We start from the raw sequence: 144179 nt of genomic DNA, 5'->3' as shown, positions 1-144179 counted from the left end.
CAACTGCTGTCTTAAAGTCAAGGAGACAACTTTGTCTGGTCTGGGTCAACCCCTGGTATTGGTAAACACCAGGGGTTCTCAGCAGTGGAGCTATTGACATGTGGACAGGATAATTCTCTGTTTTGGAGGTTGTCTTGTATGGTCTGGGGAAAGAAGAAAATCTTGCCATTTGGGACACCATGGATGGACTTTGAGGGCATTTTGCTATGTGAAATAAGTCAGACTGAGACACACAAATATCACATGCTATAACTTATATGTGGAGCCTAAAAAAGCCAAACTTACAGAAACAGAGAGTAAAATGGTGGTTGCCAGAGGCTAGGGGGTAGAGGAATTAAGGAGATGTTGGTCACAGGGTACAAACTTACAGTTGGGATATAAGTAAGTTCTGAAGATCTAACACACAGCATGTGATAATAGCCAGCAATGCTGTACGATATACTTCAAATTTGCTAAGAGACTAGATGTTAAACTTTCTCACCACAAAAAAGAAATGCTAATTATGTGATGTGATGGAGGTGTTGGATAATGCTATGGTGGTAAGCATACTGCAATATATAAATGTATCAAATCAACACATTGTACATCTTAAACTTACAAAGTATTATATGTTAATTATACCTCAATTAAAAAAAAAAAACATAAAAAACATTTTCCATACCCTGAAAAAGTAAAGAATAAGCATAGGATAACTTGATTGACCCAAATTCCCAAATTATACTCAAGTTAGGTCCTAAATCTTAGAATTAATCTATTTGCAAATTCTCAGGTTCTGATTACAAGTATGTTTAATTTTTAAAAGAAAAATTTTAATTTTTTAATTTGGTGCTGCTTTATTAGTTCAATATATTAATGCTTCAGTTGAAACTAACACAATTATGTATTTTTAGGTAATTTCCAGTTTACTTTTTTTAATTCATAGCGATTCCTAAGGATTAGCCAAAATAGTGAAAATTGACTTTAAAACTTACAATCTTTGGGGACGCCTGGGTGGCTCCGTCGGTTAAGCGACCGACTTTGGCTCAGGTCATGATCTCATGGTTCGTGAGTTTGAGCCCCGCATCGGGCTCTGTGCTGACAGCTTAGAGTCTGGAGCCTGGAACCTGCTTCCGATTCTGTGACTCCCTCTCTCTCTGCCCCTCCCCCGCTCACACTCTGTCTCCGTCTCTCTCAAAAATAAATAAAACATTAAAAAAATAATAAAAAAAAAACACCTTACAATCTTTGGGGCCTGGGGGGCTCAGTCAGTTAAGCGTCTGACTCTTGATTCCAGCTCAGATCATTATCTCACGGTTTGCAAGATGGAGCCCCCATTGGGCTGAGAACTGACAGTGCACAGCCTGCTTGGGATTCTCTGTCTCCCCCTCTCTCTGCCCCCCACCCTCCCACTAGCACGCATTCTCTCTCTCCCTCTCCCTCTCTCTCAAAATAAGTAAGGTTTAAAAAATAAAATACGGGCACCTGGGTGGCTCAGTCGGTTGAGTGTCCAACTTCGGCTCAGGTCATGATCTCACGGTTTGTTAGTTTGAGTCCCTCATCAGGCTCTGTGCTGACAGCTCAGAGCCTGGAGCCTGCTTAGGATTCTCTGTCTCCCTCTCTCTCTGCCCCTCCCCTGCTTGCTCTCTGTCTCTCTCTCTCTCTCAAAATACATAAACATTTTAAAAAATAGATTAATTAAAAATACAACTTAAAATCTTTGTTCTGAATATATTATCAGCAAAATGAGCCCATTAAATAAAACCATTTCTTTGATTCCAAAGGCAGTGGTCTATTCAGAACTGCTTTGTTGTGCCCTATATGAGAAGACATTTAATGTTGGCTAAAATACAGACATCACAAGAAAGATGAGAAAGACCAGAATTTAGTCTCCTTTGGTTGTTTTGACTCACCCCAATGAAGAAGTTCATACTTCCCCATCGAGAATCCAGATACTGTTCACAATCTAGTCCTTTGGAGGTTTCTATTGTCCAAGAAAAACAAGGTTTTGTCAACAGCTCCCACATGCATACTGGGTACAAGTCCTGCCTATGCTCACCCTGCCCCATTGTTTCCTTGCAATGGGCTTTTGTGTCCATATTTCTGATTTTTGGCTTGAAAGAGAATATGTAGTAAGGCAAGGGACTTTAATAAAATACACAGCAGAATAATTTATAGAGATACTATATTCTTATTTTTCCTGTTGTGTAAGACTCAGGACAGAGCACAATTTTTTTTTCTCTCTTCCTTATGCTTTTTATCCAAGCTTTCATCCTGAAGGCTTCTGTTGTTCACAAGGGAGAAATAGTAGGACTTTTTTTTTTTTTTTTTTTTTTTTTTTTTGACAGCTTGGCCTGGGAGATACCCTATAGCAAACCTCTAGGACCAGGGCAAGAGAAGATTGATGGGAGGGGACAGATTTGAAAAGGGGTTGGTTTCAAGAGTGGTAGAGGCCCAGAGTCTCTTGCTGAATAGAAATGCTGAACTCTAATGGGGGAGCCAACAAGAACAGATAAAGTCTGAGTTGGATACTGGGAATGAGGGAGGAGGCAGCTCAGAAGGGCTCCAATGCCACTACTCGGCCTAGAGGGGCTGGAGCTGCCCACCTGCAGAATCTGGATGAAGGGGAAAGCATTAACTGTGATCAAAAATACCTACTCCCTGGGGTGCCTGAGTAGCTCAGTCGGTTAAGCATCCGACACTTCGTTTCACCTCAGGTCATGATCTCACAGGTTCGTGGGTTCGAGTCCCACATCAGGCTCCACGGGGGCAGTGAGGAGCCTGCTGGGGATTTTCTCTCCCAGTCTCTCTGCCCCTCCTCCACATGCGTGCACAGTGTCTTTCTTTCTCTCTCTCAACATAAATAAATTAATTTTTAAAAATACCTATTCCCAAACGTCCTTAACTGTGAAAATATCCTCCTGCTTAACCCTGAGGAAGGGGAAGGAATTCCAAACCTGACTGGGATTGGAGAAATCAAGCTCACAACCAGATTTAATTTGATTTTGAACAAACAAGGGAATGTGACATTTCTTAGACCCAAGCATTATGCAGCAAATCCCTTGTCACGGCAATGCCTCACCCGCTCCAGTTGCTTAGGGGTTTCAACCAGATGCCTCCAGAGAATATTAAAAGGAAAAAAAAACATCTCTTAGCAAAGACTACAGCTTCAAATGTGTAGCTGGAAGAGCTTTCAAACTTGTTTAACAGAATCATACAATTGAATATGTATTTCTGTGATCACGTAGAATGGGACTCATGAGTGTTAAACCTTGCAAATCCCAGGCCACATTAGATAGAAACTGGGTCCTAAGAGAGTTGGGAGGCCATACTTGTTAGGTTCTAAGAACCAAACTGGAGGACCGCTGTGGAACAGCACACATTCTGCAGGAAGATGTGATTTGGTGTGAGCCTCCTGGGGAGAATCAGCTGCGGAGCTATCTGTGGTACTGGATGGGCTAACCGACAATGTCTAGAGACCAAAGTGCAAATGGCAGATGAGTGACACCTGGTTTCAGTTTGAGTCTGAGGGCAGCAAGAGGGAGGAAGGATTCAACTGCAGTCTTTAAGGTGATACTGTTCCCGTTAAAATAGGCTTTTGCAATATACTGGATTTCTGATCCTTAATTTGAAACTTCATGCGACTACATGTGCATACATTTTCCAAATGCTTGAGATAATTCAGTTCTACAAATCTTTACTAGGTATCTGTCATGTGCAATGCATTATACTAAACACATGGGAGAGATACAAGGTGAAGAAGACACAGTCCCATCTCTTTCTTCGCAATAACTTAGTGGGAAAGATGGAAACAAACATAAATCAGTCTCATACAAGAAAGAATAGGTCATCTATTAAAAGAAAGTAATATTAGTAACTAAGATTCATTGAGAGCTTTCTAGGAACCAAGCACTAATATGCACTACAACATTCTAAGGGATGTACTATTATTATCCCCACTGTACAGATGACAGAACTTAAGTCCAAAAAGATTAAGAAACTTGCCCAAGGTCATATAACTAAGAGTAGATCTGGAATTTGAACCCAGAGATATTGACCCCACAGCTCAAGCTGTTAAACGCCAGCTGTGAAATGCAAGTAATGTGTGATAGTAGAATGGGGTAGAAAAATGTTAAGTTGTTTGTAGGGGAGAAATTAGGAACCAATAAAGACTTCTTGATCCTTGTACTTATTAGGAGAAGAGGCAAAATGGGCAAGCTCTGTATTAATTTCATTTTCAAAAGCAAATACATTCTTTTTGCTTATTTATACTGTCTATATAAGCCAAAAGGTTATTATATTTAAGAGTCCATTGAAGAAAAGAAATTTGCCATTTAATTGCTTTGGAAATCATAGTATTTTTCACATATTTTCCCCCATAGATACACATTTTCCTTATCCCTACATTGAAAGTATAATGTTCTTTTTACCATGTTTTATTTTTTTTCCAATATGCTTCTTTTTTTTAGTTTTTATTTAGATTCCAGTTAGTTAACAAAACAGGTGATATGAGTTTTAGGTGTCCAATTTAGTGATTCAACCCTTCCATACAACACGCAGTGCCCTTAATCCCCATCACCTATTTCACCCGTCCCCTTTCCTATGTTTTATTTAGAATAACACAATCTCAGTAGTCAACCTTTATGTCTACAACTAATATAACGTGTATGTAGAATAGCAGTCATTTCTTGCGTTTATATTGCTCTTTTCTCTCAAAAAACCTGAGACCTACATGATGCCCTGATCTTTTCCATTTTGAGGAGACCCTTATCAATAACGTGCTATAACGTGTATTTAATGGAGAGAAGGAGTAAACAAAAAAAGAGTCTGTGACTTTTCTAGAGGTATAGATTACTATCTAAAGGAGATTCGAATAGAGCACATGACCTTGGAACTCCCAGGTAGCTCAGTGGGTTACGCACCTGACTCTCGATTTTGGCTCAGGTCATGATCTCACGGTTTGTGGGTTCAAGTCCGGTGTCAGGCCCCATGCTAGCAGTGAGAAGCCTGCTTGGGATTTTCTCTTCCTCTTTCTGCCCCTCCCCTCGCCTCTCAAAATAAATAAAGAACCTTTAAAAAAAAAAAAAACGACCTCACTCCCAGTCTAGGGCTCAAGCGACCTACCACACTAAGTGGCAAAGTAAATGAGGTTTGGCAGAGCTAATGGAATAAACTAGGAACTATGCAAACAGGTCAACACAGGAAATCAGCATACTGTCTCAGAAATCCTCCCTAAGAAATGTGTCATGTGAAGATTATTCACACCCACAGTAGCCACTTTGTAGGCTTTCTCATTCTAAAATGTACATTTCTTCATCTTTGTCACAACAGTATGTTATGCCATTATGTTTCATCATCTGTACAATGATAGAGGTACATTCCTAGAATGTGAGCAAGCAAGGAAGGTAATGAAAAAAATGAAGACCTTCCATCCGGAAGCCCACGGAAGTCAATCTCCAAGTGTATGTTTCAGTCGGATCAACTCTCATTTGGGGCGTGTCCCAGCTCACCAAAGAGAAACCTGTTAGTGTGAGCTTGCCTTTTCTGATGGCAAGCCCAGCATGTTTATGATTGAACTCAGTCCACAATTGTCTTCAATGGGGGCTGAGTCTGGAGTCACAATAACAGTTCCAAAGACAAGCTGCAGAGCCCTTGGCCACTGATTTTGCAGTCTTCATACAGTTCAGTAATTTTCCTAGGGCCTGGCAGATGAGCAGCTGTGCCTCTGATGGGTCAGTGAAAGTCCTGCCTGATAAGCAGCCATTCCCAGTTTCTAAGATAAGAATGCTTGTTTACCAGAGGCACATGATCAACTCCTAGGGCGGAGGCCCCTGAAATCCTGTCACTACAGACTTTCTGGCACCAGAGAACTTCAGAAGTCAAGGGTCCAGCACTCAGAGAAAGCCACTCACAACATTAAAGGACCCTTGGGTCTGGGCTCTGTGTTGCTGTGTACTTTGGGGTTCAAGCAACTGCAAATTAGAGAAGTTTCCTGATTTGAGAGTAGGTAGTGAGCTGTGACTTCACAGTCACCACATAGGTAACGGCACCACAGGACAGGAGACAAGAGAAACATGCCTGAGGTGCTGGACTAAGGCACATGGATGGACAGTGGTCATCAAATAATAGTATAACACCTGATGGCCATACTTCTCCACTTCTGAGAAGGACATCTAGACCGTTAAGGAGACTCAGCTGAACACTAACTGAATAGCAAAAGATATTTATCTCCACCCACATGTGCACACACATGCACACACATGTACATACATGCACACACACACATGCACACACACACACACACTTTGCAGATGTGATTCAGGATCTTGAGACAGGAGAATACCCTGGATTAACAGAGGGAGTGCTACATGCTGTCACAAGGGTCCTTGTAAGAGAGAGGAAACAGGAGATGTTCACATACACATACAGAGGAAGGTGCTGTGAAAATAAAAATTAGAGTCACGGGGCCACAAGTGGATGAGCACAGCAGAAGCCACCAGAATTCCAGCAGAAGCTGGAAAGGGCAAGGAAGGGGTTCTCCCCCAGACCTGCCAGAAGGAACATACGGTGCTGACATTGTAATGTTTGTCCAGTGACATTGATTTCAGACTCTGGCTTCCAGAACTGAGAAAACAAATTCCTATCGCTCTAAATCACCCAGTTTGTGGAAATTTGCTATAGCAGCCACAGGAAAGGGATACATATTATTATCTAATACAAATTTGTCTACACCTACAAAGCCCCACACACATAGTCAGGATTCAGATATAAACAAACCAGTGAATCACAGCTGGGACTAGAATAACACTGACAAAGATGACTGAGTACGTTCCCTAAGAGCACCCGAAAAACATGCTCCTCATGGTTTGATATAAAGATGAATGTTGCAAAAGAATGGCAATGAGTTGTGTCATGTATATTCTACCAATATAGCCTTCTCAATATGCATAAAGATATCTGTGTTTGCTTTTAGATTATCCACACCACCACCCCCCTGGAAATCTCTGTTGGTTGTTTCCTATTAATAACCTTGAAACACTTAGTGCTTAACCCTAACACAGCACTTGAGTTTGGGGGTGAGTTTTATGTTTTTAATTCTTTTTCCTTATCCTATATGTATTGTAGTTAAGATTACGAAGGGTTTTAGGAGATGGAAGGAAAATTGACTTTTGCAAGCTCAGCCTATCAGTTTTAACATCCTCTTCATTGGACATATGAACCAAGTTTCAGAGACCTGCCCCTAACCCTGGCCTCTGATTCCCTCTGTGGTTGCCCTGTTGAGGTCAGTTTGAGGACCATATTAGAATGGTTTGTAACCTTTAAATTGCTATAGCAGTTGTTGAGGTTATTGTGTTTCCGGCTGTTTTCGGGAGATCCTCTCTTCACCCGCCAGTTTGGATGCTAATTTTATCAAACTATGTGAATGCTCTTCCTGTGTCACTCCTAAACTATCATCCTCATTTTGTTCCTTAGTTCCCAAGCTCATAAACCATTTCTCTCTCTCCTGAGCCTCCCTATATGCTTTCTTTTCTCAGAGCCCAGGGGAATTTTTTTCAAATATAGTTATAAAATCTCACATTGTAAAGCCCTTAGCCCTCATTACCTAATTGCCTTCCTCCCTTTAACTTAATTACAATCTGTCTCTCCTCAAAGTGTCCTGAAACATGCTCACTCCCAAAACCAGATTCTCGCCTATGCTTCTCATCTCTTTCTGTCTACATTACTCTTTATAGTCTCATCTGTTAGCCATGAGTCCACTTAAACACCTTTTAAACTTTTTTTTCAATTCCACCTTGCTCTATGTCTCGGGATAATGCATCCTAGAAGTCTCTTCCTTACTAAGGAGAAGGGTCAGAAGGCTCGTAGAGTCACCCCTGGCTTTTGTCAATGAGAAAACGAGGTTACATCATTCACCCAGGTGTTACAGCAAGTGGCTAAGATCTGGATTTTAGATAGGTCAGCTGACTTAGATTGGAAAAGAAGGATTTGAGAAGAGCACATTTATCTTATCAGTGGATGGACTAGAATGTGAAGGGAGATTCACTCAGACCTCTAAGCCACCATGACTCACAAGAACCCAACAAAGTGCAATTGACAGAGTAATAATGGGAGGCACTAAGGTCGGGTACACAAGAAACCAGGTATGTGCCTTAGAACGCCAATACTCGATTCCTGACTGAACTGGAGTGAATACCATCTTCCCTTTTTTCCCCTAAAATTTGTTTAAAGTAGATAGTTTTAAGAAAAAAATTTGAGGGTTTGAACATAAGTGGTTTTAATTTCTTCTAGTAGCTGTCTCCATGAGTACGGGGTTGGAACTTCTCTTTCTTAATGGATATTGAGTCCCTTCATGATTACTGACCACAGGTGATAACTTCCAATAAATTTTGGTTATCACAGAAGTCTTGTTTCATCTTTTAAAGACTCTTTTCTGTTCATTTTTTAAAATTAAACTGCATATTTAGTTCAAAGCTTTCTCCAATGGCCCCAGACTTGACTAGATCCAACTATATGGTTCCTGTGGTTTCCTTTGGGGGAGGGAGCATGGTTTGCTCTCTACAAAACTTTCACTTTTCTCTCTTTTAGCTGCTAGGTCCTCAGTGTTATGACAAGAATAAACATCTTACTTAACTGGGTGAGGTTACAGGTGTCTCCCTGGTTGACCGTAGTTGCTCACCAGGATTATTGCCATTAAGGGTGGACGATAGCTCCAACCTGCCCTGCTCCAGCCAGGCTCAAGCCTTTGAAGCTTTCCTGGGCATTGCTCCTTAAGTTTGGCCACCTCCATTGCTGACCCCTTGCTAGCACATTCATGTGGCTTTCCTTTGCCTACACCTCTTAGCTACTCTTGCTTTGTTTCCAGGCAACTCTATAGGTCTGAATCTCATCTTCCCTCTGCAGCCATCTCCAGGCAGGACCAGTGGGATCCATCGTCCTTACCTCCCAGAAACCCCAAATAGCCCTGACTCCCCTCCTTACCTGGCAATCCCTGTGACGCCAGGTTCACTCCAGTTAACTTTCCCACTGCTTCAAGAGAATGAGACAGATCAACAAGTCCCTGACAAAGCAGACATCTAATTAAGGAGAAAAGTGTCCATTTTCTTTCAGGCGAGGCCAAGCCTTATGAGGATGCTCTTGGCATCTGTGCTTCTCTGGGTTTTGGGGAGCAAAGCATCTGACTCTCTGCAAACTGCACTTCCTAAGACAGGCTGCCTTCTCCCCTCTGAGCAGCATCATACGCCTTGGTGAGAGAGTCAGTCCTGACAGGTGTCTCTCTAGTTAACCTTAGGGGAGGGAGCTGGCTCTAACACAGGTGCCTCCTTGAGTTTGAAATTTGAAGCATAGAATGACTTTCGTTCATAGCTTTAAGTCACTGAAATTGTAACTGACATGAAAAACACGCAACATTGTTATTTATACATACATAATAAAATAAAGGCATTTCTAAAATTGTTCTTATTATGATAAAAATGATTTTCATTTAAGTAGTAGTGTGTCATACCTGAGAGTTCCAGGAAGTCACATCATTGTCATCGTGGAAGGAACCTTGGATTTACCTGTGCGGTGTGCAGAGGCCACATTTGCTGACAGCCGCTCGAGCTTAGAGGATTACCAGGCTCTGTTAGAGATTACCGCTCTATTTATGCTTCTTGCCTCATCATTTCAACATATGTTCAACACAGGTTTTATAGTGGTTTATAAGCTCCATCCATGAATAAGAGATAGCAGCTTTAATGAAAAGCAAAATATTGTAATTCACAAATGATCTGGATCAAGCATGCAAGAAAATATGTGAAGGCTTGCCTGACTGGCTCATTCGGTTACACGTGCAACTCTTGATCTTGGGGTTGTGCGTTTTGGGTATAGGGATCACTCAAAAATAAAATATTTTAGAAATGTTCAAAAAATCAATATTGGCAAACTTAGATTTCTAAAATAATCAAGTAATGATATTTCCATAATTTTTAGAACATCTTACTTTGAGTACCCAAAGATTAAGAAATGAGCAGATATGCACCCTTCATAATAGGGCTTGTTCTTTTTACAGTTAATGAAATAATGGTTTTCTTTAATTCTTATTCTTCTCTTACAAAGATTGAAAGAGTAGCCGAATCACATGTTAATCAATTGTTTTGCCTACCACTTGATTTTATCTGAGACCCTTTTTTCTTTCTTTCTTCCTTTCTTTCTTTCTTTTCCCTTTCTTTCTTTCTTTCCTTTCTTTCTTTCTTTCTTTCAACTATCTGCTTAAATTTAAACCTACAAGCTGCAGCCTCAGGTTCTAGTTGTTGTCCCATTAACTCCTTATTTTACAAAGCTTGAGAAAGGCTGACTTGCGGTAAGGAGTATACTCCCCCTAGTGGATAAAGAGAGAGAAGACAGTATTTGATTCCTTCATTTGAGGGTTAATTACCGTTTCAATTTTTGAGCACTCTGTTTTGGGGCTTAGTTTCTCCCTTAAAAGCTCTACTTTGTTGCACCCAAGTTACCAGGGCTCCATCAAGTAGTCTAAGAAACTTTTTGTTGTTTACTCTTATCTCCACTGTTGTCTTTTTTTTTTCCCCATCATGATTATCTTCCTCATTAAAGTTATTCAGCCAACAGACATTTATTAAATGTCTGCCATGTGTCAGGCACAACTCTAGGCACTGGGGATGCAGCAGTGAGTGAAGAAAATGATTCAAAATACTGGCACTGGGAGCTTAAAATAGTATCAGATAGTGTTCATTGTGTGTTTCCCACATGCCAGATTAGTACTTAGGGATTTGTAATTATTATTTAACCGAATCATCCCAACAGCCCTACGAGGAAGCTGAGAGGCAAAGAAATTTGCCCAAGATCACACATAGAGAGAGAAAAGTAAGCAACACTTCCAACACCTTCCCCGACAAGACCCCACAGGAACTCTGAACCTCGTGGCCCTGTTTTGATGTTCATTACAGCATTTTTTTTTAATTGCCTATCTCCTCCAACTAACAGGTATGCTCCATAAGAGCAGGGACTGTGTCTGCTTGTTCATCACCGTAACCCAGAGCCTAAAGCCTGCCACAGCTCTTTTCCAGAGTAATTTGGTTAAGTGGCTTAATGGTAATCATTGAGTTGAAAACTGAACTCAGGACTAATTGACTCCAAAGCCCTTTCTCTAACCGAGAAACTCTAACTTCCATGCGTATCCAAAATGCAGACAGCAACCCCTTACTGGTTGGCTCATTTGAATTATTTTGGAGTTAGATGTCACCGCCAGGTTTTTTAAAGAGGAGGTGAAGATAACGGAGTCTAAAATGAACCGGATCTGATTCTTTAGAAGATTTAAAATCTTCAAACAGATCTTCATTTGCCTCTTCTCCTAAATTTTACAGCCAGAGGAGACAGCAAGAAGCCAAATCAACTCTGGGCCAGGTGGATTCCCCATTTAAGAGCCATTGATGCTTTGCGGTAAAGACCAGAGCGTGGAGAGAGGTGCTGGTGCCGCCCTTTCAGGAGCTACTCCTACTGCGGTGAGTACAACCTATGCGTGTATGAACAGATCAATTTGCATGGTATTAGTTATTTATTTTATAGTAGTTATTCCCTCAGTCGTGGTATGCCCTACACCATTATTCGCCACTTGCCAAGTGACTTAAGAGCACGATAGCGATCATTCAAATCTATTAACCTTTCTTTCTGAGTTTGAAAGTAATTAGCAGCCTTCTGGCCTGCGTTGCCTAGGGCAGGATGGTGAATATTGAAAGAGTAATCTTGCCATTTGAAGTGCTTCTGGCTTGAATAAATGTTTGCTCAGTTGCAGCAATGCCCAGGTAATTCCTTGGTAATGAAGCAGGGATCACCTTCCAGAGCTAGGGCGAGCAGGAAAAATTAGTAGATGCGGGAATAGCTTGTGGGGTAGATCTCTCTCAGCCTACCTTTTAGGTTTCTACTTTAAAGAGGAATTGCTGGTATCTGTTCCTATTACCCAAGACATAGGAAATGAAACAAACCAAAAGGAGAAAACTGAAAAGTTATTTCAGGCTGGCCGATCTTAAACAACAACAAAAAACAACCCAAGGGAATCCTGAATATCACAAACTAGGAGGCCTTGCCTGTCATCCAACTTTTATTAAGATCGTAGGGATGGTTCTTCCCTCCTTAAGTCTTTTGTGTATGGGGAGTTACTTCTGTAAAGGCAAGTTTGCCAGTTAATTCATCACAGCTCTTCCTTTGTTGCACCCATATTTTTTTCTCCCCAGTCACATTGTGTTTACAGTTAATAACCACCACCTATTATCTCCAATCTCTTCCTTCTGCCTTTCTGCGGTCCTGTCTTCTCCTTTAGTACAAAACTCCTCCTATAAACCTCTATGCAAAATCCTCTCACATTTTACTAAACCTCCCTTTCCTAACTGTAGGTGGTGATTCCAGCTGCCCTCTGGGCATCTCTACCTGAATTTCCTGCTCTTGCTTGAAGCTCAACATATCCCAAACTGAACTTATCCCCAGATCTGCTCCTGCTTTTTCTCATCATTGCTGAAGCCCTGAGTATGGGTTTTGGATCTGCCCCCCCTCCATGAATTCCTGCTGCCCACAGTCAAGTTGCTCTCACTCTTCTTAGGACTTCTTTGAAGTTCTTTTAGTTGGCCTCCATGCTTTTCAAATACCATTCCTGTAGGCAACCTGCCCATTCGTTTTAGGCACAACTGCGGTCAATCTGCCGCCCAACAACCATGAGTAGCCCATTAACGAATTAGAGAGATGCTCCCCGGCCCAGCTGCACCACCAGAGCTCTCCACCATGGGCCCTTGGACCTACCCTGAATGCCCACCAAACTGGGGATCTCCCCCTCTCCTAAAGCGACTGGTCCTCTCATCTCCAGGAGTTTCCTTACACTGTTTCTTCCTCATGGTATGCCAGTCTCAGTTCCTTCTTCCCCAACTCCATCCATTTCTTAAGGCCTTCAACTCAATTCCAAAGCCAGTTTCCAATTCCTCCTGAAGATCTTTCCCTCCATCTCTTTTTAGCACATTGTTGGTGTTTCTCCCATCATACTTCCCTTATTTTCTTCTTCCTGGTATTGTGGTTATTGATTTACATATCTTATTACACACCCCCACACCCACCTCCACACCCACACACACCCCAACACACACTCCCACACTCACCCTCACACCTATACCCACCCCCACCCCCACCCTCATTCCTATGCACACCTCCACAACCCACACACCCCATACACACCCCCACCACATCAACACCCCCACCAACACCAACACCCACATCCACACACCCACACACACACTTCCATGCTGCAGGTGGTGCCCTAGTTAGGGAAAAGCAGCAGCTTTGGATCCTAACTCTAACACCCTATATAAGTGGCTTTGGGCAAGTTTCTTATCCATTCTGGACTTAGTTCTCTTGCAGTAATAAGTGAGTAATGGTCAACTTTTCAAATTAAATTAACGTGAGTGTATTAACTGCCAGATGCTCACTAAATGCTGGCTCTTGTTATTAATTCTATCAGCCTTCTTGTCTGCAGATCCCTGCAATGTCTAGCCCATACATTATACAAAATAGGTTCTCAGAATGCTGGTTGTATTGAAGGATCTTGCCTTTAGGTGGATCCTTTTGTTTAATACTTATCTCAAAATTTAGTAGCAGTTTGACAAGCATTGTGTTGACCTACAGAGCACCGACGAACAACTCCCAATCAGATTTATCAGATTCTGGGGTTTTTGGCAGGACCAAAGTGACCCAATTCTTACCCAATTATTATAAAGCTCATCTTGGTATGGTGAAGCCTAACCATCACTTAATGTTTCAGAACAGTTGGAGCTGTATGATAAGTAGATATCCAAAAAGTAAAAACCCAGCAAATACATTGAAGTCTAACAGCCTCAAGCCAGAGAACTGGCGTCAGTCTACATTAACCCAAAGGCTCCCCGAGGTCATTTAGCTGGTTGTCCCAGAGCTTCCTCCTGGGAATGACTGAGGAGACTAAAACAGGAGATGAATATCTGGTTCTCCCAGCCACAGACACATGATCAGTCATTCAGATAAATAAAGCAGACTGTTAGCCATGTGATAGAATTCCCAGGCTTAGCCCCACTTGCAGTGATTCTCAAAGGCTGGTGGTTTTAGAAAGAAGGGCAGAGAGTGATTTCCCCTCATTGAAACATATCAAAACGACCTATGGGTCCCTTTCCCTTCCAGTAATTCTGGGAATCGCTCTCTAAAGCTCCTATAAATTTATGCCTTTGTTGGGGATTAGTTAGAAGTAAAGGAAGATAAGACAGGGATTAAGATGGAAAAAATTGGGGGCTAAGCAAAAAAGGGCACAACAGACAGAAGGGTAGTCTCATTTAACATCCATCCACAGTACTGTTTCAGACATGAATTCTCTAGCTGGTACATGTACCACAAGTTTAATGAAGAGCATCAAAGAAGTACAATTGCTTTTTGATAGAGGAATGTAAAAATCATTCACTGATAAGCAGAAAGACAATGGTTCTCTAATTCACATGTATGGCCACCTCTCCCCTTTCCTGGAACATGAGTGAGCATGTGTGTGTGCTCACACACGCACACACACACACACACACACACACACACGAGGCTTTCTTCAGGTCAGCCAAGGGTGCTTATTCTGTACCAATTGCCAAGAATATTTTTTTCTCTACAGAAGCTGAGTGTCATAATTATTTACATATTTGTCTGGCTCTCTGCCTATTTCTTGACATGTTCCAAAAGGAATTTAAGATGGCTTATGTGGTTATGTACTATAACAAGAATTTAAATTGGAAGTGAGGTGAAAGAAGAAATTAAACCAAAGATGCAAGCATAGGGAGACAGGAAAATAATTAAAAAGTATAAAAAAATGATCCATATACCTGCTGCTACCCGTCAGCCATAAATTTGCATTCTAAGCATTCCAGTGGCCTAATTTGAGGAGAAACCTAGTCAATTACATAATTCTCATCTATAAGAGAGATTCCCAAATGTGTATGTGCATCTGAATCACCTAATGAGCTTATAAAACTATAATCACCTGGGCCCCACCAATAGAATTTCAAATTCTGTAGATCTGGGGTGAGATCCTGAGAGTTATAATTTTAATGTGTTCTTTTGCTCTCTCGGATAAAAGGAAACCAACTTCTCAGGACAAGAACAATTATTCTTGATATTAAGATCTCCAGGACTTTCTTCTAGGGAGTGACAAAGGAGACCTTGTGAAATCCAAGGAACATTCTTACAGAGATTCAAGATGAGTTTCAGAGGCCCTCAGGTTGATGCTTATAATAACCTTCAAAATAGGTTTTGTCATCCACAGTTATGTGAAAGTAATTATGTTGAGAGTTGATAAAGAGGGAACAAGAAGCATAATGATGTTCTCCAGGAACTTGATTTTTGTTAGTTTGGCTTGACCCACGATAGGAACTAAAAGGATTTTAAATCTACTCAATCCCATTATCTTTACAAGGAGCTAAAAATGAACAAGTTCTTAGGAAATCTGTCAGCAAAGTATGCAAGCCAAAAAAGAACAAGTTCTTAGGAAATCTGTCAGCAAAGTATGCAAGCAAAGTATGCAAGCAAGCACGGAGATTTATCTACAACCTAGAATATGAGTTTGAAGAGATGTAGTCTAGCTACTCTTCTCTTAAATTTATTCTTGGGGAATTGTATTGTTCCCAGCTTAAATTGTAGTAGAGGGGGGGAGGCAAAAGGCAGGGGTAGGGAGGGGGTGGGGATGGAAAGAAGTGAGCTCATCCTTATTATGGGCAGACCGAAGTTTGTTTTTAGTGACCCGAAATCACTGAAAGTTCTCATGGTGGTGACGTTCTTGATACACACGAACTTTTCATGATCTTGTAAAGGTTCCTTCATTTCAATTGTGTTGCAAAAGAGACTTAAATTGTACTGTTTTTCCTGTCTCATCTTGCCGCCTTGAATCTGAAGTGAATCTGCAAGACCTTGTGGCATTTCATAGACCTTCTCTTTTTTTAAACAAATCAAGAATTGGTTGAGATGCCCTTTTGGTTTTCTAGGAAAGGGACAGTTTGGGCTGGTTTTAGACAATTTATTACTTGCAGGTGTGCATAAAATTACTGCTGTCAAGCCTTGGGTACAAAATGACTGAAGAAGGCTGCTATTAGATATTGAGACCTCACTCATTTGTTCATTAAATACCTATAGAGAGCTTGGTACTTGCCAAGCACTGAGCTAGATGGTAAGAATACAAGAGTAGCCAAGACTGCCTCCATGATGTTTGCAGTCTTATCTTTACAGAAGTGAAAAGAGGTGATTATAACATAGTGTGGCAAATAGTCTGAAGGAGGAAATGCAGAAAAGAGAGGAAACAAAACTATACCTCGGTGGTCAGGGAAGGCTTGGTGGAGGAAATTACATGTAAGCTGAGACCTAATGTGTAGGTAGAAATTAAACATGTAAAGGTAGGTTAAGCATGGGTTGGGATGGAGTTCAAAATGGAAGATGGGAGAGGATGTTCATCCAAAAACCTCCCAGCTCATTGTGAACATTCATGAAACAGAAGAAAGTATGTTGCTGAAGCTGCACATAGTGTATGTACGATTGGGAGTAAAAAACCTGGGAGATAAGGAGGGGGGAGGTGCAGATCTTAAATAACCTTATAATCCGTATTAAGGAATCTAGACTGTATCCCAGGAGAATTGGAGAGCCATTGAGCTGGTGATCATTTGTTTGCATTTAGAAAGATTGCTTAAACTAAATCTCTCCAGTCCTATCTTTCATCATGCATAGGGTCAGAGGAAGGATATTAATTGTTTCACACTTGAAATCTAAGGTAGTGAAAAAAATTTAGAATGGAGAATCCCATTGCACCTCGAAAGAGTCGAACACAGGTGTGCCCTATCTTGGCTGCCCCAGGTATGCTAACTCGGAGGTGGCTGGACCCCTTTGAGGTGAGGAAGGTGAAGATACTTTGCTGGTTGTGAGATCCTAAATAAATGATCATGTTAATATGCTCCTCTTATATTGTGCCTCACAGACCCCACATCTGTAGTTCCAATATCCAAGCAAACAGAGTCTCTAAGGAGAAGGGAAAATGGGCATATAGAACTAAGTGCCCCCTGCCTTGCAGGTTGGAGATGTAACAAGATCCCTAAGAAAGGTAAGCAGGATATTTGTAAATGTTTCTATCAATGGGACAATTATTTGACAGGGACATTGAAATCTATTAGTGGAAAAGTGTTCTCAAGTAAAACAACAAAGGAAAAATATATCACTTTCTATATGTTTATGATTAATAAACCCCTTTTACAGCTAGAGCTGGAAGAGGACCAAGTCCAGGCCGTAGTATATACAGGGTATTCATGGCTCTGCTTAAAGTAATATGAGTTGAGGGGCAACTGGGTGGCTCAGTGGGTTGAGCATCTGACTTCAGCTCAGGTCATGATCTCACGATTCGTGGGTTCAAGCCCACATCAGGCTCTCCGCTGTCAGCATGGAGCCTGCTTCAGATCCTCTGTTCCTCCATTCTCTCCGCCCCTCCCCTGTTTATTTCTCTCAGAAATAAACATTTAAAAAAAAAGTAATACGAGTTGACCCATAATACAGACTAAGTCAATTTATGGAAAAATTACCCTGGCTTTAATACTATATTGTTAAACTGGAATATTGGCTAATGAGGTTATTCAAAGGAAAAATAAAATGTTTCTGAAATGACAATGCTTAACATGATTTCCTATGTATAGTCTGCCATCTAGTGTTGATTTATGGAAATAAAAAAGCTGGTACAGTAATTTTCAAGTCAGGCTCACCATGTTAAGACATCAAATTATACCATGAGACCCTCTGAGGTTTGTGGAGGTGAGGGAGTGGCTGGGTGAATGCAAGAATAGGCAACTGGTAAGATAGCAGTTACTTGTGGGAAACAGTAGTGTGTAACTAACGGTTCTCAATTCTGTCTACCCAATGTCATCACCTGGGAAACTTTTAAAAAGTACAGGTGGGTAAGCCACACTGCAGACCTAGAAAATCAGATTCACCCAAGTGAGACCCAGCAATGGCATATTTAAAAACTCCCACATTATTCTAGTATGCAGCCAGGGTAAGGACGACCAGGTAATGGGTTAAAACTATGGGCTCTAGGACACCTGGGTGGCTCAGTCATTGAGCATCTGACTTCGGCTCAGGTCATGATCTCATGATTCGTGAGCTAGAACCCTGCTTTGATTGAATACAGGTGAGCCCCACTTCTCTCTCTCTCTCTCTCTCTCTCTCTCTCTCTCTCCCCCTCCCCACCCCCCTTCTATCTCTCTCTCCCCCTCTCCTTCCTTCTCTCTCTCTGAGCCCCTCATGGGATTCTCTCTCTCCTCTCTCTCAGTCTGCCCTCACTCACTTGTGCCCTCTCTCTCAAAAAAAAAAAAAGACTGTGATTCCAGCTCCATCACTACATGAGTGTCAGTGCTTAGTTATTATGTAACCTTGAGCAGGGAAATTAGGCTAATGAAGTAACATCTATGTGCCTCAGTAAAATGAGGGTAACAACCGTCCTTGGGTTATTGTGAGGATTAAATATCATAAATGTCAAGTGTTTAGCATACTGCCTAGTACAGAGTATTCAAAACAAATGTTACATATTAATAGTAATTTTATTATTATGTATTACTGTAAAGGAAAATAGTTTGTGAGTTATTTAAGGGAATAAACAACCTAAGGGATATGAACATATAACATATGGCATATTAGAAATTAGAACATATTATATACGGCACATTTCTATTCCTCTTAAACTGGAAGACTTGTGGGATTGAATGCTGATGCCCAGCTCAGCCATCCCCCGAGGAGCACATGACTTCTTTGGTGCTGATCTAAAGTGCTGTAGGGTATATGGGGCACCTGGGTGGCTCAGTCAGTTAAGCGTCCAACTTCAGCTCAGGTCATGATCTCCCGGTTCATGAGTTCGAGCCCCATCAGGCTCTGTGCTGACAGCTCAGAGCCTGGAGCCTGCTTCAGATTCTCTGTCTCCCTCTCTCTCTGTCCCTCCCCTGCTCACACTCTGTGTTCTCTCTCTCTCAAAAAGAAAATGTAAAGTGCTTTATAGCATAGTAAATTATTCTCAGTCATTCCCAGTCTCTGTCATTGGGTTCAAAATGGTCATTTCCCTAACCCGTTTCATTTGTCTTGCTTGGGTCAGATATCATTTCCTAACTTAATCAGGAGCAGAACCACATCTCTACAGATGTTGTGACAGTAGTGAAGTGCTAGGCACTGGCAGTAGTTTGTAAAGAATAGGAAATCACCGTGACTTAGAGTTATCTTTACAATCAGAAAAAAAAAAGATCTATTATTACTATAGATGACTTGGGGAAGAAGAAATATCTGAAAAGACTCAGAGGATTCCAGTAAAGAGCAATAGTTTATTTGGCTTGGTATTGGATGGGAATATTAGGTGGGACCATGTTATGAAAAACTTTGGCTAGGATAAATTGGGTATTAGGGGCTAGGGTAAAGGAAACATCAAATGTAACAGGTTCTAATTTGAAAGTGAAAGGAGGTGGGAGTGGGGAGGAAATGCATACATTACAGGAGAGTAGGAGAAAATTCTGAGCAGAAATTAATTTGTTTGGTTAGACGCATGTTGAGCTGGTAAAAGGAGAAGACATTCAGAAGGAAATGTCCAGTAAGTAACCAGAGAATCAAGGTGAGTACTCAGAAGGGAACTGTGGGCCTTGGATCAAGATTGGGGAACCAGTAGAATAGGTGTGAGAGTTGAAGTCCTGAGCATGCATGTGTTTCCTCAGTGACTTGACAGGAGAGCGGACCACGGATGACACGCTATAGAGCAGCTTCATTGCCACAGGCAGAGAAGTCAGCAAAGTGCCGAGAAGTGCACAGTGGAGAGAATTTTAAGTGTGATTTTAAAAACACGCAACAAGCAAGGAGAAAGAATTGCAGAGAAGTCAAGTTAAAGGCAGGAAGGATTCAGCTTCTGTAAATTAGGACATCACTGCCAACTGCAAAAAGGCAAAGGGGCACCTGGAAGGCTCAGTGGGTTGGGCGTCCAACTTCAGCTCAGGTCATGATCTCACAGATCGTGAATTCGAGCCCTGCATTGGGCTTCGTGCTGAAATCTCAGATCCTGGAGTCTGCTTCGGATTCTGTGTCTCCCTCTCTTTCTGCCCCTCCCCTGTTTGTGCTCTATGTCTCTCAAAAAAATGAATAAACATTAAAAAAAAATTTTAAGGGCAAAACTATTGGAATGATATTGGCGGCCAATTGCTTCACATCCTTATCAACTCTCGGTATCACTGAGGGTTTATTTGGTTTCTTTTGGATGTTGCTGGGTTTTGTTTTGTTCTAGTCATTCTTGTGTGTGTAGTGGTATATTATTATTTTAATTTGAATTTCTTGGATAATGCGATATTGAGCATTTTTACATGGGCTTATATTTTGCATATATACTCCTGTGGAGTCTGTGTTCAAATTATTTGTCTATTCTGCAATTATATTTTTCCTTTTTCATTGAAGTATAGTTGATACACAACATTACCTTAGTTTCAGGTATACAACATAGTGATTCAACAAGTCTACACATTATGCTATGCTCACCACAAGAGTAGCCACCATATGTCACCATGTAACACTGTTAAAATACCATTTACTATATTCCCTATGCTGTACATTTTATTCCCATGACTTATTCATTCGTAACTGCAAACCTGTCTTTCCCACCTCTGTCTGCCTATTTTACCCATTCCCCCACTCCTCACCCCTGCAACAATCAGTTCTCCACGTTTATGAGTATGTGTCAACCTTTTATTCATTCATTCATTTTGTTTTTTACATTCCACGTACAAGTGAAATCATATAGAATTTGTCTTTCTTTGTCTGACTTATTTCACTTGGCATAATACCAACTAGGTCCATCCGTGTTGTTACAAATGGCAGGATCTCATCCTTTTTATGTCTGTGTGATATTCCATTTATATATGTACCATATCTTCTTTATCCATTCATCTATTAATAGATACTTAGGTTGCTTTCATACCTTGGCTATTGTAAGTAATGTCACAATAAACATGGGGGTGTATATATCATTTCAAATTTGTGTTTTTGTTTTCTTTAGGTAATTAGCCAGTAGTGGAATTACTGGATCACATGGTAATTCTATTTTTAATTTTTTGAGGAAACTTCATACTGTTTTCCTTGGTGGTTGCATTAATTTACATTCCCATCAACAGTGCATGAGGGTTCCTTTTTCTTCACATCCTCACCAACACTTGTTATTTCTTGTCTTTTTGATTCTATAAGCTGATATCTCATTGTGGTTTTGATTTGTATTTTCCTGATTATTAGTGATGTCAAGTATCTTTTCATGTGTTGCTTGAACACCTATATGTCTTCTTGGGAAAAATGTCTATTCAGGTCCTCTGTCCATATTTAATCAGATTATTTGTTGTTTTGTTTTGTTTTGTTTTGTTTTGTTTTGTTTTGTTTTTTGGTGTGGAGTTTTATATATTCTTTACATATTTTAAGTATTAACCCCTTATCAGCGATAACATTTGTGAATATCTTCTCCCATTCAATAGGTTGCCTTTTCACTTCATTGATGGTTTCCTTTGATGTACAAAAACTTTTATTTTGATATAGTGCCAGTAGTTTATTTTTGCTGTTGTTTGCCTTGCCTTACGATACATATCTAGAAAAATGTTGCTAGGGACAATGTTTAAGAAATTATCGCCTATGTTTTCCTCTAGGAATTTTATGGCTTCATGTGTCACATTTAGATCTTTAATCTATTTTGAGTTTATTCTTGCATATGGTATAACAAAGTGGCCCAGTTTCATTGTTTTTAATGTAGCTATCCAATTTTCCCAACACTGTTTATTGAAAATACTGTCTTTTTCCCTATTGTATATTCTTGCCTGAGTTGTTGTAGATTAATTGCCCATATAAGTATGGGTTTCTTTATGGGTTCTCTGTTCTTTTCCATTGATCTATGTGTTTATTTTTGTGCCAGTGCCATACTAGTTTGATTACAACTTTGTGATATATGTTGAAATCTGGGATTGTGATATCTCCAGATTTGTTCTTCTTTCTCAAGAATACTTGGGTTATGTGGGTTCTTTTGTGGTTCCATACAAATTTTACAATTATTTGTTCTAGTTCCATGGAAAAGGCTGTTGGTGTTTTGATAGGGATTGCATTGAATCTGTAGATTGTGTTGGGTAGTATGGACATTTGAATAATATTAATTATTCCAATCCATGAGCATGGAATATCTTCCCATTTTGTTTTTGTTGTCTTGAATCTCTTTCATCAGTGTTTTATAGTTTTCCGAGATCTTTCTTCACCTCTTTGATTAAGTTTATTCCTAGGTATTGTATTCTTTTTGACACAACTGTAAGTGGAATTCTTTTCTTAATTTCTCTTTCTGCTAATTATTAGTGTACCAACATGAAATAGACTTCTGGGGCACCTAGGTAGCTCAGTTGGTTAAGCATCTGACTCCTGATTTCAGCTCAGATCATGATCTCACAATTTGTGGGATTGAGTCCTGGGTTGGGCTCTGCACTGAAATCACTGAGCCTGCTTGGGATTCTTTCTCTCCCTCTCTCTCTCTGCCCCTCCTCTACTTGCATGCTTTCTCTCTCAAAATAAATACATAAACTTTAAAAAAAATGAAACATTTCTGTGTATTAATTTTGTATCCCGTGAGTTTACTAAATTCATTTGCCCATTCTAATAGTATTTTTGGTGCAGTCTTTACAGTGTTCTATGTATAGTATCATGGCATCTGAAAGCAGTGACAGTTTTACTTCCTCTTTACCAATTTTGATGCCTTTTATTCCTTTATCTTGTATGATTGTTGCAGCTAGGATTCTTAGTAGTATGTTGAAGCAAAGTGGTGAAGAGTGGGCATTCTTGTCTTGTTCCTGCTCTTAGAGGAAAATCTCTAGTATTTTACCATTGAGTATGATGTTAGCTGTGGGTTTTTCATATATGGCCTTTATTATGTTGAGGTATATTCCCTGTAAACCCACTTCACTGAGTGGGTTCACTGAGTTGAAATTTGTCACATGCTTTTTCTGCATCTCTTGGAACAATCATTTAATTTTTATTCTTCATTTTGTTGATGTGGTATGTCATGTTGATTGATTTGCAAATATTACACCATCCTTGCATCCTTGGAATAAATCCCAACTGATCGTGGTGAATGATCCTTTTAATGTGCTGTTGAATGCAGCTTGCTGATATTTTGTTGAGGATTTTTACATCTATGTTCATCAGAGATACTGACCTGTAGTTTTCTTTTTTTCTAATCTTTGTCTGATTTTGGTATCAGGATAATGCTAGCTTCATAAAAATGAATCTGGAAGCTTTCCTTCAATTTTTTTGGACTAGATTGAGAATAATAGGTAACTGGTATTAACTCTTCTTTAAATGTTTGGTACAATTCACCTATGACTCCATCTGGTCCTACACTCTTTTTGTTGGAATTTTGTTATTGTTGTTTTAAATTCCTGTATAGTTAACATACAGTGTTATATTAGTTTCAAGTGTACAATATAGAAATTCAACAATTCCATACATCACTCAGTGCTCATTACAAGTGGCCTCCTTAATTTCCATCACCTACTGTACCAATCTTCCCACCAACCTCCCCTCTGTTAACCATCAATATGTTCTCTATAGTTAGGATTCTGTTTCTTCATTTCTATCTCCCCTCCTTTCTTTTTTTCCTTTGCTCATTTGTTTTGTTTCTTAAATTCCACATATGAGTGAAATCATATGGTACTTGTCTCTCTGATTTATTTCACTTAGCATCATACTCTCTAGCTTCATCCACGTTGTTGCAATTGGTAAGATTTTATTTTTTATGACTGAATAATATTCTCTTGTGTGTGTGTATATGTCTGTACACACACACACACACACACACACACACACACACCCCAAATCTTCTTTATCCTTTTGTCTATCAATGGACCTGTGGGCTGTTGCCATAATTTGGCTAATGTAATAATGCTTCTATAAACATAGGAGTACATATATCACTTTGAATTATTGTTTTTGTATATTTTGGTTAGATACCCAGTAGTGTGATTACTGGATCACAGGGTAGTTCTATTTTTAACCTTTTGAGGAACTTCCATACTGTTTTCCACAGTGGCTACATTGGTTTGCATTCCCACCTACAGTGTTAAGGGTTCTTTTTTCTCCAAATCCTCACCAGTATTTGTTGTTTCTTGTGTTTTTTACTTTAATCTTTCTGACAGGTGTGAGGTGATACTTCATTATAGTTTTTATTTGCAGTTCTCTAATGATATTGAGCATCTTTTCATGTTTCTGCTGACCATCTGTATGTTGTCTTTGGAGAAATGTCTCTTTGTGTCTTCTGCCCATTTCTTAACTGGTTTTGGGGTGTGGAGTTGCATCAGTTCTTTATATATTTTGGATACTAATCCTTTATTGCATATGTCATTTACAAATATCTTCTTCCAATTGTAGTTGTGTTTTATTTTTGTTGATTTGTTTCCTTTGCTGAGCAGAAGCTTTTTATTTTGGTGTAGTCCCAATGGTTAATTTTTACTTTTATACCCCTTGCCTCAGGAGATGTATCTAGAAAAATGTCGCTACTGTCAATATCAGAGATATTGTTGCCCATGCTCATTTCTAGGATTTTTATGGTTCAGGTCTCACATTTAGGTCTTTAATCCATTTTGCATTTATTTTTGTGTATGGTGTAAGAAAGTGGTCCAGATTCATTCTTTTGCATGTAGCTGACCAGTTTTCCCAGCACCATTTTGTCTTTTTCCCATTGAATATTCTTTCTTGCTTTGTCAGAGTTTAATTGACCATATAATTGTGGGTTTATTTCTGAGTTTTTGTTCTGTTCCACTGATTTATAGGTCTTCTTTATGCTAGTACCATACTGTTTTGATTACTACAGCTTTGTAATATAACTTGAAGTCTGGAATTGTGATACTTCCAGCTTTGCTTTTCTTTTTCAAAATAGTTTTTGGCTTATTGGGGTCTTTTGTGGTTACATATAAATTTCAGGATTGTTTGTTCTGGTTCTGCAAAAAAAAGCTATTGATATTTTTATAAATTGTGTTAAATGTGTAGATTGCTTTGCATAGTATAAACATTTTAACAATATGCTTCCAATCCATCAGAATGGAAAGTCTTTCCATTTGTGTGTGTCATCTTCAATTTCTTTTATCAATATTTTATAGTTTTCAGAGTACAGGTCTTTCACCTCTTGGGTTAAGTTTATTCCTAGGTATCTTAGTATTTTGGGTGTAGTTGTAAATGGGATTGTTTTCTCAATTTCTCTTTCTGCTGCTTCATTATTGGTGTATAGAAATACAACAGATTTCTGCATATTGATTTTGTATCCTGTGACTTTACTGAGTTCATTTATCAGTTATAGTATTTTTTTTTTTTTTTGGTGGAGTAATTAGGGCTTTCTATATATGGTATCATGTTATCTGCAAATAGTGAAAGTCTTACTTCTTTCTTAGCAATTTGGATCTGTTGTTGTTGTGGTCTGATTGCTGTGGCTAGGATTTCTAGTACTATGTTGGTTAAAAGTGGCGAGAGTGAACATCTTGGTCTTGTTCCTGACCTTAGGGGGAAAGATCTGTTTTTCTAATGGAGTATGAACTGTGAATTTTACATAATATGACTTTTATCGTGTTGAGGTATGTTCCCCCTACACCTACTTTGTTGAGGGCTTTTATTTTGATGCTATACTTTGACAAAAGCAAAGTGGTGATATGGTTTTTATTTTTTCTCTTATTGATGTTATGTATCACATTGATTGATTTGTGAATATTGACCACACTTGCATCCTGGAAATAAATCCCACTTGATCATGGAGAACAATTTTTTTTTTAATGTATAGCTGAATTCAATTTCTTAGTAGTTTGTTGAGGATTTTTGCATCTATGATTATCAGAAATATTTGCCTGTAGATCTTTTTTTGTAGTGTCTTTATCTGGTTTTGGTATCAGGGTGATACCGGCCTCACAGAATGAATTCAGAAGTCTTTGTTCCTCTTCTGTTTTTTGGAATATTTTGAGAAGAATAGGTATTAACTCGTTTTTAAATGTTTGGTAGCTTCTGCCTATGAAGTTGTCTGGTCCTGGACTTTTGTTTCTTGGGAGTCTGTTGATTACTGATTCAGTCTCCTTGCTGGTAATCAGTTTGCTCTTATTTCCTATTTCTTCCTGCATCAGTTTTGGTAGGTTATATGTTTCTAGGAATTTATCCATTTCTTCTATATTGCCCAATTTTTTGGCACATAGTTTTTCATAATATTCTTTTACAATTACTTGTATTTCTGTGGTGTTGGTTGTTATTTATCCCTTTTCATTTGTGATTTGTGATTTGATTTGATCTTGAAAGGGTCCTTTCTCTCTCTCTCTCTCTCTCTCTCTCTCTCTCTCTCTCTCATGAGTCTGGCTAAATGTGCATCAATTTTGTGACCTTTCAAAGAACCATTTCCTGGTTTCATTGATCTATTGGGTTGGGTTTTGTTTGTTTCTTTGTTTCTATATCATTTATTTCTGTTCTAATATTTATTATTTCTTTCCTTCTGCTTGTTTGGGGTTTTGTTTGTTGTTTTTCTAGCTCCTTTAGGTCTAAGCTTAGGTTGTTTGAGATTTTCCTTGCTTCTTGATGTAGGACTCTATTGCTATAAACTTCCCTCATTAGAACAGCTTTTGCTACATGCCAAAGGTTTTGGACTATTGTGTTTTCATTTTTGCTTGTTCCCATGTACTTTTAATTTCTTCTTTGATTTCTTGGTTGACCCATTTAGTGTTTAGTAGCCTATTACTTAATCTCCATAGATTTGTGCTTCTTCCAGATTTTTTTTTGTTTTTTTGTCTTTGTTTTTGTTTTTTGTGGTTGATTTGTAGTTTCATAGCATTGTGGTCAGAAAAGATGCATGGTATGGCTTCTATCTTTTTTAATTTATTGAGGCTTGTTGTGTGGCCTAATAAGTGATTTATTCTGGAGAATGTTTTATGTACACTTGAAAAGAATGTGTATTCTGCTGTTTTAGGATCGAATGTTCTGAATTTATCTGTTAACTCTATCTGGTCCAGTGTGCCATTCAAAGCCACTCTTTCCTTACTGCTGATTTTCTGTTTGGATGATCTGTCCGTTGATGTAATTGGGAGGGGGAGCAGTTAAATTTCCCTACTATTATTGTATTACTAGTGATTAGTTTCTTTATGTTTGTTATTAACTGTTTTATGTGTTTGGGTGCTTCCATGTTGGATGCATAAATATTTACAATTGTTTTATATTCTTGTCAGTCTGTTCCCTCTATTATTATATAGTGTCTTTGTCTTTTTTTACAGACTTTGTTTTAAAGTCTATTTTGTCCAGTGTAAGTATTGCTACTCCTGCTTTCTTTTCACATCCATTTGCATGATAAATACTTCTCATTCCCTCACTTACAATCTGCAAGTTATCTTTAGATCTGAAATGAGTCTCTTGAAGGCAGCATATGGATGGCTCTTTTTTTTTTTTTTTTTTATCAATTCTGTCATGCTATGTCTTTTGATTGGAGAATTTAGTCCATTTACATTCAAAGTAATTATTGATAGATATGCATTTGCCTTGTTTTTTTACTTCTTTTGTGGGTTTTTTAAAATATTTTTATTTATTTTTGAGAGAGAGTAAGTGAGCAGGGGAGATACAGAGGGAGAGGGAGACACAGAATCTGAAGCAGGCTCAGTTTCTGAGCTGTCAGCACAGAACCCAACGCAGGGCTTGAACCCACTAGTGGTGAGTTCATGACCTGAGCCAAAATTGGATGCTTAACTGACTGAGCTACCCAGTTTAACCCCTTTTGTGGTTGTTTTTGTAGTTTCTTTCTGATCCTTTCCTCTCTTTCTCCTTCATAGTTTGTTGGTTTTCTTTAGTCATACACTTGGATTCCTTACTCTTTATTTGTTTATTTTTTATATTATTACAGTTTCTGGACTTGTGGTTACCATTGGGCTTATTAACATCTTCTGTGAATAGCAGTCTATATTAAGCTCATGGTTGTTTACTTTTGAACTTCTTTACTCCTCTCCCCTCAATGTTTCAGATATTTGGTATCCTGTTTTATATCCTTTTATTTTATGAATCCCTTGACTGATCTTTACAGAAATGTTTTTATATGCTTTTGTGTCTTTTACTTTTTATAATCTCACCTATGGTCTTTCCACACAAAGACTCCTCTAATTCTTGTAGGGCTGGTTTAGTGGTCATGAATTCCTTTAGTTTTTGTTTGTCTGAGAAACTCTATCTCTCCTTCTATTCTGAATGATAGCTTTGTTGAATAGAGTATTCTTGGCTGCAGATTTTACCTTTTTAGCACTATGAATATATTGTCATTCCCTTCTGACCTGCAAAGTTTCTGCTGAAAAAATCAGCTGATAGCCTTTGGGATTTCCTTAGTATGTAACTGTCTTTTTTTCTCTGGCAACCTTTAAAATTCTTCCTTATTATTATTATTATTATTATTATTATTGCCATTTTAATTACCATGTATCTTGGTGTGGACTTCTGTTAGTTGAATTTGTTTAGCAATCTCTGTGCCATCTGAATCTTGATCTCTGTTTCCCTCCCCAGATTTAGGACATTTTCAGCTATTATTTCTTCAAATATATTTTCTGCCCCTCTTTCTCTCTTCTTCTGGGATCCCTATAATGTGAATGTTATGCCTGATGGAGTCACTGAGTTCTCTAAGTCTTTTCTCATTATTCAGTATTTATTTGTCTCTCATCTGTTCAGCTTGAGTGTTCTCCATTACTCTATCCTCCAGGTCAGGTCACTGATAATGTTCCTCTGCTTTCTGTAGCCTACTGTTTATTTCATCTATTGTATTTTTAGTTTCAATTATTGAGTTCTTCATCTCTATTTCTCTCTCTCTCTTTTTTTTTTATCTCTTTGCCAAGGGCCTCACTGATGTCCACTCTCCTCTGACGTCCAGTGAGAATCTTTATGATCATAACTTTAAATTCTCTATTAAGCATTCTACTTATTTCTGTTTTGCTTAGATCTCCTACTCTGATTTTTGTCATGTTCTTTCATTTAGGATATATTTCTCTCTCATTTTGTATTCCTTTTTGTGTCTGTTTCTTTGTGTTAGGAAAGTCAGGCTATATCTTCTGCTCTTGAGAGTAGTGGCTTTATGGAGAAGAGGTTCTGTAGAGTCCTACAACGCAGGGTCCCCTGTTCACCAGAACCTGACACTTCAGGGGAATCTCCTATGTGTGTTGCCTGCATCTTGGTGTAGGAGTCTCTTTTCTATTCAGTGTAGACTTCTGCACTGACTCTGTGCCTGTTGTGGGCCATGCTTGCTCTTTCCGATGTTAGTAAGACCCAAGCAGGCTGGTTCTGAGGCAGGAGACTGCAGAAGGGCTCAGGGGTGGGCTGGCCATGTTAGCAAAATTTGTGCTGAGCTGCTAGTCCTAGGCCAGATGCTCCAGATTGCAATGGCCACCAGGAGCATGGAGCATGGAGGGAGTGGCTATGTGAGATGTGCTTGGTGTTAAAAAAATTTTTTTTGCACTGAGCCTAGGGTCAAGGCCAGCCGGTTTAGAGTGGGCAAGTCCTTGGGAGAACTCATGGGTGGGGTACACTGCTAGCAGATTAAGTAGCAAGTGTCTGTAGAGGGTTGCCTCCTGCAGGTGGTTCTGTGTTTATGCTGGGGGCGTGGGGGAATAAAATGGCACTTACCAGCTTCTTTGTTCCTGAAGAAGTCCCTCAACATGTTCCAAAATCCTTATAAACAGATATCCCTCCCATTTGTCCCAGGCATTGTGCAAACTGTTGATTCTATGTTGCCTCTCTGTGGGCTATTGTCTCTTTAAGAGTGGTGACCCAGTTATCACTTGCCCTCTTGGCTCTCCCACTATCAAGTCAGCTGACTTTTAAAGCTCCAGGCTCTAAGTCCTGCTGATTACACAAACTCCCAGAATTCAGCCCCTCTGGTTTCAAGGCCAGACATCTTGGAGATTTGTTTTCCCTGTATGGGCTCCCTGGTGCTTTCCCCTCTCCATGCCCACAGCTCCCTCCCTCCTGCAGGCAGCTCCCAGTCACCACCTCTCCAATGTGGTTTCTTCTCTACATTTATTTGTGAAGTTTGTTCTTCCAGTCTTTGGATTGCTTTCTGGAACAGGGTGAGCTTAGGGTCCTCCTGCTCCACTCTTCCCTCCCAATTGGTCTTGGACTTTTGTTTGTTTGCAGTTTTTTGATTACTGATTTGATTTCATTACTAGTAATTGGCTTGTTCAGATTTTCTGTTTTTTCCCAGTTTTGGAAGATTGCATGTTTCTATTTTCTAGGTTGCCCAACTTGTTAACATAAAATTATACATCAGTCTCATAATCCTTTGTATTTTGTTGTGTTGGTTGTTACTTCTCCTCTCATTTCTGATTTTACTTATTTGTGTCCTATCCCTTTTTTTCTTGGTCTGGCTAAAGATTTATCAATTTTGTTTGTCTTTCCAAAGAACCAACTCTTGGTTTCATTGACCTAGTTTTTTATTCTTTATTTCATTTATTTCTGCTCTGATCCTTATTATTTCCCTCCTTGGTTTGTTTATTTGAGATTTTTCTTGTTTCATGAGGTAGGCCTGTATCACTATAAGTTTCCCTTTTACAACTGTTTCTCTGTCTCCCAAATACTTTGGACTTTTTGTAAGTTTTTAAATTAATTAATTAATTACTTTTTTAAAATGCTTATTTATTTCTTTGAGAGAGAGAATGCACAAACAAGGGAGGGGCAGAGAGAGAGGGAGACACAGAATCGGAAGCAGGCTCCAGGCTCTGAGGTAGAGTTTGAACTCATGAACCATGCACAGATCATGACCTGAGCCGAAGTTGGACGCTTAACCTACTGACCCACCCAGGCACCCCTGGACTGTTTTTATTTTTATTTGTCTCCATGTATCTTTTGATTTCCTCTTAGATTTCTTTGACCCATCTCCTGTTTAATAGCATGTTGTTTAGCCTTCATGTGTGTTTTTTTTCCCCTAGATTTTTTCATACCACTGTGGGCAGGAAAGTTGCATAATATGATTTCATAATATGATTTCAAAATATGATTTCAATATTCTTCAATTTATTGATATTTGTTTTGTGACCTAATGTGTGATCTATGATGGGGAATGTTCTATGTGCACTTCAGAAGAATGTGTATTCTGTTGTTTTTGATGGAATGTTCTGTCTATATCTGTTAATTCCATCAGTTCTAATGTGTCATTCAAAGACACTGTTTCCTTATTGATTTTCTGCCTGTATCATCTATTCATTGATGTAAGTAGGGTGTTGAAGTCCCCTACTATTATTATATTAATGTCAATTTCTTCCTTTATAGGTCTGTTAATAATTGCTTTATGCTCCAATATTGGGCGCATATTTACACCTATTATATTCCATTGTTGGATTAATTCCTTTATCATTATGTAATGCCCTTCCTTTGTCTCTTGCTACAGTCTTTGTTTTGAAGTCTACTTTGTGTGATGTAAGTAGTGCTACCCTGGCGTGGTTTTGTTATTGTTTGTTTTGGTTTTTTTTCCAATTTCTGCTTCTATTTACTTGGTATATCTTTTTCGATCCTTTTGCTTTCAGTTTGTATGTGTCTTTAGGTCTGTAGTCTCTTGTAGGCATAAATGGGTCTTGTGTTTTAATGTATTCTGCCACTTATATCTTTTGACTGAAGCATTTGGACCACTTACATTTAAAATAATTATTCATAGGTATGTATTTATTGACATGTTGTTATTTTCTGTTTTTTCTTTCTTTTCTATAGTCTTTTCCTTTCTTCTTTGCTTTCCTCCCTTGTAATTGATAACTTTCTATAGTGTTGTTTGGCTTTCTTTCACTTTACCTTTTGTGTACCTACTATAGGTTTTGGGTTTGTGGTTACAATGAGGTTCATATATGGGATCCTAAGTATACAGCAGTCTATATTAAGTTAATGGTCATTTAAGTTTGAACTTATTCTAAAAGAACTTTTTCCTCCCTCCTCCACATTTTATGTATATATGTTTTCATATTTTGTATCTTTTTGTTCATAATTTTCTTTTAATTATGGCCTTTTCTTTTCCACTTGAAGAATTCCCTCTAACATCTTGTAAGACTTATTTAGTGGTGATGAATTCCTTTAACCTTTGTTTGTGAAACTTATCTTTCTTTCAATTCTGAATAAGCTTCCAGGTAGAAGGTTGTAGGTTTTTTTCCTTTCAGCAATTTGAATATATCATGCCACTCCCTTCTGGTCTGTAAAATTTCTGCTGAAAAATAAGCTGATAGCCTTATGGAATTTCCCTGTCTATACATTTTTGCCTCTCTCTTGATGCTCTAAAAATTCTTGGTTTACCTTTAACCTTTGCTATTTTAACTATTATGTTTTGTGGTGTGGACCTCCTAGGGCTCATCTTGTTTGGAACTCTTTGTGCTTCCTGAACTGGATATCTATTTCCTTCCCTAGGTTAGGGAAGTTTTCAGCCATTATTTCTTTCAAATAAGTTTTCTGCCCCTTTCTCTCTTTTTTCCTTCTGGGACCCCAAAATGTAAATGTTCAGTTGATGTTGTCCAAAAGCTCCCTTAACCTAATCTCAGTTTTTAGACTTTTTTCTTTTTGCTGTTCAGCTTTGGTGCTTTCCATTACCCTGTCTTCCAAATTGATGTTCCACTCTTCTGCATCCACTAATCTGTTGATTCCCTTTAGTGTATTTTTCAATTATTGTATTCTTCAACCCTGGTTCTTATATTCTTTTTATCTCTTTGTTGAAGTTCTCACGTCGTTCTTACATTCTTTTCCAATCTTGTGAGCATCTTTAAAATCATTATTTTAACTCTGAGCAGGCATATTGTTTATCCTTGTTTCATTTAGTTTTCTGGGGGAGGGGGGTTTGGGGTGCCTGGATTGCTCAGTCAGTAAAGCTTTCGACTTGGGCTCAGGTCATGATGTCATGGCTTGTGAGTTCAAGCCCGTGTCAGGCTCTGTGCTTGTGCTGACAGCTCAGAGCCTGGAGCCTGCTTCAGATTCTATGTTCTCTGTTCCTCCCCTACTCATGCTCTCTCTCTCTCAAGAATAAATAAAACATTAATTTTTTTTAAATTTTCTGCGGGAGGTTATCTTGTTCTTTCATTTGGAGCATATTCTCCTGTCTCCCTATTTTGCTTGAATGTGTTTGTTTCTATGAAACATAGCTATTTCTCCTAAACTTGAAGGAATGGTCTTGTGTATGGTCATCCCCTGTGCATATTGTGTGCCTGGTAACTTTGGCTGGCTGGCATAGGGGTCCCTGCATACTCTGCTGGCACTGCCCTGGTGGGATGGCTAGAGCTTAAGTGGGCATGAACTGGGGCGATTCTGGGGCTCTCTGCATAGGGAGTGCTCTTGTAGGACAGCTAAAGCTAAGGTGGGCATGGGATGGGGCACTCTCTGGATTCTCTGTGTAGAAGACAGTCTGGCAAGATAGCTGAAGTGGGTGCAGCCCAGGTTTTCCCAGGGTTCTCCACACACACAGGGCACCCTGGCAGGTCAGTTGGAGCCAAGGTGAGGCCCAGGACAGGAAGTTCTTGGCACGTACCACAGGGGTACCCTAGTGGGTTAGCTGAAACTGAGGGGGGCATAGACTGGAGGGTCCTGGGGCACTCCATACTGTGGGGGGGGGGGGAGACCCTGGGAATACAGCTGAAGCTGAAGTGGTGCCAGCCAGAGTGCGCTCAGCACAAGAGGATGCCCAGGCAGAGTGACTGGAGCCAAGGCCAGTGCCAATCAGGTGTGTAAGGGACTACTTGGTGGGGTGGCTGAAGCAGAGGTGAGCAAGGAAGTCCCAAAGTACTGTGCCAGAGATGCCCTAGGAGGCCACTTAGAGTCAAAGTGGTCTCTAGAGAGTTCTGGGGTAGCTTGTGCCTGTTGCACCTTGGTCTAGCAGCCAGAGCCATAGTGAGCACTTACTAGGGGTGTCCCAGTGTGTATCCTGCTGGTACACACATTGGTGGGACACCTAGGGCTGGTACAGGCTAGGGACGAGGAGCACATGAGGGAGGAGGCCAGCTCTGGCACCTAGATTTTGCTTCTCCTCCATCCTATCAAGGTGAAAGGAGAAGATGAATCATGGTGCTCACCAGCCCCTTTGACCTGGAGAGTTCCAGTAGCAACCCTGGTATCTGGCAGGATTCTAGGGCTAGTTCTAGGGCTAGTTCTATTCTAGTTGCTCTTTTAAACCATTGTTTTTTTCTGCCCCCCCCCCCCCCCCCCGCAGAAAACCTGCTCATAGTCCCTCAGTACTATCCCTCCCCACCTCAGTGTGTGCCTGGGGGTGGAGGCGGGGTGGGGGGGGGTGGGGTTAGGTTCCCTTCATTACCGTGTCTCTCTCTTGCCATTCCCTAGGTGGTCTATCTTTTGTTGTGCAGAAGCTGTTTAGTCAGCCCTCAGTTCTTCAGGAGGAATTGGTTTACATATAGGTATAGATATGGTATGTGGAAGAGGGGAGTTCAGGGTCTTCCTATATAGCTGTCTTGTACCAGAGTCCCAATTACACTTTTTCATTGATAAGTAGGAGTGATTTATATAATCTGGAAAGAATCTGTCAGACATATTATTGAAAACTTTGGAGGTTGCCCTCTGAACCTCCTACTAGTATGTTTAGATGATAAAAATTCCTAATGTGGCCCAATTAATCAATCTTCCTGTACGGCTAATGTTGTGTGTCCTGTTTACCAAATCATTACTTACCAAGGACAGGAAAATATTCTATCTTCCAAGAAGCTTTATTTTTCATATTTATGATTTTTGTGCATGATGTGATCAAGCTTTTTCCCCCTTTGGATGCTCATATTGATTCCATACACTTACTGAAAAGATCATCTTTTCCTTCCTGTACTACATTGACAATTATCATAGAGCTATCTAGTTTGTGTTTGAGTCTATTTCTGAACACTATTCCATTTTCTATTTGTCTATCCTTGTGCTAATAGCCCTAATTACAGTAGCTCTGTAACAAGTTTTGATACCTAGCGGTGTAGTCTTCTAACTTCACTATTGTGCTTTAAGATGGTCTTTGCTATTTTTGGCTCTCTATATTTCCATGTAAGTTGTTAACCCTCCCACCTTATGTCCTCACCAAAATATTAGGATTTTGGTCGATTTCACTGAATCTACATCAATTTAACAAGAATATCTAAAAACTAGTGTTCAAACCAACGTGTATTATTACTCTATTCAGAGTTCAGAAATTTCTCAGTAATTTTGTTTTTCTGTGTAGAGCTCTTGCACATCTTTCATTAGTCTAATGAGACTAATTCCTAGGTAGCTGATAGTTTTTAAAATATTATGTATTTCATTAAATATTATCTTAGGTGTGGCTTATACATAGGATTACCTTACACTGATTTTGCATTGACCTTACCTCTAGTAACACCACCAAAAACACTAATTAGAAAGTTTTGTCTACTTAGAAAATCCAAAAGGGTCTTCCATCCCATTGACCGTGAATTAATTTTATTTCTCCACTCAATCCTTATACTGTTTTCTTGCCTTGTATTTGACTATAGATTTCCCTATCAGCAGTGCTTGACATGCAACCCACAAATTTTAATATTTTCATAACAAAAAAAAAAACTCTGAAAACAGAGGAACTTGAAAGGGACAATGTAGGGAATAAAGGGATAGAGTAACATTAAAAAAAAAAAAAGCTAATAGAAGGACTGGAAGATAAGGAAATCCTTTGGAAACAAAAGCAAGGAAGTTAGAGAAAACAAGACGATGAACATAGGAGGTCCAATACCTAAATATGAGAAATTCCAGAAAAAGAGGACAGAGTATGAGGAAGAGAGGAAAGTATTAAAGCAGCCAAACAGTAAAGGACTTAAACTTTCCAGAATGAAAGGATGTGAATAATTAGCACAATGGATGGGGAAAAAAAAAAAGACAAATCTTATCCCCAGGAAATTCAGGATTTTCTTTTGATTTCTGGAGTTTTCTAAGATCTTCAATAAAAAAAGACTTGTGGGGCACCTGGTTGGCTCAGTTAAGCACCTGCCTCTTGGTTTCAGCTCAGGTCATGATCTCACAATTAGTGAGATGGAGCCCCTCATTGGGATTCTCTCTCTCCACCCCTCCCCTGCTCATACACTCTCAAAATAAATATACTTCAAAAAAAGAAAAGGACTACTTGTTAATGGATTGCAAATTCAAAGACTGTTCATCAATAATTTTGAACAAAAGAGAGTGAGGCAAATTCTGAGGGAAAACTGTTTTCAACCTAGCATTCTAGACCTAGCCAAACTATCAATGAAGGAATAGACATTTTCTTGTGAGATTTCAAAACTTTCCCTCTCAAGTGCATTTTCAGAGAAAACCCCTGGAAGATGGGCTCAGCAAAATAAGGGACTGCCACAAAAAAAATCAAGGACACAGATGACTGAACATAAGAGAAGCAAAGAGAAGCCCCAGGAGGACTACTATGAACACACTTAGTAACCAATTCAGACTGGAAGAGATGGAAAAGGGCCCCAAAAGATGCATCTATAGGAGGAAAAGAAAGCAGTTAATAAAGAGGTTTTATAATCTTGGGGACGATGTGTTAATCTCAGGAAGAACAAAAATTACACAGGTAAGAAGATATAATCATAGCATACTAGTTGGTTAATCAGTGAATGAAAGTCCTTGAACACTGAATATAAACTTAATAACAAAGATTATATTAAGTAAATTAGTAATTACTATAAGAGGATGAAAAGGAGGATGTAAAGGTAGCTCAAGGGGGAGTTAGAAGTACAAAATCCCCATCTTCCATAACAGCAAGTTTAAATAATGAATAAAGTCAAATATATAGCAGAATATAGCCTTTAAATACATCCTTTAAATATCCTTTAATATACCTTTGAAATGATGAAGGTAAATACTAGAAGAAACTGCTAGAAGGTTTACAAACTATTGGCAGATAACTCACTTGTCAAACCTCTTTTTTTCAATGTCTAAAGAAATTTCAGCCACAAATTAATTGCATTTATGGGGAAAAAAAGCTACTTTTTGGAAAATTATTCTAAAAGACTTTTAGAAAAGTTGAGAAAACTATAGACAAAAAAAAAACCAAGAACATACATTCAGCCACAACTGCAAGTGTCAACATTTACAACTCAACACAAATCTTCAACATTTACAACTCAACACAAATCTCAAACATAAACTATAAACTTTAACAAGGTTCAGTTATACTTAAAATTTTATGAATCTTAAATTTAATTGCAAAATTAACCACAGAATACAGTATATTTTTACTGCACATGACCAACAGTAAATAATTACAATACTCAAATCTTAGTATATTGAAGTGCACAATAATCCCCTACCTTAAACTTTATAAATGTACTTTTCCTTTTATCAAATACAAGGTTCACATGAGACTAACAAAAATTAATAGTCTATTCAAGTGTCAAAGGACAAGGCTAAGCAGTCAGTTGACCTTATTTAAAATGTTTATGAACCAGAACAATTTTCTTTGAGTTTCCTAAGACAAAGACTAGTAAGGAATATTTAAAGACTGAATAGAATCCAGTGGCAACAAAATTAAGGAGTGTGGGGAAAAAAAACACCATTCAATTAATAATACAGTTTACCTGCCAGATTGTAGATCTCCTGTGCGCAACAAGATCAGTAGGAACAACTTTCAAACATTAATATTGAATTTAGTACAGTTTTTTTAAATGTTTGGTTGTTTTTGAGAGAGTGCATGAGGGAGACACAGAATCTGTAGCAGGCTCTAGGCTCTGAGCTGTCAGCACAGAGCCCGCTGCGGGGCTTGAACCCACGAACCGTGAGATCACGACCTGAGCCGAGGTCGGACGCTTAACCAACTGAGTCACCCAGGAGCCCCTGAATTTAGTACAATTTGATACTCTAATTATAGAATTTAAATTAGATGCCTGATAATGTTTTGAAACTTCTTTTTTTAAACATTGGGACTTTAAAAGATTCCAAACAAATACTGTAGTGTCTTGGAAAACATTAACTGCAGAAATGCCCACAAGTAGAAAGGATACCTGATGGTACAGGAATTGAAATGATATGGCAATGTGAAGAGTTAAAAGGAATGATATCGTAAAATATGAAAAGGATGAGATCATCTTTAACACCTGAAGTAAAAATAAAGGGTGAGCTCATTGCTTTATGTATAACTAGGAATTGCTACCTTCAAAATATCTTTTGAATGCTTATTTTTAGACCGCCCGTGTTTAACAAATACTCTGCTAGGAGCTACGTGTACACTGATGAATAAAACAAGGTTCTCTGCAAAGAAAAAAAACCTTGGTCTAGGAAGGACCCATTAATTCTTACAAATTTAATTAAATATGGCTTTGGGAACTAAAGAAAATTTTTTCCAAAAAGTTGACTTTGTAGTTAAGAATGCTTATGTACACAGTCAGAATTTCAGAGGCTCATATATACTTAGAAACTCTAAACTGCTATTTCAATCGATGATACTGTCTTATCAACTACCTGTATATCTTTCCCAAAGTGCACTCTCACAAGCAAAGTTTGTTAAAACAATGCAACATTTCATGTATTCTCGCATACCTAGTCTTAGTAAAATATACAACAAACTGCAATTTTTTAATCTGGATATCAAAGACAACTTAAGCCAATCATACATCTGAAATAAACGTCCTAAATTTTATAACATCATCAGTGTGTCAGCAAATACAGGGGCGATGGAACCGTGACTGAATACACGAGGCTGTTGCAGTTAATCTTCATCATCTCTTTGAAACGGTACTACTTGAATTTCTCTGGCTATCCTTTCTGCTAATGTTTTACTATTTGCAGCAATTATTCTTCGTGACATCAAGTCAAATGGCTCACCTAAAATCAAACCAAATATGGAAAATGGTTATATCTCATACAAGAATTCCTGTAAAACTAGTACAGCAATATGTACTAGGGTCAATCATAGTATTTTAATACTTTCAGTTTCCTTTACTCTGTCGCAGAACCATAATGTTTAAGCTCTGGCGATGCATAAATGAGTTTTAAGAGTATTTTAATAAATACCAGGTTTTTTTTGAGGGGGTTGTGGTGTCTCAGTCATACCAGTTTGAAAAAGGTTATCTTTACAGTTTTTAGTCTTTATTTAAATTCCAGTTAACATCAGTGTAATATTAGTTTCATCTATTCCTTCTTTTGTGTGTTCTTTTTCAATTCTTTTTATTACTCTTACTACCTCTTTAATGTTTGGGAACCTATGTTCATGAAATTTGCCTCCAAAGCATTTCATACCACTCTTCTTCCATTCCCTTCTTCGTTACCTTTCTCCCAGATCACTGGTGAATACTTCTGGGCCTGGTTCACTGTAAAAAACTTCATCAGTTCAAAGCAAGCAGTCAGCCTCTCTAGGCCCAAGGCACAAAGTGATGGTGGAGACAGTTCACTGTCAACTACCACCATGATCACCATTCAAAGAGCTCTTGGTACAATCCTAAGATTCAGTGACCTTCTCTACTTTTCTAATAGCTTTTCAAGAGTTCCTGGTACCTTTAAAAAGGCTTAGCCATCTATCATTATTAGTCCCACATTACAATTAGCTTTTTACCCTCCTTGCCTGTCAAAATTTGATATCCTGATTTTGCAGAAAATCACATGGCTTGTTTGTTTTGCCTTCAACAGGTGAAGTGTAGTATATGTTAAACATTAAAAGAAAAAAGCTGTAACTAAAGGAAAGTCCAACAGAGAGAAAAATGCTTCAGTGTCCCATCATTTTACCTGTCACATCCATTAGCACTCCACCAGCTTCGGTAACAATGATGCCAGCTCCTGCCATATCCCAGCAATGAATTCCCATTTCATAATATGCATCTGCAACGCCAGTTGCCACAAGGCACATATTAATAGCTGCTGTTCCAACACCTCGGATCCTACCAAATAACATTTAAAAATAAGATGGAAAAAAAAAACTTTTAAACAGGTTCCTCCTTTAGTTTTAAGGGTTGATTGAGAGAATTTGAGTGAATATGGAGAATGTTAAAAAAAAATTATTTCATGATTTGTTTCATCATTTGTTACAGTGATCAGTGATTATGATGAGCTCAGATGATTAGCATTTTTTAGCAATAAAGTATTAAGGTATGCACACTGCCTTTTTAGACATAATGCTGTTGTACACTTAATATACCATGGTAAAATAAACACATAATTTATATGCACCGGAAAAAACAAGAAATTCATCTGACTGGCCTTTTTGCTGTGGTCTAGGACCAAACCTGCAATATCTCTGAGATATGCCTGCATTTATAATGGGAAACCTTCTTTATAATGGTCTACCACTATCAAGTGGTATTATTATCACCAATAATGGGACAAAAAGGTATCAAGTACCTCTTCCTATGATGCACTGAGAGACAACATTGCTTGTCTGGCATTCCGGCCAAAAATGTAACTCTAATCTTTTGTTTTCTCTTAAAAAATTTTTTTAAAAATGTTTATTCTTCAGAGAGAGAGAGAGAGAGCACGAGTGGGGAAGGAGCAGAGAGTGTCAGCACAAAGCCCAGTGCAGGGCCTGAACCCACAAACTATGAGATCATGACCTGAGCCAAAGTCAGACGATCAACTGAGCCACCCAGATGTCCCTATGTAACTTTTATCTTGAGAAAGCCAGACAAACCCAAATCAAGGGACATACTACAAAGTAACTGGCCTACATTTTTCAAAAATAGCAAGATCATAAAAGACAAAGACTAGGCAATAGTTCCAGATTAAAGACAATTGATGAGAAATGACAATTAAGTGCAATGTTTGATCCTAGATTGGATCTTGGATCTATTTTTCAAAATTTGCGTAAGGCCACTATATTAGGTAATATATCGCCATTAATTTCCTGATTTTTGTAACTGTAGTTATGTTAGGGAGTATCCCCCTTATTAAAGGAACACACACTGAAATGTTTAAGAAAAAGGGTTCATCATGTCTGCAAGTAATTTTCAAATGTTTTTCCTCAAATTCCTTTTGTAATTGTTTAAATTTCTGAATATAAGGCAATGCTATCTGTTCACAGAAAAGGAAATAACAGGAGTAGGGGGAGAGCTGGAAGACGGCACACTAGGAGGATCCTGAGCTCAACTTTCCCTACAGACACACCAAGCCAACAGCTACATTTGTGCAACGAACTGAATAAGGACCCAGAGTCTGGCAGGACGGAGCTTAATCATAGAGAGACCAGACCAAAAGGGTAAAAGGGGCAGACATGCAGTTGGGAACCAAAGCCCTCTGGTGAGACTAACCACAAACAGGAAGGTCACCACAAACAGGAAGGTCACCACAAGCATGGAGAAGTGAGATGATCAGGCTCCGTGCCATGTACCCTAGGCATTGTGGAAACACACCGGGAAGACAAGTCCCTGTAACAGTTGGCCCTGAAGATGAGTGGGGCTTAACTTCACAAGCTTTTAAAATCAGTGGGGTTTAACCCCAGGTACTTTTAAAATGAGCAGGCTTAGTTCTGGAAGAGCTGGAGGACAATAGGAAACAGTCTCTACCCTAACATAACCCAAAATAAGTAACCCATAATAAATAACCCAGCCTAGACACAGCATAGAAGCAGTAGTTTGAAAAGTGCCTGTGGTATATGTGGAAAGATAGATTTATTTACTATCACAAAACATGCGGTGCAATGACACATCTTCAGGAAACTTCTCCAAGAACAAAAGTGGAGGCAGGCACCACTTCCCTTCATCTCCCCCAGCTTAAATAGCCAGATACATGTGGGAACTTGTGCATTCTCCTTCTATTTTGCTAGAACCACCTGCCCCACCCCCACATTCACCTGCAGATCCATCCCATACAACTCCTCCCACAACTCGACAGGCATTCCCCAAATGCAGCTCCTGCCCACCACATCCTGCAAGCAGCCTGGGCAGGGACCAAGTGACTGTCCCTTGGATAGAGGGGTAGATAACCCCACACACCAGCACACCCACAGTTCCAGCAGCCAAACCTTTTAGCTGACCACCCAGGAAGGGTGCCCTGCACCTGGTGAGCCTACGGCTACAGCAGACAAGACTGGGTATAGGCATCTAGTATGGCTGCTCACCCCTTCCGAAGAAAGCCTCTCAGGGAGCCCCACAGGGAGAGTGTTCTGCCCTCTGGTGGGCCCACAGCTAGGGCAGAGTAGGTGCAGACATCTCCCACATACAAGCATGCAGTGACCAAACCCAGCACGGTGTGCCCACAGCAGACACAATAGGTTTTTGCAGCCAACTGGACTAAAGGCAAATGTGACTCAGCCACAACAGTAGGGTGTGCACAGCCCCCAGAAGATATCCGAGGAGTGCCTGGTTCTGGTGACCAAGGGGCATTGTGCTACATGGCACCACAAACTTCCCTTCGCAAGGCCACTTCTCTCAAGAGCAGGAAACAGACCTTCCTCATACACAGAAATAAACACAGAGTTAGTCCCGTCTCCTCATTTTGTCTATGTTCCAAATGAAAGGACAAGGAAAAAAAAAATCACAGCAAAAAGGCTAAATGAAATGGAGATAAACAATATGCCTGATGAAGAATACAAAGTAATGGCCATAAAGATACTCACTGGACTTGGGAGGAAAAAAAAGTAGAAGATCCCTGAGATCTTTGACAGAGAAAAAATATAAAAACGACCAATCAGAGATGAAGAACTCAATCCATGCTAAAGGGAATCAATGACAGAATGGAGGATGCACAAGAACAGACTGGTGATCTGGAAGACAGGGAAATGGAAAGCAACCAAGTTGAATAGCAAAGAGAAAAAAATAAGAGAACTCAACGATTTCATCAGGCATAATAACATTAGCTCTCTGAAGGAGAAGCAAGAAGGGGCAGAAAACTTATTTGAATAAATTATAGCTGAAAACTTCCATAACCTGAAAGAAACAGACATCCATATACAGGAGGCAGAGACCCTCCAACAAGATGAACCCAAGGAAGTCCACACCTCCCTACATCATTTTTGCCATGTTATTTTTAAAAAATTTTTTTAAAGTTTATTTATTTTTGAGAGAGGGAGAGAGGGAGAATGAGTGAGGGAGGGGCAGAGAGGGAGACCCAGAATCTGAAACAGGCTCTAGGCTCTGAGCTGTCAGCACAGAGACTGATGCGGGGCTCGAACTCTCGAGCTGGAGATCATGACCTGAGCCAAAGTCGGACATTCAACCAACTGAGCCAACTAGGTGCCCCTTGCCATGTTAATTATTAAAAGAATTTTAAAAGCAAGAGCAAAAAACAGATGCATACAAGGGGAATTCCATAAGGCTACTGGCTGACTTTTTTGGCAGAAACTTGCAGGCCAGAAGGTAGTATGATACAGTCAAAATGCTTACAGGAAAGTATCTGCAACCAGAATATTCTACCCAGCAACAGAACTGTTTGGAACAGGAGAGATAAAGAGTTTCCTAGACAAACAGAAGTTAAAGGAGTTTATCACCACCAAACTTGACTTACACAAAATGTTGAAGGGAATCCTGAGTGGAAAGAAAAGGCCATAATAATAAGAAAATTATGAAAGAAAAAATTTCACAGATAAATGCAAACATATAATAAAGGCAGGTAAATCACTTATAAAACCAGTATGGAGGTAAAAAAAAAAAAACATGAAAGTAGTAAAATATACAAAATGAGTCAAGGGATACACATAAATAAAAGGATATAAAATATGACATTCGTAGGGTGCGTGGGTGGCTCAGTCAGTTAAGTGTCTGACTTGATTTCAGCTCAGGCCATGACCTCACGGTTCAGGAGTTCGAGCCCCACACTGGGCTCTACACTGAGAGTGTAGGGCCTGCTTAAGATTCTCTCTCTCTCTCTGCCCCTCCCCTGCTCATGCTCTTGCTCTCTCTCTCAAAATGAATGAATAAACTTTAAAAAAAAATTCATATATATATATATATGACATATATATATGACATATATATGACATATATATATGACATATATATATATATGACATATATATGACATATATATATATGACATTCATAAAACAAGGGTGGGGAAGTAAATATTTAGTGCTTTTAGAATATGTTTAAACTTAAGCAATCATCAACTTTATATAAACTGCCACACCCATAAGATTTTATATAGGAACCTAATGGCAACCACAAATCAAAAACCTATAATAAATAGGAAAACACAAAAAAAGAGGAAGGAATCCAAGCATAATACTAAAGGCCATCAAACCACAAGAGAGAGCAAGAGAAGAAAGGAATAGAGAAGAACCAGAAAATAAGGCACAAAAAAATGGCAAGAAGTACATACCTATGGATAGTTACTTTTAATATAAAAGGACTAAATGTTACAATCAAAAGATACAGGGTAAATGAACAGATTAAAAAAAAAAAAAAAAAGACCTATCCATTTGCCACCTGTAAGAGGCTCACTTTAGACCACTTAAAGAATGGAAAAAAAGGTTCCATGCAAACAGAAGTGGAAAAAAAGCCTGAGCAGCAATATTTATATCCCACAAAACAGACTTTAAAACAAAGACTGTAACAAAAGACAAAGAAGGGCATTATATAATGATAAAGGGAAAAATTTTAAAACAGGGTTAATAATTGTAAATATCTATGCACCCATCATTGGAACATCCAAATATATAAAGCAATTACTAACAGACCTAAACGGAGAAATTGACAATAATACAATAACAGTAGGGGCCTTTAACACAACACTTACATCAATGTATATGCCATCCAGACAGAAAGTTAATGGGAAACAGTATCTTGAATGGCACATTGGACCAGTGGACCTAACATATATACGAAACATTTCATCTGAAAACAGAATACACGTTGTTTTCAAGTGCACATAGAACATTCTCCAGGACATGTTAGACCATAAGACAAATGTCTATAAATTCAAGATTGAAATACTATCAAGCATCTTTTCTGGCTACAACAGTATGAAACTAGAAATCAATTACAAGAAAAAACCTGCAAAGAATACAAATACACAAAGACTAAACAATATGCTACTAAACAATCAATAGGTCAACCAAGAAATCAAAGAGGAAGTAAAAATACATGGAGATAAATGAGAAATACAACTGTACAAAATCTTTGGGATGCAGCAAAAATGAATTTTAAGAGGGAAATTTATAGCAATATGGTCTAACTCAAGAAACAAAAATCTCAAACACCTTACAAACCCTTAAATTAAGAAATCTAGACAAAGAAATATGGCCCAAAGCTAATAGAAGGAAATATTAAGACTAGAGCAGAAATAAAACAGAGACTAAAAATAAACATGGAAAAGTTCAATGACACCAAACTGGTTCTCCACAAAGGCAAAACCGATAAACCTTTAGCCAGATTCATCAACAAAAACAAAGGACTCAATCAGAAATGAAGGTGGATAAACAACTTATAGCACAGAAATACAAAGGATTATAAGAATATTATGAAAAATCATATGCCAACAAACTGGGCAACCTAGATGAATAAATTCTTAGAAACCTATAAACTTCCATACCTAAATGAGGAAGAAATAGAAAATTTGAACACACCAGTAACTAGCAACGAAATTGAATCAGTAATCAAACTCCCAACAAACAAAAGTTTAGAACCAGATGCAGTCACAGGTGAATTGTACCAAATATTTAAAGAGTCAATACTAAAAGAAAATACACACACACACACACACACACACACACACACACACACACAATACATATTCTTCTCAAAGTATTCTAAAGGACAGAAGGAGGAAAGCTCCCAAATTCATTCTATGAGGCCAGCATTACTCTGATACCAAAACTAGACAAAGACATTATAAAAGAAGAACACTATAGGCGATTATCTCTGATGAACATGCAAAAATCCTCAATATATTAGCAAACCACATTCAACAATACATTAAAATGATCATTCACTATGACCAAGTGGGATTCATTCCAAGGATGCAAAGATGGTTTAATATTTGCAAATCAATCAATGTGATACAGCACATCCACAAAATGAAAGATAAAAATCACATGATCATCCTAACAGATGCAGAAAAAGCATGTGACAATTTTCAACATCTGTTCATGTTAAAAATCCTCAGCGAAATCGGTTTACAGGGAACATACCTCAACATAATAAAGGCCATATATGAAAAGCCCACAGATAACATCATACTGTGGTGAAATACTGATGCCCTGCTTTTCTTCTTAAAAAATTTAATGTTTATTTTTGAGAGAGAGAGGAAGACAGAGCATGAGCAGAGGAGGGGCAGAGAGGGAGAGGGAGACATAGAATCTAAAGCAGGCTCCAGGATCCGAGCTGTCAGCACAGAGCCCGACACAGGGCTTGAATCCATGAGCCGTGAGATCCTAACCTGAGCCAAATTTGGATGCTTAACTGACTAAGCCATCCAGGCACTCCTGAGAAAGCTTTCCTTCTGAGCACAGGAACAAGACCACTTTTCTTGAACATGCTACTAGGAGTCCTAGCTGCAGCATTCACATAAAAGGAACTCTCGTGCATTTAAATTGGCACAGCTACTGTGGGAAACAGTATGGGAGGTCCTCAAAAAAATTAAAATAGAAATAGCATACAACCCAGCAATTGCACTACTGGATGCACTACCTAAAGAAAATGAAAACACTAATTCAAAAAGATGTATGTACCTTTATGTTTACTGCAGCATTATTTACAATAGCCAAGATACGGATGCAACCCAAGGGTCTTTCAACAGATGAATGGATAAAGAAGATGAGAAATAGAATAGACAGACATAATGGAATATTACTCAGCCATAAAAAAGAATGAGACTTGACATTTGTGATAATATGCATGGACCTAGAAGGTATTACACAAAGCAAAATAAGCTAGAGAAAGACAAATACCATATGATTTCAATATATGTGGAATCTAAAAAACAAAACAAATGAACAAAAATAGATTCTTAGATATAGAGAATAAAATAATGGTTGCCAGAGGGGAGGTGGGTGGAGGGATGGCTGAATTAGATAAAAGGGATTAAGAAGACAGGTTTACAGTTATGAAATAACTCACGGAAATGAAAAGTACAGCATAGGGAACAAAATCAATAATTTTGTATATTGTTGTTTGGTGACAAATGGTGACTACACTTACCATGGTGAGCACTAAGATACAGAACTGATGAATCATGTTGTATACCTGAAGCTAATCTATTACCATACGTTTATACTTCAATTAAAAAAACACAAAAATTTTAAAAAGAAACAGGAATTGATGACTAATGTATTTATTTTGTATCTAAAATATGAAAAAAATAACACTGTACCTCAGTACATCCTTTGTGCCAAAGCAATTTAAAAATGATTAAAATTTGATGTCAAAGGTTTTACTGCCTTTGTCTTACTGTATATCAAATTTAAGAAAGAACTAGTAACAAATGTTTGCTTTCCAAATACATAAAACCAAATTAACTTTAGTGGCTTTTGTTAGTTTATATGAAGAATGGCATATTTTCTCCCTTGTCCCACGGTACATGTGATGGTCCATAGCTCATGTCCTAGAAAGCAAATACCAAGATCTTTCATGAATAACCCCTTGGTATTCTATTCAGATAGAATTGTAGGCTGGAGGAACGATAGCGATACATACTGGTAATGCTTCTGTCCATTTCTAATAAACTCCTTTATTGCTCTCAGGCAAGGAGTCTTATAGTCAGAAAGAACATTCTTTTACAGACAAATATTACCAGAGAGTATTCAATTACCAAATAATTAAGGCTATGGTCTACATTGTACAAATGTGTTCTGAATCCTATCTTAGTCTGATGCTTCTATAGAATTGTGATACTGAAGATCGTTCTTCTTAGAGATTTGAGTTTGTGCCACTGCTTAAAACTATAATCTTGAAAAAGTTTCCTTTTCATGTTTTACTCTTCTTGTCATCAAAATGGGGATACCAACTTATTTTGAACCACTGTTTTAATAGTCATAATAAACTGATGTAAAGCACCTGGGAAGTGCCCAGCATATAAAAGGACCTCATAGACTATATTTAAGATGAAATTATTCCCTAAACCATGATTCCAGAAAACACAGCAGTAAACAAACAGTGCATTTCACCTAAGTAAGTCTCCCAAAATTAAAGGAAACAGACCCATAATGATTTAACTTTGCCTCATAAATGTCATTTCCTAATTAGGAACCTATTAGACTGTTCCTACTTGTTTAAGGCATGCATTCAAATTATGACTCCCTTTAGTTTCGGGCGCGCGCGCGCGTGTGTGTGTGTGTGTGTGTGTGTGTGTGTAACCCTTCTGAATTCACATTGAAAAACTCAAGAATCAGCAAAATGCAAAAGATCACAGAAAAAAAAAATCAATAAATTAGCATTTCTCCTTGGTAATATTTTCCTGGCATTATTTCTTTATAATTTTAAGAAAATCCAAAACTAAAAGGTCACACTGTTTACTTTTGACTTCAATGGAAACATAAAAGGTTAAAGTTGTAGAGTGCTTGCAGCTCCTTTATGAATAACATAACCATTTTATTTTCTCACAGTTAAAGTCCTTGCTTTAAAACAGCACATCATAGCTGCAAGCTTTTTTAAAATCCTCTTCCCTCAAGGACATCATTCTGGGAGGTTTCATAGCTTTTTTTCTAAGTAGGCTCCATGCCCAACATGGGGTTTGAACTCGCAACCCCAAGATCGAGAATCACATGCTCTACAGACTGAGCCAGCCAGGCACCCCTAGGTCCTATACCTTCTTTTTTTCTTTCTTTTTATTTTTTAACATTTATTTTTGAGACAGAAAGAGACAGAGCATGAATGGGAAAGGGTCAGAGAGCAAGGGAGACACAGAATCTGAAACAGGCTCCAGGCTCTGAGCTATCAGCACAGAGCCCGACATGGGGCTCGAACTCATGGACTGTGAGATCATGACCTGAGCCGAAGTTGGACGCTTAACCGACTGAGCCACCCAAGCGCCCTGGTCCTATGCCTTCTTGACAAACTCCTCTCTTCTATTTTATTACTATATAGATCACAGATTTACAGCCTAGAATTATACTTTGTACAATGGCCAAACTATACATGGAATGTCTTGACTCCTAAAAAGAAATGTCTAATGTTGAAGAAAGAGAAATGGTCTGGAAGTCAGGGTTCTAGTCACATCTCCATCTACCTTATACCACATCTACCTTACCTCACATCTCTCTGAACCTTAGTCAACTCACCTACAAATAAGTCTGCATTTTCAGATGTTCTTTGGTCAGTTCTCAGTCTTACAACTTAAGGATATTTTCAGAAGGAAAAAGGTACAAACAATTGATAGTGAAATAAAATACAAAAATCTGTGGTTATTATTAAGTCTTTTTTTTCATGATAACAACTACAATAAAGGTCAGAGAAATGGTACTTAACATAGACATTAACTACATTAAATTTAGGAATCTCAAAACTCTAGCTTCTTTTTTAAGGACAAATGTATATAACTGTAATATTTGCTTTGAATTTCTTCATTTACAAAACTTCCATTAAAGAAGTACTCAGGTTTGGGGAATAATAGTGGCATTCTGATTTCTATTTCTTAATGTTTATTATTTATTTTTGACAGAGAGAGCATGAGCAGGGGAGGGGCAGAGACGGGGGGGGGGGGGGGGGCAGGGAACAGAGGATCCAAAATGGACTCCGCACTGACAGCAACGAGCCTGCTGTGAGGTTCAAACCCACAAACTGTGGAATCATGACCCGAGCTGAAGTCAGACTCTCAACTAACTGAGCCACTCAGGTGCTCCTGGCATTCTGATTTTAAAACCCCATATTATCTTTCCACAAAAAGCAAATAAAAATTAACAAGGACAAATAAAACCCACAGGACCAATTCCTTCAGCAGTTCTAGGATCCAGAAAACACAAAATTTCAAACTACCTGAAGTAAAGGGAAAAACAAACAAACAAACAAAAAAATCCTAACAGAGCATCGAAAGCTTGTAGATGCTAAGTTGGGGAGAGGAGGCAGAAAAGACTGTCGCAAGAAGGGAACAGAGGACCCAGAAGGAACACAGACAAAACTACCTTAAACAGGAAGTGAGACAACAAATACAAATATGTTGAACACATATAAGGATTTGGTAATTCATAGCCCTACTATGGAAGGAGCTGGAAAATATGCAGACCCTAACCTGGCAGCCCCAGGGAAGCTAACTACCCTAAGAAAGAAAAAGTGAGACAACAAATACAAAAATTCTGAAAACAGGTAAGAATTTGGTAATTCATAGTCCTGCAAGATTATGTATATAAAGACTTCTCTTTACAGAGAAGGCACTAGAAAAAAAGTAGAACCTAACCGCACAGCTTCAAGGAAGCTGTACTTCTTGGGGAGAGTCCAATAAGACTGGTTATTCCACGTATATGTGCAATGTAAAAACAAAACAAAATATGGAGCATTTGGGTAGCTCAGTTGGTTAAGCATCTGGCTTCGGCTCAGGGCATGATCTTGCAGTTCTTGAGTTCAAACCCGGCATCAGGCTCTGTGCTGAAAGCTCAGAGCCTAGAGCCAGCTTCAGATTCTGTGTCTTCCTCTCTCTGCCCCTCCCCTGTGCTTGCGTGCGCGTGCTCTCTCTCCTTCTAAAATAAACATTAAAACAAAACAAAACAAAACAAAACAACAACCAAGCTTAGATACAGAAAACAGATTGGTGGGTGCCAGGGGTTGAGGATGAACAAGATGGATAAAGGGGGTCCAACGGTATAAATTTCCAGTTATAAAATAATTCATGGGGATATAATATATTACATGGTAACTATAGTTAATAAATCTGTATCCCATATTCAATGTGCTGAAACAGAAAAATATGCAGCCAAGAATTCTTTATCCAGCAAGACTGTCATTCAAAATAGAAGGAGAGATAAAAAGTTTCCCAAACAAAAATTAAAGGAGTTTGTGACCACTAAACCAGCCCTGCAAGAAATTTTAAGGAGGACTCTCTGAAGGGAGAAAAGATGAAAATATATATATATAAATAAATACCAAAAGCAACAAAGATTATAAAGGACCAGAGACCACCACCAGAAACTCCAACTCTACAAGCATCATAATGGCAATAAATTCATATCTTTCAGTACTCACTCTAAACGTCAATGGACTCAATGCTCCAATCAAAAGACACAGGGTAACAGAATGGATAAGAAAACAAGATCCATCTATATGCTGTTTATAAGAGACTCACTTTAGACCTAAAGACACCTTCAGATTGAAAATAAGGGGATGGAGAACCAGCTATCATGCTAATTCTCAACACAAGGAAGTCGGAGTAGCCATACTTATATTAGACAATCTAGACTTTAAAGACTGTATCAAGAGATGCAGAAGGGCATTATATCATAATCAAGGGGTCTATCCACCAAGAAGACCTAACAATTGTAAACATTTATGTGCCAAATGTGAGAGCACCCAAATATATAAATCAATCACAAACATAAAGAGACTCATCAATAGTAATACCATAATAGTAGGAGACTCCAACACCCCACTCACAATGGACAGATCATCTAATCAAAAAATCAACAAGGAAACAATGGCTTTGAATGACACACTGGACCAGATGGACTTAACAGATATATTCAGAACAGTTCATCATAAAGCAGCAGAATATACAGTCTTCTCCAGTGCACATGGAACGTTCTCCAAAATAGACCACATATAGGGACACAAATCAGCCCTAAGTAAGTACAAAAAGATTGAGATCATACCGTGCATATTTTCGGACCACAATGCTATGAAACTCAAAATCAACCACAAGAAAAAATTTGGAAAGATAACAAATACTTGGAGACTCAAGAACATCCTACTAAAGAATGAATGGGCCAACCAAGAAGTTAAAGAGGAAATTAAAAAGTATATGGAAGCCAATGAAAATGATAAACACCACAACCCAAAACCTCTGGGACGCAGCAAAGGGGATCATAAGAGGAAAGTATATAGCAATCTAGGTCTCCCTAAAGAAGGAAGAAAGATCACAGATATACAACATAACCTTATGCCTTAAGGAGCTGGAAAAAGAACAGCAAATAAAACCCAAAAACAGCAGAAGACAGGAAATAATAAAGATTAGAGCAGAAATTAATGCTATCAAAACCAAAAAAAAAAAAAAAAAAAAAAAAAAAAAACCACCAGATCAATGAAACCAAATGCTGGTTCTCTGAAAGAATTAACAAAATTGATAAACCACTAGCCAGTTTGATCAAGAAAAAGGAAAGGACCCAAATAAAATCAAGAATGAAAGAGGAGACAGCACAGCCAACACAGCAGAAATAAAAATAATAAGAGAATATTATGAGCAATTATATGCCAATAAAATGGGCAATCTGGAAGAAATGGACAAATTCCTGGAAACATAAATACACTACCAAAACTGAAACAGGAAGAAATAGAAAATTTGAACAGACCCATAACCAGTAAGGAAATCAAATTAGCAATCAAAAATCTGCCAAAAAACAAGAGTCCAGGGCCAGATGGCTTTCAGGGAAATTCTACCGAACATTTAAGGAAGAGTTAACACCTATTCTCTTGAAGGTGTTCCAAAAAAAATAGAAATGGAAGGAAAACTTCCAAACTCTTTCTATGAAGCCAGCATTACCTTGATTCCAAAACCAGAAACCCCACTAAAAAGGAGAACTATAGACCAATTTCCCTGACGAACATGGATGCAAAAACCCTCAACAAGATATTATTAGCCAACTGGATCCAACAATACATTAAAAACATTATTCACCACAACTCAGCGGGATTTATACCTGGGATGCAGGGCTGGTTCAATATCCACAAAACAATCAATGTGATCCATCACATCAATAAAAGAAAGGACAAGAACCATAGAATCCTCTCAATAGATGCAGAGAAAGCATTTGACAAAATACAGCATCCTTTCTTGATAAAAACCCTCAAGAGGTAGGGATAGAAGGAGCATACCTCAAGATCATAAAAGCCACATATGAACGACCCAATGCTAATATCATCCTCAATGGGGAAAAACAGAGCTTTCCCCCTAAGGTCAGGAACAAGACAGGGATGTCCACTCTCTCCACTGTTATTCAACATAGTATTACAAGTCTTAGCCTCTGCAACCAGACAACACAAAGAAATAAAAAGCATCCAAATCAGCCAGGAGGAGGTCAAACTTTCACTCTTCACAGACAACATGATACTCTATATGGAAAACCCAAAAGATTCCACAAAAAACAAACAAACAAACAAACAAAAAAACCTGCTAGAACTGATTCATGAATTCAGCAAAGTTGCAGGATATAAAATCAACGCACAAAAAATGGTTGCAATCCTATACACCAACAATGAAGCGACAGAAAGAGAAATCAAGGAATTGATCCCATTTACTGTTGCACCAAAAACCATAAAATACCTAGGAATAAATCTAACCAAAGAGGTGAAAAATCTATACACTGAAAACTATAGAAAGCTTATGAAAGAATTGAAGAAGACACAAAAAAATGGAAAAAGATTCCATGCTTCTGGATAGCAAGAACAAATATTGTTAACATGTCAACACTACCCAAAGCAATCTACATATTCAAAGCAATCCCTATCAAAATAACACGAGCATTCTTCACAGAGCTAGAACAAATAATCCTAAAATTTGTATGGAACCAGAAAAGACCCTGAATAGCCAAAGCAATCTTGAAAAAGAAAACCAAAGCAGGAGGCATCACAATCCCAGATTTCAAGCTATACTACACAGCTGTAATCATCAAGACAGTATGGTACTGGCACAAGAACAGACACTCAGATCAACAGAACAGAATAGAGAACCCAGAAATGGACCCACAAACATGTGGCCAACTAATCTTTGACAAAGCAGGAAAGAATATCCAATGGAATAAAGACAGTCTCTTCAGCAAGTGGTGCTGGGAAACTGGACAGTGACGTGCAGAAGGCTAAACCTGGACCACTTTCTTACACCATACACAAAAATAAACTCAAAATGAAGGAAAGACCTCAATGTAAGACAGGAAGCCATCAAAATCCTCAAGGAAAGCAGGCAAAAACCTCTTTGATCTTGGCTACAGCAACTTCTTAACACATCTCCGGAGGCAAGGGAAACAAAAGCAAAAATGAACTACTGGGACCTCATCAAGATAAAAAGCTTCTGCACAGCGAAGGAAACAAACAGCAAAACTAAAGGGCAACCAACAGAATGGGAGAAGATATTTGCAAATGACATATCAGATAAAGGGTTAGTATCCAAAATCTATAAAGAACTTATCAAACTCAACACCCAAAAAACAAATAATCCAGTGAAGAAATGTTCAGGGGACATGAATAGACACTTCTCCAAAGAAGACATCCAGATGGCCAACCGACGCATGAAAAAATGCTCAACATCACTCATCAACAAGGAAATACAAATCAAAACCACAATGAGATACCACCTCACACCTGTCAGAATGGCTAATATTAACAACTCAGGCAACAACAGATGTTGGTGAGGATGAGGAGAAAGAGGATCTCTTTTGCATTGCTGGTGGGAATGCAAGCTGGTGCAGCCACTCTGGAAAACAGTATGGAGGTTCCTTAAAAAATTAAAAGTAGAACTACCCTATGACCCAGCAATTAATTGCACTACTAGGCATTTATCCAAGGGATACAGGTGTGCTGTTTTGAAGACACACATGCACCCCCATGTTTATAGCAGCACTATCAACAATAGCCAAAGTATGGAAAGAGCCCAAATGTCCATCGATGGATGAATGGATAAAGAAATGGTGTATATATATACAATGGAAGATCACTCGGCAATCAAAAAGAATGAAATCTTGCCATTTGCAACTACATGGATGGAGCTGGAGGGTATCATAATAAGCAAAATTAGTCAGAGAAAGACAAAAATCATATGACTTCACTCATATGAGGACTTTAAGAAACAAAACAGATGAACATAAGGGAAGGGAAACAAAAATAATATAAAAAGAGGGAGGGGAACAAAACATGAGAGACTCTTAAATGCAGAAAACAAACTGAGGGTTGCTGGAGGGGTTGTGGGAGGGGGGATGGGCTAACTGGGTAAGGTGCATTAAGGAATCTACTCCTGAAATCATTGTTGCACTATATGCTAACTAATTTGGATGTAAATTTAAAAAAATAAAATAATAAAACAAGTTATTAAATGTAAAAAAAATAATTCTGTATCCCATATTTCAAAGTTGCTAAGAAAGTAGATCTTAAAAGTTCTCACTACAAGAAGAAAAAAACTCTATTATGTGATGATAGATATTCACTAGACTTATTGTGGTGGTGATCATTTCACAATATATCCAAATATGAAATCATTATACTGTATACCTGAAATTAAAATAATGTTATATGTCTGGGGTGCCTGAGTGGTTCAGTCAGTTTAGCATCTGACTTTCTCGGCTCAGGTCATGATGTCCTGGTTCATGGGTTCCAGCCCTCCGTCTGGCTCTGTGCTGACAGCTCAGAGCCTGGGGCCTGCTTCTGATTCTGTGTCTCCCTCTCTCTCCGCCCCTCCCCAACTCGTGCTCTGTCTCTCTCTCTCTCTCTCTCTCTCTCAAAAAAAAAAAAAGAAAAGAAAAGAAAGAAATGTTATATGTCAATTATAGCTCAAGAAAAATTTTAAGAAAAGTGCCACCCCTTTTAGACTAAGAAGTGAAGGAAAAGAATTAGTGAAAAATTAAGGATCCTACAGAAATAAAAGTGAAACATAGGCCAACCCCCAACCCCACCACAACTTAATAGATTATCATAAAACAAACTGCACAGAAGGGCAGAACTGGGAATAAAAAGTTCTGAAATCAGGAACCCTGATCACAAAATGAACAGAAATAGAAAAAAGGAGACCACATCCATACAGAACTACTATAAAATATCAGACATTTGCTAATGAAAGTGTTTGGTTTTTGTTTTTGTTTTTTTTTTTGGCTGATAAAGTCTCCCCCAAAAAGTCCACAATGAGACTGAAAAAAACTGAAAATGAAATCAATCCAACCTGAATTAAAACCCTCAAACAAATGTTTGTAAATATGGGGGTGGGGGAGGGAGTTAAATCAGAAATTCAAAAAAACTGCTGTAGAAATGGGGTGGGAAAAGGAAGAAATAAAAGATGCATAAACCTCAGAAAAGAAGATGGGGGAGGGGGGAGACAAAATTGTATCATGAATGAAAAGTAGATTACAAGGTACCCTTAGGAGAACAGATGCCAATATAATGAAGGGCAATGAGGAAAAGCAATACAGGAAAGAAGTGAAAAGGGTCAGAGAGAAAGTGGTTGAAAAAGATGACACAAAGCAGGTTGAACATTAATACTAGTGTCCTGAAGAAATGAAAACAGAACAGAAAATGAAAATGAGAACTGAATTAGTATTTAAAACTATAATTCAGGGGTGCCTGGCTCAGTCTGTTGGGCGACCGACTTCGGCTCAGGGCATGATCTCACAGTTTGTGAGTTCGAGCCCCGCGACAGGCTCTGTGCTGACAGCTCAGGGCCTGGAGCCTACTTCGGATTCTGTGTCTCCCCCCTCTCTCTAACCCTCCCCTGCTCACGCTCTGTGTCTCTCTTTCTCTCAATAATAAATAAACATAAAAAATTTTTAAAACTATAATTCAAAGATTTTCCTGAATAAAAAAAGACATGAGTGTACATGTTAAAGGAGAAAACTGCCAGAATGAGCAATTCCAAGATCATTGTACAATTAGAAAGATTAAAAAACAAAAAAGCAAAACAAAACAAAAAGAGCCTCCAAGTAAAACATGAATTAAAAGGCCAAAAAAATTAGAATGGCATCAGATTTCTCAAAAGCGACATACAAAGCAAGGCAACAGTAAAACAGCATTTTCAAGAAATTCAGTCCATACTTTGTTTCTTAAGGATATTACATCCAGCCAAGCTGTTCAAGTTTCAAAGCCACAGAAGAAGAGTTTGGAACATGCCAGAACTCATGGAACTTTATGCACATGTGCCCTTCCCAAGGAACCCATAAAGGATGAGCTTCATACAATCTTAAGATGACCGGGAAAACTTTATAAGATGCCTGTAGCAGTCCTTTTGTTAAGTCCAACAAAAAACTAAGACTAAAGGGTAGAATTGAGACTAAACTGTCATATTAAAAAATGAACAGGCCCGTTTTGTTAAAAGAAAAAAAATTAAATTCATTATAAAACAAAACTCCATTCCAGGCTGTATTCAAGAGACACACTTGAAACAATGATTCAAAAGGGCTACAAATAAAAGTGGACCAACATGTACCAAGCAAATGGCAATAATAGTTAGGAGGCAGAGTTTTCATTTTTGATGTCAAAGTAGACTAAGTCCAAAAGGATGAAACAAAACAAAGGATACTGTAAGTAAAGTTAAAATGATACAATAAGGTGTAAGTTATGTATAGGCATCAAATAATACAGCTTCCACCTTATATAAGATAAAAGCTCTAAGAGTTGTAGGAGTGCCTGGGTGGTCAGTGGGTTACATGTCCAACTCCTGATTTCAGCTCAGGTCATCTCATGGTCGTGAGACAGAGCCCTGCATCGGACTCCCCCTGAGTGTGGAGCCTGCTTCTCTCCCTCCATTCTCTCTATTCTCTCTCTCTCTCTCTCACCCTCCTCTGCTTGTGTTCTCTCAAAATAAATCAATAAACATTAAAAAAAAAAAAGACTTTATGAGTTCCAAGGAGAAATACTGAGAAACACACTAATAACAGAAGAATTTAACATATCACTCAGTATGAGACAGGTGAAGTAGAAAAATAAACGTAATAAGGTCAATCTTTAGGCTATATATCAAACATTATACCCTGATAATGGAGCATATGCTTTAACTCAGTGCATATGGAACTGTAACAAGCATTAATTATAGAATGCACAAAGAAAACATTAGTAAGTTCCATAGATTTGTTACAATGTAACAAAACTACTAAAATTAAAAAATGAAATTTAAAGAAACTTTCTTTGTAGAAATTTAAGAATAGAACTCTTAAGTGAAAGAGGAAATACAAACAAATTACTGATTTTATGAAAATAATTAGAATGAAAACCCGACATATCAGAATCTACGGAACCATTTAACACAGAGGTAAGACAGAAATTCATAGCCTAGATATTTATATTAATAAAAGTAAAAGAATAAAAGCAAACTCTCTACTTAAAAAGGAACCAAGAAAGGCACAAGGATGAAAATAATAAGGCAGAGAGGAGAAAAACTATAGATCAGATTAATAAATCATAATCCTGGTTCTTTGATAAAACAAAAAAAAAAACAAAACAAAAACAAAAACAAAAAGAGGGGTGCCTGGGTGGCTCAATTGGTTAAGCGTCTGACTTTGGCTCAGGTCATGATCTCGCTGTTCGTGGGTTTGAGCCCCGCATCAGGCTCTATGCTGACAGCTCAGAGCCTGGAGCCTACTTCGGATTCTGTGTCTCCCTCTCTCCCTGCCCCTCCCTCGCTTACACACTTGCAATTGCTCTCTCTCTCTCTCAAAAATAAACATTAAAAAAAAAAAAAAGACAAGCCACATAAGTACTTTAATCAAGATTTACAAAAACAAAGCACAAATATAAAAAATAAGAAGTGACAAGGGAAGACAACCATCGATACAGAGAAACCAGAAATAAATTATAAGAGTCTACCTTGTATCCATTCATGAAAATAATTTGAAAACTGAGAGGAAGTGGGTAATTTCTTAGGTTGCGGAAACACTCCAGATTAAAGGTGGCTAACCAGACATAATAACTAAATGTAATGCCTGACCCCAGACTGAATCTTATATTCGTTAAAAAAAAAAAAAAAAAAAGGCACAAAGGACATCATATCAAGTGACAAAATTAAATACAGATGGTACATCAGATAAAAAATAAATTTATAAAGTCAATAATTGTACTGTGATCATAGAAGAAAATATCTCTCATCAATCTCAAGAAATAAACTGAAGTATTTAGGGATAAAGAGTCATGATGTAAGTAATTGACCCTAAATTAGTTTGGGGGAAAAAACTGCATGTATGCATGCGCACGCGCGCACACACACACACAGGGAATGAAAAAATAAAGCAAATAGGGTAAAATGTTAACAACAGGTGAATCTGAGTAAAGGGATTTTTTTTTAATTATTTCAGCAAATTTTGTCACATATGAAATTGTTCTCAAATAAAAAGGTTTTTTAGTTACATTACAAAATTAGAATTATGGTACTGACCCCAAGCCTGTTAATAAAAAAATTTAACTTCTAAAAGAAAATTCGAAGTGCCTGGGTGGCTCAGTAGGTTAAGCGCCTGACTTTGGCTCAGGTCATGATCTCACAGTTCATGAGTTTGAGCCCCAAGTCGGGCTCTGTGCTGACAGCTCAGAGCCTGGAGCCTGCTTCGGATTCTGTGTCTCCCTCTCTCTGCCCCACCCCCACTTGCTCGCACGCACGCATGCTTTCTCTCTCTCCCAAAAATGAATAAATGTTAAAAAAAAAAAGTTTAAGGAAAATTCATTCTTTAAGATGTTAAATTCTCTGGAACTTCAGGGAATAAATGAAAAGAGCTTACCCATGAATGGGAACACACAAAAGCCTTTCCAGATTAGAAAGAATAATTCTTACAGTCTCTGGTGTTCTAGAAGAGCCAAACTCTGTCACCAAGAGTGATTTGGTAATATCTGAAAGAGAATGTTTTAAATAATCACTAGAGTTTAATAAGAATTCTGATAAAAAATGTGATACTTATAATTTAGAACAATAGGACATTTTTATCCCTCTTCCTGGTTGTATCAAATTTCTAAGCCTTGAAGTATTTAAAATTCTGATAAATTTATTATCCTCAAAGTAGTTGTTTTATAATCATCAAAAGAATCTGCTTCTTAGATCATCACCCAAAAGTGTAGAATATAACCAATTTGCTTGCATGCATGGTATCTTTCGTGGGAAACAAGCAAATACCTTAAATATTTAAAAAGTAAAACTTGGGGAAATTTAAATATAGATTTGAAATAAAATGAAAGTTAAGTGGTGGCTGACCTCCATTTACTAACTTGACAGCTTATCCAACGCTTTCTGTGCCCTCTTTGAAACAACATGACTGAAGCTCATGACACACGCAACCCTCTTGGCTAACAGGCTCCCTCGTGTACCCTACGCGTCATCTCCTCCCACCAGTGGAGACGGACGCTTACCAGCTTGTTCCGAATGTGTTTACTGTTGTTTCCTCTAATACCACATAAGCTAATTAAAAACTATATTACTTTGATTCTAAGATGCACTTTTTTCACGTTAACATCTTAAAAAATCAGGACGCATCTTCCAATCTTTGGGGTCTTCGAGTTCAATAAACTAAACTGAACTAAAAGTGAACTAAATGAACTAAAAATCTGCTCTCAAATTGAGTGTCTGAGGAGAAAGATTACGCAGGTGGAGGGGGATTCTGAAGCGTCTAAGTTCTTGCTGCACCTGAAAGAACCACAGGTGCACGCTGGGAAGTGCTGGACACGGTTTATGGAAAAAAGGGGACACTCCCACCTCAATGAGCCGTCACAGAAAAGACAAAACGCCAATCATCAAGGTCATGAAAAATGTGTATGTGTCATGTCATTTTTAATGATTCCCAACTGTAACAGACTTTTATTCTCCCACATTTATGGTCTGACAACTGGCCCTAGTGGCATCAGATCAGAGGAATTTGACAAAGAATTTGAGATGCAGTGGCTGAAACAATGAGCTGTGAACTCCATGGCGGCGGGGAGCCCTTCTTATTTATCTTCCTATCCCAGCACTTAGCAAGCTGCTGGGGCTGAAGGGGTGTTTCTGGACTATACTTGAGATCCTTGCTTCTACCACCACATTCAAAACTGCAGTGGAAATTAAGAATAGGAAAGTATACACAATTTATGAATCTGTTAACAACTGAGTGAACTCTACATGTTAACTCAAAAAATTCAAAACACATGTATGTAATATCAATCACACCAAAAATCAGAGGATAAACCTACCTTCTTGTTTTGAAACCTGTAGTTTTTGACCATTACAAAAGGCTCCCTTTCCTTTCCTGCCGGTATACATCTTATCCTCCAGGCAACTGTATACAACTCCAAATTCCATCTGCAGAAGGAAAAAAGTTTCCTTTACTAAACCTGAGTGTTTTTCAACATCAAATGAGTACTTTTTCTAAGGGAGTGACCAAAAAAAAAAAAAAAAAATCAGGTATGCTAAGAATGTGTTCAAATAACTACTGTGGGATACTTAATGCTAATTTCCAGCTTAAACAGAGGAAAGAGGTCATCAGACTTGAATCCTTGACTCTTGTCCCATCTATTTCTCAATTTAAGAGCACCCGCCTTGACCTCCTGCCCTCCTGCCTCAGATAAAGACAAGTATTTCCTACTTTCTAAGGTGAGTACTTCCTTCCGTATTATGATTCCTACCCTCTCTCAAGCTTCTCTGAAAAACTCTTTCATCAACTGATTCTTCTTCTCTCAGATTTCCATGCTGGTGTACTTTCACACTCAATTTCTACCTCCCTTGCACAACTTTCAAAATGTTACCTTCTCCCTTTCTCTTCACCGCTAAAGGGCAGTCTATACTTTGCTTCTCCTGTTCTTCTAGTAAGAAAAAGTATAATTTGGCTTCTGCCCTAATCATGCACTCTCCTCAAACTTCTTGCAAAGAAATTACCCATGAACTCCTATTGACCAAATGCCTTCCCTGAAGAACTGCAGCCTGCTGACAATTATCCACACTTCTTCATTACTTAATCCAGCACCTCCAGGTTTCTGGCAGTACTCTCAGTCCTACTTCACTCACTAATCTATCTTGGGGTCAGTTTTTTTAAGGACCTTGTTCTGTGTCCAACCCTTAAAAGTCATGTGGCTCAGGATTTGCTCATTCTTCCATTTCTTCCATTTCCCTTGTAGCTCTCTATATTCTTCTAAGTTCGTTCTTTCCAGTCTATAAATTCAACTACCACTTTTAACTTTGGCCTATGCCACTTATAACCCCATTATCAGAGGTAGGAAGCCAGGTTTGAGTTAGTCTTGCAGCAGCCTCAGCCCGAGGTCAAAAATCACTCATTACCTGATCACACCTCATTCCTTCCCCATGTGTCTCCCTCTGCAAATTTTATCTTGAAAGTACTTCTTGATTTTGGCATTTCCTCAGCCATCCTCACTGCCCCATCTTAGTTCAGAATCACCCTTTGCACCCCTCTGGTATGATCTCTACATTGCTGGAATTACCTGTCACTCTGTACTTTAAAACCTCTATTGGTTTCCTACTGCCTTAAAACAAAACCCAAATGTTCTGGCACAGACAGGCCACAGTGCCTCACAACAAAATCACAACTAACTCACCTCATCAATTCTGTTCCTGCCACTTTCAGAGTTTCACTCACGATGAGCATCTTGTTCCCCACACACATCATACTCTTCTCCAAGCTGTTCCGATTCAAATGCTTTCCCCCTTTTCTTATCTGGCAAACTCCTAAGTTGCTAAGACCAAACTCACATGACTGACTTCTAAGACCCCTTCTGTTACGAAGGCCTCCCCCCAAACCGCTCTAGGCATAACTGGATATACGCTCTTCATGTTCTCACAGCCTTTTTTCATAGTCCCAGCACATATTTATCTGTTTACACATCTAACTTTTGCACGAAGTGTGAGCTAGTTCAGTGGCAGGGACAGCACACAGCCCAGGGCTGATTATATGCTCAAGGCTCCTTTAGCTTCTTTTGGATGTTCTCACTAATTAACACACCTTGTGCCTAAGATGCGTTTTTATTTTCACAGATTTCTTGACTCTCTTGTATACATGCTGGTCAAATTTATCACCAGCTCCTTGAAGAAGATGGTAGTACACATCACTGTTTGACCAAATAGCCAAACAAGGAAACGTAATAGCTAGAGATTATACTCTACTGGGTTTTAGATGTAGCAAGTAATTGAGTTCCTGAACACACTCGGCATTTTCAACCATGCTTTGGCCACTGCCGCTTTCTGGTCTTTCAAAGTCTCCCTTCACTGACGCCTAGTAAGGCATTCCTAGCTCCAATCCTACCACTTCTGTTAAGCATTTAGATCACAACACCTCTCACATCTGACTCTATCACAATAGATCATGGTGATTAAATACTGAATTGCATTTCAGTTACTTGCGAGGTTTTTTTCAATTCTTGCTTCTCAGAAGACATTAAATTTTTATTCCTACTGGAAAAGGTATCATGCCAACTTTAAGAGTTCTGTAGTGTATTTTGAAATAATGCAGCTATGTAAATTGAATGTAGAGACAAACCTAAATTTATTACAAAGACACATTTACTCTTTCTCAGAAAATGAGAGCAAGGCATTTTACCAATCATACATTTAAACAGCATACCTTTTTATTTACAGTAAAGCCAATTGAAACAGCTACAAAAGGAAACCTTAAAAAAAAAAACACACACATATACATATTTATCAAGATAAGTATTACTTTCAATAAACATGTTCTTTCATAACATAATTGACTACATACTTTTTCATATAGTCTCATCCCTCCTCCCCCATAACAGTGTGAGTAGTATGTCATCTTTGTGTAAATAGTGAGGGGAGAGGTGTATACATACATACACATACATACATACAGGATGTTTCTATAGGCATGAAACATCTCTGAAAGAATTCCCAAGAATGTGGCAACAGTGGCCACCTCCAGAAACTGGTCCTGAGAAACTGGGGTCAGAAGTGGGAAGGACACCTTGCACTGCCTGCCATTTTAGATCTCTGGAATGTCATATGTCATGAACATAGTAACTATATAAAATATTTTTTCCAAAAATAAAAACAAATTCAAAAAAATTTTAATTGACCACGGTTAAAAAAAGTCTTTTTTGGTCATTTCTCCCACAGAGGACCTATAAACATAGGTATTAAATTGTACAGAATAAACTGTTTCTTGTCTTTAACACCAAATTTGGAGCTTCACATCTGAAAAGTAAACTGTTAACCACAGTTATTGCTGTGGCTGCATGAGGGTTTTGAACACATAGGTTGTAATTTCTACTCCAGAATCAAGATGAAGAAAATATGAAAAAATGTGTTCAACTATTGAAAATAAAAAGTTTAAGAAATATTTGAGTTTTCATTGTAACAAAAATGGGATCATAGCATATACCCGCTGTATTATAGTCTTCTATAGGTTATATCACAACATCTTTCCATGTTAACACTCCACATACAGATTTGAAATCTTAGCTTTACAGACTTTAACAATTCTGAATTAGTAAACATATGTATACCTACATGGCAACTTCAAATATAACATCTATGTAAGTCCACCAAACTAGACTACCCATTTTAACGGTCATTGGCAATACCCTCGGGCTCTCTTTCAGTGCTACTATACAGAGATGCAGACTTACTTTGTGCCAGGCACTACACTAAGTTCAAAGTACTACTCACTGAATCTCAAGAACAAACAGTTCTATGAGGCAGGTACCATTAATATGCCCATTTTATACATTAAACAACAACAACAACAACAACAGCAACTGAAACTTAGGAAGATTAAATAGCTTGCCCAAGGTCACAAAGCCTATAAAACAGCATATGGAGGCACCTGGGTGGCTTAGTCGGTTAAGCATCCAACTCTTGATTTCAGCACAGGTCATGATCTCACAGTTTGTGGGATGGAGCTCTGCATTGGGCTCCATGCCGTCAGCTTGAGATTCTCTCCTTCCTCTCTCTCTGCCCCTCCCCCTGCTCATGCGTATACATGCACACACTCTCTCAAAATAAATAAACTTAAAAAAAAGGCATCTGGATTCAAACCCAAGGCTGTTGATCATGCAACCCATGCTCAATAGTTTTCTCTCCTGGATTGAACCCACTCTATATAGACAACATTTTATATGACCCCCACCCCCCATACTGATCCCACTAGCTCCTTAATCTCAAAACAGCAATGTTACTTGCTTACATTTTAGATGGCTCCAATAGTGAGAAAAAGAATGGTGAACAGGGCACTTCACTGCACAAGTCCATGACATGAATATTTTGTCACCTCTTCCATATCTGATGAAAATTCTGCATAATACATTTCACTCTACAAATTATACAATTCTCTAAAGCATCGAGGTCTGTGAACAGAATATTCTAAAGGTCCATTCAGTTAGTATACAAACAGTAATTACAGTATTAACATTTTAAAAACATACCTATGGACAAAATTAGTTGTTCCATCAATAGGGTCAATGATCCATGTAGGGCTGTCAGTTAAGACACTTTTTTCCCCAGCTGCCACAGATTCCTCACCAATGAAACTAAAACCAAGAATGAAAAATTCAAAATCTTTATACTGCTTTCAACAATTTTCAAACTTTTACATTTCCTTAGATTCAGAGACTACTAGAATACATAACAAAAGTCCATGTACCACTTTTCTATTGTTGTTCCTTCTTCCTTCAGACCGGTAAAATGAGAAAACTTTATTTCTCCTGGAACAAAGTCATGTGAAAAATAAAATTCAAAATTCTCAGATGGAATACCAGGAAAAACAAAGGTACACACATGTGTATGCACACACATTTCTCGCAGATGAGGACTTATTAAGGAAATGTGGTTTTAAAAATAAATCCACAAATTCTCTTACGCTCTTCTAAGAGGAGAACCTAACCACCCCTCGCCCTGAGTGTGAATTTGAATTGAGTGACTCCCTTCTAACCAACAGAACAAAGCAGCAGTTATAATATGCAACTCTGAAGACTCATTCACCAAATGGTACTGTGGTTTCTGTCTTATTTATTTTCTCCCTCTCTCGCCTTCCCTCTCTTGCTCCAGGGCAGGGGAGGCAGCCACCATGTTATAAGGTGCGCTATGGAGAGGCCCACATGGCAAGGAACTAAGGAAAGCTGCTAGTAGACAACCCATGAGGAACTGAAGGCACCAACAATCACATAAGGGAACTTATCCTTTGGCCCTAGGTGAGTCTTGAAATGCCTGCAGCCCTGACCAACAGTTTCACTCTAACTTTATGAGACCCTGACCAGAAGCATGCAGCCAAGCTACTCCCATATTACCGACTCTAGCAAACTCAGATAATAAATGCTTGTCTAGAGCCCCAAAGTTTTTACGGTAATTAATGCAGCAATAGATAACATAGAGATCATTAAATAAGTCAATGAGAAAGCAAATTACCCACCAAAATTACTATGTCTGCATGCCTTCCTTAAGCATGCTATGTAATAAATCCCAGGTGAATTTTGTAAATGGTGTCTGAGTTCATTGGCTTTTTTTTCCATTTATTGATTATTTTATTTCCTTTATTCAATACCAAACTGTCCTATAATTATGGTTTTCTTTTATCCCTTTTTCACTTAGCTGTAAAACCTTTTTTATTGAGAGGAAGTATATTTAGCCACAGCTTAAGACATTTTTTCTTCTCAATGGCTAAAATACCAGGAATAGTCAATGGCATGACCAAGAAGGAGAGAATGACAATGTTAAAACTTTAAAGTGGTGGGGCATCTGGGTGACTCATTTGGTTAAGCGTCCAACTTTGGCTTGGGCCATGATCTCACAGTTCACAAGTTGGAGCCCTGTGTCGGGCTCTGTGCTGACAGCTCAGAGCCTGGAGCCTGCTTCGGATTCTGTGTCTCCCTTGCTCTCTGCCCCTCCCCTGCTCACACTCACTCGCGCACTCTCTTCCTCAAAAATAAAAAATTTTAAAGTGATGATGATGTTTCTACAATATGTCTGTGTGTAAGAGAGCCCTGATTTTGGTATTTTTCTCTCAAAATCGTTAGAGTTACCACCACTCTACAATGTAAAAAAGCCTGCAATATAGAGAATAAAACTCAACTTCTAAATCGTGCCTATGGCAGACATTTGTGACCTTAGCTTCCCAGCATCCAAACACTACTCCTACTATGTAGGAATCCAAATATCCCATTTGCTACTTCCTGGAAGCTTGAGTTTGGGCAAACAACCTGAGGTCAGCAAGATGTTCCTTCCCAGGATTTGTAATCTTAAGATAATGAGGCAAAGACATCCAAAGCTATAGGAGAGTCAACAATGAGGCTACTGGTGGCATGTGAAGCAATGGCTCCTGTGGCATCTCAGCTCTGTCTTCCTTCCTGGTTTCTGCCTAAGCCCTGATCTCAGGGTTTCTGAGCCACCCACCACCCTCCAAATAAATTGCTTTGCAGCTTAAGTCAACTAAAGTCAATTTCTGTGTCTAGATTCAAAATTTTTGTCTAGTACATGGACTCTAACTACATTTTAATTTATCATGTGAGACTAAAATAAAAAATACCTGTGAGATGGATACTTTTCCTTTATGGAAGAGAGAAGCATTTTTTCAATTTTTTGGTCAGTAGCTGTTACCAAATCAGCTGGAGAACTTTTAACCATGACATTCATTTCATTTTTTATAGCTTCACGAACCACCTGAAAAGATTTTTTTTGATAAGCAAATAGAAAATGCATGTCATTTTAAATGAAACTAAAAGGTGAAATATAGAAAGGATTTAAAACATTCAATCTAGTCTTAAATGATGTTCTTAAAAATGTCTTACCACAATGTACACAAAATAAACCTTTAGTGGTTAGGACCTAGGTAGAAAGTCATAAAATCATACATCGTATTTTAGATTCACAATTGTCATCACAAAAAGTTTAGTGACATAAAATCAGAGTATTGACTCCGTTTAAAATGTTTAGTAAAATGAAAACAAATGCAGATCAAGATACATGTTTTATTTCACACAACAACCACATGTTGTCCACATCCAACACACAATGGCCGACAAGATTTCCGTTCATACCTCTCCAGCCTGTCTTGCTAGGGTGACTGCATAGTCCATGCATTCCTGCCAAGGATCAGCCATCTTCTGAGCAGATGTAACAGGAGTCAGGACAAAGCAGTTAAAAATCCCTAAGTCTTAATTACAGAATAGTTAGTTCACAAAAACAACTCAGTTAGCAAAATACTTTCATTTTGGATTTGCCTTCTTCCGTATCTTAGAGTTCAGTATTTCTCAAGATTCACTCAAGGTCCATCAAGAAATATTCTTAACCTCAATCTCTTCCATTGTAGAATCATTTACATAACAAAAAAATACTCCATAAAAGTGTTTCCTAAAGTGCCCACAACATCACATTAAAAAATTAAAAACAAAAACAAAAACAAAAAAAACAGGGGCACCTGGATGGCTCAGTCGGTTAGGCGTCCGACTTGGGCTCAGGTCTGATCTCATGGTTTGTGAGTTCGAGCCCCACATTGGGCTCTGTGCTGACGGCTCAGAGCCTGGAGCCTGCTTTGGATTCTATGTCTCCCTCTCTCTCTGACCTTTCCCCACTCACTCTCTGTCTCTCTCTCTCAAAAAAAAAAAAAAAAAACAAAAAAACAAAAAAAAAAAAAATAAAAAATAAAAAAAAAAAAACAATCCAGGGCACCTGGGGGGCTCAGCTGGTTGGGGGGCTCAGTCAGTTGAGTGTCCTGATTTCAGCTCAGGTTTTGATACTAGGATCATGCAATTGAGGCCCATGTCAGGCTCTGCACTGAGCGTGGAGCCTGCTTAAGATATTCTCTCTCTCTCTCTCTCTCTCTCTCTCTCTCTCCCCCTCTCTCTCTCTCTCTCTCTTTCTCTCCCTCCCTCCCTCCCCTCCTCCTTCCCTTTACTCCTCTCCCTTGCTCGAGCTCTCTCTAAAAATAAAACTTAAAAAGTAAAAAAACAACATTGGTTTGGGGGATGGAGAAAGAAGCACGTTAAGTATTTTAAAAGATAGGTGCATGCTTGAGTGGAGAATAAAGTGAAAAAAGAACACTGGGAATACTGAAATTAGAGAAGCTTTGAAAGGAAGGCACAGAAGGAACATGTACTAATGAACGTCAGGCAGTTTGGGGTTTTACATATGAGGTTTTTTAATGAGGTTTTTTAATGAGGTTGTAAAGATGAAGAACTTTAAGCTCAGAGATGATAATTTGTCCAAGGTTATATGGACAGATGACACAGAAGTTGAACTCAATTCTGATTTCAAAGTCCTCTGATCTTTCTATTACAAAATCTGAGGGAAAGAAAATTCTGGGACTAAAAAAATAATGAAGAAATTTATTTCCCAGAAAAAGCCAACATATTTTTGTCTTCTGTCTAGTTTTCTACTGACTTCTGAAAAGAATACCAAAATAACTCACCACTGGCTTGACCACACTCTAAAATCGGTACCTGGGACAGTGAAGCTTTTCAAAGGGTCAGACTCAGAAAAATGTGTCATCATTTATAAAGCAACTCCAATTGTATCACATTTGTAATTGAGAATAACTGACACAGAGTTTCACCTGAAACACTACTCACAATTCCCTACCATGGCATTCACAGTGTAGGAAAGAGAAGAAAGGGCAAAGGGCATATGCAGTGAGCAGTTTCTGCTTGTAGCTGCTTTTTCTTCCTAAGAACTTTTTTTAGTATAAAAGGGAAGCCACTTTTTGAGTTACACAAGTAACTGCTTAGAGTGTCTCAAGAACTGTTTTCAAACTTTTTCTCCCCCATTCTTACTCCTATTCAGCTCTTCCAGGCTTAACAGATCTAGATGTTCTCACAATGCATCTGCTTCCTTGTCAGAAACTGCTCAAGCCACTCATATCTCTACCTTCTAACAGCATGGCTATAACTCCCACCAATCCTTTAATGCCCATTTCAAAAGCTACCCTTCCTTCTACGGATTCTCTATTCAGAATTCATTATTTAATCATTTGATAGCTACTTGCTGAATACCTATTATATACTGTGTCATGGTGAGGAAAAACAGGCCCAGTTCATACTTACTCGCTAGCGGGTAGACATATATTTTTTTAAGTCCATTTATTTATTTAAAGAGAGAGAGAGAGAAAGAGCGCACGAGCAGGGGAGAGGCAGAGAGAGAAAGACAGAGAGAATCCCAAGCAGGCTCCACAATGTCAGCACAGAACCCGATGTGAGGCTCAAACCCATGAACCAGGTGATCATGACCTGAGCCACCCAGGTGCCCTTAGGTGTTATTAAAACCAAAAACAAACAAACAAAACACCAGAAAAAAAAAAATAAAGGCTAAGGAGGAGAAATGCAATGAGAAGCATGGAACAGGACAGCTTTAACCTGACTTTCGGTATCAGATAAGGTTGCCCTGATGACTGATTAAACCAAGATCTAAAGGACAAATGAACAGGTATTAACTAACTGGACTAGACTATGGGATGTAAGTGAAAAGTAACTAAAAGGCTTAAATGTGACAGCCCAGAGCTCAAAGAAAGGCAGAAGAAATGAGACTGGGGTGATAGTAGGGACCATCCCAATCAGAGCCTTAGAGATAACATTTGATTTGAGAGCCCTGAAGAATCATTTCACCTTGGCTACTGATGATAACAGATTGGAGGGTGGAGGTTATAGTGGAGAGTGGATGCTAGGCAGACTGGATTGGAGATTTAGAATTAGAATGCAGTAGTCCAGAGAAGACCTGACGGTTGGCTTGAACTTGGGATAATGGAGGGAGAGATATATAGAGAGAAGTTGAAATAATCAAGAGATATTTGCTTTGAGAGGTAAAGTTGGGGACATTTAGCAATAATTTGGATATAGGTTAGGAAGAAGAGGAAGAGTTCAATGATGCCCAGATTTTCCACTTTAACAACTGAATGGATAATAGCGACATCTTTTGAAACAGAGAATAACAGAAAAGAGTCAATTTGGGAATTTGGGTAGGAGGTAGGGAGATCAAAAGTTTAATTAGTAGAGGGGGGGAGACTTTATGAAACCAAAAGGAGACATCACTAGGCAGTTGAACATATGGATCCTGAACTCATAGAAGAGGTGTGGCCTGCAGACATAAATACTATAGAAGTCACCTGAGTAGGCAACAACCGAGTCCTGAATCTCAATGACATTCCTTAGGAAGGAACATGCAGGGAGAAGCTGGGAAGATGCCTTGGCCTGGAAGAGCCCATAAAACTTGGTCCATCACACTTAGGGTACTCAGGAATATCTTCCATAGGTTTTGATTATTTGTGTTAAGTGCCTTATATGCCTAACCACTTCGAGCAGACTTCTCGACCAAAGAGAGAAGTATTTTATTCACTTTCATTTTTCTAAAGACAAACACCTGAAACATTTTCAACTGTTTCTGTGCTGGTCGCAGCCTTCCTGACAGTGGGAACACAGCCACCTTCCTGTCACCAGTTCCCAGCAGCACGACTGCACAGGACAGGATCAGGGGGTTACACTGGGACTGCATGACCCTGGGAATATGCGAGGTCTCTGAGCTGCCTTGGAATCAGTAAAATTTAAAAGAACTTACTCGACATAAGCCGCCGCAAAGGTGCAGAGAGAGCCCGCGAGCGAAATCGCTACACGCTGTGGGGTCACTCCGCGGCGGGGATTAAGGACAACACTGCAGGGATACAGCGGCCCCAGCTGCGGCCTCTGTCCCTGGGCTCCAACCCCTGCACGACTGACCGCGCCCACCCACTCCCGCCCGCGGAGAGCCGCCCCGCAGCACCCAGGCTCGAAGCTCCGGCCAAGACCGCCTGAGAGCCGGTATGGGGTAGAAGGAACGCAGGACGTACCTTAAGTTGGAAGAGGTCAGACTCTATCACTACACTACCGGCAGGATCCGTGGCTGTGTTCTTCCTGTGAGTGAAAAATGTTCCGGACAGGAAGTCCCACCCCTGCGGCCCCGCCCACATAGGCGTGACTCCGTCTGGGACAGATCCGCCCTGATTGCGACATTTGAGGCTCTAGCCCTGTCCTGACCGCTGGATCCAGAACTGCTTAGGCATTGGAGATTTGGCCTCTTTTTATTTTTTCTTCTAACCTCCTTTCTGCAGCCTGTGCTGTCTTCAGGAATTCAGGAAAACTTGAGAAATTAGGTTTCTGGTTCTTCGTTGACAGTTATCTTATGATAATCTTGCCAACTACATAGCAACTAGTGTTGATTTGTAACCAAATGAAATTTTCCAGGCATTTGCAGAAAATGTCACCAGAGTCCTGTTTATACCTCCTTTAAATGAGCATGGTCTCACTGATTTGGCAAAGCTGCTAAAAATCAATGTAAGCAACGTTAAGTCAGAAGATCAAATCTTACTTCTTATTCAAATAACACTTCAGGCTACCTACCTCAAATGAGCAGGAAGTCCAATCTTTTTCTTGGGGCTTCAGATGCTACTTCACAATTGTTCAAGTCAGTGTTGCTTCAGTGACTGTTAGTCTTCCAAACACCTAAAATTGGATAATCTTTTAGCGCGCATATCTGGTTTTGGCAGTGCTGGAAACTGGTCCCCCACACAATCCAAAAGATTTTTGTCCAGTGCTCTGAGTAGTTCAGATGGCTGCAGAGACCTCAGTACCTGGTACATTGCTCTCGGCTTCCCCAAAGGAACAGTTTTGAAACCTACAGCCCTATCTGCAGCCATTTTTCCAAGTCGCAAATCATCTGGCTATTCCATGGTGGTTGGGGGTCAGGCAGGTTCCAGTATCAGCAACATAATATGTCAGGACAAAATCTGCTTCTGATGTGGCTGCCAGGTCACCATTCCAGACTTCCCTAAATGCGAGTTCCCTCTTCAGGGTCTCTGATATCCTTTCCTACCAGCTGACTTCCATCCATGAGAGTTCTAATTCTACTAAACCTCAAAATGGAAAAGAGGTGAGACTCAATGCCCCTGATACTTTCCCAGACACCTGACTATACAAGGAGGGGGTTTGGGGAAGAATGGCCTTTGCCCAGCCACAAGGTGCCAAGGTCACCCATCAGCAGGAGTAATAGTGCCCAATTACCCTATATTTGAAAAAAGAGGGACCAACTTGGTGATTCTTTTCCCAGCAATCTTGGGTATCTTGTTAACTCTACTTAAGTCTCTGGAGCTGACTTCTTTTAAACAGCAACTCCTTTCACTGGGGGGAAAAATCAGATTCCACATACCAAGACTTTATTAGTTAATTATTTAGTGGACTTTGATTTTAAAATGATAAAGATTTACATACAGTGTACAGGTCCTCAGGGATGCAGTCTCCAGGATCTCTAACAAGCTTTTGTGTTTTGACGTAACAGGTTGGAACTGCAGATAGAATTTTTATTCTTGGAACAATGTATCATAGAATCACCCCCTCCTGAGGGTTGGAAAGAAACTTTATAAAAAAAGCATCTTACCCCTCCATCTCTGGATCTTTTTGTCTAACCAATCAAGGCTATATAAAATGGTATGAATCCAAGCAATCAGACAGCATGCTCTATGCCCCTCATTTTTTAAAAAAAAGGTAACTTGAATAACTTCATCCCCATCCATATTAGATAAATTTTACCATGTAAAAACCTGTCTTCCAGGATACATCTGTAAGAGAAAATATATTCCAAATTCCATCCGTGTACATTCAGCTGCTTTTAAGGTTAAAGATCATTCAAGTATGTACAGAGTAATAATAATAGAGTCTACTATGGGCTAAGCATTGTTCTGAGGACCTTTGACTAATATTAACTCACTTAACCTTCACAACAATATCATTCTAGTGTCATTATCCCCACTTTGCACATGAATTTAGGCCTAGAGAGATTAAGTAACTTGACCAATGTCACCGAACTGGTGACAGAACTGGAACTGCAGACCCAGGCATTGTCTGGTTCCACGGTATATGATCTTGACATTTATAGATATTGCTCATTAATTAATTCAATGTTTAATGAGAACTCTATTCAAGGCATTGAGGTAAACATGGTAGGGAATTCAAAGAATAGCATTTGTCCCTGCTCTCAAGAAGCTCTTATTTTTGTTTTTGCCTTAACAGCATCTATGAGTGGTTAATTCCCACCAACCTGAATCTTCTTCACATCACCCCATCACCTTGCCTATGATGTTAGGTCCTAGAGTTTTAGGCCAGAACCACAGACTTAAGGAATTGAGCAAGATCTTAAACCTCATTTGAATATGTTCATTTTACAGATTTGAAAAATGAAATGCAGAGAAGTGTCTTATTCGAGGTCACATGCAATGATAAAGATTAATGACAAAGTGTAACTAGAAAGGCAATTTCTTGTCTCCCAATCAGTAACGTGTGTGCATGAAAATGTATGTAAGTTAAATTTATATAAGCTTAATTATAAACTTCCTAAGCAGAGGTTTCTGTTTAAAGGGGTCAATAGTAAAATATTCCATGTAGGCAATTATCATTTTAAAGGTGAATAAATAACCATCTATCACTATGCCACACCAGGTCTTTTATAAATCTTGGTATTCATATACTGGGTTTGGTGGAATTAGAAAAAAAGAATTTGGGTTGTCGTATTAGCTGCCAAACTAAATAAAATTTCCCTAATACTATGGGTATGACAGTGAATATCACAGAGGAAAATGTTCAAAGTTTTAGGCTCCATACAGAGATACCAGATTAACATTTCAAACCAACAGCTATCTCAGGGTCAAAGTTTAAACCAGGATAAAAAAGCAGCAGCTAACACTGAACATGTACCATGTGCTGGTACTATTCTAAGTACATACGATCTCATTTAATTCTGTGAAATAAAATTTCTGAACATGAGAGATCCCATTTTGAAGCTCCATTTTCCTTTCTAACTAGTGAATTCGTGAACTGGGTCCAAAGTGGCAACTGTTTTATAGGTAGTTGCTAAAAAGAACTGGCATTAGGACCATAAAACTGTTGGTTTGAACTTCATGAAGACAGAATAGTTAACTAAAACATAGTAAGATTAGTTGCATTTGACAGCACCAATAAAAGTCAGAATAATCGAAAGCAGCTCAACTGGTGGGGACCAATTAAGTTTTGGGTTTTTTTCTCTTTATCAAAATCACATAAGCAACCCAATTCTTTCTCAGAATAAACTCTTGCTTTGCCCACATGAGTGGGACACTTTTCTGGTTGCTAACAGAATCTGTGTTCTCTGAATTGCAACTGCGAGACTCCAAAGAAAAGACCTTTATTTTTTCATTAGTTTTGCCTCTTTTTCTTAGTTGACAATTCTCACAAAATTTGACAGAGTTCACATAACCACCTCCATTTTTTTAGGAGAGGATATTGGACTATAGAAAGATTAACTTGCCTACTCCAGGGCTAGGAAATGTGAGGAACAGGATTACAGAAATATTTCTCAATATCGATGCCTGCATGATCTTTGGAGAGGAGTACAAATGAACTAGATACTAAAAACTGCCACTGAAAATTGAGAAGTGTTATAAAACAAGCACACTATTCATTTGGGGCCTAGTCTGTACTTCAGCCCTTTATTTGAATAAGCATACAGGAAATGTGCTAGACATGGGGAGTATCAAAATGAATACTGCTTACACTATCATGTTGTTTATATATTATGTTTGTAATTCTCATGTTCAAGAATTTATAGCAAAACAGAATATGACAGGAATATAAACAGCTGTAAAACAAGCCAAGTTGGCTAAATATGAGATATAAACAATTGTGAGGAAAATTTAGAGAAAATCTCACTTACAGGTTGCTAAGTGGGATTAGCAGAAGCTTCATGGAGAGGGTGACATTGGAGCCGGGTCTGTAGGAATAGTCAAAATCGAGGTAAAGAGGAGGTAGGCCTCCTTGTAGGTTGTAGGAATAGCATGAACACAGGCATATTCATGAGATACCAAGTCATCCAGTTTGAATGGAGCAAGGTTGTGTATAAGAAGTGGGAGTGGAGATAAAACTGGAAAGAGAGAGTGAAGTCAGGGAGTATAATAAACACCTCACTAAGAAATACAAACTTTATTCAAAAGGCAAAGAAGCTTGCAGCAGGGAAGATACATGATCAAAGTTAGATTTTAAAATTAACCTGATAGTGATTGGAAAGTGCACAGAAGGACCAAAAGTGAGTTAAAGGTTTAGGGAAGCCACAACATAGGGCAGAACAAAAGTGATATTACTGGGAACGAATAGATTGGTGAAAAGATATTATAGGAAACTTTTTGTAGGAAATAATTTGACTAAAAAGGAAAGAATGAAGGAAGAAAGGAGAAGAGGAAGAGATGACCCTGTGTTTCAGGGTAAATGGTAATGTCTTGAGTGGGAGATGTGCAAGACCAGATAAGCACAGTTATGACAGCAGAGGTGCTACATTTAAGACGTACTGATTCTGATGAGCCAATGAGAGACCCAGATAGGAATTTACATATTCATTCACTGTGTGAGCATTTACTGTCTGCCTATTCTATGGAGATCCCTTCCCTAAATACTTGGGATAGATCACAATCACTACAGAAGGAATATTTTCTTACTGCCCTTCCCCGTTTAAGAGACAATAAAGTGTCCTATTCAAATCCAGTTCTCTAAAACATTTCCAAACCAACATGTTTGAAAAATGGGCACCTTCCTCTGAATTTCTGTACATTAATGGTCTGTAGTGAACTGAAAACAGGCATCATTTTTTGATATTGTTTGAATCTCCCACAGTACCTCATTCAGAGTGGGAATTCAGTAATGCAGTTTGGCCAGGGGATTTCTTTTTCCTTTTATCTTCTATGATAAGAATACATCTTTTCTTAGCCTTGTAAAGCAGAAAGATCAGTAACATTTCACATCCAGAATACATGGCCACTATAAAAGGAGCCACAGAAGCTAAGTCGGCCTTGGACTGTGAAAAAGAATTGAATAATGGCAGAGCTAAGAAACTGGTATCCCACTTTCAATAGCAACAATTTTACAAACAAGAACAGGCAGCACAAAAATTTTAACAAAGTTGTACCCAAATAACAAACCCAAAGCAGGAACTAAGACATCCCATGAAAGCTCCTCTAGGTTATTTCTAGAAACATTCTGAAAGTCAAATAAATCCCTACAAACATTAAAATAAAACTCAGGTCTAATTATTCCCTCCAGGAAGTTTGCTTTTTTAGGTATGCTACACTTGTGGACTATTCCAACTGATGTTGGAATGATGAAAAGCAGTATGGATACAATTTTAGAAACAGCAACATGAAATGTACGTGATGTAACCCTAACAGCCTACTATATATATATAAGAATTGGCAAGTATCATTATCAGGGCCAATAATGTTGAAGTTACCAAAATGACAAAAAGGAGATCTCCATCTAGAAGCAGAACAAAGAAATAGACCCCACTCCTCCTGGGCATGTGTAGGTCATTACAAATCCAAAGCCTATGTTGTGCCTCTTATAACACCAAATTCTGTGTCCAAAGAAATCCATAAAATGGCCTAAGAAAAAAATTGTGTAATTGCCCCAATTTGCCAAGAATTACTGGCAAAGGAGTGTTTCATACTGTTTGAAACATCTGCAATTCAATATTGCAACCAAAATCACGTTGGTAGCATAAGCACTAGGGTATTTCAGTCAATACACATTAATGCCTTGAAGACCATCTTTGCTTTGTTTAGGCACTTTGACTTTAACATTACCTCTTGAATGAGTCTTTCTTGCCTACCTTCAGAATCCCATAGTTGAATGGTCAAATTTGTGTCTCCATCTTCACCTGTCATAAGGTTTTTGTCACAGTCACCACTTGCAGCAGTTTAAGATCATCTAATTGCAAAAAGAGATGGCTGGAGTCTGGCCACTCAGCTCCTAACTAGATCTTCTGATGGCCATTTCTTCATTCTTTGTGAAAAATAGTTTTTCAGTCTTTGCTCTATTCAGAACACTGAGAAATGACTTCCTTGCCTCTCCCAGAGTCATAAACCACAAAAGCAGGACGAAGGCAGGGAAATAACAAGTTTGCTAATTATTCTGAAAGTTTAAATAAATCACATATGCAGCAAAACCGGTTTTAAAAAAAGCTACAGAACATTCTTTTCAAGTAATAGAACTTAGGTAACAATTGTTTTGCTGGACCAAAGTCCAGTAGGAGCATGACTATCAAGCTTTTCAAAATACAAAGGTATCTAGTGAGGGGCGCCTGGGTGGCTCAGTGGGTTAAGTGTATGACTTCAGCTCAGGTCATGATCTCACGGTTTGTGGGTTTAAGCCCCACATTGGGCTCCTTGCTGACAGCTCAGAACCTGGAGCCTGCTTCAGATTGTCTCCCTCTGTCTGCCCCTCCCCTGCTCATGCTGTTTCTCAAAAATGAATAAACATTAAAAAAAAAATTTAAACAAAGGTAAAAACAAAAACAAAAACAAAAACAAAGGTATCTAGTGAGTAACACAACCTGTTGAACTTGTAGTTATGAAAATGTAAAAGCCACAGCTTTAACAGATTGGATTTATCAAGCTGAAATCTAATCTCTTTCCTCCAGACTTACTCAACTAAAAACCCTAAAAAGAAAGCTTGAGAAGGCTGTCTGATTTCAGGGTAGTTTAGAAATGAGAAGCCAGAGAGACTTTCTCTCTTCCCCACAGTCTTGTTCTCTTTAGGGGACTACTCATGCTGGAACCCCTGGTCCCTAGAGTCTGAGGATGCTGGTACCTGTCTGGTCTGCTCCACTATCTGGGACCTGACCTAACTTACCATCAGTATCACTATTGACACAAGTCCCTCCAGGCTGCTTTGTCTCTTCTCTAATCAAGGACAGGACCTCTTCTTCCTTTTCCCCCTCAATCTCTGCCAGCCTTACTTCCCCTTTTCTCAGCACTCATTGCTATTTTTCCTGGTATATTTAGCTTTAGTTCAATTTATGAGGCATGTGTTGATCACCTACTATGTGTAAGTAATTATAACAGATGCTAAGGTATTTAGTCTGTGTTAAAACTTTCCGGTATTTGGGAATATATTTAAGGATTATTTCTACTTCTGGTCCTGTAGTTTCTGATAAAAGGGCCACTGGAACATAGCTATATTTACTGTCTCTTACTCATCTGGCACCTGCTACAGAGTTTTGTATTATAGTTATAAGAATGTATATATCTCATCATATTCACCACCGCAATTATAATCAAATTCTTGTTTGTAAAGTAGTTATTTGAGTGCCTACCAAACAAATGTGTCAGTAGTTGACTGAAGTCAGAAGTTACCTCCGTTCCTTGCATGAAAGTAAGATGAAGAGAGAAAATGAATATTCTGAGTTTATTCCTTTATTTAATTATACCTAAAACCACTATATATGTCCATGATAATTGAAATAGAAAAGGGACAAAGCCTTCCCCAACAAGGGACAAAAACAAATAGAAATTATTTCTATTCCTTCCATATGGTAGTACTTTGTTGAGTACTGATGGAATATATCAGTCAGACACATCATTTTAAATATATTTTTTTAAGTTTATTTTTGAGAGTGAGAGAGTGAGCTCAAGCGAGCACGAGCAGGAGAGGGACAGAGAGAGAGGGAGACACAGAATCTGAAGCAGGCTCCAGGCTCTGGGCTGTCAGCACAGAGCTCAATGTGGGGCTCAAATTCATGAATGGTGAGATGGTGACCTGAGCCAAAGTCAGACGCTTAACTGACTGAGCCACGTAGGCGCCCCAATCAGACGCATCATTTTAAAAATAGTTATTTTTGGCATGTATTTTGCATTGATATAAAGACACTGTAATGAAGTTGTGCTACCTCACCTTTCCTCTCATTTGTAATACATTTACATAAATGAAGGTGAATCCTACTGGAAGAGGATCTTTATCAGAGAGATATGCCCCAAAGCAGTTAGGGGACACCAAGAAAACCATTTCCTCTTCCTAAGCCTGAGATTCCTCATCCAAAAACTTGGAGACCATCTCATTCACTCTTCTAAGTTCCTATGATTCATGTACACACATCAATTTACACATACTGACATACAGTTAAGGCTATACTTCCTGGCCTCATGATGCTAGGCTTAGCCATGTTACGTGTATCTTCTAAAAGTCAGCTCTTTCTTCCTCTGTCGTAAAGGAACAATATCCAAAATGCAGTCATTCCTTCCTTCAGCTTAGATCCTAGAGTAATGGTGATATGCAGCAGAGTCACAACCAATCAACAGCTGACATTAAAATAAATGAAATATACCTTTTTTGTTGTTACTGACCATAACCTAATAAAAGCTAACTACAAAAATTTGCTAATAATTGAATGTCAGTTCATAGCTTAAAACACAAAAACTCAAATTCAATTTAGCTGAAAATTGATAATGGAAATGACATAATGGAAATAAATTAAAAGGGAACTTTTAGGAATAAATATATGTGATATGTGTAGTAAAAGAAATGGACTTAACAGAGAATTTTCCTCATCATTTCTGGCTTGAATCCTTACATGACTAATCCAAATAAGAATCAACATTTTTTAAAAACTGTTCTTCATCATTAAGATATTCCAAGATAATATTTCCACCATTATACAAAGGGCAATCCTCCTTAGCGATCCAGGTTTCCAAAGTATGATCCAAGGGTAAGACTTCTCCTGAAGTAACGTGACATAACCTTAATTTCTGTTAAGGGAAATAAGTCATACTGTAATAAACAAACATGCTGGTAAAAGAGTATCCTAAAACTTTTACAAAAAAATTATGACCAGTTGTTACCTTAGCTGTTAATTTATTATTGTCATTTTTGAGACTGGTTAAAGAAGCCGCAAAGTCTATGGCTTTTCCAATGCTCCATCGGTGGCAAAAGAACATTGGTTTGCTTTTCTCTTTGCTCCCCTTAGGTAAGAAAACCTGAAGGTAAACTCTTTCTTTCTGTAAAAATAAAAAGTTAAAATATAGATTATGTATATGACACAGGCATCTCTTTTTGTCTCATGACCTCTCTTCCTGTCTTCTCCTGGTTAGAGGACTACCCTCTAATGATACAACTTTTAGTGGGAATACCAATCATAGTACCCATGAATCCACCTAAATGCATGGGCAGAGGACTGAAGACCCTAGCTAGGGTGGTCTGTGCAAACAGAAGCATGTAATGTAAAACAGGACAAGCAAAGCCTTTTCCTGAGATTTTTAAAAAATTTTTTAATGTTTATTTTTGAGAGACAAAGACAGAGCATGATTAGGGAAGGGGCAGGCTCCAGGCTATGAGCTGTCAGCATAGAGCCCGATGTGGGGCTCAAACTCACAAACCGTGAGATCATGACCTGAGCTGAAGTCAGATGCTTAACCGACTGAGCCACCCAGGCACCCCTCCTGGGATTTTTTTATGTTCAAAAGCTAGAAGGAGGGAAGAGCAATCTGGTTTTTTTTTTTTTTTTTGAAGTCTTATTGAATTAAACCTGAAGTTACCTATCTATTCCCCCCAAACCCTCTTAGCTGTTCCTGAACTAATGTGGAAAAGTTTCCTCAAATGGGAAAGGACTCCAACACAGAGAGAAGAGTCAAGGAAACAGATGGACTCTTTCAAGATGATGAGTCCTGGAATCCAGTCATCCCTTGAGATCAGATCAATACATCACTCCCCATTATAGGATAAAAAAAAATTGTTTTCATTAAGTTATTGTTATCAAATTTCTGTCACTTGCAATTTAAAGTTTCCTGATACATAGTAACATTTCACCTGAAAGACCTTACTACATATTTAGTTGCAGCAGGGCTCTCGAGAACAAAAGGTCCAATCAATCAATCAATAAAATAAGTACCATAACAAAACAGAATGATTCAGAGATTTGGAGACGGTTCCTCTAGTATTTTATGCCCTATATGCTTCCTTACATTGTATTTTCTTGCTAAGTTAACAAATGCAGGAGGAAAAATAAAGAGGAGCAAGGTGTTTGGCCCCTGATCTTCCCCAATTCCTAACAATTGCTTTAACAAAGTGTGGCTTTACAGACCAATTCCTGCTACAATAAATATTTTGTTATAATTGGATTATCTCTTAATTATAGGGGAAATATCACAATTATGGTAAGAAATAATAGATTCAACACGATTTCCATCTAAACACAAAGGAATTTAGATTTGTTGAAAACCAGTGAAATGTGTCATAACAGGTAACAAGTATTAAAAGAAAAAAAATGATCAGAAATTCAAGCCTTGGGCCAATTCTATAACCTAATAGTTCCTGCTCCAAAGCAAGGTAATAAGAGCGTAAATACAAAAGGAAAGAATGTAAAAGTTATAGCCTCACTGAAAGGAAGGAAGGTGGGCAGGAAGGCGCAAGCAAAATATGCTTGAGGATCAAAAACATAACAAATGCAAACAAGTGATAGGTAGGCTGAGCCACAGACTCTCAAGGTTCCAGAAGACAAAATAGTAGCCAAGAGTTCAGCTTGTGGGTTAATGGGAAGCAACAGTGCTGCATGGAGGTAAAGTACCTGGCTCCGGCTCACTGCTTGGAAGGAGAGGCTAGTGTGGGACTTGTGCTCCAGGAAAGAAAGTTGAAGAAGGTACTGCTGAATGCTGACTACTGCTTACAGAAAGTAATATTTAGGAAAGGCAGAGAAGCACAGATAAAACCTCTTGACAGCAAACAAAGCCAGCATCTTCCAAGTCAGTAAATGGATCCACAATAATCTGAAAATCTCTGGAGGGCAAAAGCCCAAACTGCCAATCTGAAACTTGGATTGGAATGGAAGTCCTGAGTAAGGCCAGTGGAAGAAAATGCAAAATTGCTCCAAAGGAAGAGGCGAGTGACAACAGTGAGATACAGTGAAGAACCTCCTACTCAAGACGAACATGCAGAATCTACAAATGGAAATTCAAAAGTTAACCTTACTATGGGCAGATGAACTAACTGAATTCAAAAAGACATTATAAAAAGTTATTTTTTTTTTATTTTTAAAAAGTTTATTTATTTGGTGGGGAGAGGGGCAGAGGAAGAGGGAGAGAGAGAAACCCAAACAGGCTAGCAGCACAGAGCCCAAAGTGGGGCTTGATCTCACAACTATGAGATCAGGACCTGAGCCAAAAATCAAGAGTTGGACACTTAACCAACAGCCACCCAGGCACCCCTAAAAGTTTTTTAAATTATGAAATATCCATACAAATGGAACAAGAAAGTATGAAACAAAAACAAATGAAATAGGACAAGCTATGAAGATCCAATGAGAAATATAAAAATTTTTAAGTACAGTTTCTGAAATAAACTCAAACAGGAGAAATTTTGATAATCTTCAATAAAAAGGCTTAATTGATCTGAAGATGGATTTGAGGAAGTCCTCTAGAATGCCGCACAAATAGATACAAAGATAGAAATTATACATCCCAAAAATAGGTCTAACAAGATTTCAGAAGAAAGCAATATTCAGAGAAAATGACTGTAATTTTCCAAAAGTGAAGAAATAAGTGAAATTAAAGATGTACCTCCAGGCCCAAGCTGGGTAATTAAAATAAATCCAGATGTAGAAACATTGCACTGAAATTGGAAAATACCAAACTCTTAAAAGCTACTAGAGAAAGACTGATTACTCATAAAGCAATAAGATTGACAGATGTTTCCCCAATAATAGACAACAGGGAAAAATGAATAGTATATTAAGAGAGTTGAGAGAGTCTAATGGACAATCCAGCTCAAGTGAGGGCAAAATAAGGGCACTTTCAGACAAAAAAAAGACTCAAAGAGTTCACCAATGAAGACTCTTAATGAATGAACTACCAGTAGTTTAGCCAAAATAAAAATGAGTCCTAAGGAAAGGAGAAATTCAAAAAAATATGTTGGCAAATTTAAATAGCTATAGTACTGACTTAAAAATAATCATGTGTGAACAAGGATGGTGGGACAGGACATATTCAACTTGAGAAAGCATGTCAAACTCCTGTCTCATTCAAGAGGATACAATACCAAGTAACTTTAAATTCTGAGAGACAAATTGGTATTTAGTTATATATGTTAAAAATTAAAATTGTTAGCACATGTCTATTATCATATTATAAAACATTACAATGGAGAGTCTAGATAATACAGTACAAAAAAGGGAACCAGCTAGTATAATTATTAAAAAAATTAAAACTACCCTTATGTTAATGGGGTGTGATTGTTTACCTGGAAATTGAAGGCAAAGAAAAGCATTTGGTAATGTGACTGAACATCTTTTTTCTCTATATTAGAAGTACCTAGATATAGAGGTTGGGGGAAAAATTATGTTCACAACAAAACAAAACCCAGGAGATAATTAGGGATGAAAAGGAATAAGACGTAAATGAAAAACAAAATGTTACAGAAGTCACTAAAACACGATTTAAATAAATGAAAAGGCATACAAGGTTATTAGACAGGAAGACAATGTTCTATAGCACAAACCCAAAGTGAATCCTTCAGGAATGATACTCAGTCAGGACTTGCTAATAGTCAGAACTTGTTGGGAGACTGAATTTTACTTTAACTTTACAGAAATCCCTAGATAATGTATTGAGGTTTTCCATCAGTTACTTATACCTAGTGAGCAGGGAGAGGCCAGAATCTCCACGATAAAGAGGAAGGTATCAAGAGGGTAAAAATCCTCTTGAGAATAGCTAAGGGGGCTTCTCATAAATGGCCAAATCTTTACCTCCTGTCGGCACCATTATTCACAGCTTACATCCTTGTAGGAACTGGGGGACACGGAAAGCCACATTTCTAAAGACCATACTGTGTTCTCATGCTGTTTATAATGATTTCTCTCAGTTTCTCCATTTCCCCTTTAAAGAGCCTATGATCTTTAACATTACTTGCTGGAGTCTGTCACTTAAAACCTTGTCCCATTAGGATAACCATAAAAATCCTAGGTTTGTTTTTTTTTTTTTTTAAGTATAATTAATACACAAGGTTATATTAGTTTTGATGTAAAGCAGTGATTTAACAAGTTTATACAATTATGCTATGCTCACAAGTATAGCTACCATCTGTCCCTATACAATGCTATTACAATGTCATTGACTATATTCCTAATGCTATGTCTCTTATTCCCATGACTTCTTCATTCCGTAACTAAAAGCCTGTATGTCCCACTCCCCTTCACCCGATTTGCCCATCCCCCCACCTCAGAGAAAGTTTTAGTTTAAATAGAATAAGCATGAATAAATATGAAGAAAAAAACTGCTAAGAAAAAAAATATAGGTGAACTTACATTATCATATATTAGAACATTCTATAGAGTTATTGCATCAAATCAAGTTGGTACTGACCTGGGAGTAAAAAAAAAAATATGAGTGGAATAGAATAGGAAATCCAAAAACAGATCCAGTAAAAATAAATCTTAAACTTGTCATGAATTGGAATACCAACTATCATCTTCAAAAGGAAAAATGATTTAATAATTGGTGATGGCAAAACTAGCTAAAAAACTGGAAGAAAAGAAGATTGGGTCCTCAGCTCCTATTACATGCTACAAACAAATTCCAGATGGATTAAAGACAAATGCAAAATGCCAAAAAATAAAAATCCTAAAGAAACCAAAGTGGGGGTGCGGGGAAGCAGAAAAAGGCACACCTTGGAAAAAATTAAAACACATGTCAACAAGATATATAAGTGAAATCAATATATTTGATACATTTTGAAAACATATCTATAATCAATCTGATTTGGAAAAAGAATATCTATTATATTCCAAGAGTTTCCATAAGAAGTTGTCCAAACAAAATAAAAAGACAGGAGTATGGGTTAACAGACAACCAAAAAGAAAAATGATCAAAGGGTGATTGAAAGAACAACTACACATGGCTAACAAACATAATAAAAGATGCTCAAACTGAACATGCGAATTAAAGCAATTAGAAGGTATCTTTTTATAGCCATTAGACTGGAACACATTAAAACATGTAACAGCTACTAGAAACCATGGGAGGAGGGGAAGCGTACCTCATATCTGGCCACAAGAGGCAGTATATTAAACTGGGTAAGATGGCAGGTTTATCACCTGAGTGATCTTAAATAACTTCAAATCATTCATGTGTGAAATGAGGATATATAATATACCAGGAGGTTGTATTAAGGGAGGTAAAAAAAATTTAGAGCCAAAAATCAATGGCTGGCATAGTGTAATCAGTCAATAAAGGCTATTATAACTATTGCCAGTAGAAATGTAAATTGTTGCAACTTCTTTATAAAGCAGCTTAGCAACATCTATGAAGATTTAAAATACACGTATCCTTTGACCCAACAAACACACTCCTGAGAATTTATCTCACAAAAAGAAGAAACCAGACCAAGACTACTTAGCACAGTAGACAAAACTGGAAACAAAGTGAATGTTCATCAATAGGAAAATGGCAAAGTAAGAATCTACAGACCTGTACATCCACACTATGGAATATTTATCTAGTTTTTAAAGAATCAGTTAGAGCTATACCAGCTCCCTTGAGAAAATTTCTGCTGGGCATTAATAAGGATATATACAGGTAATAATCTACCTAAAAACTGCTTTATTTTCACTTACAGCTATAATCACTATTTGACATGGCAGTATGTATTTAACAGTTAACTCACCGCATTGGAATATAAATTCCATGTTGGCAAGGACTTCTATTTACTCTTGTATACCCAGGGCCTGATATATACTAGGGGCTCAAAAAAAAATGAGATGATGCCATTTTTATAAAATAATGACCAAAAAACATTCTTTATGTGCTTGCATACATATATAAGTAAACATCCATTTATGTAAATTATACACAGGTATACACACATATATATGTATGCATCCATGTATATGTATAAATATATATGTGTATAAAGACACATTAATGCAAGGGGAAAAGTTATAGCTACAGACATGTGTCATGCTCCATGATGAACTATTAAGTGCATCACGAATCTGTTTTCTGAGGCCAGCCTACTTGGTTTCAATTTGTAATTCACCACCTACTGGCTTTGCTTAACCATTTTGTGCCTGAGTTTTCTTACCTGTTAGGCAGAGATAACAGTTCCTATCTCATAAGCATGTTGTGAGGATTAAATGTGTTAGAAGAGGGCCTAGAACAAAGTAAGTGCTATACAAGTTTTTACTATTATGCCTAAGCAATAAAATAATTGCAAAACAATTTGAGCAATATTATTGGATACTTTAGGGCAGCCCTTCTCAACCTTGTCACTATTGACATTTGGGAATGTCAGAAAACTTTTATTGTGGGCACCGTCCTATGTATAGTTAATCTCTGGCCTATGCCCGCTAGATTTCATAGCATCCCCATGCCCAGTTGTGATCAAAATCACCTTCAGTTGAAAACAACTGCTTTAGTGGGAGGGACATGGACACAGGAGGGTGTGTTTGGTTTTTCCCCTTACAGATCTGTTAAAAGTTACACTTGTAAAGGCATGTACTACATTTGCAATTTTAAAACCAACAAATGAAGTTTTAAAAAAAAAAAAAAAAAAAGGAAAATATTAAGAACAATCACTAACAAAAGAAGACTGCAATCAATGGTTTCTAAACCAGCAGAATAAAAGGGAATATAGAAAATGCAATCAACATGAAGGATGTGAGGAGAGAGAAATAAATCAAGGAAAAGGATGATAAGCAGAAAGCTTAAGATGGAAGAAGTATGTTCAAATGTATCAGTGATCACGATAAATACAAATGGATTCAACTCACCTATAAAAGAGATATTATCAACCTGGATTAAAAAAAGAAAGTCCAGCTATATGCTGCTTACAAAAGACACCCTAAAACAAAACACAGAAAAGTTGAATATGAAAGGGATTTTAAAAAGACGTAACAGTTAAGCATTCACTAAGAGAAAGCTAGTGAAACAGTATTATAATTCACAATAGGATTTAAGGTAAAATTCATAAAGATACAACGATGAAAAAATTTCATGTACCTGATATTATTTAGAAAAAACATTAGAATTACAAGAAAGAAATCTGACAAAATCAGTTGTAGCAGGAGATTTTAACACCCTCAGTCTCAGAAACCAATAGATCAAGCAGACCAAAAATTAGTATGCACACACGTACACACAGACATGCATATAAATACATACAAACGGGAAGGGTGGCAGGAGAAAGACTGCAAATGACAAAGCAAAATGAGCAAAATGTAAGTAACTGGTACATTTGGATAAAGGATATGGAAAAAAAAAATCATTGTACTACTTTTGTAACTTCTGTGTTTAAAACTGTATCAAGTTACCAAATAAAAAACCCACACTCAAACAAGTAGGTTGAAAATAAATTCACTGTCAAGGTGAGAAGATGGAAAAAGATCAGAAAATCCAACATAAAAGGAAATATAAAAATCAGAATTTAGTGACATTGAAAGCAGAAAACCAGTAGAAAGGTCAATCAAACCAAGATATGCTTCTTACAACTAAAATATAAATTAAACACACACACACACACACACACACACACACACACACACACACCTCTAACAAGACTGTTCAAGGAGAAAATAAAGTACAAATGAAACATATTAACAATGAAATGGAATGACTACTAAAGGCACAATAGAGATCTTGGAACATAAGAGAAAAACTTGAACAATAAACTGGAAAATCTACATCAAGTAGTAAGTTTTAAGACCAATTAATATTAACCAAAATTTCAGAAGAAGGGACTATCCAAATAAACCAAGAACTATTTAACACATTGAAACCATATTCAAAATTCTCCCCTCAAAAATGGCAACAGATTCAAGCGTTGTAACACCCTTTACCAACCCTTCAGGAACAAATAATCCCCATCCTCTACAAAGATTTCTAAGAATAGAAGAGAGAAAGCTACTCAACAAATTTTATGTGCGTAGTCTCGCTACTAATAGCACAAACAATAATATATTAGCTAATCAATTTAGCAGTGCATTTTAAAAGAATTATATACCAGAGTCAAGTAGTTTGTTTTGGAAGATGTGGTGATTTTACAGAAAAATAGATTAATGTAATTGAAAACATTCATAAGGAAAGAAAAGATACCTGATCATCCTACTAGAGGTAGAAAAAAACTTACAGTAAGAATTTATACATATTCATGATATAAAGTCCTAGCAAACTAGGAACAGAAAGAAGTACTGCTCACCTGATAAAGGCTTCTACTGAAAATTTACAGCAAATGTAGTATTTACTGATGAACTTTAAAATCATTTGCATTAAAGTCAGAGAAATGATGAAGATGCCTACTATCACTCACATTATTCAAGATGTTCTGGAGATCTGAGCCAATACACTAAGACAATAATAATGAGAAGGAGAAAAGAAAATTTGGCAAACACACACACACACACACACACACACACACACACACACACACACAAAACCACAAAACTGTCATTTGCAGAAGATAAGGCTACACAGAAAACATCCCAGAAAATCTAACTATGGGTACTCCTAGGAAGATTATTTGCTGGATAGAAGGACAACATACAACAAACAACGAGCAATAATCAGTCATGAAAATAAATTTTTTTTAAGTTATTTACAATGGGGGTGCCTGGGTGGCTCAGTCGGTTAAGCGTCTGACTTCAGGTCATGATCTCAAAGTTCGTGAGTTTGAGCCTGGCATCGGCTCTGTGCTGACAGCTCAGAGCCTGGAGCCTGCTTCAGATTGTGTTTCCCTCTCCCTCTGCCCCTCCTGCACTCGCATGCTGTCTCTCTCAAAAATAAACATTTAGAAAAAAAATTTTTTAAGTTATTTACAATGGCAGCAAAAACAATTAGCAGACTAAGATATATAAATATATATATTATATATGCATTATAAAATGTTAAAGATCTAAAAAAAGACCTAAAGAAAAGTTGGAAAGATCAATCATAGACATAGATGGGAAGAATCAAAATTCTAAAGATGTCAACTGTCTCTAGTTTAAAATTTAGCATTAATTCCTATCAAAATTGCAATTTCAAAGAATGGGACAAAGTGGTCATAGGTTTTTGTTTTTGTTTTTTTACAAATGAATAAATTGCCAAGAATAGATGTGACTGAAAGAATAACATGGACAGACTTGTCCTTATTATAAAGCTATGATAATTAAGACAGTTTGATATTAATGCAAAGACAGACAAACAGACCAAAGGAACTGAACTGAGATCCCTACATTAGTCTTACATGTCTAGAACAATATGGTGTATGACAAAGGTATCATTATAAGGAGGAACTCATTATCTTATGTTATGACAACAGGAAATCCCTACTGGGGGAAAAAAATCTCTATTTACAACTAAATTCGAAATGGAACAAAGAGTTAATTTTTTTTTAACTTCTGGAAGAAAATATAAGAAAATCTCATTTCCAAACATACAAATTAAGGAAAACGATAAATTTGAGTACATTAACATTCTGAAGTCTGAACTACTAAAGAGATTAAAAGCAAAGTGAAAACAAGCCATAGACTGAGAAGATATGTGACATCCATTTACTCAAGAAAGCATCAGAATTCAGAATATATGAACAATCCTATAATTTTTAGCAGTACCAAAAAAAAAACCCAACAGAAAAATTGTGCAAAGGATATGAATAATTTACAGAGGTAAAATGGCCAATAAGTCCATGCAAAGTAGCTGAACCTTATTAGTCACAAAGGAAATTCAACTTTAAACTTCAGTAAATTTAGAAACAAGAAACATCAACTCTCAGACACTGTAGGAATGAGATAAATCAGTACAACAACTGACAACAGTCTAATAAAGCTGAAGATAAGCAAACTCCATGACCCAGCTTGTCTATTTCTAGGTATATTCCCTAAAGTAGCATTTTTCAATCTGATGGTCTCAATCCTTTAGGGGTTATAAAATCAACAGTCTTTAAAATAAAACAGAATAAAAAACATCAGACTATATAACACATAAGGCTAGTATGTAACATATAAGGCTAGGTATTACTGATAATGTGTTAAGCTATGTATATAGGTATGTAGTATGTATGTACACAAGTACCTACTGGAATGTTCTATAAAATATAATGAATATTATGGAGTTTTAAAGGGACCACCCTAGAAAAACATTCCCACATATACACAAGGATGTTCACTGTTGTAACAGTTTATAATAGCAAAATATCTGAAAAACATCTGAATCTTCATTAGGAAAATGGATAATTTGTGGCATATTCATACTATGGAATAATGTATACCTATTAAAATGAATGAACTAAATGTATCAGCATGGACAAATGTTAAAAATATGATGCCAAGTGAAAAAAAGAGTTGATCTGGTTCACTGTGACTTCTCAAAGTGAAAAAGTCAAAATTATTATCTACGCAGATATATACCATATACCAGTAACAATACATTTCAAGTTCAGATTAGTTGTTACTTGATGGGTGGGAGGAGTCCAAAGGGGGCTATATTTGAAACATTTTTGTTTTTCAAAATCTGAGACCAACCTGTGGTAATGACTTATCTCCATCAGCATGCATCTTTAATTTCATCAGTGCTACCTTTGCAGCCGTTTCACTGTTTTTTGCACCTTTCTTTCGTTTACTTGCTGTCCCTCCTGTCTTAGAATCTAAGAAATAAGTATAAGCATATAAAGCACATAGAATTTTTACATTAAAAATTTCCAGAGTTCTATCATTTGTTATAGTTTTGAAATATACACAAATAACACATAATAGTTATACAGAACCACATTTTTTTTTGTTGGTATCATACATGACTATTATAAAAATATCATCGAGGTTGATCTAAGCAATCTCTACATGAAAAAACTCACTGTTATGTGCTTTCCTTTCCAATTTAAGCCTATTTAATCCAAAACAAATCACTAACATTTCTACAGAAAACTTTTTTTTTAATATTTATTTATTTTTGAGAGAGAGACAGAGCATGAGTTGGGGAGGAGCAGAGAGAGAGAGGGAGACACAGAATCTGAAGCAGACTCCAGGCTCTGAGCTGTCCGCACAGAGCCCGATGCGGGGATTGAACTCAGGAACTATGAGATCGTGACCTGAGCTGAAGTCGGACACTTAACCGACTGAGCCACCCAGGTACCCCTGCAGAAAACTTTTAAGATTTGGTCATAGATTTTAATAAAGGTACTATCCTTAATACAGAATGAAAATTCTGAACATGTTGGCAGAGAGACTGGTTTAAGCAACAGATACATTCTTCCCAGCACCTCAGATTATCAGCAGCATTCACAGAACAGCTGATGAGACTTAATGATTAGTCTTTAGAGAAAGCAAACCACTGCGCTGGCCTTATGAATACCATTTCCAGCCATGATACTTGACCAGCTGATCTAAGTGGCCCAGTAAAAGAGAATATCGGGTAAGTACTTCCATAGAATTTCCAATCTTTCATTGGTCAGCATTCTAAGAAATATGGGCACATAAATGCCATCAAAATCTATACCAGGTTGCAACCATTGGGGCCATTAAACACACCTTCCAGGGGTGCCTGGGTGGCTCCATTGGTTAAGCATCCAACTTTGGTTCAGGTTATGATCTCACAATTCATGAGTTCAAGCCCCATGTTGGACTCTGCTGACAGCTCAGAGCCTGGAGCCTGCTTCAGATTCTGGCTGTCTGTCTGTCTGTCTGTCTCTCTCTCTCTGCCTCTCCCCTGCTCGCTCTCTTTCTCTCAAAAATTAACATTAAAAAAAAAAAAAACACCTTCCATAAGTGGCAAGCTGACATAAGAAGCAGGACTCCATAACTAACAGATATACAGCAGTAAGGAAACAACCAAACTTTCTAGATACTTGCCAATAATGTCTTTAACAAGTTTCTGAGTGGCAGCCATACGAGGCTTAGGAATTTCCAGTTTTTCACATTCATGATCCGACTGATGACGGTGCCTATGAGCAACAGAAGAGTGACACTAGTTCACGTATTTGCAAGACTTAAACAGAAACATAGAATTTGAATGGTCTGAGTGATCACCTCAGGCAAAAATTCTTCTCACAGTAAGGACATTTAACTGGCACAAGCTCTCTTTCAGCACAGTCCCTGAACGAGCATGGGTAAGACGTGGGCTTATCCGACTTCAGTCTCTCATTGATTATGGTCACCTGAAAATGGAAAAAGGAGGAAATGGCATTATAGAGTTCATATATAACACAAATCAACATCTATTTTGGAAGGCAACATATGTAACATTTTTGCTTAAACTTGTTAGAGCAACTTACATTCTCTCACCTAACAGATTATAATAAATGTTTGTGTGATAAATGATTACTGTGCTGACTGTTCTACATTTTCATAACTTTCTTACTATGGTGTATTTATCTTCTAAGTCAAGTTAAAATGACTATTCAGTTACTCTTCATAATTTTAGAGTTCTACTCTGTACCAGTCCTAAACAAAGATGCCCCCATAATAATATGCTTAGGTGACCATCTCATCAACCCTCAAAGAGCAAGTCATAACTACTTTCTACGCTGACTTTAGTTTAATACGTATATATATGAAAGAACACTTAAAATTAGGTTTATGATACAGAAGATTAAAGACAGTTTCTGTAATGATACATTCTCTATTCTGCATGTATTATTGTATTACCAGCAAATATTACATCAGAAGAAGAGATGTTACAAGATTAAAAAATATATATATCCAGGTCAGGATAGTTTGAGTTTTAAATACCCATGTTTCTAGAGTTGAATGAACTTTTGCAGTCTCTGTGATGTCAACCCAGAGCCTCATCTAGAGCTGGATCTCATCAACCCTCTGATCAGGAGGTGAGCCAAAATCAAGAGTCAGACAGACGCTCAATCACCTGAGCCACCCGGGTGACCCAAGATAATTTCTTAAAATCTACAACCAAAGGGCATTCCTCTATATAAATGGTAGTTATACCTCGTTGGAATTAATTTTAATATTTATTTTGAGAGGAAGAGAGAGCACACAAGCACAAGAGGGGAGAGGGAGGGAAGGGGGGGGAGAGGGAGGGAAGAGGAAGGGGGGAGGGGTGGAGGGGGGAGGGGGAGAGAACCAGCAGCAGCAGCAGCAGCAGCAGCAGGGGACATGCAGAGGGAGAGGAAGAGAGAAAATCCCAAGCAGGCTCCTCCATGCTGTTAGGAGGAGATCATGAGATCATGACCTGAGCTGAAATCCAGTCAGACACTTAACTGACTGAGCCACCTAGGTGCCCCTTGGGGTTAACTTCTTAACTCCTTTTCCAAATCTGTTCTAATGGTCCACTGGTAAAACGATTTTCAATTCATTATTTAATTAATGAGATCTAATTGACATTGCACAAGAGACGTTCATAGAAGTCAAATATTGTAAGAAAAAAGAAAGTACAAGGATTTACAAGCTGCATAAGAAACATTAATATGTTTACTATATGACTATTTCTCTCCAACTAATCCTGCATAATACCAATATGCTAATTTTTATTTTCATCACATAAATCACCTCAACCTCAAAGGACCAGATTTGAACTGAAGTTCATTTAACTCGAATTTTCTATAATTGAGAGAACAGATATAAAAGTCCTCAGTAAAGTGCTTGGTAATTGCTGGTCAGGAATAAATACTAACTGAAAAGTGTGGGTCAAATGCTTCTTTCTAAATGGAGTGAGCTCAGTTTCACTTTCTGCCTTTCTCGGACCAAAGGAGGTGGAGCCACTTATTATGAGTTGGAGAAAATTACATTTGGCATGCTGGGCTCAGCTTTCTCTTCGAGGCCTAACCTGGTGAAGCACTGTGTGATTGGTGGGAAAATCTGCCTAATTCTGAATCTCCTTTGCACCCTAGTAGGCTCTACACTAAGCTTCATTCAGTTTATCCTTTATGAGTAATAAAGAAGATACTTTGGCTTCTATTTAACAGCCCTTATTAATGTCTCAATTTGGTCAGAATTAGTGTAGGGATTTTTATCGGACTACAAGTTTGTTCTTGGTGATCTAAGGCCAATCGAGTCAGAACAATCTGCAACCACACAATCCTAACACCAGGATCCAGGGAAAATGAACAAAACAGTGAAGGTGAACTGGAAGGAGTATATGATGAGGCTGTTAATTCCACTGTATATTTATAAATATAGAGCCTAAAGCTGTAAGTGGGCTAAGTAAACATAACTGAAATATACGAGAATTCTAACGATTTGTCATTACTAAGGAGACCAATTTTTCTTTAAAACAAACTATGAAAAATAACAACATGAAGTAAGAGCCTCTTTACATCATCAGTTTAGTATGCCAAATTTTAATCTGTGGTACACTGACTGGTTTTAAACTGAATCAAATTCAAAAATCAAAGTACATAAAAAGAAACATGTTTTATTAGGAGCACTATTAACATACCTCACGGCAGCTGTGTGATTCCCTGCTTCTGTGTTCAAGGCTTAAATAATTAAAAAAAAAAAAAGTGTTTATTTAAATGCAAACAATCAAATATAACTACAGTTAATTGGAGATATTTTAGTGGTTAGTATCCTTAAGATTAGTTACACTACATTAAAACTCTGCATATAATAAACTGAAATGGCAAAACGTAGAGCATCTAGAGTCTCAAAACCCAACTGTTGAACGTACACAAATACGATTCACCACTCTAAGATACCTTTGAGTGCTCCAAGGTGTGTGCAAATAAAAGGAGTTAAAAGATTCTTTGTATTTCTCAAAGACCATCAGAAATAAAATGTCAAAGGGGCGCCTGGGTGGCGCAGTCGGTTAAGCGTCCGACTTCAGCCAGGTCACGATCTCGCGGTCCGTGAGTTCGAGCCCCGCGTCAGGCTCTGGGCTGATGGCTGGGAGCCTGGAGCCTGTTTCCGATTCTGTGTCTCCCTCTCTCTCTGCCCCTTCCCTGCTCATGCTCTGTCTCTCTCTGTCTCAAAAATAAATAAAAACATTTAAAAAAAAAAAAAAAAAGAAATAAAATGTCAAAGAAGTGCTCTTGTTCTAAAGGACTTAAAAATATGCATTACTTTTATTTGATCCTAATAAATCTTTGAGTGATCTTCTGAAAATAATTCTTTCAGTGTTCTATTTAATCAATTAAATGCCTAAAACATGAAAGTTTAATTACAAAGAAAACACATTTTCCAAAAATCTTTGGTTAGGTCCCAGGTTTTACTTTGCATGTGATATGTTTACGAAGAACATGTGATAGCCAACTTAAGAGATGTATAGGTTGGGCTCTTCATTTGATTAACTAAGATGAAGAGTAGTAACAATACCTGGATATTTTTTTCTACCGTATTCTTTGAATTGTGGATATGTTCTCCCCTTACGATTAAGACACAAATACAACTTTTACACACACACAAAAAAAAAATCACACACATAAATCCATTTCTGAAAGTTTGAAGTTTAGCCCCATATATCCACAAGTAATCAGAGCCTATGCCTAATCTTTTTTCTAATTATGAATACAAAATATCAATGGCTAAAGTAAGAACTATTTTAAATCATTCTGCTTTTCAGAAATAAATCTTATTACAAACACTAAAATTATTCCCAAATGCTGCATAAAGATTTAACTTACCAAAATACTCCTGAACAACCATCACAAACAAATGGGAGAAAATCTAAAATTGAGGGAAAATGTTATAATGTTATATGCACTGGTCAGTATCCAATTTTGATTTAGTTTCCTTAAAAAGATTTTTAGAAGTACTGAACTACATCTATTGGAGAACTTTCCTTTTTGACCAATATCCTAGTGTAACAAGTAGCTAAACAAAAGCTATCAAAACCTCAAGCATGGAGAGCAACTGGATTATCAGAAGATAAATGTTACGGGGCGCCTGGGTGGCGCAGTCGGTTAAGCGTCCGACTTCAGCCAGGTCACGATCTCGCGGTCCGTGAGTTCGAGCCCCGCGTCAGGCTCTGGGCTGATGGCTCGGAGCCTGGAGCCTGTTTCCGATTCTGTGTCTCCCTCTCTCTCTGCCCCTCCCCCGTTCATGCTCTGTCTCTCTCTGTCCCAAAAATAAATAAAAAAAACGTTGAAAAAAAAAAAATTAAAAAAAAAAAAAAAAAGAAGATAAATGTTACTTTGTAGTGTGCTAAATCAGAAAAAAAAGTTCTGGGTTGTTATGGTTGACCAGATTTACTATGTGTTATTTCTGAGTACCGTATACTGCAGAAGTCCTGCATTTGAAGTAAAAATCCTGGGTTTCGATTATGATTCCACAGTTTATTAATCTAGCAACACTACAAACTGTTTAACTGTAGAGCTTTGTGGGAGGGGGTGGAAAGAAGATGGCAGAGTAGGAGGATTCTGAGCTCACCTCCTCCCATCAACAAACCAAGATAACAGCTACATCTGAAAACCACCTGAAGACAGCTAGAACAGACCTTCCACACTTAATCCTACCGAGAGAGGCCATATAGAAGTGTAGGAGGGATGCAGACAGTTAGGAACCAAACCGGTTTAAGACTTCCCATCAATGGAAGAGACACCACAAAACACAGAAAAGCTAGAGGATCAGAGTCCATAACGTGCACCCCAGTCACTGGGAACAGGAAGTCCCAGAACATCTGGCTTTGAAAACCAGGGAGGCTAAACTTGGCAAATTTCTAAAATCAGCGGGGCTTAACTCCAGGTACTTCAAAAATCTCCAAGAGCTGGAGGCAATAGTAAATTGAGTCCTGACCCTTAAAGAGCCAACATGATAAATAACTGCTGGAGACTAGCACAAAAGCAGCAGTTTGAAAAACATCTGGGGTATTCATGAAAGCAATTCATTTACTAATCTCAGAGTGTGCACTAGAGAGACAGGGATCTCCAGGAGACCTCTCCAAGAACAAAAGTGCTAGGAGGCACCATTTCTCTTCTCCTCTCCCAGGCCAGATAGCTGTACGCTTGGAGAAACGAGCACTAACTACTGACCACCTTGCCAGCACCCTGTGTCTGCCCATGTATTCACCTGCGTTTCCACCACATCCAACCCGCTCACTTCAGCAGACTCCCTCCAGAGTGGCTCCTCTCCTGTCACACTACAAGCAGTCCCAGCAGGGACCAGTGTCACTCCAAAGCGACTCCTGCCCTGGGGAGAGATGGAGATAATCCCACACACCAGCCTGCCCAAAGTTCCAGCAACTTGTAGCAGGCCACGCAGCAGGGAAAGCCCTGCCGTTCAGTGGGACCACAGAGGCTGATGGCAGACACGCAGTCTGATTGCTGGCCCACTCACCTACAGGCCCACCAGGGTCTCTCAACAATATAGGAACCAAACTCCGCCGAGTAGCAGGCAAAGTAGGTCTTGCAGCCAACAGGGATGAAGGCAAAGGAGGCTCAGGCACAACAGTGTGCACACAGCCCATCCAGAAGACATCCCTGGAACAGATGGTTCTAGCAACCAGAGGGTACTGTGCTACAAGGCACCACAGGACCTCTTCTACAGAAGTACACTAACTTTCACCACCAAGACACATAGCAGATCTCCCAAATACAAACATGGAGAGTTACACAGTATGCAGAGGCAGGAATAGGTCCCAAATGAAAGAACAGGGCAAAGTCACAGAAAAGAGCTAAAAGAAACTGAGATAAGCACTATGCCCAAAAAAGCAAGTATTAGTCACAAAGATACTCAATGGACTTGAGATAAGAATGGATGAAATCAGTGAGAACTTCAACACATAGACAGAAAATGTAAAACAGAACCAGTCAGAGATGAAGAATTCAATAACTGAAATAAACACACTAGAGAGAACAAGAGATTAGGAAAGGCAGAGCAACAGATCAGCAATCTAGAAGACAGGATAATGAAAAGCAACCAAGCTGGAGAACAAAAAGAAAAAACAATAAATGAGAATAGGATAAGGGAACTCAGCAACATCATCAAGCATACTAATATGCACATGATAGGGAGCTCAGAAGAAGAGAGAGAAGGGGGCAGAAAAATTACTTGAAGAAATAATAACAAACATACCCAAATCTGAGGAAGGAAACAGCCATCCATATCTAAGAAGTGAAGACAACCTATAACAAGATGTACTCAAGAAGGTTCATACCAATTATAATTAACATGGCAAAAAGACAATTTTAAAAGCAGCAAGGAAAAAAAAAAAACAACAGGCATATATATAAGGAAAACTCCATAAGGCTACCAGCAAAAACTTTTTAGGCCAGAAGGTAGTGGCATGATATATTCAAAGTACTGAAAGGAAAAAACCTGCAAACAAAAATACTCTACCCATCAAGGTTATCACTCGGTATAGAAGGAGAGATAAAGTTTCCCAGATAAGCGAAAGTTAAAAGAGTTCATCACCACTAAACCAGCCCTACACAAGATGTTGAAGGGAATTCTGAGTGGAAAGAAAACACCTTAAGTAGAAGAAACTTATGAAAGGAAAATATTCCACAGGTAAAAGCAAACATATAATAAAGGTAGTAGATAAATCACTTATAAAACCAGCATGGAGATTAAAAGGCAGTAATTAAGGATATCTACAAAAATGAGTCCTAAAATTAGGTAAAACATGATATATACATAAAACATGGGTGGGGGGTGGAGAGTAAAAATTCAGTGCTTTTTAAAATGTTCAAGTTTAAGTAACCATCACATTAATATAAACTGCTGTATGCATAAGATGTTATATATGAACCTCACAGTAACCATAAATCAAAAACCTGTAAGACATACACAAATAATAAAGAGAAAGAAATCCAAGCATAACACTAAAGAAAGCCATCAAACCACAAGAGAAGAGAGAAAGGAACATGAGCACTACATAAACAACCATGAAACAAGTAACAAAATGGCAATAACTACATACTTGTCAATAATTACTTTAAATGTAAATGGACTAAATGCTCCAATCCAAAGACATAGGGCAACTGAATGGATTAAAAAACGAGACCCATCTATATGCTACCTATAAGGGACTCACTTCAGACCTAAAGACACACAAACAGACTGAAAGTAAAGGGCTGAAAAAACCTAACATGCAAATGGAAGCCAAAAAAAGGCCAAGGCAACACTGTAACAAGAGACAAAGCCTACTACATGAAGACAAAAAGTAACAATCCAGCATGAAGATATAACAATTGAAAATACCTATGTACCCAACATAGAAGAACTCAAATACATAAAGCAATTACTAACAGACATAAAGGGAGAAACTGACAGCAATATAAAAATAGTGGGGCACTTTAACAATCCACTTGCATCAATGGATAAATCATCCAAACGGAAAATCAATATGGAAACAGTGATTTTGAATGAAACATTAGACCAAATGGACCTAACAGACATATACAGGACATTCCACCCAAAAACAGAATACATTCTCTAAGACAGATCACATATTAGGCCACAAAACTAGTCTCAATAAATTTAGGAAGACTGTCCAACTAGGATGGTATGAAACGAGAAATCCATTACAAGAAAAAGTCTGGAAAGACCGTAAATACTTGGAGGCTAAACAACATGCTATCAAATAATGAATCAACAGAGGAAATCAAAAATACATGAAGATAAATGAAAATGAAAACACAATGGTCTAAAATCTTACATGGTCAAATAACCTACAAAATAGGAGGCAACAATATGCAATGGAAAAAGAGTCTCTTCAATAAATGGTGTTTGGAAAACTGAACATGTACAAGAATGAAACTGAACAAATTTCTTACACCATACACAAAAATAAACTCAAAATGGATTAAAGACTTACATGTGAGACCTGAAAACATAAAACTCCTAGAAAACTTAGGTAAGGGTAACAAAAACAAACTTGGGACTACAGCTAATAAAAAGCTTTTGTGCACCGAAGGAAAACATTAACAAAAAGGCAATCTACTGAATGGGAGAAGATATTTGCAAATGATCTGACAAGGGGTGAATATCCCAAATATAAAAAGTAATAAATAAATAACTTATACAACTCAAAAACAAAACAAAAAAAAAAAAAACACAAATAACTCCATTAAAAAAAAAATGAGCAGAGGACCTGAATATACCTTTTTCCAAAGAAGATATAGAAATGGCCAATAGAACTATGAAAAGATGTTTAAATCACTAATCCTCAAGAAAATGCAAATCAAAACCACAATGAAATATCACCTTACACCTATCAGAACGGCTAAAATCAAAAACACAAGAAATAATAAGTGTCTGTAAAGATGTGGAGAAAAGAGACCCTCATACACTGTTGGTAAGAATGTAAATTGGTTCAGTTGCTGTGAAAAACAGTATGGAGGTTCCTCAAAAAGTTAAAAATAGAAATACCATATGATCCAATAATCTCACTACTCATTATTGACCCAAAGAAAATAAAAACAGTAATTCAAAAAGTTCTATGCATCCCTGTGTTTACTGCAGCAGTATTTACAATAGCCAAGATACGGAAGCAGCCCAAGTGTCCATCAACAGAGGAATGGAGAAAGAGGTGGTATGTATACATACTATGGAATATTACTCAGCTGTAAAGAATGAGATCTTGCCATTTGTGACAACATAAATGAACCAGAAGAGTATCATAAATGAAATACCACATGATTTCACTTGTACGTGGAACCTAAAAAACAAAACAGAGAAACCAAAAAACTGACAACTACATAAAACAAACTGCTGGTTGCCAGAGGACAGGTGGGTGAGATGGGCGAAAAAGATAAAGGGGGTTAAGAGGTACAAACTTCCAGGTATAAAGTAATTAAGTCACAGAAATGAAAGGTACAGCATAGTGAATATAATCAATAATATTATAACAACATTGTATGGTGACAATGGTGACTACATTGATCATGGTAAGCACTGAGTAATACATATGGAATTGCTGAATCTATATATTATACACCTGAAACTAATAACATTGTATGTTAACTATGCCAATTAAAAAGTTATAGGGAAATAAAATGAACCATCTGTGTTACTCAGTAAAAAATTTAAAAAAAAAGAGAGCTTTGGATATATATTTGATATAGAATATAGTACTCTTGTGTGTGTGTATGCACACAAAACCAAAGCTCTATTATCAGGTAGTGTAGACATAAATACATATAGGTACAGGCATATGTCTGTATGTACATGTTTATATGTGTGTACATATTTCTATACTGTATGTCACACCTACTTCACAGGTTAATTGCAAAAACCAAATGAGATAGATGTAAAAGATAAGAATAGGAAGTAACTAATTAGTAATAACTGCAACAATTAACTTGTTTTGAATACACTGAACTCAGAAAAATCCTGTGGTGACTATGGGGAAATGTGTTCAAAGATACTTCAGAAATCCAATAGATAAATTGATACTGCCATATTTAGTCCTGAATTGTTTTTCCTTTCTGTTGAGGAACAACTAAGTTAGGAAATGAATTTTTGAAAAGCACACCAAAGTATCCACTCTCACTAGATACAATCACTCTCCAAATTATTGACTGTTTAAACTATTTTGACCTCGTATTACAGTACACAGCCAAGTGAAGCTGCAAATGTCCAATCACACCACTTTTACAAAGTGAAGACAAAAGGCACCACACTTTACAGAAAGACTACAATTGCCCTGCAAAAGATCTCATCCTACAGGATACCTTATCCAAAACAGAAAGAAGAGGTCCTATTATAATCCACAGGGATCCCTGGATAATTCAGTTTGTGGAACAAGAGACTGAACAAAGCTCTTCTTCTTATACCTCAGAAGTAGCCTAAGTGAATTGACACCATTGTTCTGAAGTATGACACTGTGAGCATGTTTCAGGCCAAGAAAGTATGTATTCATTTGTCTACAAGAAACTGAACCATAAAATACTGTTCAACATTTATGCCTCTCTTAAATTGGAGAAATTGTACATGCTTGCACTTTTGGTGATGAACTAAAAATTAAATGCAAACCAAGAGGACCCAGAGGGAAGAGTTAAGATGAAGGTAATTTCCTGATACCATCCTTCTATCCAACCAAAAGCTAAACAAAATTTAGGATACTCACATAATACCCTCTAAAAACCCCTCTCCACTAGTCCAAAAGAGCTACACCCTGGTCTCATTTCATATATATTTATACTTTAAGAGCTGTCTGAAGTTGGTAGATACCATGGATTTGGTAATCAGGTATACAAGACATAAACATAACTTACAGTCAAAACCCAATTGGCTAAGGTTCTCTGTGAAAGATGTGCAAGGAAATAGGTTTCCTGAACGGCTGGCCATGACAGCTAGTGGTAAAAGATACACAGAGTGCTGTAGGTAACAAGAACCTACCAGGGATTGTGCCCTTTTGCCCACTGACCACAGCAGGTATCACTCATCAGTTGTAACATTCCCATGAAATCTGGGCTAAATCTCAAGAGTACTCCATTCACCAGGTACCTACTACCAATAACCGAGGCTGCAATGAGAGATGAAACCTATTTGCCACCCAGGCAAACAGTGGCCAACAGTCATAGCACACATTTGGAGTGAAACTTGGGTACCAAAGACTGAGCGTTCTATATGGCTCTAATGCTTTGGGAGCTTGCCTGCTCCAGATGCAGGCCATCCTAAGGCCTGTGCCATACGACCACTGACTATTACGTTGGACTGTGTGTATATCACATCGTCTCTCAGTTCAGCATAGAGAGAACATCACCTTATTAATGCTCCAAACTGCAGATTATTCTGAAAGCTTTTCTATGGAAAAGACCGTGTTTTATACCCTCCTATGCAGTTCCAGCACCAAAACTGATGCTCAATAAATGTTGAGTCACTGATATTCAAAGAATGACATAATGAGTGAGCATGGTGATCATCCTAGTAGAAACCCGAGGAGGAGAATCTGATCAAAGCTAAGGGTGTTCTCACTAGAAGCTGCGAAGACCAGGTTTAAAACGGATCTCGCTCAACTCCTTCATCTGACAGATAAGGAACAGATAAATAGTTTGGGAAAGAGAGGTGTCTTGCCCCAGGCCGCAGTGGCAGGACCAGAGGGGAACACAGGTCTCCACACTCCCAGACCTAAGTGTCAGAAAGGACTGGGAGCGACGCAACTTCTTGGCAAAGCGCACTCGAAACCCAAAGTGAGCACTGCAAGCCATGTTTCCAGAAATTGCATAGTTCCTTTCCAGAGACCGCCAGACTGCCAAAGGCTCAGGGGCAACAAAAATACCAACACATCTCACTGCCGACCCAGGAGGGATGTACCCGCCCTGCCTCCTCAGACTCGACCCCGCCCCACGACCTCCCCTCACCCGCCGCCACTACCCGTGGAGGCTCAGCAGGGTACACATCTACCACGCCTAGAGTTAAGGACAGCTAGATCACCTCGCTGCCGGCAATGCTCCACCTGGCAGTGCTGTCCTATGTCCAATTCCGCCATAGCACAGCGCCGCAACAGGCGGGGCTACGACTCACGCGCAGCGCCTGCTGGGAGGGTGGCGGACCTCGGGGCGGAGCCTGCAGGTGGGTTGGTACATTCACCGGAAGCAGTCATCCGGTTGTGAGTGCCTGGAGTGACCAGTGTATATGCACTCCAGGCCCCTGGGGAGGCGGCGCAAAGAAAGAGGAGTTGGTCTGTTTGTCTTTTTCCTGGGCAGACGTCTTCGAGCCCAGTCCTTATGGATATGCCCAATTGCTTTTCTAAAATATTGCATGCTGAAATTCCCTCTGTGCAGCAACTCAAATCGGGGCCGACCTCACAGGGACTTTTTAAAATTAATGTAACTCTGGAAACCAGCACTGTGGCAGGCACAAGTATTTGCAGTAATCAAGAGAAGGAGGACACTGGTTATCCAATTCCGTATGCATTCTACACCAGTGGATATAAAGTAAATGCCTCTTGCAAGGGAGTCATGAGGCTTTTTAAAGTTTTTTTCCCCCAATCTTTTTTTTTTTTTTTTTTTTTTTAAGTCTGTAGCTCTTGAGGTCCCAAGTATGTACTAAACTGCACTGAGTCCCTCAGTTTAGAGAGTCCCATCTCCCAACTCCCTGAAGTAAGCTTGTGATTCCATTGGGGAAAAGGGGAGTTTCAGACTTGATGAGCCACTTCAAAAGGTACCAAGGAAGTAGAGGTTCTTCTAGGTGGGGTACAAATGGATACCATTCCACTGAGGTGACATCAGACACGACTCAGAGTAGGATGAGTGACAATCAAAAATGTACTCATGACAGGAACTAGAAAAGTATTCAATGCCTCGTATATAACTGGGTATATCCAAATCAATATTCATTAAGGATGGGGGAAGGGTGAGATTGGGAAACAATTATCATTACTTCAAGATTTGCTCTTGAATAAATCTGTTTAAGATCTCCATCTCAGATTTGCTTGTGTCTAGAAACACTTCAGATTTTACAGCTGGAAGCAACCTAAGACATCAGTTATCCCAGTGTCTTTGTTTGTTTAAGATGGGGAAATGGATTTATAGCATTTAAGTGATTTGCCCAGGGGCACCTAGGTGCCTCAGTTGATTAAGTATCCAACTCTTGATTTTTGCTCAGGGCATGATCTCAAGGTTTGTGGGATGGAGGCCTGAATCAGGGTCTGGGCTGACAGCATGGCATCTGCATGGGATGTTCTTTCTCCATCTCTCTCTCTCTCTCTCTCTCTCTCTCTCTCTCTCCCCCCATTCCCCCACTCATGTGGCCTCTCTCTCAATATAAATAGCCATTTAAAAATAAATGAATGATTTGCCCAAATTAGTGGAAAAGCCAGGACTAAAATTCAAGTATCAATGACTTCTGGTATTCTTGAATCTAAGAATCAGCAACTTAACTTGATTTTGTATGTTTCTTTTAGCTGCTTGGGTCAATCAATAGCAGGTTTTCTAGAATTTTACTAAGTGTTTAGAATGTTCTAGATAGGTGGCAAATATTTTATCAGTCCAACCAAAAAATTAAAATATTCTTACTTTTTCAGCTCACTTCCTCTGGAATTGTAGGGAGCATTAGATGATTAGACTAATCAAGATTGCAGTTGCTAGCTTTTTCATCTCTGTTCTCCTTTGTGGATTTCTCCTCTAGGTGCTTCTTCAATATGTCAGTTTCCCTTAATTTTGTGTGTAGTCCATTTATCAGTTTACATCCTCATACAAGTGAGATTCTCCTGGTTCGAAATGACTCCCATAACCATATTCTCTGTCCTGAGAACTTTTTCCCCAAGCTGAAAGTCTCTATTTCGATCTGTTGGCATATTCACTTGGTGTCATCTGTCATATAAAACTTGAGCCAAAATGGGATGCTTTCTTACCATATCATTCCCTCTCTAACAAAGGCAGTCTATCACATTAGAAATCTTGAGTTGGCTCTTTACCACTCCTTTCTTATTTCTCTCATGGAAGTCGCCATTAAGCTTTATCAATTATGCCTCAGAAGTGTTGCAAACCTGTACTCTTCAATTTCTCAGGTTGCTTCCTCTCAAATGACTCCCTTCCTTACCTAAGATACTCCAATGATTCTCCATTATTCACAAGATTTATTAACTTAATGAGGAATCTCCAGCCTCAGCAATAACTACTTCCCCTCAAGCGCCCCACTCTCCAATAATTTCCTAAATACATCTTCTGTTTCTTTCATAGGCTCATACTTTTACACATGCCTTTCCTTTTCCCTTGAATCTTCTCTATGCCAGGGTTTTCCAAACTTTGAAAATAAGAATCAGGTGGGGTGCTTGTTAGTAAACACCCTTGTCCATATCCCTCCCTGGGTCTAATTTGGAAGGTCTGGAATGGGTCCTGGGAAGCTAGATCTTTAACAAGTCCTCTCACATTCATTCTTGTTGGATCAGTTTAAAACACAGGTTTCTCTTTTACTCCACCTTCAGAATATTATTCTGTTATCCTTTCGACTGAGAAAGCTGAGTACATAGGCAAAATTCAGTCCTCCAGGATATCAGGCACATGCTGTGGTAGCAGTCACTACATACTCTCCTTACTAGCACTAACCAGGCAGTATTATAATTTACCTGATCAAAAAACAGTTTCAGTGGCTTCCAGTAGCTACAAAATAATATCTGCACCCAAGTCAACTTAACAAACCCATTCTAGATTTGATACAAAATTGAGTACGACACAATCTCTGACCTCAAGGAGCTCACAAAGTCTAGGAAGGAATATCCCAACCTCCCTTTCTTGTTATCGCTCAAAGACCTTTCTACAGGCTGTGCTTGCTGTAGCCTCAGACCCTTTCCAGGTGTTGTTCCTTTTACTAGGAATGCTCCTTACCCTCCACCTGGTTTCTGCTTTTTCTTTAGCAGTCACCTCAAATATCTTTTCCTTAGGAAACTCTTCTTTGTTCTCCCGACTAGGACAAATCCTGCTGTTATTACATTCACTTTGTATCTTCTTCAAAGCATTTGTCCCAGACTTGATTTTGTATTTGTATGATTATTTGATTAATGTTGGTCTCCCCCTCCACGCTGTAAGCTCCGTGAGGACAGGGGCCTGATTTTGTGGTTATATAGACATTCACTGTAGAATTCTGGTTAATCTGTCTTCATGTCTATGCACTCGTCTATAGGATTGTTATATCTCTGAAGAAATTTATCTTACATATTCTGTATCAAGTCTTTGGACACTAGAACTTCAAACGTTAACAGTTATAACAGCTAAACTCTCTGATTACTTTATTACATACCAGGCACTTAAATGGATCATTTTATCTTCACAAAAACACTTTTAAGATGGGGTGCCTGAGTGGCTCAGTTTGTTAAGCTTAAGTGCCTGACTCTGGATTTCAGCTCAGGTCATGATCTCTCACCATTCGTAGCCCCACATTGGGCTCCCAGCTGACAGGACAGAACCTCTTGGGATTCCCTCTCTCTGCCCTTCTTCCATGCATACACACGCTCTTTCTTTCTCAAAATAAATAAACATTAAAAAAAAAACACTTTAAGATCAATATTATTGTTCTCCTTTCATCGAATGGCCTATAAGAATAATTCAACTCCTACCTCCTTGTCCCCAGTATCAGAAACTGCTCTCCCTCTTCATTGCCTGACTTAATTGTACTTACCACCTATCTTCCTGGTGAACCTCATGAAGTAATCTCTTCGTCTGGAATTCCTTCTTCTTTCCCCAAATTTACCTAGCCATCTCCTCCTCATCTTTCATCTCTCAAAAAAAGGCTTTTAGGACCTTTTCCCTGGTTTCCTATTGTTACTGTGACAAATTACCACTCAGTAGCTTTAAACAACACAAAATTTTTTACCTTACTGTACTGGAGGTCAGAAGTCATAAAGCCCATTTGTTGGCATGGCCGTGTTCCTTCTGAAGGTTCAAAGGGAGAATCCAACTCCTTGTGTTTTTCACCTTCTAAAGACTACCTGTGTTCCTTGGCTCACGACAACCCCTTCCTCCGTCTTCAAGGACAGCAAAATGGCATCCTCAGGTATCTCTTTTCCTGTCCTTCCACCAGTCACCTTCTCTTGCTCTGACCCATCTGCCTTCCTCTTTTAAGACGGCTTGTGGGTACATTGAGCCCACCTGATATTTCAGGATACTCTCCCTATCTCAAGAGCCTTAACGCAATCACACCTGTAAAATCCCTTTTGCCATATAAAGAAACAGTTCTAGGTTTCAGGGATTAGAATGTGGACAACTTTGGGGGATCATTATATTAACTACTCCAATATATGTTCTCACACTTCCCAGAACTGACACATGGTAAGGCCTCAAAAAATACCTGTCTACTGAATCAGGGAATGAACAAATCAACATTGACATACAGACCCTCCAAGAGCATTCTTAATCTTAATTAGCATTAATAAAAATGAAATCTTCACAACAAGGAACATCAACATAATAGCTTGTTTCACTCTGCTTGACAGGTCAAAAAACACCTGGAATATTGTGCTGGGTTCTATACTTCAAGTGTGGAAGAGGTAGGTTGAGGCAGGTTTAAAGGAAGGCAACAGGATGGTGGAGAATGAGATGGGGCGCCTGGGTGGCTCAGTCGGTTAAGCGTCCGACTTCGGCTCAGGTCACGATCTCGCGGTATGTGAGGTCGGGCTCTGTGCTGACTGCTCAGAGCCTGGAGCCTGTTTCAGATTCTGTGTCTCCCTCTCTCTCTGACCCTCCCCCCGTTCGTGCTCTGTCTCTCTCTGTCTCAAAAATAAATAAACATTAAAAAAAAAAATTTAGAGAATGAGAAACAGTATTATGTAAAAGAGCGCTTATAATGTTTGGGGCTTAATCAGCAGAATTGAAGAAAGGTGTGAAGTGAAGACACCCCCTCCCCCCCCCATCAAGACCTACCATCACACCACTATCATAGCAGCCAGTGTGCACGTGTGTGGGTGTAATGCATGTGTGCATTTTGGAAAGCAAGCCTTTTTAGCAAGTTTGTTCCAGAAGGAGACTTTGTAACATTTTCATAAATAATTACTCTTTAGGAGGTAATTTAGTTGTCCTCATAAGCATACATAAAATTATTTTGAAATGACTTAAATTTTGTTTGGCACAAATTGGATACTCACATGTTATTAATTCACTGTAAGTTTGTTTGTTTGTTTGTTTGCATTCATGAAACTTTATTTTTCTCCAAAACAAGTCCAAACTTCCAAGGCTGGCCCAGCAGCAGGGCCCTTCAGGTCCCTTCAGACCCAGATGGGGAATCATTTCTTTCTTTCTTTTTTTTTAATGTTTATTTTTGAAAGAGAGAGAAAGAGATGGATAGAGACAGAGGGAGAAAGAGAGGGAGAGCATGAGAGCACAAGGGGCAGAGAGAGAAGGAGACACAGACTCTGAAGCAGGCTCCAGGCTCTGAGCAGTCAACACAGAGCCTGACACAGGGCTTGAACTCACGAACTGTGAGATCATGACCTGAGCTGAAGTTGGACACTTAACAGACTGAGCCACCCAGGTGCCCTGGGAATCATTTCTTAATAGACACCCGTACCTCTCAGGCAGAGCTGGAAGGGAAGGGCCCCTCTATGTTGGCTTGCAGGGTGCTAACTATAAGATTTTTTTTAAAGTGTAATAGCAGCTACTATTAACTTTACTCCTTGAAATTCCCACCAACAAAAAAGGAAACAAATATTTTAAAATATGAATTAGTTTCTAGAGTATATTTTTAAAATATGAGAAAGTGGTTACCTCCTTCTCAGACGCTAGATGCAACATCTGTCCAAAGTTTTTCCGTTGCCCCGATTAATATGGCCAGAAATTTTTTTGCATACTGGTCTCAGAGATTTGAAGCTTCAAAGTATACTTTCTCTTCTGTATCAGAATGATGATGACACAGATTAGTGCATGTAGAGAATGTGCTTCCCAATAGTTTCATATTTTATACCACTGTTTGAATATTTTATCACTTATATTTCTTTATTCATTTATTCAGCAAATAATGATATAGAGCCTTTGATGTGCCAGGATCTGTTCTAGGAACTGGGAATACACTGGTAAACAAAACAAATAAAGATCCCTGCCCTCATGGGGAGCATTCTAGTGGGGAGAGGCATGGAAAATAAACAGAATAACAAAATCAAAACAGCATATGATAGACAGTGGTAAGTGCTATGGAGAAAAGTAAAGCTGGGAAAGTGGATAGGAGTCCTGTAGGAGTAGGAGGGTGAGAGGAGAGGCCTGCAATTTTAAATCAGGTGGATTGAGTAGGGGAGACTTAAATGGAGAGCTACAGAATGTGAAGGAGTGAACACCAATGTCTGGTCAGGTTTCTGGGCAGAAGAGCAGTGCCCAGGCTCTGAAGGGAGAGTGCATCTGGTTAAAGTCCAGCCAGAGGGAGGAGACCAGTGTGGCTGGAGGCCAGTGGAGGAGGATATGTGGACAGGGAGGTACTGGTGATGTGACGGTGGGGGTAGGTAGCACTCCCTGTAGGGACTTAAAGACATTTGCGAAGGGCTTGGCTTTTTACTGAAGGGAGATGGGAAGTCAGTTTGGGGTGGGGAAGTCTGACCCAGGCTCACTCTAGCTGCAATGTAGGGAAATAGCAGCAAGGTCAAGATGATCACAGGGAGGTGAGTTAGAAGTCTGTGATAGATAGCTGAGAGGTGAGAGTGGCTCGGAGCAGGGTGTTAGCAGTGTTGGTGGTGGCCAGTGATGGGGTTTTTGTAGGAGTTAGAGCACATGGGGCTTGCAGATGGATTGCATGGAGGTGAAAGAAAGGGAGGTGTGAAGGATGACCAGGGTTTTTGATCTGAACAAAAGGAAGGCTATAGGTATTGTTAATTAAGAAGAGAAGGAAACCATTTGTGTGTTCCTCGATGAAGCACAAAATCTCTTGTGATTGCACTCAGGTACAACCAAATTCTGGAGATAAAGGGAGGTGTAAGAATCACCTTTGGGTAGATTATGTAATAAGGGTGATCTTGAGGCAGAGGGCTACATCTCATTTTATATTCATTAAGTGGTTGGTATCGAAAACATTCTACAGCCAAATCTGATAACCCTTAGATTCTTTAACTTCTTTCTGATCAAGGATAGACAGAGATATGGGAAAACATGGGTAAAGAGCTATGCAGGCAAAACTCAACCACAGGCACCATATATCTTCATTATGAATTAGGGGAATAAAAGTTATTTTTGCAAAATTATTATTTTTTCATAAGGGCTAGTTTTGTACTCATTATTGTGATTATTATGTCCAATGAATATTTGGTTCTAAGAAACAAAAAGAACTGCTGATGAAAAGAATGTGTACATGCTTGTTGGGCTGCCTAATAAATAACTATTTGATGATGATTCTGCAGTATGTTTAAAGGGTAATTCTTCTTCTGTTGCTTTAGAGAATTCATTTGGCATTCTAAAAATGGATGTAATTTCAGGCCGTGTCCAAAATGTATCAATTAGCCTGACATGTAGGTCTTTTTAACAGATCTATAAATTTCCAATTTCCTTTGCCATCTTAACCATGGTAAATCATCCTGAACAAGATCATTCTTTTGAACAACAGCCTCCTTATTAACTGAGATCAATTGAGATTAGAAAATGAAAAATACACTAGATGCTGAGAACTCTTTATGAAACCACATTTGTAGGGTGAGGATTGAATGAAGATAAATGGGTTATTTTCAGCTCCCACATCATTGATTTAAAAATGTATTCTCTATATCCCACTGCTGGATTAAACACTAATATATATTTGGACAGTTTACTTGCTTGCAAGAATTATCTTTTCCCCATTCAGGTTCTGTATTAATGGAAGGGAATGCTTTTTAATTTCAGTGTATCTTGCTTTGCATACCACATACATTTCTACACATTAAATTGCATAACATTGATTTTTTTAATTGAATGATAAATTAATGACTAAGTCCTTTGTTTTAATTTCTGATTGATTTTCGTTTGCTCTTTGGATAACATACAAGATGCTTAGCACATCATGTGGACCCTTAAGTGATCTGCATTCTGCCTACCTTTAAAGGTAATCCCCAGCTACCCCGGTCTTCGTTCAAATCCTACTATTTTACATTCAAGATTTTTGCACATATTGTCTAAATTTTAGTTCTTTAACACTGCCTGCTTTATTTTTCCTGCGTAACACAAATAGTACATTACTTACTTACTCAATTGCCTATCTTCTCCTAACTAGAAAGTAGGCTGCAAAAAATACATGGATTTTCATCTTTCTTTCTTCACTGCTGAATCTCTAGCATCTAGAATTGTGTTGGGTATATAGTATGCACTCAGAAAAAGATGATGAATGAATGAATGATTCCTTATCTTGGTATACCAATTTCCCTTCTCTAAACCTAGGTAACTTGTATTCATCATCCTAATTCCAGCTTAAATATCACCTTTTCAGGCTACCTTTTTTGACCCTCCTAAGACAAGATCAGCTTTCTCTATTATTGGTTCTTACAATTCTCTATATTTCTAAGTTCTCCATAGAACTTCCTAGGATTTAGCTTATAAACTCTACTTTTTGTGAGATAATTTTGCTTAACTCCTGTCTTCTCCCCTAAACTGTAAAATATCTCCTTTTCTTGTTTTTTTAAAAATTTTAAATGTTTATTTATTTTTGAGAGAGAGGGAGAGAGACAGCACGTGCACATGAGTGGGTGAGGGGCACACAGAGAGAGGGAGACACAGAATCCAAAGCAGGCTCCCGGCTCTGAGCTGTCGGCACAGAGCTGGACATGGGGAGAACCCATGAACCATGAGATGTTGACCTGAGCCAAAGTTGGACACTTAACCAACTGAGCCACCAAGTGTGCTTCTATCTTGTTCTTAATGGTCTCTCTGGCATCTAGCATAATGCCTGGGACAAAGGGATGCTCTATAAATATCTGTTAAATGAAACATGGATGGAAGAATGATTAAGCAATACCTCATTATAACTTTCAGTCCTCTGTTCCACTTGTTGAATGCTCTCCCAACAAAAACTAGTTGTTAGTGAACCACAAAGGAGTGTTTTGCTATACCGGAACAGATCTTATTTAAATATACCCCTCAATGAATTCATTAATGCTTGTAGGATCCCTTAAAGTTAATGCATCATACCAGCCTCTTCACCCCCCACTTTATTTAATTAAATAAATATTTAATGTGTTTCTCCTCTAGACCAAGCCATATAGAGGGAAAGAAGGTCATGTAAATAATGCGAAGACCATAAGCTTTAAAATATAAAGCTCTCTTACCCTCTAACTGCCTGTGTGAGCTTGGCAAAGTTACCAGTTAAGCTTTTGGTTCTCTATCTGTCAAATAGAAATAGCAATACGTATTTTGTGTGGTTTATGTAGTGGTTATTAATGATGCATGTGGTATGCATGTCACATAGTAAGTGCTCAAAAGATAGCAGTTGTTACTACTATCACTAGAAGGTAAGCTCCTAGAGGGCAGATTACACTTGCATTTCTAGTACCTTACATACCGAATCCTCTTAATAAAGATTGGTTAAACTGACCAACAATGGGAACTGTGGCAGAATATATGCTCCTTGTCAACTCTCATCGGGCTTAGAGTCTAAGCAAGAAAGTTCCAAGACATATTCATGAAATATTTAGATAATAATGAAATATAATACTATAGTTTATAATTCATATGAAATTATAGTAACATATGTGTTATAACCATAAGTGCTTTGCATGGCCAGGCAGAAAAAGATAAGGGGTGGCTGGCTAGAGTTATTGGAAAATGATATGTTCACACGTTGGTGTGTGTGAGATCTATACGAGTGAGCCTCCTGTGAAAATGTTGTATTTCTTTGTCAAAATTTGATGCTGGCTACACCAATGTTGGATAAAATGGATTAACCTGCCGCTTCTGTGTTACTATAATGGCAGGCAAAATTGGGTTATTGATCCTGGTATCAAGGTGTCTTTGTTATAGTAATGGATGCTTTTTTCCCCTGCTTTAACAATCAGTGGTGAGCTAACATCACAAATAGGTTCTGATGATGTTGGGTAATGTGTCTCAAATAGGGGTGTATTACGTGGGAGTATATACTAGCTCTTAAAAACTAGAACATAGACTCCATTCCATATTCCACTTCTTTGCAGCATGCTCAGCACAGGTGTTCAATTGTATGACATCATCCATAATCAATACCTACTGCTGTCCTTTCATCTCACCACTCTCTGCTTATAGCTCTAATAAATGGGACTGAGATCGGTGAGCATGAACAGAAGAACGTTTCTTTTCTCTAGGACCCTCTCTCCTTTTTGTTACTTGGGTGTCTTCATAAAGATGCTTGACTTAGATCCAAACACAATGGCACTCCATTAAAGGTTTTGATATGCCAGCATCCACACTGAAAGCTTCGGATGCCTAATTACAGAATTGAATGCAACAAACACACTGTGTCCTGACCTTAGGTAGGAAAAGAGATGAATACCATCTTTCCGCCACTTCAAGCCATGTGAGGATGATCCAGAACCGACCCATGGCAACCGGCATCCAGGCACGTATCAACCTGTCCAGAGTCTACATCTGCAGGGGAAAGCCCAGTCAGCCTCGTGGCTTCTAGAAGAAGCCGCTTGGCCACACACCTGCCTCCGAGTGGCAGAAAAACGTCCTGGAAGCCCGTGCCTCTGCACACTCACACCCACACGGTATACACTTAGATGAACACATCTGAATAGTCAGAGATCTGAATACAGAAACACTGTGCTCACAGCAGTCACAAACAAAAACACATGCGTGGAATAAAGTACTTTTCAAAAATCTGGGTCGGTAAAGCGCTCTTATCACACACTTCGAGGCCCCGCGGGAGTCCCCTGGAAAAGGGCTTTTCTCGGAGCCATTCACAAACGAGGCAGTCCTTCCCCCGAGGTGTGTCCTCAGCGTGGATCAAATGGCAACTTTGTTGCAGTCCCGGCAATCTTTCCAACTCTTTGCTCTGCTCTTCCTTAACTCCCAGACGGCCGGGCGGCGCCGGACCGGACAGCCACGTCCTACTCCAGTGGCCTCCCCGCCCTAACCGCGCGGAGGGGCGGGGCCCAGCCGGCTGCCAGGAAGTGCCCAGGAGTGTGTGTCACCTGCCCCCGACGGCTTGTTGACTCCCTGGGAGCGCTGCCTTTCAGTTTCTGGGCCCCCGAGACCAGAGGACGATCTCGCTCACCTGTTCCCCAGGCGCGGCCCCGGGCGCTCCTGAGACTCTCCCGGGACCCCTCGCCCCTCAGATCCACAGCCATGAGCAAGTTGGGCAAATTCTTTAAAGGGGGAGGCTCTTCTAAGAGCAGAGCTGCTCCCAGCCCCCAGGAGGCCCTGGCCCGACTTCGGGAGACAGAGGAGATGCTGAGCAAGAAACAAGAGTACCTGGAAAATCGAATCCAGAGAGAACTCGCCCTGGCCAAGAAGCACGGCACGCAGAATAAGCGAGGTAGGCTTGGGATCTGGCCGCAGACATGAGCTGTCCCCCTTCTGTCCCCAGCCCTTTCCTTGGGGGAAAATCTGCCCACAGCACCTGTATCCCAGGAGGCCAGATTTGCTCCCACAGCCTTTCTAGGAACTGGTATTGACCCGCCCCCCCCGCCAGGGCCAAAACTGGAGTGAGCTGAGCCAAGCATAATCCTAGATAGCAAAATGTTAGGTAGTTCCAATCAAGATGAACGGTATTTTAATGCAATATTTTAAAAGTTCAGAATTAATGCAAAAACCTCATGATGAACAAAATATCAAAAATTTTAAATAAAGACAATTGGTATTGTTGATTTCTTTTTCTTTTTGCCTCTGGCTCTTATGTCGTCCTATAAAGCACTTTTTAATTTAACATTCTTTTTTTTAGAAATGTAATGTTTTGTCCATCATGAATTTTTTGTATTGATTTTGATTTTTAAAAACATTGCATTAAAATATTATTTATCTTGATTACTAACTTTTGGTACCCTTTAAATTTTACTCCTGTTCTGACTTACCCTAGTCCAGCCCTGCAGACTTCAAATATCAGGTTTTCTGCTGTGTGTTTATAAATATCAAATCATACATTTTAAGTTGCATGGAAATCTCTAGTGAAGTATTTTCTGGTATGTTCTGGTTCACCTGGCTCCTCAGCCATTGAAAAGTTTAGTTGGCTGCTGTGCAGTTGAGACATTACTTTTAAAAAAAGCAGGGAATTAAATATTATATTTCTTATTACTGGTTTTTACCACACAAGGGACTTTGAACCAGTAATGATTCTTGGTGCTCCTGTCACACCTTGAACCCTTGTTATTGTCCAGAGTTAATTGGTTTCTTCAGTGTACTGCTCTCTTTATAGAGAATAGACCTAAACAGCACATATATAAAAGCCCAGGAAGAAGCTGAAGTGATTTGGTGTGGTAACACTAGAAATGGAAGTGGTCTTGTAATGGCCACCTCAGAAACAGAAGCGGTAATACAGAACTGTGTCCACCACCTAACCCTGAATTTGTATCCACAAGTCAGGCTTCTTTAGTCATAACAAAGCCTTGGGAAGATTTACTTAGCCCTGAATGATGCCGCCATTGTTTAATGCAGGAAAGGAATAATGTCTTCTGGAGTTGACCTTGAAAAACTCTGCTGCTTCCCATAAAAATGTGCCTGATACATTTGTGTCCACTTATTACCAACGATAAAACGGCCAAGTTTCATTTTTCTCTGCTACTGCATATAACTTTCGTCTACATTATAGCCTGTTTTAGAGTTAAATGCTGGTTTCTATTTTTACTCTATGTCTGAAAATACTTTGGGAAGCTGTTAAATGGCAATTTCTAAAGAGAATACCATGCCATTATGGCTTGCTAAAAAGTCATTGGTAGTTCTGTTTCTCTGCTCTTCCTCTTCAGTTTGATGTGCACTCTGAAATTTGCATAACATCTGTCAAGGGATGTCTTTCTGTCTGTCATCCTTGTGGGTCTGTGTATCGCTTTATCTACAGTGGTTGCTCAGTAAATACTGGTTAAAAAATCTTAAAAATCGAACATCTGCTCTTAAGAAGTGGTGAAAATGTAGGTTTTGCTTTCAGAAGATAAAAAATGTAAGATAATATAGGTTTTATTGATTTTTTTTCAGAAATGGTCTCCAATTGGTAATGCACTAAAGAGTGTTACAGGTTGACTATGTAAAGACCCCACACCCAAAATTAAAGACAACATTAATTAAGAGCATCAATCTAACTTTCTTTAATCAGAGAAGTTACAGATGCAAGTATCATGTGCAAATAATCAATTGGGGTTTGAAAATTCACTTATTCTTTGTCATTTATCCTTGGAAACTTCACTGGTGTTAGCCCACACCTGATTTTACAGTGATTCTGAGAGTAGAAACAGGGTAGTTAGCATGAGTTCATCTGTGCTCTAAACTATGGAAAGAATTCACGGGCCTCTGTATCAGAAACCCTGTCAATATCAGCATCTTCCAAATAAACCAGATAGCTTCATATACACAATAGTTTCTGTTTTCCATTAGCTACCAAGAAATATTTTCACACACATAGTGTAATCAGGCCCAATATAATTAGTACAAAATAGACCTTGTACTATATAAGGCTGTATATAATACAGGGCTGTATATTGTGGTATAAGAGCTGTAGTTTACATTATAATCTGAGTGATATAATGTATGTGCAGTAAAGTTTTACTTCTAGACATGGCTGATCAGCTAGCATTGTATCAGAAAGAACCACACTCCTAGCGACTACAAATTCTTCAGTAATCTATTTCTCTACAACAGAAGTTTTGCCAGCATTCTGAATGTCAAAAGTGGGTTTTATTGGTAAAATAAGTAACTTTTAAATTAGCGCAATGAATGTTAGAAATGAGATCTCATTGGGGAAATTATAGATATCCTAAATATATGGATTGAATAAAATAGTTTGAGACACTTCCTTGCTTCCCATTGTAAGAACAGGTGATAAGAATCTACTGGAGGTATAACCAACTTAGAATGCTACCTGAGGCTTGATCTCAGATCAGTGCCATGTCAAGTCCTTGGATCACGTGTTGGGGCGCCTGGGTGGCTCAGTCGGTTAAGCGTCCGGCTTCGGCTCAGGTCATGATCTGCAGTCCGTGGGTTCCAGCCCCGCGTCGGCCTCTGTGCTGACAGCTCAGAGCCGGGAGCCTGCTTCGGATTCTGTGCCTCCCTCTCTCTCTGCCCCTCCCCTGCTCATGCTCTGCCTCTCTCTGTCTCAAAAATAAAAATAAATAAATAAATAAATAAATAAATAAATAAATAACATAAAAAAAAAAAAAAGTCCTTGGATCATGTGTATTTCTGCCCGATCGCACCTCCCACAGGGCACAGCACCTTACTAGGGGATGTTACTGCCTTCAGGGAGCCTTTCATACAAGGTAGATTGGAGGCCCTGAAAAGACATACACTTGGGACTTCATTGAACTCATGGAATCCTGAGTTTTTGCCTGCTTGCGGTGTATGTTTGTTTACGAAGCATTTAGTCTGAAACTTGCTCTCACTGTATCTTATGCCAAGGTTGTGCAGGCATAGCTAATTCTTCTCACCTCAAACTTCTTTGGTAGTTACCATAATCTACCAAAAAGAACCTGAACGTGCACCACCAAATTGTTTTTGCAACACCCATGATATTCAAGGCCCTGTTGATCTTTAAGATTAACATTTGGAGCAAGATTTATAATTTGGTTGAAATTTTAGGTCTGAGGGGTGCTTGGGTGGCTAAGATGGTTAAGCATCCAACCCTTTATTTTGACTCAGGTCATGCTCTCACAGTTTGTGAATTTGAGCCCCACATCGGGCTCAGTGCTATGTCAGTACAGAGCCTGCTTGGAATCCTTTCTACCTCTCTCTCTGCCCCTATCCCGCTCATTCTCTTTCTCCCCCCACCCCTCTCTCAAAATAAATAAATAAACTTAAAAAAATAAAAATAAAAATAAATTTTAGGTCTGAGATTACTTGATGTAGCTTATGTAGATTACCCCTGCTTCATAGGTGGTAATCTCCTTTACGGAAGAGCAAACTTTTTACATACTACTAACTTTTATTCTTTTTTATTTTCTTTCTTTAAAGTTTATTTATGTATTTTGAGAGAGAGAGAGCAAGAGAGAGCATGAGAGCTTGAGCAGGGGAGGGGCAGAGAGAGAGAGGGAGAGAGAGAATCCCAAGCAGTCTCCATGCTATCAGCACAGAGCTCCACTTAGGGCTGGATCCCACCAACCAAAAGATCAAGAGTTGTACACTCACCCAGCTGAGCCACCCAGGTACCTCAGTTTTTCTGTTTTGAGCCCTATCATCTGGAGCAGTTTTTATTTATTTATTTTTTTTATGAAATTTATTGTCAAATTGGTTTCCATACAACACCCAGTGCTCATCCCGAAAGATGCCCTCTTCAATGCCCATCACCTACCCTCCCCTCCCTCCCACCCCCCATCAACCCTCAGTTTGTTCTCAGTTTTTAAGAGTCTCTTATGCTTTGGCTCTCTCTCCCACTCTAACCTCATTTTTTCTTTTTCCTTCCCCTCCCCCATGGGTTTCTGTTAAGTTTCTCAGGATCCACATAAGAGTGAACACATATGGTATCTGTCTTTCTCTGTATGGCTTATTTCACTTAGCATCACACTCTCCAGTTGGAGCAGTTTTTAATATTAAGTCACCCTGATGCCCAGGTCCCACACCCATAGATTCTGATATAATTGAATAGAGTGGGGCTCAGTCATCAATATTTTTAAAAGTGCCTGGCTTAAGGATGAGTAACTTAAATCTATAGTAATGTTAATGAGTTAGAAATACAAGGTCCTTTCGTCTTGAATGCTTCCTGTTTTCACATGATGGCATCTATATGGGCATCTATGACACTGATAGTATTTGTGTGCTTCACTGGGATAACCAGGGACTAACAGCTTGGGGACTCTTGACGCCCCAGGCTATGGCCTCTGTAGCTGAAGGAATCCGTATCTCAGCATACTGCAACCGCCTTCCTGCCACACTGGTCTGGTGGAACACTTTAGGGGTTGATATTCTTTTTTTTTTTTTTTTTAACGTTTATTTATTTTTTTATTTTGGGGGGTACAGAGAGAGAGAATCCCAAGCAGGCTCTGTGCTGTCAGCGTAGAGCCTGATGCAGGGCTCCATCCCATGAGGGGTCACTACTCTAACCTCCCTTATGAGGTCTCTTAGAAAATAATATCCCTAAGAGATGGCCATAGTTATAATGTGCTTAAATGTAAGGTCATGATCCAGTTTTTACACATTTGATAGAGAGTAACTTAGTGTCTTAGTTAGGAGTTCGGCTCCAAAGCAGACAAACCTGGGTTTGATTCCTAGCTCTGCCCTGGCACTTAGACACTGTGTGACTTTGCACCATTTACGAGGCCTGTCTATCGATGGCAAGGATAAGATTGATGCTCACGGTTGTGAGGATAAATGACATTATTGTGTAAAGTCCTTAATTCAATGCTCTGTAAGTTATCAGTCATTGTGATAACAGTAGCATTTTTTTTTTAAAGCTGAAATTGGCTTCCTGCTAAGTTCTACTTACTGCCTCAAATTTTGTCTTCTGGAATAACTTCGAATAAATCTACTCCATCTGCCATGTGAAGACCTTTCATGTATTTGAGGACATTAGCCATTTCTCTGTGTCTCCTGTTCCTCAACTTCACCTTCCTCAGTCACTTCCTCAGTCACCCCTTACTGTGCTGAGGTTTGCTAACCAGGGCCGGGTCTAGGGTGACCTTGAGAGTGAGTGCCCCCTTAAATTTGTACCCTAAGTGCCTCTCATTCCTCTTCCCCCAGCCTGGCTCTGTTGCTCACCTTGTCCCAAGCTGAGCAGGAATTTCAAATATATAATTATGTGGAGAGATACAGATCCAGTCTGGGATTATCCACAGGCCTCAGGCTGTGGGAAGTGGGCAGATAGAGATGAAAGGTGGAGAGTAGGAAGGAGCAAATTTGGCCACAATCCCTCCTCAGTATCATTACACATGATTCCAGGGAAACTTGGCTCTGAGGCCATTCTACCTCTTCATCGGGTATCTGTTTGGTGAATGAGACCCTAGGGCAGAGAGTCTTGTATTTGAGTGAGCCAGCGCACTTTGAAGCCTGTACTGTTTTTTGCCAAGGATGAATTTGCTTCCAGAGTCATGACTGAGACTTGGTCTTCCTTGGAGTTGGGGTGCATGCACGATCCCACTGGTTTGGCCCAGTGTATGAACCTCCTGGGGCTCTTGAGTTTGCTTTTTATTATGTAGTTGTCATGGAGCTGAATTCTGCAATCTCAGACACGAGGGACCAGAAGGACTTCTGTATAAAAAGAATCACATCTGTGTCAGCTGTGTGTCAGCTTTTTTTGCCAAAGTAGTGAGGGCAAGAGCATGCATGGCTCACATAATACGAGACTGATACAGAATGCAGGGCCCTGATGGATGGGAGCTCCCTTGGGAGATATTACTTACCTTGTGACCTCCTTTCTTAAGAGAGTTTCTCAAAACGTGGCCCTCAGATCAACTACATGAGGATTCTTTGAGGATGTTTGTTAAAATGTAGACTCACAAGGACCCCCTCAAAATTCACATTTAGTACGTCGAGTGCAGTGCCCAGAAAGCTGAACTTTGAACAGATAACTCAATGATTCTGATGCCGACTACAGCTTGGGAACATAGGACGTGTTTATTGTTCGATGAGCTGCTAAGCTGGAAGCCTCTATTCTCTACTCTGTTTTCTTCCCTCACCATTCCTCCTGTTTCTTCCTTCCTCCTCCATCACCCTGAGACCCAGACGAGAAATTTCTACCCACCTCCCTCCTGTTGACTGCTGAAGAAACATTTCCAAAGCTTTGACAGATCCTCCTTCACCATCTGAATTTGTTTTCTTTAGGGAAGTGCATACTACTCCATAATCCTTTTGAAGGGTCTCAGAGGTCTCTAATACTCAAATTACAACCAAGCATCATCATAAAGTGTTCTGCATTCCTCTGATTGTTTGATACTTTGTACCATACCCTGTGTATTCTGGCACCAGAGAAAAGAAAGAGTTTTATTCCTGGGGCACTAAGCACCCACATGGGGGTCAGGTCTTTTTTTCCAGTCAACTGGTCTTCTTTCTTCTGGCAAACATAGATCAATGGAAATGTGACCCTTCCTCCGTTTTCACCCCCAGTTTCTCTCCCACCTCAGGAGCTCCTTCTGGGCTTTCATTCCATGGTGGAGGAAACTAAAACATCTGAACCAGCCCTGGGAGCCTATTCACTGAAGTTGTGGTATTAAAACTTCTCACTTTCCTACTACCTGCCTTCCCCCCTCTGAGCCCTGGCAGGGATCCTAGTGGACCTACACCCTTATTCACACACTTAGGTACAGAGTGGCAGAATGCCCTGGGCTTTTTATCTCCTTTGTTCTGTTAATACTGCCTCAGTTTGCATATGCTTTTTCACAGGTAGATCAGTTGCTTCTCGCCAGTGGATTCGGAGTTAAAAGTCCCAGCCAGATTTACCCTCTCCCCATTTAAATCAATGTGTTAAACTTGCATTCAGTATTTTACATTTATTTGTTACATATCATCTTATTTTCAATTAAGTCTTAAAATTCTAATTTTATTGTCTTATAGGTGAGCTATTTCTTTTAGTTGCAAATTTGATCAGTAGGCTTTTTTTTTTTTTTTCCTCCCTGACAAAGACTTTGTTAAAATATATTGAATAAGACAGAACCCAAGGACAGAGCCTCGTGACATGCCTCTAAAGATTTCATTCCAGGATACCTCTGCATTACAGTAACAATGTTTCATCTAAGATTGGGCTAAGGCATGATTACCAATTTGACAGATCAACGCTCAATGAATTCAGTTATTTATCTAGCTATAAATATACCTGATCTACATTTTTAGCCCATATCATCTTTTTTCTCCATTTTTTTCTCTTTCCCCTAAGAATGCTTCAGTATACCTTGTGGGTTCTATTCTCAAAACCAAACTATATGCATATACTTTGCTTCACAAATGCCCCTTTATGAAACTGATAGCTTCATCAGATTTACCTGGAGAGCTTTTTATAAATTTTTTTTTTTAACGTTTATTTATTTTTGAGACAGAGAGAGACACAGCATGAACGCGGGAGGGGCAGAGAGAGAGGGAAACACAGAATCGGAAGGAGGCTCCAGGCTCTGAGCCATCAGCCCAGAGCCCGACACGGGGCTCGAACTCGTGGACCGCGAGATCGTGACCTGAGCCGAAGTCAGCCGCTTAACCGACTGAGCCACCCAGGCGCCCCTGGAGAGCTTTTTAAAATGCCACATCAGGAGATTCTGTTTCAAGAAATCTGGGATAAGTTTAGGATTGTGATATTCAAGGCTTTCTGGTCGATTTTGATGTGCATAATGTTAGAAGGCTAGTGGGTGGTCTATGGTTTTTCCTTGAGTCAGCATCTAGTCACCCAAAGAAAACAAGCCAATGAGATTACTTTGGTATTTTTCATCTTTGGGGGGCTCATATTGGCTTCTCGTTATCGTTGTCTTCTTTTCTAATCTCTCAGAAACTGGAGTGCAGGGTGTTTCTCTTCTAGAATCATTCTTTCAAGGTTCCGTGGCACAGATGTTGACAGTTTGCTGATGTGTTGTAGCTACTTCTCGTAGGGTAATTGGTACCATTTCTTGTGTTGTGTAACTACATCTATTTTTTCCCCCTTTGTGAACTTGGAGCAGCATTATATATTCTGGAATAGTCATTTTTATTATTATTCTCCAGGCATAGAGCCTGTTTGGATTCTCTCTCTCTCTCTCTCTCTCTGCCCTTCCCCCACTGTCAGGTATGCATTCTCTCTCTCTCAAAATAAATAAATAACTAAATAATATTAAAAATAATAAAATAAATAAAAACTTAAAAAAATAAAATTGAATGTTAGCCATCTGGCTTAATGAAATAAAGTTGATACTCTTATGTTTGTCTTTCATATAAACTTAGAGAAATATAATTATGCAACCAAATACTGAACACTTTTGATATTTCATTCTCTATTTAAACGTGAATTTCTGTTGAATCTCTTTGATGCTTTCACGTAGTGCGATAGGCTACCTATCTGTTACAGGTGTGTCTTATTTGCTTTAGCAGTTACATTGTTCAAACGGCGTTTCTCAGTGAGCAGTGCTAATTCCATGACCAATTTTTTTTAATTTGAAGGTCTTTTGTTTTTAAAATTTTTAAGTGTTTATTCGTTTTTGAGAGAGAGAAAGAGACAGAGTGTGAGCAGGGGAGGGGCAGAGAGAGGCAGACACAGAATCCGAAGCAGGCTCCAGGCTCTGAGCTGTCAGCACAGAGCTCAACGCTGGGCTTGAACTAAAAAACCACGAGATCGTGACCTGAGTCGAAGGCAGCCGCTTAACTGACTGAGCCACCCAGGCGTGCCCCCCATGACCATTTGTTGCCATATATTTAGTACATGTAAGTGAAAGTGAATATAGCCTTAGAGTTTGAACAAAGATATTATCCTAATTAAAATTTATACTTTGTTCACCGCAGCAAGAAAAAATGCTATTATTATGTTAAACCAATTTATACATATTAAAGATCACATATGTAAGAGCCTTTGGTTTATCTTTTTGTAAGCAATTTGAAAAATTGTATTTATGTAAACTATCTTCCTTTGTTGAGCATCGTTCTCCACTTACACTTGAAAAGTTAAAGAATAGTGCAGCTCATCACCAATTGCAAGGTAAACCTATTCATAAAGAATTTCAAATAGAAATAGTGATCTTAAGGATAGGAGATACATGTTTTTCAAGATGTGTTGATCTTAGGATCCCAAGGGAATAATCATAGAATCCTAGACAGTGAGAGCTGAAAGGCACTATACAGATACAGTTTGTTGGTCCTCAGGAGCATCTGCAAATCACGGACACAGTAGTAGGAAATACTGGCACATCATGTGAGCAAGGAATATGCTACAAGTAAACTATGTTATACATATACATACACATATTCATACACAAATACATACATGTAAATACAAACACCTGTGCACACATGTACACATGTATATACAGATATATGCACGTCTGTATACATGTATACATATATACACATGCAATATAGAATTTCATCTATAGGTACATGTGCTTATCCTGTAGAATTAATCATAATCAGCTATTTCTGAGTTTTTCTGTTTAATATTTGCTGGTTTCATATTCATACTGTTTTCCCTACATTCTAGGCAATAGCAAGCTCATAGAGGTTACCAGTGCGTGAGGTTACTAATAATACTAGTGGCAGGTAGAAAACTCATCCACTCAATTAGTTATATATTCTGCCTGGTCAAACAGTAACTGGGTTTTTACAAGGAATATCACGTACATTTTAATTACTACATTGGTAAGTTGTTCCAATAGCAGGTTAATTCGACTTGCTTGGCAGTTGACCTCTGAAGCAATTAATTATAAGAAATAAGAATTTCAGTGGATATTCAGAATGAGTCTTATGCAAGCATTTCTTCCTTTTTTGACAACTCAAGGCTGATAGCACTTTTTGGACATGACCTTTCACTCTCAGATTTAAGTATCTCTTATGTAACGTCCTGGCGGTAAGAACTGCTTCATCTCCAAAAGAAGCTGTGAGCTTTTTAGAAAGAGGAGAGTAGCATCATTTCTGTTGGAAAATAACTTTAATATCCTTTGCCCATTTCCTATCTTTCTGGAGATGGAAGAGGGCACTAATTATCCACTTTCTAATCTTTTATATTTTATAATATTAATCACCATTTCTCTTTTTTTTATATAAAATTCATTCCAACATTCCTGGCTTGCTTACAGCAGTATTCCACTTCCAAATGTCCTTTCCTCAGCTTATGTCCTGATGACATTTACTATTGGTGAGACCTCTGAAAATATGGAGGTTGTTTATAAGACCCAGCTAATGTGGCAAGCCGGTGTGATTTGCTCTATTTTGGGGTTTATAGATTCTGGCTTCTAATATATCTCTGCCAGAAACTTCACATGGTTTAGTAGGAGATTTGCATCAGGAAGAAGGTTGGGGGCTGGGAGGAATCCTTTGTGTGACACTTTTTATCATTCATGTGCCTTCCTGACTAGTGTGGGTGATTATAAGTGTAGACTGTTACCCTGGCTTCATCTACATCGCCTCCTTTCTGATGTCTGACCTCACCCTCCAGGGAGAGTGTGTACATTTCTCTGCGCATCTACTGTACCTTGTACATGTCTCTTGTCACTCTCCCTCTATGTCTCCTCTGCTACTTGAAATGTAACTTACACATGTTAGTATCTGTGGTCACAATTTCTGTAAGATAGTGGGTGTTTAATAAATGCTTGTTCACTGATGTTTGAATGCCCACTTCATATCTGCATCCTCTGAGATTATAGCCTCATTTCTTTTCCCTGCAGTGTGGTAGATCTACAGTATATACTTGTGGAGCAGCTGAAATGAGTGGACAAAGAATATTTTTTTAAACTGAAGAAGGCCAGGGAAATTCATAATGGGGCGGTCCTGGCCAAACGAACCTTAGAATTTTCTAGTATTCTCCCAGCTACTTTCTATCTAACCTGTGACTTTGAACAGAAACATTTTGCTTTTATTCCATTTGTACTTATCAGGATGCTTATTCAGACTGTGTTTTTCAAGAACTAAAACAAGGTGACATAAATAGAAAGTATTATTTACTTAATGAAATGATTTGTATGTGAGTAAGAACAGGGCTTACTTTAAAGTTTCTCAAATAAAACAACATGATTATGATACTTCCTAGTTAAAAGCAAAAGAGGACATGACCAATTATGTGTGATATGTATCTCTTTTTTTTCTGTCCGAGATTTTATTTACATTCAAGTTAGTTAACATATAGTGTGGTATTGGTTGCAGGAGTAGAGTTTAGTGATTCATCACTTACGTACAGCACCCAGTGCTCATCACAACAAGTGCCCTCCTTAATGCCCATCACCCATTCAGCCCATTCCCCCACCCACCCCACCCCCCAGCAATCCTCAGTTTGTTCTCTATATTTAAGAGTCTCTTATGGTTTGCTTCCATCTCTGTTATTTTATTTTTCCTTCCCTTCCCCTTTGTTCATACACTTTGTTTCTTAAATTTCATATATGAGTGAAATCATATGGTATTTGTCTTTCTCTGATGGAGCCTTTCTCTGATTTGTCTTTCTCTGAGTGTATTGCAACACTCCGCATGGTTGCAAATGGCAAGATTTCATTCTTTTTGATTGCCGAGCAATATTCCGTTGTATATATATTCCACATCCTCTTTATCCATTCATCAGTTGATGGATATTTGGGCTTTTCCCATAGTTTGGCTAGTGTCGATAGTACTGCGATAAACATTGGGGTGTGTGCCCTCTGACACACGCACTATTAGCACAGTTGCTGGGTCATAGGGTGGTTCTATCTTTAACTTTCAGAGGAACCTCCACACTGTTCTCCAGAGTGGCCGCACCAGTTTGCATTCCTACCAGCAGTGTAAGAAGGTTCCCCTTTCTCTACATCCTCACCAACACCTGTTGTTTCCTGAGTTATTAATTTTAGGTAGCCATTCTGACAGGTGTGAGGCGGTATTTCTTTGTGGTTTTGATTTGTATTTCCCTGATGATGAGTGATGCTGAGCAGTTTTTCATGTGTCTGTTAGCCATTTTGTATGTTTTCTTTGGAGAAGTGTCTGATCATGTCTTCTGCCCGTTTCTTAACTGGATTATTTATTTTTGGGGTGTTGAGTTTGATAAGTTCTTAATAGATTTTGGATATTAGCCTTTCATCTGATATGACATGTGTATCTTCAGCACTCTCTGGGATTTCTCTTCCAAGCCCCGTCTTTTAGGCCTTCTCTAAAGACCATCCATTCCTGGTAGAGAGAAGAGCTGTCATAAGGCAGCTTCATATTTCACAAACAGTTTTGTCTATAGTCACTGGATATGATGGTTTCTATAATGTTCTTCCTTTTTTGCAAACTAGTGGATTAGCGATGCACACATTTGTGCACTCCGAATGAGTGAAGAACAGACTGACCTTTACAACCACGATGCCCTGTACATTATACGAACAATGAAACTGTAACTTTTTTCTGTTTTTAGTTGTTTTTCATAGATGACTGGAAGTCTTCCTCCTCTGGCAAAGTAGTAGTTGAGTAAAGTTGCTTAAGGCTAGTGGAATTTTGGTTCAAGTGAGTAATTCTTAAATTTCAGCCGCAGTCCTGAATGGGCTGTAGTAACTCTTGCTGTGTCTCCCAGCAGCAGAATATGCAGGTCACGGTTCTGTATCTCCATTGCTGAAGGAACGTCACTGTTAAGTGAAGAGACAAAACTCCTGGCTGTCTCTCCACTGCAAAGGAATATAGTAGATTCTTTTGTTTTAGAAGGAATGTTATACAGGTTTCACCAGCTGCTTAAAAGCACATACAGGAGTTGGAAGATCGAGTTGCACCTTCTATACCGGTTAAATTGCATGGCTCTAAAAACGTCCTTCTTTGCCAAATCAGGAGCAAAGTTTAATTTGCAGTAGTTGTTCCATGTCTTTAAAAATATGCAGCTGTTTTTTTCCCCAAATCATGTGTTAGAAAACAAAATCAAAGCCTGTCTAACTCATGGTGGGTCTGAGGCATCATCATTTCCTGTGCAAGCTCACGGGGAGACTCCTCACATACACTTCTTGGCTTTTGGAACATAAGCCTCTTGTCTTAGTGTTTGGGAGAAGCGTACTGTGCCAGGCAGAAGTCACAGCAAGTGTCAGGCGTCCTGGGGCCAGATCCAGCCATGCAGAAATCACTGGGTTTGCTCACACAAAGTGTTTGGAAAAATGTGAATCAGCTTTTAAATTTGGAGGATTTTGCATGCAAATCCCGATTTCTTGCTTCTTTTGAGTTTGTGGAAGGCCGGGCATGGTCACGGTGGACTGGAGGTCAGCAGTGTGGCTTCCAGTAAGGTTTATGCTCTGCTGGTCACCAGAGTCCCTGCTTCTTGCTGTTGACTCCCTGATGCAGGGGCCAGGGTCCACTGCCATTTATTATCGCTCTTGTACTATTTCTTATCATATAGACTAATATTCCTCTATTTTTTTCTCTCTCACAGGTGAGAAAACAAAAAAGGCCTTTCTCCGTAACCTCTCTCTGCTTCACTTAACTTTCATTACCTGCTTGGGTCCCTCTGAGATTAGAACACTGGTGTAGGCCAATCTGTAGTGTGTGGTGTGGGAATTAAAGTATAGGTTGAGATCTGAACTCTTAGTGAATTTTCAAATTTTTTCCCAAGTATTTTGAAGGTCAGAAGCCATATGTTAACATAGGCATTTAAAATTGTGTCCAAGCCAGAACTCATTATTATTAACAGCAACCATTTGCAAAGTTGGGCATTATACCATGTGGCTCCCACCATATGGTTCTGACAATCCTGTGAAGGAGATGATGATTATGAAGCTCCTTTGTATTTAGTAATCACTCATGATGTGTCAGGCACTGCACTAAATACTCTGTATATGTTATTTCATTTAATCCTTCCCCACTGAATGAGTTATATCTTCATTTTCCAATAAGCAACTTATGTTGCACATAGGTCACATAGGTATGGATAGATGGAGCCTAGGTTTGAAAGTAGGCAACTTGACTCCAGTGCACAATGTTCTATTGTCATCTACATATTATTGTTGTTACTATTATTATTACCCAAGTAGGGAACATCACTTAAGACTTAAGTCACACACCAAGGTTATTATGCACAGTTATTAATTGGTAGAGTAGTATTAAAATGTAACTCTAGGGGCGCCTGGGTGGCTCAGTTGGTTAATCGGCCGACTTCGGCTCAGGTCATGATCTCGCAGTTCGTGAGTTCGAGCCCCGAGTCGGGCTCTGTGCTGACAGCTCGGAGCCTGGAGCCTGTTTCAGATTCTGTGTCTCCCTCTCTCTGACCCTCCCCCATTCATGCTCTGTCTCTCTCTGTCTCAAAATTAAATAAACGTTAAAAAAAATTTTTTTTAATGTAACTCTAGTGACTCCAAAGTCTCATCCTTTATATCAAATTGCATTTTTTTTTATTTTCAGAAAGTATTCTAAAATTAATTCTAACTAGGAAACACAGTGCATTTTTTAATAGAGAACTTTAAATTTTTTCTTAAAAAAAAAAAAAAGGAAAATGCTTTTGGGCCGATGGATACCAGTTATATTCCAAATAAGTATAGACACTGAACCAGCCCAACAAGATAGGGAGGAGACATACTTGGAACATTCCACTTCTGGGTATGTTGGGTGGAGATGTGTATTTGAAGTTTACCTTCCTGAAATTTTCTGATATTTCTAAGATTTTTAAATGTATTCTAGTATTATGTTCTGGTTATGGTGAGTTATGGCAAAAAAGCCAGGGAACTTCTTGCTCATTGGTCTCAGAAATAAGATACACAATTGCATAAATTAATGAATGTTATATAATTGCTATTAGTAATGATAATATGTAATTTCTAAGTGTCTACCTTGCATAGGCACTATATGAGGTGTTTTCCATAAATTATCCCTAATTCTTAAGACAATCACCTAGCATCATGGGGATTATATCCCCATTTGCAGACCAGCAAACTGAAGCTCAAAGAAAGCAAGTGTGTTACCCAGACGTATGTATCTATGGAAGAAGAAGTCACACTCTGGCCTTGAAGGCCATACTTTTTCTATTATGCCATGCTGTCATTATACCGTGTGCACAAAATTGTCAAGTTTATTTATTTAATATTCATTCATTTTATCTACTGTAAAGTAGGTCAATAATAGTACCTACTCGTGGAGTTCTTGTGAGTTAATGGCATAATTCACACAAAGCACTTAGCAGCAGTTTGGCATATAACAAATACTCAAAGTTAGTTTTTGTTATATATTTTATTGGCCATGGGCCAGGAACTGGGCCAGGTACTGGGGAAACAGGAGAATAGGATGCTACATCTTTCTTCAAAGGGCTTATGACTGGTGTAGTGGAAGTGGGGTAGAAAAGGTTTTACAAATAATTATAATGCAGTGTGATAAATGTAGAAGTAGAAATGGATCCACACGCAGTGTTAGTGCAGAGCACCAACTGGTAATTCTCCCCATGTTGGGGGGAAAACTTTCACACAGCTCTGGTCATTAATGTGATGAGCCTCTGTACAGGGTGATATTGTGTAATATCATAGAAAGGTCTGTATGCCAGGTAATTTTTTAAAAATTGTTTTAGTTCTTTCCCAAAGGACAGGTTAAACTAACAAAAACTCTTTCATGAATGAAGTGTAAGCACTGTTCAGCAGGGACTTGAATTGTGATGTTGCACCTGGAGAGGGAAGCAGAGCAGAGCCTGATAACCCTGGACCTCCACGGTGGGCAGGGAGGCGTGGGGGAAGAAAATTACCACTTACCAGGGAGATATAGGACGATGTTCCACACCTAAAATAAAGCCTTTCTTTGTCAAGCCTGTCTACTTGCTCCCTCCCATGGAAGGAAACCTGCCTGATGGCATACCACACCCACTTCTTTTGCAGAGCTTTGGGCAGCCTTGCCTTTCAAGAGAGAGGCCTCACGGGAAAACACACTTATGTAACTACAAGAGGCCCAGCTATTTATACTAACTATTGTAGTCTTTCATTTATAAATATGAGCTTTTAACACAGACTCAGAAGAAATTCAGTGAAAGATAATTGCAAGAAAGAGAAGGTTAAGATAAGCAAAGCAAACAACCAAACTCAAGAGAAAAGAGATGATGTAGGAAATAAGATATGTTAACACAAAACTTGTTTTGGTATCTTCAGGGAGATTCAAGAGGCTATTGAATTATAAGACAAGAATGGGCTGCCATAAAAATGAGTAGCTAGAAGAAAAAAATTCTTACCAGTTAAAAAGCATAATTAAAAATAAATAAACAAAAGGGTAAAATGTAGAATCAATCTAGCTGAAGACTAATTGGTAATCCAGAATATAAAGTTAAGTAATTCTCCTAGAACATAGAACAAAAAGAGATAAACTAATAGATTGAAGGATAGAGCCAAGGAATCCCACATCCATCATATAGAGGTTTCAAAAGAGAGAAAACAGAGAATGGTTCGGTGAAAGAAGTATAAAAAAAAAAAAATTCAAAGCATATAGTTTCTCCAACTGAAGGAAGACTTAATTCTTCAGAATAAAAAAAACCCCACTGAATGCTTAGTTGGGAGAAGCAAAAAATAAAAGGCACATGCTTACACCTAGGCTGGTGAAATTTCATAACTCTAAGAAAGTAAATCTTAAACATTTCCAAAGAGGAAATAAGCTAACAAATTTTCTACAAAGGGATACAAATAATATTGTCATCTAACTTTTCAAATATTGATTACCTAATGACAATGGAATAGTCAGAATTTTTGAAATATTTTGAACTGAGAGTTCTATAAAAAATCCAAACTATTATTCAAGTTTGAAACAAAATGAAGACGTTTTCAAGCCTATAGGTGTTTAGAGAATTCATATCTATGCACCTTTCTGGAAAAAAAAAAAACCTTTAAGATTTATTCTAGTAAAGTACAAATACTCCATGAAAGGATGATGTAGGATACAAGAGGCAATAGTAAGGAATTAAGCCAGCAAATTCTATAGTTTATTGTAAACTGTTGAAATTGTGTCTGTCAAACTTGATGCAATTGTTAAGAATTAAGTTTCCTTCAAACTTAATGCAATTGTTAAGAATTAAGTTTCCTTCAAAATTGAAAGGATAGTAAAACAACCAGTAATCATCTGTAACTAATAAAACTGAAGATTATTTCAATCAAGCATTGGAAGGTCTGGGGTGAGCAATGAATCTTATTTGGGAACAATAAATTATAAATTTTGATTAATTTTCAACATAGAAAACTTAATTGTATGTGTATAGTTTAATTTTTTAAAATTTTTAAAATTTTATTTATTTTTGAGAGAGAGAGAGAAAATATGAGTGGGGGAGGGGCAGAGAGAGAGGGAGACAGAGGATCTGAAGCAGGCTCCAAGCTGTCAGCACAGAGACAGATGTGGGGCTTGAATCCATGAACCTCGAGATCATGACCTGAGTTGAAGTCAAACATTCAATCGACTGAGCCACCGAGGTGCCCTGTATGTGTATATTTTAAATATAAGAGCATACTTAGGGGAATACATTTAGTATATATAATGGTCTAACAAATTAAAGGGGGGAAATGAACAAAAAAAATTGATCAATATACATAAAGAAAAGACAGCAAAAAGTAAACAAGAATATAACAGAAAACACAAAAAAGATGATAATAGAAAGACCATATTAGATACCAGTTATCACAATAAATAAACATGAGTTAAAATCTTATATTAAAAGAGACTATATGAATGGTTGAAAACAGTCACACAAACTACGTATCCAAGTATATGCTATTTGTAATAGGTATACCAAAAAGAGCAAATAGAAAACAATTATGAAATATAGGTCCCCATAAAATTATTACAGGCAAATTGTAACAAAAGGAAAGCTGAAACATTAATATAAAGCAAAATGGAATTTAGAGCAAAGAGGTGTAAATGGGACAGACAGTAATATTTTACACTGATAGCCAGTAAAATCTAGCAAACTATAATGACTATGAGTCTTTGTGTACCAAACAAAAAGCATAGAGTAAGCAAACTAAATCTGTTGGGATTACAAGAATGAATTGACAAAAACAGAGTTAGAAGAGAGCCTTCTCTTAAAAATCTCTGTGGCAATAACTTACATGCTTCACTCTGAAACCATAAAGCTACTTGAGTTCTTTTGTCAGTTCCATTTAATTATCTTTATATTAACATCCTTCTGCTTCTCTTTTCCTGCACGTTCCCTAAATGGCTTATCAAAGCTCATATTTTAGGGTCTTCTTTTGGGGAGGGTGCCATAGTCAAAACTTTGTTAAGTTTTGTGATTTTGTGATTTTCAAATGAAGTGGGTATTTTGTTTAAGAGCTGATGGGAGGGTGTTTGGATATTTTTCTGAAGGCAACATTTCTTTCTCTCACCAGCTTGCTACTAATTCTTGAATATGACTCTAGCAGTGTTGATCTCATGGGTGCTCATGGTTAGATGTAACCTTGCTGACAGCTCATAATTATTTTAGACCAAGACATGAAGCTCATCAACCTAGGTTTGGGTTCCAGCTGCCACTCACCATCTACCTTCAAGAAAGTTACATAACTTCTCTGGATCTCAATTAGTTTGTCTTTAAAATAAGGAAATAAGGCTAGAATAGACAGTTATTAAGATTCTTTTCTTCCTCTAAAGTTTTGTTTTTCTACTGCATGATTTTTATTCATTTTTTTCCATACTAGCAAAATACTTTTATTATTTTATAATGATAAAAGGAGGAAAATAAAAATTTCTTTTTGGTGTATACCAGAGTTAAGGGAAGTAGAAGAATAAGGGAATTAATAGGATTTTTATGTACTTTGATGACAATAAAAAGCTAACAATTCCAACTGTTTGCCATGAAACTTATCATAGCTCCCCAAAACATATAAAGGATCATACTTTCAAAATCTATAAAAGATAGATTTTTATCCATCTTTTCCCTAAAACTCTATACTGATAGAAACACTGCTGTGATATATTTTATGAAATATGAAAACTGACTTTTCATCCTCTTACACTTGCCAGATCTTTGGAAGATAAGAATAACAAGATGTTTGATGAGTAGGAGTTGTTGCAGGTGATTGAAAGGGCAGATGTTAGTGTTTCTCAGCTTTATTTGGCACCCTCATTGTCTGTAGGGATTGACAATGCTGAGTCTATGGTTGGTGTTGGGCAGATGTCTCTTGAGTTTGTGGCTTGGGCTTTCTGCTGATAAACGTGGCTTCTCCCTTATTTAGCTGCATTACAGGCACTAAAGAGAAAGAAGAGGTTTGAGAAGCAGCTCACTCAGATTGATGGCACACTTTCCACCATTGAGTTCCAGAGAGAAGCCCTGGAAAACTCACACACCAACACCGAGGTGTTAAGAAACATGGGCTTTGCGGCAAAAGCGATGAAAGCAGTTCATGAAAACATGTGAGTGAATTTGGTCTCCCTCCAAGTCATAAATTCTCTCAATGTTGGGAAGAGCCTGTGGAATTATGTGATGATTTTGGCAGGAATGGAGTTACTCATTTCAGGCTTTTTGACATGTTGGAATGGAACGCCCCCTTGGAGAAAGATTAGAAGTTAGAGTAGGGAAAAAAAAAAAAGACCATGAAAAAATGAAGACGTTCACTTTGCTCTTAATGTTTCCCAGTTGCCTCAATATTGTCTGACACTCCACATGTAAATGCTTTCACACAGCAGTTTTTGTTTGTTTGTTTGTTTGTTTATTTATTTTGAAAGAGACAGAAAGTGTGTGAGCGAGGGAGAGGCAGAAAGAGGGAGACAGAATTCTAAGCAGGCTCCATGCACAGAGCCCGATGGGGGGCTCGGACCCACCAAACCTTAAGATCATGACTTGAGCCAGAACCAAGAGTCAGACGCTTAACCAACTGAGCCACCCAGGCCCCCCCATGCTGTTGTTTTAAAAAGGCCTAAATGTCAACACTTGTGAGAGTGTTAGAATTACTGAACAGTGGTTGTCAACCCCAGAAAACTACAAAAGAGAACACAGATGGCCAGGATCCTTGAAGAAGGGTAGGGATTGAGCCTTTTTGTTTTTAACCACATTCTCCAGGTGATTCTGATACTAACCAGTGTTTGAGAAATATTGACCTAGAATAATAGCTTTGAGCATGAATTTGAGGTTACATTTGCTGAGTTATATTTAATCCCAGTTTCATTGCCAACTGTCCTTGAGTAAATTACTTTGCTTCTCCCTGATTCAATTTCTTTAGCTGTAAATTGGAGATCATAATAGTACTTACCTCATGTAGTTATTGTGAGATTCAATGAGATACTAGATACAATGCACTTAGCATAGTTTCTGGCACAAAGTAAGCACTCAGTACCAATATTCATAGTGGTAGTGGGGCTGGTGATAATTTGCTTTACATTCATGCTGGGAAATCAGTGACTGAGACCTGATTCTTTCCTGAGATTAGATATGACAGTGAGGTCTAGGTCAAAGATGTATAAGAGCAAAAATGCCTGAAGGATGTAGAGAAGTGTCTGTGGATGGGAAAAATGGGAGAGGGGGAGGCTGGGGTCAGTGAAGACATCTTTGCTAACATTTTCTTGCCTTGATAATTCATTGATAATCAGTTGTCATTTTGATAGCTTCAGAAAGATCACTAGAGTCACTGTCAGAGTCAAAAATCTATCATTGCTGTAAAGCTGGGTGCTAAACTGTAGTACAGAATCACGGCCTCTCTCTCCAGGTAGCTGAGCAGCAGTATGCCACCGTATTCCTTTGGAGTAAAGTTCAACCTCAGGCCCAAACTTCAGTTGTGCCTTCCTCATACTCCTTTTTATAAATAAGCTCACTGTATATTTGTTATAATGATAATAATTGGAAATGAGGGGTGATAGGAGGATGCTAAAAGAAAACTTTTTAATGTAAAAATACTTGTCTTCCCATATGTAGAGTCTGGAAAACTTGCACAATATTTATTCCACTGGGAGTCAAAATTGCAGTGTTTGCTTAATAATGAGGTAAATTGTCACTTCTCTGGTATTCAGTCAGTTTGCCCGAGTTTCAGAGTTGGAGGAATGATTCAGAGACAGAATGGTAGTGAAGCAGTTCAGATCCTGGCCTTCAGACACTGCCTGCTTAGGCTGGTGGTTAGAGGCCGGTGGGGTTCAGGTGCCAGAAGCTGTCTTCAAAGCAGCTGTCTGTTGTGGGCCTGTGGCTACCTGGATTCCTGTGCTGAGGTTAAGGATTCTTCTGAGAGCTTCGGAGGCCTCATCCTGCTTTCATTAGTATTCTCCCTGGGCATCAGCAGCCATGGGAAAGCTCTCAGGAAGTCAGGATCTCAGAGCCACTAAGCATTCTAGAAGATCTCTAGTTCCAGAGTTTAGCTTCTCTAAAAGGCTGCTGTCGGATAGTTACTGGTGAGAGTTGCCACAGCTTATGTTGGTCATGGTGGTCCTTGGTGGTCCATGGCACCATTTCCTGCTGAACTGATACATGGCAGCATATATTAAATTCTACATATGTTCTACCAGACAAAATTTCAAAATGCATCGACAAATGTTGTTATAGTCTCTAGTGAGTCCCAAATGTAATGGCCATTTATCAAATATTTAAAATATATGCGTGTATGCAGGTTTATTAATTTTCACAAAATGCAAGTTGTTTTTAAAGTTGATAAATGCTATCACCAGAAATTTTTATTATCTTACTGAAATAACTAAGAGTTCACATTAAATTGACTCATTTTTCATATGGGATTATAGCTGAATTCATTTTATTATTATTTTTATTTTAGAGAGAGAGAGAGAGTGTGTGTGTGTATAAGTGGGGGAGAGGGGCAGAGAGAGAGAGAGAGAGAGAGAGAGAGAGAGAGAGAGAGAGAATCTTAAGCAGCCTCCACACTCAGTGTGGGCCCAATGCGGGGCTTGATCTCACAAACCTGGGATCACGACCTGAGCCAAAATCAAGAGTCGGATGCTCAACTGACTGAGCCACCCAGGTGCCCCCAAATTCATAATTTTAAAGTAAAATTCTAAAATATTTAGAGGTGCCTGGGTGGCTCAGTTGGTTAAACATCTGACTCTTGATTTCAGCTCAGATCATGATCTTATGGCTCGTGAGTTTGAGGCCCACATCGGCCTCTGCCCTGACAGCAGAGAGCCTGTTTGGGATTCTCTCTCTTCCTCTCTCTCTCTGCCCTTCCCTGGCTCGCATCTTCTCTCTCTCTCTCTCTCTCAAAATAAATAAACAAACATTTAAAAGAAAAGAAAAGAAAATATTTCAACAACATATTATTTCCCAGGGATCTGAACAAAATAGATGATTTGATGCAAGAAATCACAGAGCAGCAGGATATTGCCCAAGAAATCTCAGAAGCCTTTTCTCAACGGGCTGGATTTGGTGATGACTTTGATGAGGTAGGTAACACAGTGTAAAGAATGGAGTATTGTGGGTACTAAAAAGGATAGCTTCCTCTCAAATATAGCAGGTGGGTTTTCATAAATATTTTCTTAAACATCACTAAAGAATAAGTGATATTTGTTAGTGATGTGCTTCTCACAAGGGGGGAATGAAAGTGTTGGTAGCTCTGATTTAAAAGAAAGATTAATATAGTCTAGCAAACCACCCCCTAATTAAGTTTTCAGCTATTAAGGAGAGGCAGTATGTGATTATGTAAAGTTAGTGACTTTTAATGGTTGAAGCCTAAATAGCACCATTACAAGGAATCAAGTGCTCGCACATCTGGGCAAAGCAAAGCAGACTGTGTCGCTCTGCAAGGAACAGACGTATCATGCTCTGTAGTTGTTAAATTAGAGGTTAGTCTGCCTCTGTTTATTACTCAGGCCATGAAACAAAATAAGTGTGGAGTGGCATTATTAACACACACATTCCATTTAGATTAATCAGTCCAATAATAGAGACTATAATTATAATGGTGGTGTCTGCACTGTGAATTTCAATTGTTCTACTCAAAGCACACATAAGTAGGACTAGTATATGTTTTGAAATGTTTCCAGTTGTCTGATTAGTATGAGAAAGAATCTGACTTCCTGACTTTCTACTAAGTAAGATGTGGTTCCATGGAGGCCTAGGAAATGAGAACTGAGTGTTATCAACTTTTAAAAATAGCGTAGACCACCATATGTGGAATTTACGAAACAAAACAAACAAAATAAAAAAAGAGACCAAAAAAGTCAGGCTCTTAAATATAGAAAACAAACTGGTGGTTGCCATAGGGGAGGTAGATGAGAGGATGGGTGAAATAGTGATGGGGATTGAAGAGTACTCTTATCATGGTGAGCACTGGGTAATGTATAGAATTGTTGAATCACTATATTGTACACCTGATATTAATATAATACTGTGGGTTAATTATACTGGAGTTAAAATAAAAAATATGCCTCCCCCCACCAAAATGGTGTAGATGAGTGGTTAGAAACTTCGGCTTTCAGGCCAAATCCTTCCCATAGGCTTTTTGTATGGCACGTGAGCTAAGGATATCACATGTTTGAAGGACCGCAGAAAATAACAGTAGTAACAATAAAAACAAAGAAGACTATGCAACAGAGACTGTATGTGGCCAGCAAACCTAAAATACTGCTATCTGGCCTGTTAAAGAAAGGTTGCCTACCCCTGGTTAGCCCAATAAGCACCTATTGAGTGCATTATGATATGGTGGAAGGGACTCTGGGCTCATAAGGACATCTGGGTTCTGCCATTTGTTACTAAACTTTGTGTAAGCCCCTTCACTTTTCTGACCCTTAGTTTTCTCATCTATAAAGTGAAACTTACTGGATGGCTAGATTATCTCTGAAGTTTCTTAATTCTAAAATTATTTTATCAGTGGATGGGTGTTTGGTATTCAAAGGCTGTAAACAATGGAGGAGATGATTATTCTGTCATCATACTTATTAAAGAAAATATCAATATCTTCTTTGTACTGTTGATAGCTCTCAAGCGCTATTGACAATTCTGGGCACACCTTCAATGTGGAATAGTGTTCTGCCATTACTATATTTACTATATTTGTTCCTAATTGTTTTGTGAGCAAAAATAGGCCTCAGAGTATTCATTCTGTAAGCCCTTTATTCATATAGCTTGTGGGAAACCAGAAAGCTCACAAGTACACTGACCATACTATTTCACATGGCCTGATGACATACACTTTCATGATTTATTTCCTTTTCATGAGGTAGATTTACCAGTGGTTAATCATTAGGCTTGCTGCATATCTGATATACATTGACTTGGTCAAATGTTGTGGCTGGCTTAAGTACCTCCTGTCTTGGCCCGTAGTATTGTTACTCTCATTTTAATACGAGATGGTGATTTATTTATGTATCTTTCTCCCACATTCAATAATGAACTTCTTAAATGTAGGGACTGTTGATTCAGCTTTGCATCCCCAGCACTGAGTTCAATACCTGACCATGAGTGAGCTCTCAATAAATTTGTTCAATGATGAATGAATGAATAAATGAAGACTCTCCTTGGCCAAATAAACATAAGAGTGTCTTAGGTCATTTCTGATGGTGACAACCTCAGAATTCAAATGATGACAAATTTAGTTTTGACTCTCAAGCTCTCTCAGTGGGGATTGGACTCTACCTGAGTATTCATGGAGCCAGTTATATCTGAACTACCATAGTCATATCTGCTATAAGGTGACTTATGCTGTTAAAGTCTCAAACTAGTCTTGCCTCTCTAAGGTTCTTAGGACAGAGAATAGTTTAGGATTAAGCCAGATTCTCTGAGACTATAGCTAAAAGAAAGAAGTACAGTGTACCTACCTTGAGGTGCAGTTTTCTTTACCCAAACACACAGCATGATTTATATTGGCTTTGGTAATTTAACAAAGACACCATAGTATCTTTGATTCTTTTTACTTGCTGTACATTATGGCTCTGCTATACCTGTTGTTATGTTTTCAAAAGCATTAGCCTAGATGGAAGTACTTATTTGCTCCAATTAAAGTTTTACAGATTCTTACTTTTTTACAATAGGAAAGATACAGTGGAAAAAATGACAGGCAAGGTGCAAATTTCCTAGAAACTGTGGAAGTTATAAATTCAGTTAACACAAATTACTTGAATAACTGTTTACTGAAGTATTATAAGATTAACTACAACAAATTTGCACAAACCAAAATATTCATTTTTTAATCATTGCTCAGTGTTGCAAAAAAAGACTTAGTCTTAAAATAAATATTCCGTTTCACTGGGTTCTCACATATCAATTGGGTAGCAGATGTTCTTATTATTGTGTTTGAGGAAACCCACTTCTTGAAACGTTAACTTCATAATTCTTTCTTTCTCCTATGTTCAGGATGAGTTGATGGCAGAACTTGAAGAATTGGAGCAGGAAGAATTAAATAAGAAGATGACAAATATCCACCTTCCAAATGTGCCTTCTTCCTCCCTCCCCGCACAGCCAGCTAGAATGCCGAGTCGAACGTCAGGCATGTCTTCTGCTGCACATCGATCCCGAGCAGGTCTGTTGCACACCTCAACTACCTACAGTCAGATACTTGCCTAAAATAATTACCCAGGCCCATCCCTTTTAACACTTACTTTTTACTTCATAGATGTATAACTTTTAATACCTGTATTCATACCTGTTTTCTCTGGTGAAAGTGGGAATGTCACCGCTTACTAATTTTTATCTATTTTATGTTCCAGCATCTTCCAGGAGGGCAGAAGAAGAGGATGATGATATCAAACAATTGGCAGCTTGGGCTACTTAAACTACAGTGGAATTTGTTGACATCTAAATTAATGAACTGTACATTAGACACACAAAAAACATGTTTTTGCAATGTTTAGAAGTTAACAAAGACCTTGTTTTATATTTACACTGGATGAGTAATTGTCTTTTAAGGCTTGTAGGTAAAAGTTACAAAGAATCACATGTAGACATAGAATCAGGGATGGGAAGAGGCTTCCTGGTAGCATCTCAGAGGATCTTTCCATGCTGATGGGAGGGGGCATTCTATCTTGTTCACTCCTGTATTTCTAGTCCTGGCACATACTTGGTGCCCTCTATACACTTGTTGAAAGAAAAGGGAATTCTATGTACGGGTAAAAATGTATAACAGTTTATAGGCCATGTAAGAGTGATGCATTGAGGATAATAGCTAGAGAAAGTATCTTTCTTTTCTACATGAAGCAAGTTTGCTATGTGTATCCATGTTAGAACGTATCTACCCCATGGTAAATGCAAATACACCATGTCTCTTGTGGGAGAGACTTCACGTAGAGAAGTCTTATGTGAGTCTATACATAGTTTCACTTCAGTTTCACAGTTTAAATCTTAAAAGAGCTTTAATTGACATTTATTATGCCAATTAAGCTTGGAATGGAGCAATGGATGCATTTCCCAAAATGTTTGAAAGCACTAACAGCTTACACTGCTGAGCGAGAATCTCCGGGGTGTAATTTAGCCACTTAGGAAGCCACGTTAACACTCCCAGGCCATTATGACGCTGTTGTGGCTTCTGCGTGCGAAATGTGTGAATGTTCATTCTTTCCTATTTTGTGCTCTCTTGTATGTTTATTTACAATTTATGGCACATTCCTTGTATATACATAAACATAAAGGCAATTAAAAGTATATCATGAATAAAATTTTGGCTATAATTATTTTTAAATGAAAATAAATTACAAAATGATGGATTGCCCATAATATGTCATGGGCCATAAAGTGACAAATGTCATTATATAAAATGTTCTAGTATTCCCTCTATTTGCTAGGGTACATAGTGGAATGTGAAGAAAACTAAACCTGGAGGTAAGAGTCCTGGATTCTAGCCTCTGCTCTGCCATTAATGTAGTATGACCAGGCATGTCATAAACTCTGAACCTTTGTTTCCTCATTGGGAACTCAAAGGGTTGGACTTGATCTCCAAGACAGAAGGGTCTGTCTTGCCACAGGCCTTTTGCAATGCTGTTCCTCTTAGCAGTCTTCCCACCATCCACACACACAGATACCAAATCTTACTTTTTCCTTAAATCTTAGTTAAAACGTTCTTTGTTTGGGGAAACTTTTCCTGATTACAAAGACTAAATCAAGTCTCCTTGTTATATGCTTTCATAGGACTCTACTCTCTCTCTAATCACCTACCAGGATTTATATTTCTTGAATTATTACTTAATTATTATTGTTCTTCTCTGCTGGGCTGGATAACCATGAAGGCATGGACCATACGTCTTCCAGTTCCATAGTGTATCCCCAGGACTCTGCACAGTTCCTTGCATACAGACATGTTTGATAAATATTTACTAAATGAATGACTATGAATTTTTAAAAAAAGTCTATTTATTTTGAGAGAGCAGGGGCAGAGAGAGAGAGAGAGAGAGAGAGAGAGAGAAAGAATCCCAGGCAGGCTCCACACTGTCAGCACAGAGCCTGATGCAGGGCTTGAACTCATTAATCATGAGATCATGACTTGAGCCGAAACCAAGAGTTGGACACTTCACCAACTGAGCCACCCAGGCGCCCCGACTTTTGTACTTTTTACATCTTTTGGGTCATGATAGAATAACAGGAACTGGATGCTCCTGTTATTCTATGCTCAAACAACTAGAAAACTGGACAAAATATGCACAACAGTAGTTTACAGGGCTTGAACAACAGGCAGCACTGGACTGTGATTCTTGAGAGGGAAATAAAGGAAGTGAGTACTTCCAGTGCCCCCACTCACTGGCTTCACAGGGATGGGGAACCCAAACATAGTCTGGTACCTTACTGGGTAGAGGAAATGCATGGAGAAGATTCTGGCGTGTTTATGCACACACACACAGAATTTAATAAAATATGGTCTTGTCATCAAGTATATTTCTTGCCATGAGTTCTATCCCAAGCTCCAGTCAAGTAGAAGTTAGACGTTTCTTTTGGTTTTCCTGCCATCTCTTCAATATCAACATCTTTGTCTTAAAGCCTATTTTGTTTGATATTGGTATAGCCACTCCAGCTCTCTTTTGGTTACTATTTACATGGAATATCTTTTTCCATCTTTTTATTCTCAGTCTATATCTGTGCTTGAATCTAACGTGAGTCTTTTAGGGGCTTCTGGGTGGCACAATTGGTTAAGTGTCTGACTCCTGAATTTGGCTCAGGTCATGATCTCACAGTCATGGGATTAAGCTCCACACTGGACTCCACACTGAGCACGGAGCTTGCTTGGGATTCTCTCTCTCTCTCTCTCTCTCTCTCTCTCTCTCTGTCCTTCCCTGGCTTGTGCACTCTCTCTAATAAGTAAACATTAAAAAAATAAAATAAAATTAGTCTTTCGTAAACAGCATGTAATTGGATATTGCTTTTAAGAATCCATTTACAAATCTCTGCCTTTTAATTAAAGAGTTTAATCATTTCCTTTGGTACTTTAGAAATTGTTTTAGCTCTTTGAACATATTTAAAATAGCCAATGTAAAGTCTTTGTCTAGTAAGTTTAACATATAAGCTTTTTTAAAGAACGGTTTCTATTCAATAGTATTGTGGGGTTTTTTACCCCCGTGTGTGGATCATACTTTTTGTTTCCTTTTGTGTCTCATATTTTTTGTTGAAAACAGGACATTTTGAATATTATATATTTGAATAGTATAACCCACTTTTAGTGTTTGTTGTTTTTGATTCTTATACCTGTTTGTTTAGTTACTTTATTGAACTAATTTTATGAAATCTGTATTATTTTTGTGTGCCCCCTGAAGTCTCTATTCCATTAGTGGTCAGCTAATAATTGGAAACAGATTTCCTTAAGCACCTGGAACCAAAATATATTGTATAGACCAAAATATTCAGCCTAAAGTAGTATGTAATACTCTGTACCTTTTATGAATCCATAACAATCTACATGATTTCTTAATATTTCTGTAAGACTTATTTCCTTGAATGTGACATACGCATAGTCTGCACCACATGGAAAATAAGGCTTATATTTCATTTCTGCAATGCCCAGTCCATTCGTT

The 144179-nt window shown here is 38.5% G+C and overlaps 4 protein-coding genes across 6 annotated transcripts; 1 reads left to right on the top strand and 3 right to left on the bottom strand.

Annotated features, from left to right (window-relative positions):
• Positions 1 to 37044: 37044 nt before the first annotated feature.
• Positions 37045 to 72098, bottom strand: IMPA1 (inositol monophosphatase 1). Of its 3 annotated transcripts, none has more exons than XM_049633612.1 (10): positions 72021 to 72098; positions 71471 to 71534; positions 67698 to 67813; positions 67187 to 67320; positions 65091 to 65195; positions 63272 to 63317; positions 60894 to 61002; positions 59459 to 59567; positions 39721 to 39872; positions 37045 to 38823 (listed from the first exon to the last, which is right to left on the bottom strand). In XM_049633612.1, exons 3-10 carry the CDS (start codon positions 67758 to 67760, stop codon positions 38708 to 38710), a joined length of 834 nt encoding a protein of 277 aa, XP_049489569.1. In that variant the 5' UTR covers positions 67761 to 67813; positions 71471 to 71534; positions 72021 to 72098; the 3' UTR covers positions 37045 to 38707. The 3 variants fall into 3 exon arrangements, with proteins under 3 accessions (XP_049489569.1, XP_049489570.1, XP_049489568.1); XM_049633613.1 differs by having other exon boundaries at positions 67698 to 67760; XM_049633611.1 differs by lacking the exon at positions 72021 to 72098 and having other exon boundaries at positions 67698 to 67763; positions 71471 to 71545.
• Positions 72099 to 76314: 4216 nt separating this feature from the next.
• On the bottom strand, positions 76315 to 79632 carry SLC10A5 (solute carrier family 10 member 5). Its single transcript, XM_049632686.1, is given in 12 exon segments — positions 76315 to 76532; positions 76535 to 76660; positions 76663 to 76715; positions 76717 to 76847; positions 76850 to 76876; positions 76879 to 76979; positions 76982 to 77021; positions 77023 to 77179; positions 77181 to 77355; positions 77358 to 77438; positions 77441 to 77594; positions 79588 to 79632. Coding segments are annotated over 12 exon segments (1308 nt in total).
• A 412-nt stretch (positions 79633 to 80044) lies between these two features.
• Positions 80045 to 103789, bottom strand: ZFAND1 (zinc finger AN1-type containing 1). Its single transcript, XM_049633614.1, has 8 exons — positions 103693 to 103789; positions 95997 to 96039; positions 94814 to 94853; positions 92449 to 92576; positions 92272 to 92363; positions 90949 to 91070; positions 80309 to 80464; positions 80045 to 80215 (listed from the first exon to the last, which is right to left on the bottom strand). The coding sequence occupies exons 1-8, from the start codon at positions 103745 to 103747 to the stop codon at positions 80045 to 80047; spliced, it is 807 nt and encodes a 268-aa protein (XP_049489571.1). The 5' UTR covers positions 103748 to 103789.
• A 10919-nt stretch (positions 103790 to 114708) lies between these two features.
• Positions 114709 to 142185, top strand: CHMP4C (charged multivesicular body protein 4C). The gene is made up of 5 exons (XM_049633226.1): positions 114709 to 115143; positions 134495 to 134672; positions 137519 to 137633; positions 140542 to 140707; positions 140895 to 142185. Exons 1-5 carry the CDS (start codon positions 114954 to 114956, stop codon positions 140957 to 140959), a joined length of 714 nt encoding a protein of 237 aa, XP_049489183.1. The 5' UTR covers positions 114709 to 114953; the 3' UTR covers positions 140960 to 142185.
• Positions 142186 to 144179: the final 1994 nt, after the last annotated feature.

This window comes from Panthera uncia, chromosome F2 (genome assembly GCF_023721935.1).
Source record: "Panthera uncia isolate 11264 chromosome F2, Puncia_PCG_1.0, whole genome shotgun sequence".
In the NCBI taxonomy this organism is placed as follows: domain Eukaryota; kingdom Metazoa; phylum Chordata; class Mammalia; order Carnivora; family Felidae; genus Panthera; species Panthera uncia.
The sequence above is the reverse complement of the archived record's forward strand: the minus strand, read 5'-3'. Positions and strand labels throughout refer to the sequence as shown.

Coding starts and splice junctions, on each gene's coding strand:
- IMPA1 (XM_049633612.1), bottom strand. CDS start 67,760: ATGGCTGATCCTTGGCAGGAATGCATGGACTATGCAGTCACCCTAGCA. Junction 65,196..67,186: donor GAAAAGTATCCATCTCACAG/GTATTTTTTATT, acceptor TCTTGGTTTTAG/TTTCATTGGTGAGGAATCTG. Junction 61,003..63,271: donor GCTTTACTGTAAATAAAAAG/GTATGCTGTTTA, acceptor TTCCTTCTGCAG/ATGGAATTTGGAGTTGTATA.
- ZFAND1 (XM_049633614.1), bottom strand. CDS start 103,747: ATGGCGGAATTGGACATAGGACAGCACTGCCAGGTGGAGCATTGCCGG. Junction 80,465..90,948: donor GAGATAAGTCATTACCACAG/GTTGGTCTCAGA, acceptor TTATTTTTACAG/AAAGAAAGAGTTTACCTTCA. Junction 80,216..80,308: donor ATAATAAATTAACAGCTAAG/GTAACAACTGGT, acceptor TTCCCTTAACAG/AAATTAAGGTTATGTCACGT.
- CHMP4C (XM_049633226.1), top strand. CDS start 114,954: ATGAGCAAGTTGGGCAAATTCTTTAAAGGGGGAGGCTCTTCTAAGAGC. Junction 115,144..134,494: donor CGGCACGCAGAATAAGCGAG/GTAGGCTTGGGA, acceptor TCCCTTATTTAG/CTGCATTACAGGCACTAAAG. Junction 140,708..140,894: donor TGCACATCGATCCCGAGCAG/GTCTGTTGCACA, acceptor TTTATGTTCCAG/CATCTTCCAGGAGGGCAGAA.